The sequence below is a fragment of the Schistocerca americana genome, chromosome 4 (genome assembly GCF_021461395.2).
Source record: "Schistocerca americana isolate TAMUIC-IGC-003095 chromosome 4, iqSchAmer2.1, whole genome shotgun sequence".
NCBI lineage: Eukaryota > Metazoa > Arthropoda > Insecta > Orthoptera > Acrididae > Schistocerca > Schistocerca americana.
In genome coordinates this window covers 308,778,114-308,922,292 of record NC_060122.1, presented here as the reverse complement: position 1 = coordinate 308,922,292, position 144,179 = coordinate 308,778,114, and the positions used below count along the sequence as shown (strand labels likewise).

The 144,179-nt window shown below is 41.1% G+C and overlaps 1 protein-coding gene across 2 annotated transcripts; it reads right to left on the bottom strand.

The window, feature by feature from the left end:
- Positions 1-42,833: 42,833 nt before the first annotated feature.
- Positions 42,834-109,265, bottom strand: LOC124612856 (protein fem-1 homolog B). 2 transcript variants are annotated; one of them, XM_047141285.1, is made up of 10 exons: positions 108,783-109,265; positions 106,564-106,741; positions 106,113-106,478; positions 101,391-101,583; positions 84,742-85,063; positions 83,505-83,648; positions 69,067-69,284; positions 63,068-63,184; positions 62,632-62,738; positions 42,834-43,544 (listed from the first exon to the last, which is right to left on the bottom strand). In XM_047141285.1, exons 1-10 carry the CDS (start codon positions 108,906-108,908, stop codon positions 43,387-43,389), a joined length of 1,929 nt encoding a protein of 642 aa, XP_046997241.1. In that variant the 5' UTR covers positions 108,909-109,265; the 3' UTR covers positions 42,834-43,386. The 2 variants fall into 2 exon arrangements, with proteins under 2 accessions (XP_046997241.1, XP_046997242.1); XM_047141286.1 differs by lacking the exon at positions 108,783-109,265 and adding an exon at positions 108,498-108,571.
- Between the last annotated feature and the right edge of the window lie 34,914 nt (positions 109,266-144,179).

Here is a 144,179-nt window from a genome sequence, read left to right as displayed (position 1 = left end):
GGGGGGGGTGGTACCTCAACTATCTGCGTGTAGGGTTGTTCATGAGAAAGTGAGTGAAAGTATTCTAAATGTTTGCGAATCGTGTAACTGAGGCAGAACTCGGAAACCAGCCGAGAATTACCTAGTGGGATGTGGGAAGCCGCCCAACAGCAACAACCAAGCTGCCCGGCACGCCGATCTTCGTCGTTAATCCACCGAGCGTGTTCCATCCGGGGCCTGCACACCTTCCCCTCCCGGAAGCGGCATTTCAGCACCCACGGTTTTCCAAGCGGGGTTAGCATAGAACTCTTACAGAACACATTATAGTTCTTATTTGTTCTAGACTAGCTAAGTACATTTTTCCTGTCTGTATTTTGCAAATACTTCTTTCATATTTCATTCCTCTTTCATTTATTTTGGTACTTCTATATTTACTATTTACGTCATGCAACGTGACATTAAACGCCATCAGTTGGTCATCGCCACGATGTCTCTGTGAGAACCACATCAACAGCTATGTTGCTGGCAATTATACGTCTTGCTTTAGATTGTACGACGAGCGTTATTACTAAACAACTTGTAGACATTAGCTACCCCAAAAAGCAATGCCGAAACAAATATATGTTGTTCTCCTTTAATTTGTCGTAGATCTTACGTACTGGTCCATTTTCTTTTCGCCGTTTATTTCTACTATCTACACACTGACAACTCACCCGGGGCTTAGAAAGCGGGCCCACAATTACATTATGACATAAGATGCCTCCACAAAGGCAGACGTTAGTGCAAGAGCAAGCAAAAAAAAGGAGAGAGACGATGAGTTGCTACACCATCTGGGCAAAACAATGCGGCTGCCAGCTGTTGTGGCTTTCTTCGCCTTCTCGGTAGATGTTACGGTGGCACCCAAGCGTGCCATATAGAGGATCGCTTTTCATACGGCGCTACGGGCAGTAAGGAGTGCGCAGGCGAAGCCGGGAACAGGAACTGTGGAGCGAAAGCACAGTCCGACAAGTAACGAATCCAGATGGTGCGTTACTTGAGCCTGTCCCCACGCAGGCGGCACAGTCACGGACAGTGCGCAAGCCCACAAAGAACAGGACTGAAGCGTCTCTGCGTACTGCTGAAGTGTTTGCTTAGACATACTTTATGTAATGAGAGAGAAGTACAGTGGTTATGTCATCGGATTCTAAGGCCGCCCGCAGCCAACCAATTACCGTAAGTCCGCGTGACGTGCCGGTGAGGTGTTCCATTTACGGTACGTTAGTGGAATTTTCCACAATACGATCCAATCGACTCGTGAGGAAATTGTGAGAAGCTCTTTCAGTCAGAATACGAGACAAATTTTGAGGTCTGAACGCACTGGATTTCCTAAATCTGCGTGGTTACGCTGTAAGGAAAACTGGAATCGTTAGCAAGCGAGAAGCTGCGAGTGGTGAGATGCCATGCCACAAAAACATAATATGTCATCCAGAAAAGATTAATTAATTTTATTTACAAGTTGTTGTTGTTGTTGTGGTCTTCAGACCTGATACTGCTTTGATGCAGCTCTCCATGCCACTCTATCCTGTGCAAGCTTCTTCATCTCCCAGTACCTACTGCAAACTACATCAATACGAATCTGTTTAGTGTATTCATCTCTTGGTCTCCTTCTACGATTTTTATCCTCCACGCTGCCTTCCAATACTAAATTGGTCATCCCTTGATGCCTCAGAACATGTCCTACCAACCGATCCCTTCTTCTAGTTAAGTTGTGCCACAAACTCCCCTTCTCCCCAATTCTATTCAATACCTCCTCATTAGTTACGTGATGTACCCATCTAATCTTCAGCATTCTTCTGTAGCACCACATTTCGAAAGCTTCTATTCTCTTCTCGTCCAAACTATTTATCGTCCATGTTTCACTTCCATACATGGCTACACTCCATACAAATAACTTCAGAAAAGACTTCCTGACACTTAAACCTATACTCGATGTTAATAAATTTCTCTTCTTCAGAAACGCTTTCCTTGCCATTGTCAGTCTACATTTTATATCCTCTCTACTTCGACCATCATCAGTTATTTTGCTCCCCAAATAGCAAAACACCTTCACTACTTTAAGTGTCTCATTTCCTAATCTAATTCCCTCAGCGTCACCCGACTTAATTCGACTACATTCCATGATCCTCATTTTGCTTTTGTTGATGTTCATCTTATATCCTCCTTTCAAGACACTGTCCATTCCATTCAACTGCTCTTCCAAGTCCTTTGCTGTCTCTGACAGAATTACAATGCCATCGGCGAACCTAAAAGTTTTTATTTCTTCTCCATGGATTTTAATACCTACTCCGAATTTTTCTTTTGTTTCCTTCACTGCTTGCTCAATATATAGATTGAATAACAACGGGGAGAGGCTACAACCCTGTCTCGCTCCCTTCCCAACCACTGCTTCCCTTTCATGCCCCCAGACTCTTATAGCTGCCATCTGGTTTCTGACAAATTGTAAACAGCCTTTCGCTCCCTATATTTTACCCCTGCCACCTTCAGAATTTGAAAGAGACTATTCCAGTCAACATTGTCAAAAACTTTCTCTAAGTCTAAAAATGCTAGAAACGTAGGTTTGCCTTTCCTTAATCTTTCTTCTAAGGTCAGTATTGCCTCATGTGTTCCAACATTTCTACGGAATCCAAACTGATCTTCCCCGAGGTCGGCTTCTACCAGTTTTTCCATTCCTCTGTAAAGAATTCGCGTTAGTATTTTGCAGCCGTGAATTTTTAAACTGATAGTTCGGTAATTTTCACGTCTGTCGACACCTGCTTTCTTTGGGATTGGAATTATTATATTCTTCTTGAAGTCTGAGGGTATTTCGCCTGTCTCATCCATCTTGCTCCACAGATGGTAGAGTTTTGTCAGGACTGGCTCTCCCAAGGCTGTCAGTAGTTCTAATGGAATGTTGTCTACTCCCGGGGCCTTGTTTCGACTTAGGTCTTTCAGTGCTCTGTCAAACTCTTCACGCAGTATAATATCTCACATTTCATCTTTATGTACATCCTCTTCCATTTCCATAATATTGTCCTCAAGTAAATCGCCCTTGTATAGACCTTCTATATACTCCTTCCACCTTTCTGCTTTGCCTTCTTTGCTTAGAACTGGGTTTCCATCTGAGCTCTTGATAGTCGTACAAGTGGTTCTCTTATCTCCATAGGTCTCTTTAATTTTCCTGTAGGCAGTATCTATTTTATCCCTAGTGAGATAAGCCTCTACGTGCTTACATTTGTCCTCTGGCCATCCCTGCTTAGCCATTTTGCACTTCCTGTCGATACCATTTTTGAGACGTTTGTATTTCTTTTTGCCTGCTTCATTTACTGCATTTTTATATTTTCTCCTTTCATCAATTAAATTCAGTATCTCTTCTGTTAACCAAGGATTTCTATTAGCCCTCGTCTTTTTACCTAATTGATCCTCTGCTGCCTTCACTACATCGTCTCTCAAAGCTACCCATCCTTCTTCTACTGTATTTCTTTCCCCCATTCCTGTCAATTTACAAGTTATGCAAATTGTTATTGTTAATTTTTTAAATCCATGAAATCTGACAAGCACAAATGGATGAAAGTACAAGTTAATATAAAAAACGACGCATCACGAAGGAATTATCCGAATGGGACTGAAATCCACAGATGTGACGAAGATGTACAGACAGACAAATCTCAGAAAAATTGGATGATTTATTCAAGAGAAAGAAGTTCACAAACTAAGCAAGTCAATAACGCGTTGGTCCTCCTCTGGTCCTTCTGCAAGCAGTTATTATGCTTGCATTGATTGACAGAGTTGTTCGATGTCTTCCTCAGAGGTGGCTAGTTAGATTGTCAAAATCCCGAGCCTGTTGGAGGGCCCTGCTGGTAATGCTCCATACGTTCTCAATTGGAGAGAGATCCGACGGCCATGCTGGACAAAGTACGGTTTGGCAAGCACGACGACAAGCAGTAGCAATTTTCGCCATGTGCGGGCGGACATTATCTTGCTGAAATGCAAGCCCAAGATGGCATGCCATGAGGTGCAACGAAACGGGGCGTAGATTATCGTCGATGTACCGCTGTGCTGTAAGGGTGCTGCGGACGACAACCAAAAGAGTCCTGCTATGAAACGAAATCGGATCCCAGACCATCAGCACGTCTTCGCTGGTCACTGGGACTTGATTCGGAGCGGGACTCTTTACTGAAGACAATTCTACTCCAGTCAATGAGATTGTAGGCCGAAACGTGTCTGGAGACGCCCCAGATAGCGGTGAGATACCAAACTGAGTCTCGCATGCCATACGGCATGACAACCAGAGCGATGGCCTGAGATGCCATTCCATTTCATAGCTGCACCCCTCTGGCTGTCATTTGTGACATCCTTACAACACAGCGGTACGTCGACGATATTCTACACCCCGTTTTGTTGCCCTTCATGGCAAGCCTTCCTGGCCTTAAATTTCAGCAATATAATGCCAGGGCGAGAATGACTACTGATCTTCTTCGTTCTTGTCAAACTCTATCTTGGCAACAAGGTCGGCGCATTTCTCCCCAGCTGAGAACGTTTGGAGCGTTATGGGCAGGGCCTTCCAACCAGATTGGTATTTTTACGACCTAACGCTCCAATTGGAGAGAATTTGAGAAGATATCCCGCAGGAGAACATCCAAGGACTCTATCAATCAATGACAAGCCGAATAACTGCTTGCATAATGGCCACAGGTGGACCAACGTGTTATTGACTTGACAACTTGTAAAGCTCGTTCTCTTGAATAAACCATTCAATTTTTCTGAAATTGTAAACAAGTGTTTCTCTATATATATACATCATATCTACCCATGTCAGTGCCATTCGGATAATTTCTTCATGGTGCGTCGATTTTTTTTATCTTAGAGTGTACTAATGGTTCAGGTGGCTCTGAGCACTATGCGACTTAACTTCTGAGGTCATCAGTCGCTTAGAACTAATTAAACGTAACTAACTTAAGGACATTACATACAGCCATGCCCGAGGCAGGATTCGAACCTGCGACCGTAGCGGTCACGCGGTTCCAGATTGAAGCGCCTAGAACCGCACGGCCACACCGGCCGGCAGAGTGTATTAATAACCATCAAAAATCATCAATAGGGATTTAGTATTTCAGATTTGAAGAATATTAAATTCAAAATCGTGACCTCGCATGTCGCTCAGGTGATTTTGTCTCAAAATGAATTCAGTAAAGCACACTATGAATTCAGGTACCATTAGAACAGACCGTAAAGCATTTCACTTATCAATTGTTCCAGAATTATATATCAGGCACAAATAAACGTTTGGTTAAAACATCAGTTAACAACATCAAACGCACCAGATCACAACAGGCAATGACTAACAATAAAAACAATACAAAAATTAACTTTTACTTACATCAGAGAAAGATTATTTCAACTAACAATGACAACAGGACTTAAGCTTGAAGTTACATAAATTCTGAGTACCGAATATAGTACATATGACAGTACTAATAATATTCGTAAATCACCAACAAGGCTCAAATCCGATAGACAGGAACTAGAGAAAGGTTACCTCAAACCTAAAACGATATAACACACAGTTAAAAATAAATCTTGCAGCACAGCGAATGGCTCCGAACAACTGTTCGCACAGTCTACACACTTAGATGCTCACCAAAAAGTCCAACAAGTGCCGATGAGTACGGCTCACTATTTGAACTTTGCCAGTAAATTCTGCACCTACAAGGAGCAGACAAAGTTCCAAGGCTTTCTTCTACCAAAGCCAAATGACGTGCTTCTCGGGCATGTAAGCTGGTAGAATGCAGAACCACACACCCACTCAGATTCATCTTCAACTCCAGCAAATGCTCATAGCAATCACGCAGCACACGACACAGCATTTTTCTTGTATTGATATCCTGCAGTTGTTGGTGATAAACAATTGAGAGCTTGTTCATGCACAACTCCGTTGCGACGACACGTTGGAAAGTGCCCATGCACCATGGCGGGGCTCGAAGCAGGCGGTTGCTTAGCTACACGGAAAGAGATTAAACCAAGCTTCTGAGCACATATCGAATCACCACACCGGTCACAAAACTTATAATACGAGGAACACTAACAAAGTTTTACTTGTTGTGGTCTTCAGTCTGAAGACTGGTTTCATGCAGCCTTCCACGTTAGTCTATTATGCGCAAGTCTCTTCATCTTTGGATAACTACTGCAGTCTACATCCATTTGAACCTGTTCACTGTGTCTGAGCCTTGATCTCCCTCTACAATTTTTACACTCTATAGTTCCCTCCATTCTCTCATGCTTCATGAAGAATTCTATCAAATTATTTCTTCTTTTAGCCAAATTGTGTCATAAATTTTTCTCCCCAATTCGATTCAATACTTCAATACGCACTTGGCGCTGTCATTCACGAGCTCGGTTTGGAAGACACTTGGGACATCATCCATACTGATAGACATGGTTTCACGCACTTCACAGAACATTCGTCTAGCAGAATTGATGGGATGTACACCCCCCGCTCTCTCAGGGATACAGTCACGGCAGTCAAGTTGTGGACAGTAGCATTCACTGACCACACTGCTTACATCTGTATCATCACGCTTCAACGCCAAAAAGTGAGGCGCAGCCGCAGCCCAAAGAAATTTAACACCATTCACGTGGCCTCACTGGAATGTCAAGAGGCAGCGGGAGACACGTGGACATCGTGCCTACAACGACAAGGAGCGTATACATCTGCTTTACAGTGGTGGCTGGACTGTGCCAAACCGAGTCTTCGACGTACCTTGAAGACCTTCTAGTAGGGATGTTGCAGCTTCGAGTCGCAGCACTACAAAGTTCTACTACGCCAACCTCAGAAAGTGTTCCATTATGCCACCATCAATGGACCGACAGGTGACTGTCAACCTAGCAAAAGCGAAGATTTTGATGCTGATGCATCGACACCTGGATGGGAGCATCATTCGTATACGTCAAACGGTCGGAATCGCCAACGAACGGCCCTCGATGTACCATATAGCTATGGAAAGAAAGTGCAGACACAGGACATTGATCCCTGAGGTGACGACAGAAGACGGCTTCCGTCACGTCAAGCAAAGAGACATAAGCAATGCATACTTTACGTGTTATTCTCACCCGTATGCAGAGAAGAGATCTGATCCAGAGATCATTACTACTGTCGCTGGATTGACACACGCAACGGTTACTCCGGAACTCCAACAGGAACTGCTAGAACCGGTGACGGAAGAAGTGTTGGATGCCATAGAAAAGGGGCACCCAATAAGTCACCAGGACCGGATGGGTTACCCTTGGACTTTTATAGGACGTTCCAGAGGCTATTGGCGCCCTATTGGACTACCATATGTCAAGAGCTCATGACACCAAGGTGCAACTTCCAGCTGCCTTTGTGGAAGGTATCATCATCCCGATCCGTAAACCTCGGGGAGGAGAACGTATTACTGACTACCGACCATTAACTTTGTTGAAGTGTGATATTAAAATCTTCACACGTCTATTGGAAGCTCCAATTCGGCGTACGACATCTCGTGTCCTATCAGTGGATCAGGATCGATGGGTGGGACGCATAATATCAGCGCCGCCCTGTGCCGCTACAGGGGCTAGATTGACCTTGCAAAGGTGCATAGCGCACCGGGAGTGCTGGCTGCGATAGTCTTTAATCAAGCATTGATCGAGTCAGTCATATGTAGGGCGAACTCGGCTATTTTCGCAGTATTAAGGTTTTTTGCCTCTAGAATTTAAAAGAATTATATTAAAAATGGAATTTTTGTATCAAATGATAAGTACAAGTGGTATAATTCGATGGCATATATGGTAAATATTGGAAGTTAAATTTCAGATACAAAAAAAACTTTCTTAAAAATAGCGCTAATTTTCTGTATCAATAGGAACTCGGGTAATTTCGCAGCAGCAGTTATAATTCTTAAGAATTCTTTTGTGTCATCGGAACATGATTTAATGTAACCAAACACATCGACACTTAACATTTACTGTGTTTACTATTACTAAATTATTATAAGTAATGTAATCATGGATAATATCATTAAGTAATTACATACTTTAACGTAAAAATGAATAATAAAATAAACAAAATTAGTTACTGCAGTCATACTAAATCTTAAAATCGCAAATGTAATTGAAGTTAGTTCTTAATACCGGAAATGTGATTTAAGTTATTCAGAATCAGCCGCAGTGCATAAACGGCGTGTGAATTGAGCACAGTATGCCTTCAGTCTTTGGCAAGACACATGAAACCAGCACTCGCACTTCGAACAGCAAATCCGCTCTCGGCCATCATTATCATCTTCGTAGTTTCCACCACATGACGAACATATGTTGTCATCCTTTCCTACATTTCTTATTAATCTTCTCCCCGCAGGCATACGTTGTGTCGTTGAAGGAACTACTTGTGCGCACCCTTGCTGTTTTCCCGTTCTAGCTTTTGAGGTGCTTACTTTTCCTTGTTTCCTCTTTGCCAGAACATTCCCCTTTGATTTGGAATTTTTTCTGTCTGCTTCCTTTTCTTCAGGGGTCGTTAGGCCTATTTCAACCAACATGCCTTCATCAGCAATAACTCTGGTTGAAGTAGCTGTGTGTTTCCTTTTTCTCCGTTATTTTATGGATTTTGGAAGAGGCATGTTAATTTCCTCCTGGATATTTTCAGTTTGATCTGCTGACGCTTCTGTCTCATATGGCACATTATCAACAGCTTCTTTTTGCTCTGCTGTTGCTCTGCTGATACGCATCCATCTACTGTTCTTTCAGGTAACTCTACTAACAGCATTAAAGGTCTCATGGACTTGGGAAACCTTCAAAGTGACATCCGGAATGGCATTTCTATTCATGGGAAAAATTCCAGTTTTAGTAAAACCACTCTTAATGGTGGCCAGAGTTATAGTTTCGTCCATGGACTTCTTGAACAGATGATAAAAATCCGTCCTTGTAGGCTTGTAACTACAAGTTTTCATAAAGTCTCTCACACTCCTTTTCCAAGCCATTTTTAGAGGAGCAAACACGGACACATCACACGACTGTAAGATCTGAGTGGTGTGTGGTGGAAAGGTAACCAAAATAATGCCATTTTCTTGTCTGAATCTTAGAGCTTCTGGAGAGACATGGCTAGAATGTGAGTCCATCAATAGCAGAACAGGACGAGAAAGAGGAATTTAGTTAATGAAGTGCTTCAAGAACTCCAAGAAAATTTCCGAATTTATCCAGGCATTTTTTGACACCGTTACCTGGCTCAGTGGAGGAGCATTTTCCTTCATGCTATCGGTGACACGAATCCTCTTGCAAGTAAACATAGGAGGCACCGTTTGTCCCATAGCATTGGCAGCAATCACAACTGTTGTGGTATCCCCCTTCTCAGCAGTTGTCTGCTAGTGCACACTCTTCGCTCCTTTCGGTGAAACAATTTTGCTCAGCTTATCCACCATTGAAAATCCCGTTTCATCTAGATTCCAAATTAGATTTGCCTTCGTCCCGAGCCCTGTTTTCTCATACACAGTACTTAGCACATCATAAAAATCGTTCAAATTATAACGATTCGAAGCTGCGGTTCTGTAATATGATAGATTTTCTGGCTGACGTAAACTGAAGCCATATCGTTTCTTAAATGAACTCCACCACTCTAATCCTGCCTTGTCTCTTTCTTCCCCAAATGGGTTGGCTTGAGGCCTCTTTGATGCTGATTTGGGAGCGTAATAACGCATATCTCTCGCCAACAATCCGAAACCCAGTTCTTGCATTTCAGTTGCATACTTCATCAATTTAGTTTCCTCTTCCTTTGTTAAAAAAAAGAGGCGCCCCTTTTTCAGGAGTGCACAGTCTGCAGGATCGGCGCAAACTCTTAGTCTATCCTTTAGTGTATTGTAAGGTATGCCAAAATCTTTGCTGGATCTATAAACTGAACAGTCATCCATTAACACCCTTCGTACAACTTCTTCCAAATCCTTTCTCCTGTACTGTTCTCCATATTTGTCTCTAGGTTTAAACATCTGTAACAAATTAAATGGATAAATACCTTAAGCCTTCCTTTACGGATGTCAGTATTGCACTCAGATCATGAAAGCACTTCAATTCGGCATAACAACACGCAAAGTACGTTCTTTTATTTGATTCACGGGCTTCTCGTACTGGTTTACGAGCCCGCCAGGGGCACCAAATCATTAAGAAATTCAGTACCGGCAAAAGTGAATCACGGGCGAATTATTGGTGTCAAAATGGTGAACAAGACCTTAAATTAAATAGAGGACAGTGAACAATCCACCAATAAAAGTCTTATACTTACACTTCCGATTGTATATCGGCAGTATCGCTAAAAAAACCAGAAAGCTGTCACCGAACACGTGCTACACTGAAAATATTCTCAACCACCCTGGGAAAAGTTCTACTACAGCCACAAGAATGCGCTCCGATAGCTGACTTCTCTACCGCACATTGCTGATAGGTGCTGCCATCTGTGGTGCAATGTTCGTAATTAAAATCAGTTTTTTTCCCTTTATTGTTATTTTAATACCTGAACAATCAGGTAGGCTGTCAGCGGCATGCTACGCCGCTCTTCAGCCATAGTGTTGACAATAACAGAACACAGAATGGAGAATCAGAATGAACATAGTGACGGGCAAAAAAATAGTGGTCACAGATACACAAAAAACATGGAGCCATTCAGCCGGCCGAAGTGGCCGTGCGGTTCTAGGCGCTGCAGTCTGGAACCGCGAGACAGCTACGGTCGCAGGTTCGAATCCTGCCTCGGGCATGGATGTGTGTGATGTCCTTAGGTTAGTTAGGTTTAACTAGTTCTAAGTTCTAGGGGACTAATGACCTCAGAAGTTGAGTCCCATAGTGCTCAGAGCCATTTGAACCATTTGAACCATGGAGCCATTCACACTCGACGATAACGACACTGAAAACACGTTGACACGGCGCACATAACACTGATGAATCCGACGTAGAAGCGTGACGGCGGACACTAAAAACACAAAATGACGTCACACACACGAGACACTAATGGCGATGATCTCCGGCGCGCGGAAGTCCACGTAGCGTGTGCGAGTCCGGGGACCTGCCAAGAGGGGAAGAAGGGGGAGGGGGGTGGAGAGGGTGGAGAGGGGAGAACAAAGATGTCAATGGCTGGGGTGATGGGAGGAGGAGTAGAGGGACAGGGGAGGGGAGGCCCGGGGGAGGAGTGGGGAGAAAGGGAGGAGGGAGGGAGGGTGCCCAAAGGAACAGACACAGGAAGAGGGAGGGAGGATCAAAGTTGGTAGGAGGGGTATATGGAGGGGAGGATGACATCATCAGGGAGGGGGAGCTGGCGGAAGCCACCTTGGCAGAGGGTAAGGAGGGTGGACAGATGGAGACCGGGTGGGACGTGGGAATACAGGCGCGGCAGCAGCGGGGGCGGGAGAGGATGGGCGAGACAAGTGGGTGAGGAGGATCGAGTTTGTGGGAGGTGTACAGGATCCATATCATTTCAAGGAAAAGGATAAGGTGGGGGAATGGAATGAGATCGTATAGGATCCGCATGGGGGAGGGGAGACGGATGCGATAGGCGAGGCAGAGAGCATGGCGTTCAAGGATTTGAAGGGATCTATAAAAGGTGGGGGGGGGGGGCGGAGATCCAGGCCGGATGGGCGTAACAAAGGATAAGGTGGATGAGGGATTTATAGGTGTGGAGTACGGTGGAGGGGTCCAGACCCCACATACGGCCGGAAAGGAGCTTGAGGAGATGGAGTCGGGAGCGTGCCTTGGCTTGGATTGTCCGGAGATGGGGGGTCCAGGAGAGTCGACGGTCGAGGGTGACGCCAAGGTACTTAAGGGTGGGGGTGAGGGCGATAGGACGGCCATAGATGGTGAGATAGAAATCAAGGAGGCGGAAGGAAGAGGTGGTTTTGCCTACAATGATCGCCTGTTAAAATCAGCTTGTACAATAAGCTATATATGGTACTGCGAAATAAGCCGTACTGCGAAATTTGCCTAGTTTGCTCTACTTAACTGCTGTTCTTCAGAATATACATTACCCGGGCGCTTTCGTCGAGGTGGTACTCCGTCTCCTACGTGGTGCAACATCTGAAGTGCTTGTCACTGGTAGACTGTCGAACACCTTGCACATTCGCCACTCTGTTAGACAGGGATGCCCATTATCGACAATACTATACGCTTTAGCCTTAGAACCTTTGTTATGCAGTCTGCGACACCACCTCACGGGTTTGCCTCTAGGCGGCTTCGTTTTTAGGTGCACTGATGATGATGTTTGGTTTGTGGGGCGCTCAACTGCGCGGTAATCAGCGCCCCTACCAGGCCCAAATTTTTAGACAGTCCCATTTTTTTTTCACAGTCCAATCTAGACACTGTCACAAATGATGATGATGATGATGATGAAATGATGAGGACAACACAAACACCCAGTCCCTGGGCAGAGAAAATCCCCAACCCAGCCGGGAATCGAACCCGAGACCCCATGATCTAGAGGCTGCAACGCTAGCCACTAGACCACGAGCTGTGGACTTTTAGGAGCACTGCATATGCAGGTGATCTGATGTTAACTCTTCATGACGAACATGATGTTTGCACAGCCTTGTATTGGTTAGCCACTTATGGTGAAGCTTTGGGGAGCCGTATAAATGTACACAAATCGATGGCTTTGAATACTGGCAATGGCATGATACCTACAAGCGTCGCCCCAGTCAGACTGTGGGATAAAATCCGCTGTCTTGGAATCGACTTAAGGTACGACACCTCACGCACGACGACCATTAATTATCGGAGCCTCTTGTAACATATCTGCGCTGGACTTGTGGATCATCGTCTTCGTGCATTGGACCTTCATCAACGACCAAATTTGTTAATGTCTATCAGGCATCACGAATTCCGCTTGTAGTGCGAACACTACTGATGCCTAAACAGACAGCTCGGAGCATCACGGCGGCGTTAGGTTACTTTGTCATCGCTAAATGATATTTAAGGTTCGGTACGACTCCCACACTCTGCCTAAAGAACGGGTCGGGCTTGGCCTTGTTCATGACTGAGCAGTGTCTCTATACGTTACTATGCACCTCAAGCTTTGGCGACGATGCCCGACAGCATCACGGGCCTACTGACGGAGGCTCTCGACATCATATTCCCCTGACCCTCCGGTGGTGCTTACCCTTTTCCTACTTTGGTAGGGTTTATCTGGAGTACAGCTACCTACGGGACGTTCTCCCCGTCTCTCGCTTACCAACGGCCGGTGACATCTTCACACACTACTTCGCCGCCGTAACGCTAGATTCAGATGTACGTTAGACCTGGTACCTGACAGTGAACAGAAAACAAATTACTCGAGAAAGTTTCGATAGGATCCGTCTTGCAGATTCGCCTTTATGTGTGTGTGGGCTGGCAGAAGAGATCTGGTATTTTTTGCGTCAAATTTTGGCTCTCTTTTTACAGATTTCACCATCGTATGTCGATTCCCGCCTCTCCTCTACCTGGACGCTGTTTATTAACCGAGGACGAAACACAACGCTGTCACGTGAATCAGAGGCCACGCGATTCATTGTTTATTTTTAGGTGGTGTCATAGAACTCATGGATTTTTGGAACTATTTAAAAGATCGACATTGTGCTATTGTGAAGAACCCTAAGTACAGTCAATAAATTTCGAACTTCTTGCGGAGCATCTTCCACGATCCATCCCGTAGCTCGATTATTCATCGCAGGAGATAAATTTGATACATTCGCACAAGGAGATAAATAGATAACGTTACCCACACGACATTACAAGAAGACATGCCATGAAAATGGGGCTGCGGCGTCCGTGGAGTATCGACGCCGCATGTGCGTGTTACAGAAGTATAGCTTTGTGTTTATTTTTCATTCTTTCAGGGACAAGTCATGGAAAAGGCTGATTTATTTTTTGTCAATAAATAAATGAATATTCTCCTGTGGCCATTTACCCCTTCCAGATGTTCCTGTTTGGCGAAGGAGACATCTTGGCCAGGCCTCGTACAATAACCCTCGCTTACTTTGCCCCCGAGATCATTCCTTCTATTCCTTTACCTTCTTCTTATTCTGTAGTGGTCAATCCAAGGATTGGTTTGCAACAGGCCTCGTACAATAACCCTTGCTTACTTTGCCTCCGAGATCATTCCTTCTATTCCTTTACCTTCTTCTTATTCTGAAGTGGTCAATACAAGGATTGGTTTGCAACAGCTACAATGGCAGCTTGTCTCCATTCTGTGCGTCTTTCAGCTTTTCTCTTCATTTCTTTGTAGGTGTTACATCCCACATCTTTCACGATTTGATCCATGTACCTCAGTCGTGGTCTTCCTCTTGGTCTTTTTCCCTCGACATATCCCTCTATGATTGTGTTCACGAGTCCTTTATGTCTTAATAGATTGCCTGTAAATTGCACTCTTCTTTTAACAATGAAACTCCAGAAGCCTTTTCTTCTCACCTGCTCTTTCCAGAACCACTTCGTTTGTGACCTTGTCGATACATTTTATTTTGAGCATGCATCTATAGCACCACATTTCAAAAGAATTTAGCTTCTGGTCTTCCTCTGTCCCGAGAGTCCATGTTTCACACCCATAGCATGCCACACTCCACACATATGATTTCAAAAATCTTTTCCTGATTTCAAGGCTGATGCTCTTAGATGTTAAGATGTTTTTCTTCTTGTTAAAAGCAGCCTTTGCTTGAGCAATTCTACTTCTCACTTCTGCCTTGCTCCTTCCATCCCTGGTAATATTACTGCCGTATCACTGAACTGTTCACATTATCGCGCTCTCTGCCCTACCTTCCTATTCGTAACGAATCCTTACCTTATCAGTCCACCTAATTTTCAACATTCGTCTGTAGCACCAGATCTCAAATGCTTCGGTTCTCTTCTGCTCCAGTTCCCCACAGTCATGTTTCACTACCATACATTACCTTAAATTTAAAAAAAAAAATGATAATAATTTTTTTAAAAAAAGCAGTTGGCGTTCGCGTTGTGCAAGAGAGTCATGGACGAGGCGCGACGATTCCAATCCTGCTAACACATATTTTAACTAAAAAAAAAAAGAAGGAGCGTCTTTGATCGGTAGTCAAAAGAAACAGCAATGATCGACAGCATGAGGATGCAGATGGCATCGAAACCACTGCGTCAAAGACACATAACGTGTATCAACAGGACACGTGGCCTGTAATTGAAAAATGTCACAATGATCTCTCCATCGGCAATAAACTCCGGAACAGTCCACCATTCGGATCTCCGGGAGCGGACTGCCAAGGGGGAGGTGACCATGAGAAAAAGGCTGATTAACCAACGAAAAGATAACGTTCTACGAGTCGGGGCGTGGAGTGTCAGAAGCTTGAACATGATGGGGAAGCTAGAAAATCTGAAAAGGGAAATGCAAAGGCTAGATCAAGATACAGTAGGACTCAGTGAAGTGAAATGGGAAGAGGACAATGATTTCTGATCAGATGGGTATAGGATAAAAACAACAGCAGCAGAAAATGGTCTCACGGGAGTACGATTCGTTACGAATAGGAAGGTAGGGCAGAGAGTGCGCTAGTGTGAACAGTTCAGTGATAGGGTTATTCTTACCAGAATCGACAGTAAACCAACACTAAGCTGAAGATGAAGAGAGAGAGAAAGTATATGAGGATACTGAAAAGGTAATACAAATACAGTATGTAAAAGGGGATGAAAATCTAAGTCATGGGGGACTGGAATGCGAACACTGTGTTCAACAGTCACAGGAGGAGGAGGTATAGTTGGAAAAGGCCGGGTGATACGGGAAGATTTAAGTTAGATTACATCATGGCGAGACAGAGATTCTGAAATCAGATACTGGATTGTATCCACGAGCAGATGTAGACTCAGATCACACTGAAGTAGTGATGAAGACTAGGCTGAAGTTTAAGAGATTTGCCTGCAAGAATCAATACACAGTGAAGTGGGGCACGGAAGTTGTAAGAAATGACAAGATACGCTCGAAGTTCTCTAAGACCGTAGATACGGCAATAAGGAATAGCTCAGTAGGCAGTACAATTGAAGAGGAATGGATATCTCTAAACGGGGCCATCACAAAAGTTGGAAAGAAAAACATAGATACAAAGAAGGTAACTGCGAAGAAATCATGGGTAATAGAAGAAATACTTCACTTGACCGATGAAAGAAGGAAGTACAAAAATGTTCCGGGAAACACAGAAATACAGAAATACAAGTCGCTGAGGAATGAAATAAATAGGAAGCACATGGAAGCTAAGATGAAATCGCTACATGAAAACAGTGAAGAAATCGAAAAAGAAATGATTGTCGGAAGAACTTACCCAGCATATAGGAAAGTCAAAAACAACTTTCGGTGAAATTAAAAGCAAGGGTGGTAACATTAAGAGTGCGATGGAAATTTCACTGTTAAACGCAGAGTAGAGAGCGGACTGGTGGAAAGAGTACATTGAAGACTTCTATGAGGAGCAAGATTTGTCGGATGTGATAAGAAGAATCAGGAGTCGATTTAGAACAGACAGGGATCCAGTATTAGATTCAGAACTTAAGAGAGCTTTGGAAGACTTAAGATCAAATAAGCCAGAAGGGATAGATAACATTCCATGGGAATTTCCAAAATCAATGGGAGAAGTGGCAACAAAACGACTATTCCCGTTGGTGTGCAATATGTACGAGTCTGGCGACATACTATCTGACTTTCGGAAAAATATCATCCACACAATTCTGAAGACTGCAAGAGCTGACAAGTGCGAGAATTATCGCACAGTCACCTTAACAGCTCATGCACCCAAGTTCTTGATAAGAATAACAAACAGAAGAATGGAAAAGAAAATTGAGGATGTGTTACATGACGATCAGTTTGGCTTTAGGAAAGGTAAGGGCTCAAGGGAACCATTCCTGACGTTGCAGTTGATAACGGAAGCAAGACAAGAAAAATCAAGATAACGTTATTTGTCGACGTGGAAAAAGCGTTCAACAGTGAAAACTGGTGCAAGATGTTGGAAATTCTGAGAATAGTAGGGGTAAGCTTTAGGGAGAGACGTGTAACATACAATATGTACAAGAGTCAAAAGGGAATAATAAGTATGGATGACCAAGAACGAAGTGCTCGGATTAAAAAAGGGTGCAAGACACGGATGTAGTCTTTCGCCCTTACTGTTCAATCCGTGCATCAAGCAAGGAGGATATCAAAAGTAGACTAGCAATGGCAAATGCGGCATTCCTGGCCAAAAGGAGTCTACTAGTATCAAACACAGGCCTTAATTTGAGGAAGAAATTTCTGAGAATGTACATTTGGAACACAGCATGGTAGTGAAACATGACTGGGGGGAACTGGAGCAGAAGAGAACCGAAGCATTTGAGATCTGGTGCTACAGACCAATGTTGAAAATTAGGTGGACTGATAATGTAAGAAATGAGGATGTTCTGTGCAGGAATCGAAGAGGAAAGAAACATTTTGAAAACACAGGGAAGGAGAAGGGACAGGATGACATTGGCGAATGACGTCCATCCCACTAGAGAGAGCTGTAGAGGGCAAAAAAACTGTAGAGGAAGACAGAGAGTGGAATACATTTAGCAGATAATTGAGGATGTAAGTTGCAAATGCTTTTGAGATAAAAGAGGCTCGCACAGGAGAGCAGAGAGGGCCACACCAAACCAGTCAGAAGACTGATGACTCAAAATAAGCTCGACAGAGCTCCACAAATATCCAGTCAGGTCTTGTGCACCTTCGTTAAATGTGTGACATTTGTACGAGCTGAATTGTTGTTTAGCGTCATCACACTACCTATCAATATTGTAGTGTCTTGCACTAACCGATAATTCTTATACTAACCAAACTAGCACTTGAACTTAACACATATTCTGCTTACAGATGTAAACTCTTTGCCTGTAATTGTGAATGCATGATTTATTTGTGCCTTGTTATGTTGAATGTTCATGATTTTCTTTCCTGATTTAAGCAAAACAGTAACTAGACCTATGTACAGTATTATTTTCTAACATGGAAAAGTTCACTGTCAGTGAAATTGTAAGAGCGGCAATGAGGTTTACTGGTAGATATACCCTGACCACATGTACTTCCATATCCGCATCCAGGAATGCCTGTGGGCTGAGGACGACACGGCGGCCTGTCGTTACTGTCAGGCCTTCATGCCTGTTCGGGCAGAGTTCAGTTTTATATCCTGATCATCTTACCTGAAATACCAAATAACCTCACATATTTAAATCTCTACCACAGACACTTTCTGCTTTCGAAATTACAGGCCTTGAAACAACCACTGCCCCATGGATTTTCAGAGACAGATCCAAGTGCTCTGACCCGTGAATGATTTCCAGGTGAGAACCCTTATTATTCCCTCCATGTGCGAAGAGTTCTCTCAGACTGACAGAGAACATTCCAACACATTCCTTCCATTGGAATGCCCATAACAACATATACCAAATCAACATGTTGAATGCCACACACACACGCACACACACACACACACACATACACAGTGATTAATGTTTCACTGCTGTGGCCACTGGCAGTCAAGATGGTTAAAGCTGGTGCAAGAATGAGTATCTATATAATCCAATGGTCTGAATATATAGATGAAGAATAACACTTTGTAAAATAGTGTGGAGGACTGGAAAAGACAAACGTGTACACTGATCAGCCAGAACATTATGATCACGTACCTGATAAGCAATACGTCCACCTTTGGCATGGATAACAGCAGCGGCACAACATAGCATGGAAACAATGAGGCTTCAGTAGGTTGCTGGAGGGAGTTGGCACCACATCTGCACATACAAGTCACCTAATCCCCATAAACTCCAGGATAGGGGCGATGAGCTCTGAAGTCATGTTCAATCACATCCAGGACATGTTCAGTCGGGTTGGCACCACATCTGCACATACAAGTCACCTAATCCCCATAAACTCCAGGATAGGGGCGATGAGCTCTGAAGTCATGTTCAATCACATCCAGGACATGTTCAGTCGGGTTTAGACCTGGTGAGTTGGGGTGCCAGCACTAGCCACTGTGTTCCTCAAACCAATCCATCACACTCCTGGACTTGTGCAGATTCCGAAATGCTCATGGCCAACTTCTGGGCCATCACACTCTACCCTTGGTCAAACCCATATAGATCACATGCCTTCCCCATTCTACACACAGACATCATGCCATTGATACTACATACACCGTGTGTGTGTGTGTGTGTGTGTGTGTGTGTGTGTGTGTGTCTGACTGGCAGTCATTCCTTACCAGGTGACGTTGCTATTGCCTGGTCGGGTTTAATATTGATAGTAAGTTAGTGGTCATAATGTTCTGGCTGATCAGTCTACATCCAATGTAGATTTCTGGATGACTCTTTCAACATCTTTAAGATGCCATCCCAGTGGCAATCAAGGTCATGAAGGATAACCAAATGCAGATAGTCACCAACATGCCATCAATGATAGATTTTCATGGTAAATACTTCGCAAGCCATGGTACAGCACATGACATAGGATACTTCATCTGATTTGATCTTTTTTTTTGTACTGTTCCATTTGTGTTCTGAGCGATGGAAATGACTGTCTGTAAACTTCTGTACACATCCGAAGCTCCTTTTACCTTAATCTCTTTATCCCTACAAGAAATATAAGATGGTGAAGCATAACAAGTCACACTTTCTTCAGTTACAGGTTTGTCTACATTGATCCAACAGAGTTTCCTGAGAATTACATACGGTAGTCTTTCTTCCAACGATTGGTATAGCTAATACGAAAGTGTAAAAGAAACAATGAGGAAACTTTCTTCATCAATTCTTTTACACTTTCCTATTAGCTATACCAATTTTTTTGCAATCCTAGGTCCAAATGCTACACATGATTTACTTCACAGATAAAGTGCACTTACTCAGAACCCTTACAATAAATCTAGATTAGCCATTCACTTTTGCTAATTCTGATTTCAAATCATTATCTTACTTCATATCGACTTTTGTTTTCCCCAGAGTCCACCATTCGCACCAATAGCTTAAAACTATCCAAATTATTGTTTTGAAAAATATTTTAACACTTCTATACTAAGGAGTACATTAGTTTACAAATTACTCGGGTGGTTTTTTGATTATTAAGAGTCCTCTTTCAGTGCCCACTAGACTTCTGGTATGAGCAATTACCCTACAAACACAGTATTTAACACAATTTTGTTTTCTTGCTGCAGAGTTGAAGCACCTTATGCTATCTGGAGAAAAAGGAAAATTTCACTCATTTTTAGCTCTGTTGTATTTATCTACAGCTTTATTGACACAATGTGCACCTAATATGTTTGTTTAACTTTATACGTTGTAGTTATAAGATAGACACAGTTTCTATCAGAACTGCCCCAACAATAATGTCCTTCAGCCAGTTTTTGATCTTTCCATCTCATGAACATTTCTTACATTTTTCTTCAAGCAATGTTAACTCCAGGTTGGAATATCAACACTGTAGGAAAAGACAGCTTGCTACTTACTGTAAAGATGACACATTAAGTTGCAGTCAGGCACAATTAAAAGACACTTACACTTAAGCTTTCAGCCACAGCCTTCATCAGTAAAAGAAATTGAAACACACATCATTCACTCACACAAGCAAGCACACATGTGACTGCCAACTCCTGCAGCTCAGGCCAGAATGCAACTATCAAGTGGAATGGAAGCAGCAATCTGGAGGGGATGGGGAAGGGGTAGAGGAAGGGATATAAGTGCACAAACGCTGTCTGGCAGAGTACGCAGGGACTACAATGCCAACAGGTGTGCCGTTAGGAGGTTGTGGGACAGGGGAAGAGAAGAAAATGGAGCAAAAAAGGACCAGAGCAGGGAAAGGTGGGTGTGTGCATTGGCAAAGTGTGGCAAAAAAAGTGGATAGGAGACTAGAATGGGAAGCAGGTGACAGGGTAGAGGGAGTGGAAACTGTTGGGTGAGGAGAGTATGTTACTGTAGGTTGGGGCCGGGATAATTAGGGGAGCAGAGAATGTGTTGTATGGACAACTTCTGTCTGCACAGTTCAGAAACTCTGGTGGTGGAGGGGAAGATCCAGATGGCTTGGGTAGTGAAGCAGACATTGAAATCAAGTATGTTATTTTTGGCTACATGTTGTGCCACATAGTAGTCTACTTTGCTCTTGGCTACAGTTTGGCACAGGCCGTTCATCCTGGTGGACAGCTGGTTGGTAGTTATTCCAGTATAAAGAGCTGTGCAATAATTGCAGCAGAGCTGGTAAATGACATGGCTGGCCCACCCCTGATGGGGTACAACAGATCTGTGACAGGAGTGGAATGGTAAATGTCAGGTGGATGGATTGGTCTTGCAGCTAGGTCTTCCATAGGGACATGATCCTTGTGGCAAGGGGTTGAGATTGGGAGTGGCACAGGGATGGGCTAGGAAGTTGTTGTGGTTGGGATGGTGACAGAACACCATTTTAGAAGAGGTGTCTCTTATTTCAGGGCACAATGATAGTTAATCAAACTGATGGTGAAGGATGTGGTTCAGTTGTTCCAGTCTGGGGTGGAACTGGGAGACAAAGGATGCTCTCCTTCCTGGCTGGCTCTTGGCAGTGGTTGACGGATTGGAGGTGTGAGGGGAATGACATGGGAGATCTGTTTGCAGACTGGATCTGGGAGATAGTGCCTGTCTGTGAAGGCCTTGGTGAGACTCTCAGTGTACTGGGCAAGGAAGTTCTTGTCACTGCATATATGCCTGTGCCAGTTGGCCAGGCTGTATGGGGGGGTTTCTTGGTGTGAAAGGGATGACAGTTGCCAAATGCAGGTATTGTTGGTGACTGGTGGGTTTAATGTGGACAGTGGTACAGATGGAACCATTAGATGAGGAGGAGTCAACATCGAGGAAGGTGGAACACTGGCTTGAGGAGAACTAGGTGAAGCAGATAGGAGAGAAGATTTTAAGGTTGTTAAGGAATAAAGATAGAGTGTCTTGGCCTTGAGTCCAGATCATGAAGATATCATCAATGAATCTGAACCGGACAGGGAGTTTGGCATTTTGGCAGGATAGGAAGGTCTCCTATAGATGGCCCATAAACAGGCTGGCATTGGAAGGTTTCATGTGGATGCCCATGGCTGTGCTGCAGATTCATTTGTATACCTTACCTTCAAAGGAGAAGTAGTTGTGGGTTAAGATAAAGTTAGTAAGGTGTATGTCGAATGAGGTAGTGGGTCTGGAGCCTGAAAGATGTTGGGAAAGGTTGTGTTCAATAGTGGTAAGACCATGGGAATGAAGAATACTGATATATGGGGAGAGGGTGTCAACAGTGAGGAGCAGGGATCCAGGAGGTAAAGGGGTGGGGATGGTGGAGAGTCAGTGAGGGAAGTGGATGGTATCCTTGACGTGGGAGGCTAAATTAAGGGCAACTGGTTGGAGGTGTTGGTCAATGAGTAATGAAATTCTTTCATTTCTGCCAAAATAACCAGCCACAATGAGGTGTCCAGAATTGCTGGGTTTTTGGGGAGCATGTAGAATGTGGGTGTGTTGGGTATCATAGGGACGAGGAGGGAAATGAATTAAGGGGAGAGGTTCTGGGAAGGGCCTAAGGATTTAAGTAGGGAATGGAGGTTGAGTTGGACTTCTGGGATGGGGCCACTCTGGCAGGGTTTATAGGTGGAGCAGACAGATAAATGGGTAAGCCCTTTTGCCAGGTAGTCACTCTGCCAATTATCTGACTCCCCTAACTATAACTATAAACGGTAGCTGAGTGAACCCATCCCAGAAGTCCAAGCCCTGTTTAAAGCTATAGGCCGTTCACAGAACCTCTCCCCTGGATCCAATTCCATTCTCACCCCTGTGATCCCCCCACCACACACACACACACCTTCTACATGCTCCCCAAAATCCACAAACCAATCAAACACAGATTCCCTGCGATATGGCACACACAGCTATCCTGTGATCTTGTTTAGAGCACGTGCTATAATCGATTATAGTTCACTGTTCTGGTGAGGGTGGTGCTCCAGTGGTGATTTGCTATTACGACGCTGGCGTGTGTTTGCAGTGGCTGACGGAAAGCAAGAGGGTAGTCGGTTTTCGAGTATTGCACGGAATGTGAAGATCACTCTGCCTGATCTGCTGGTGACTAGTGCTAAGGTTGTTGTGCCTCGCAATATGAGCAGAGTGGTCTGGGGCGGAGGCGACTCGCCGCGGTGCTGGCTATGCGGTGGCAATTAATTGGAGTTGGTGTGACATTGACACATTGCATTCATTAATCAGGAGAAAGCTTTTAATAATGTAGAACAGAATACAGTATAATGTCTTTTTTTTCTTGGGCAATGTGATATCAACTACAAGGATAGAAAGGAAATCAGTAATCTTTTTTGTGGATCAATAGACTAATCAGAATTGATGAAGCAATAGAAGAGGCTAAAATCAGGAAATGTTCAAGGCAGGATTGTCTACTGTCACAACTGATGTTTAATTTGTATAGTGAAGAGGACAATAAAAAAAATTAAAAAAAAAACTATTTCAATGTAGGAATGGTTTGTCATGGACAGAAAATCAGAGTGATACAGTTCACTGACAATGCAGCAGTAATCTGTGAAAGTGGATAGGTTCTGAGTTGGATGCTTAATGAAATGGAACAGCTGTTGGATGATGGCTACAATACCCACATAGACAAAAAGAAACCCAAGGCCATAGTATCCACAGCAAGAGAACATGGTTAATATTAAAATTAAGCTAGAGATTCTTCAAGAGCTGGACAAATTTTGCTACGTAGGAAGTAGAGTATACAACACAAATAAGGAAAATAAACAAAGTATGATGATAGTACATGGCAAAAGGACTTTCTATAAAGATTAACAGCTGCTAACAAATGGAAGTATAAAATCTGAAACCAGAAACAAAAGATTCACAAAAAGCTATGTTCGAAGCACAGGGGTAATGAGAAACACAGAAATTAAATCATTAGAAATATGGTGGTACAGAAAGTTGTTGGCGAAATGGATTGATCAAGAATGAAGACACACTGCAACAAATAAATGAGAAAAAAATAAAAAATGTGAGGTAATGAAGTGATATAATGGTTAGGCATAGATTGTAATATAAATCAATGCCGAAAAATGTCATTTCAGGGAATATGCAAAGGTATATCTAAAAATGAATATATAAGGCATATCGTCAATGATTTGGGATGCTTCAGTTGTCATGCCAATCTTAGGTTTATTGAATAAATTACAACAGGGAAGAAAAACATTTTCTTTTGAAAGTGCTGTTTGTGGATTTTCCTTAAGTGATAATTGGAAACCATGAAAAGCCTAAAGCTGGATTGCCAAGCACAGATTTGAATGCAGCTCCTACCAAATGTATGTTCAGTGTCTTAATAACTTGGGGCAAAACACCATCTGGTACTAGTTGGTATTGTAATCATATGTCAAGTTACGATACCTTTTAAATGACAAAGTAATATCTCTTGATTTTCTGTTAAACTATATAATTTTCTGGTGGTGGACTACTAATATTTTGCTGTCTGTACTGGAAACAATGAGTCCTCACCTATTTCTTCAACTAATTAATGAATAAGGAAAAAGCAATTCTTTTCACATGTAAATATATTGTACCATCAGTTACAATTCATCACAGCTCATACATATTTGTACACATGAAATATGCTTGCAAGTTAAATAGTTATTGTCACTCAACTGACAATTCTTTTCCATGCATAGCAAAGAAATCTCACTGAAGGTAATAACATGTTGCATGACTTTAGTGTTGACATCACTATCTACTCTTCCATGGCCCGCAGTGCATTTCCTAGGTGGGACAGAAATGGAACGGAGTAATCAGCCAAACAGCAAGTACCTCAACATGCAGACATACTACCTTCGGCATCCCGACCGGAAAATATGCTGCAGCCATCTCAACTAGTCAACATGCACATAAGAAATATACCAACTTTCCCACAGTATTCGAAACACAATATTTAACAAACATGAAACAATACTCCCAGAGGTCACAATCATCATCGGTTAAAAAGACATGGGACTAACACATCACTTTCCCTGACGTGACATGTTGCACCTCATACTCCCCCACTCCATCATGATAATTCTGTAATTTAAATAAACAAAGACATACCTTAATTAATAACAAACTGTTTATATTTACAATAGTTAACATGTGATATGCCCACTGGGCAGTACAGGCGATTAGGATTGCGGAAAGGGCCAAATAAGGTTGGGGTCAGTTTCACTTCAAAATTGAATTTATTGTAATTTAGTAACACCTTTAAACCAAACCAGCACATAGCCAAACCTTTACATCTACGAGTTCCAAAAAGCAATTTTTCACAGCTGAAGGCCTCCAAACAAGAAATCTTAAAAGCAACAAGATAATCTCAAGTGGTAAAAACATGCAGTTAAAATTGCAAATAAAATAATTGAAATATATATACATATATGGGCAGCTGGGCGGAAAGCCTCAAGGCAAAAGTGGACAGACAAACATAAACAAGATGCAATACAAACAGCTGAAGGCCCACAATAAAACTTTCAAGATTTTAAAATAAATTACCATAAGCTTTCAAAGGCAGAAACCCACACTGTTTAAGCTTGAAAGGTAAGTTTAAGAATAAGGTTTCCAAAGCTGAAGGCCCACAATTAATTTTTCAAAATTAAAAAAAGAAAACTATAACCATAAGCCTTAAGTTTTAGGTGGCTCAAACGCACTAAAAGAAAAGACAACACAACGACAATAACCTTTCAGCAAATATCCACTTGCCGAAATTCAAACTTACTCATATGCAGCTGAAGGCCTTTAATTTACATAATATACAGTAAAACCAAGAATTTTTTAAATCATTGGCTATGATAGATTATAAACAGACAATTAAACACCGGTGAGAAAGACAATAAAGACAACGGCACTCAGAAGCCTCCAGGGGGTCAGTCTGCCCTCGTTCACTTAGGTGAGACAGGTAGTGAGCCAAACTATCCTTGGTCCATCGGTAACCAAACCGTGGGAGAGCCCCAGACTGACCGACAAAATGACTTGTTTGCCACCAATCAGTACATGAAACTGAAACACAAAATGTTACAAACACGATTATCCACAATGAAATATGTACTAAGCTGTCAACTACACACCATGTTGGACAGTGACAACAGGTGAGGAAAGGATGCTGCCTGAAATTACATTAGTGGCCAGAGCAGGTAACCGGAACACTAACGGTCACAAAGCAGAAAAATTCCGCTGGTGCACTTGAATTATAGTCAACCGATATAGTTAATTCCACTGCATGGCAGCTAAATTCCAGCAATACGAACACTTGGTGTCATGAATGATCGGCGAGCCAAAATGCGTTGTCTGGTAGGACAACTAACCAACGATCCACCAAGACCATGGCCCGGCTCAAATGATGCGCCGCGGCAAGGGTTGAGCATGTCAACATAGACCTCACTGCTGCTCCATCCCAACAGCACTAGAGTCTCATTGCAACTCCCCGACTGGCAGGTCCGGACTGCACTCCAGACGCGTTCCAACTGACTGGCAGACCCAAACTCGCAACCCAAACTTGCGACCCGAACTGCCTTATGACAGACAATGACCAGGAAGCAATATCAGTTGAGCAAAGATACTACAAGAGGGGATATATCGATACGTGCTGCTAGTGCCAGTCACAGTCAGGCAAAGCAGCAACTCAGTGACAGTAGTAATTTAAATTAACAAAGTGAGGTGGAGGTACGTTAAAAACAGGCAGTAAAATACATGATGGCAGGAACACGAGCCACGCACAGCTCAACGTTGACAGCATATAAATCTCTTATGTTGCTCTCTTGCAATATTGTGAACTAACATCACCATGTTGCCTCTAAGAACTTTAAATGTCATTAAATGTTTTACGGATTGTAGCTATTATCATTATATCTCCTCACACTTTTTATGGTCTACTTGTTGGTTACCCATACAGACTGTCATAAATCCTTGCAATGTACTTGTTATTGAGAATTTTGCTCCAATGCACATAACTGTCTCTGTCAAACGTTCATTTCTCCATAATAAATTAATATTTGCATCTGAAATTATAGCTACAACAATGTGTTGTCTATAAATAAGTTACACATTACTTCGTTTATCCATACGATCTGTCATTTGTGAAATAAAGTATGCATTGCTTCTGTTTCAGCGTACATGCAGCATGGCCTACAATAAGACTACTAATTGAGTAATAATCTTAGGGAACTTAATTGTATCTTGTCCATGTCCACTGGATAACTGGTGGTTATCAATTTTCATTACTCTGATATTTATGTTTCTACGTCTTCCAGAGGTTATCTGATGTCTTCCCCCATAAGTCGGTAGGATTACTACCTAATCTTAGTTAAAATGACACCCCTTACAAAACTTTATATTAACCCAACCATAATGTCTACCTGATTATAAAAGGCATAGAACTTGCCAGTATGAGTTCTTCAATAAATAAGTTTACTCTTATTAGTATAAAATTACATAAAAAGGCATTACAAATGTGTGAGATATATCCACATATTGTGCTTGCTTAAGACATCATAAAGATACACTAATTTAGCACTGTTGAGCTGCTACTTTTACCAGATATTTTAGGGATGTATTACAGTATCTCTACAAGCATTATAATATCTTAGTTTGTTGTTGCACTGCCATTTACAAAGTTCCAACACTTGGATCATTATTAAAACTGGACTCCAAGCACAGGTATGGTAATCTATGTTACAACTTTGAATTAAGTTGGTATCCTGCCTCTACAGGAACCATCAAATACCTCATTTTCCACAGAAAGATACTCTCAAATAATACTTAATTTTCAAAGTGATTGTGACTCTGTATATATATCCTTATAAGCCTCGTTTTGATGTGGGTTATCATCCTATTTGTCCAGCCACACATCTAATAATTTCTTCAATTTATATACAAGGGTCCAGTAAGAAGCATCTTCCTATCTTTCTATTTTTCACATATATTTTTGAGGTAATACACTTATTATTTACTTAAACCCATACTTGATTTCTAAATTTAAGCCTTCTTACTTTTGTACAAAAAAAAAAGTTCTCCTCTGCACCGAGCGAGGTGGCGCAGCGGTTAGCACACTGGACTCGCATTCGGGAGGACGACGGTTCAATCCCGCGTCCGGCCATCCTGATTTAGGTTTTCCGTGATTTCCCTAAATCGCTCCAGGCAAATGCAGGGATGGTACCTCTGAAAGGGCACGGCCGACTTCCTTCCCTGTCCTTCCCTAATCCGATGAGACCGATGACCTCGCTGTTTGGTCTCTTTCCCCAAAACCAACCAACCAATCTCCTCTGCACCTGACTGACTGTCAGCAATAATAATAATAATAATAATAATAATAATAATAATAATAATAATAATAATAATAATACACAGACAAAAAATAGGAATAGATAATACAAATATTAAAGAAGAACTAAAAGAAAAATATAGACAAAGACTAACAAAAATACTGAAAACAGAATTGACAGTAAGAAACAAGACAAAAGCTATAAATACTTATGCTATACCAATATTGACCTACTCATTTGGAGTAGTGAAATGGAGTAACACAGACCTAGAAGCACTCAATACACTTACACGATCACAATGCCACAAATGTAGAATACATCACATACATTCAGCAACATATTCACATTAAGCAGAAAGGAAGGAGGAAGGGGATTTATCGACATAAAAAACCTACATTATGGACAGGTAGACAATTTAAGAAAATTCTTTATAGAACGAGCAGAAACTAGCAAAATACACAAAGCAATCTCTCATATAAATACATCGGCTACACCACTGCAATTTCATAACCACTTCTACAACTCTTTAGGTCACATAACATCAACAGATACGAAGAAAGTAAATTGGAAAAAGAAAACACTACATGGCAAGCACCCGTATCATCTAACACAGCCACACATCGATCAAGACGCATCCAACACACGGCTAAGAAAAGGCAATATGTACAGTGAGACGAAAGGATTCATGATTGCAATACAGGATCAGACAATAAACACCAGATATTACAGCATGCATATTATTAAAGATCCCAATACCACAACAGATAAATGCAGACTTTGCAAACAACAAACAGAAACAGTAGACCACATCACAAGCGGATGTACAATACTAGCAAATACAGAATACCCCAGAAGACATGACAATGTAGCAAAAATAATACATCAACAGCTTGCCTTACAACATAAACTTATAAAACAACACGTTCCCACATACAAGTATGCACCACAAAATGTACTGGAGAATGATGAATACAAGTTATACTGGAACAGAACCATTATAACAGATAAAACACCACCAAATAACAAACCTGACATCATACTCACCAATAAAAAGAAGAAATTAACACAACTAATCGAAATGTCCATACCCAATACAACAAATATACAGAAGAAAACAGGAGAAAAATACATCCAACTGGCTGAGGAAGTCAAGGACATGTGGCATCAGGATAAAGTTGACATTATACCAATTATACTATCAACTACAGGAGTCATACCACACAATATCCACCAGTACATCAATGCAATACAGCTACATCTAAACGTATACCGGTATATACAAGTACAGAAATCTGTAATTATTGATACATGTTCAAAAGTTCCTAAATGCAACGTAACATATACCATACAATTTAGTTTTAGCTTGGTATGTCACCTCTGCATCTATTATCAGTTGCTCTTTACATCCTCGTGCTCCTTTGCAACAGCCTTTCTGTTCTTCATTTATAATTTTGTTCTGTGTTGTAAGTGTCATTAATTTCTGTGTAATGACTGAAGTTAATATTTTGTATATTGTTGGTAGGCATGTTATGGGGCGATATTTTCCTGGGTTTGCTGTGTCTGCTTGATCTTTAGGTTTCAGATAAGCTATTCCATGTGTAAGCGTATCAGGGAATGTGTATGGTCTGCAATGTAACTGTTAAATAATTTAGTTAGATGTGAATGTGTTGAGATGAACTTCTTTAGCCAGAAATTTGCTATTTTATCTTTTTCAGGGGCTTTCCAATTGTGCGTAGAATTAATTGCTTGGGTGACTTCGTGTTGCTTATTAGTGTTACTATTATTATTATTATTAATAATAATAATAATTGTGTGTGGCTCATTCGCCAAGTGCAAGTCTTCATTTGGACACCACTTCGCCAACTTTCACATTCTTAACCTACCCCAGTTATCCAACCGGGAAAAGGGGACCTACAGTTTAGTGTAGAGTCTGAACATGTGTTATTTCTGGCAACTCCTCAGATCATTGAGAGATGGGGGCTAGGTTCAATCACAGAATGAAAAACCCAAAAGTCCAGCCGGGATTTGATCCCACAACATCTTGGTTTCCAGTCAAGTGCTTTATTGCTAGACCACCAGGCACATATTTTTATTACTTCCTTTCCATGATATTGCAGCTTCAAATTTCCCACAGCTAAATTAACGTAGGATCTAAAACTGATTGTTAGCATGTCATTTTCTCATGTATATAGGGTTAACTCCCATGTTTACTTCACATTGCTAATAGACTTGGTTCTTCTTTAGTCTGTTCTCTAAGCTTTCATGTTTCATATTTAATTTAATATAGTTTATTTGCCCTATGCAATGTAAGTAGTACTTTTAAAAAGCAGCAGTGATCTGGTACATTTGAACAGTAATTTATTGCATCTCTATGTACTGACATCGCAAACTGCCTGTGAGAGAAAGTGAAATGCCTATTTTTGACAACACTGTCTCACTACATCTTCTCCCTCATTTCTAGACTAGTTTGAATCGGTCTGTGTTAGTCTGTTAATTGTAATATCCTGTATAAACCTGAAAGCCATTACGTACTATTTGTATTCTAAGTACACCTCTTTTTGTACCACCATCTTAGGCTAGTTCAACAATATTCTTCAATACTTTATATATATATAAACTCAGAAAAGAAAAGATATACAGACATATCACAGGAAAACATACTCCACACAAGGACACCAACAAAAACGGAAAACATCTGACAGACTTTTGCAAAAGCCACGACCTCGCCATTATGTCAACAAAATTCAAGAAACCAACACGAAAACTTACCACATGGAAATTCCCCAGCGGAAAGCAAGAACTACAAATCGACCACGTAATAGTGCAGAAAGACTCACAAAAAGAAATTTTGAACATAGACACCCGTAAAGGCTACTTCGACTCAGACCACCACCTACTACAGATCAGGATTCGTCTTTTGCCCAAGAAAAAGCTCCAGAAGAACAAAATTGTTAGACCAGATCCAGAATACGTTACTTTAAACCAGACACAAATATTACACAAAATTAAAATGGAGAAAACGACAGACTGGACACAACTTTCACAAAGAATCCGAGAGGCCATGAAACTAGCACAAGCACCACGAACACGGAAACACCGTTGGTGGAACCACACATGTGACCAAGCTATTGACCAACGAATCAGTGCATGGAAAAAATTTAGTAGCCATAAATCCCAAGAGAATTGGATGAACTTCTTGAAAACATAGAAGCAATCAAGCAAAATCATTCGCAGTGAAAAACGACAGTATGACAAACGGCGACTGACAGAGATCGAATCGGACTTCATGAAGAACAATACAAGAAACTTCTACAGAACGTTCAGAGAAAATATGACTGGATATCAACCACCCATCTTGTGCTTCAGAAGACCGGATGGAACCCTAGAAACCAATACCAAAAACAATTGTGACATTCTGGCAAAGTACTTTGAAAAACTGCTCAACACGGACCCCCCCATGGAAGAAATGATGACAGAAACGGGCACATACAATCCAGATAGTGAACCTCCAACTCTAGAAGAAGTTAAAGAAATAATAAAGTCACTCAAGAATCGTAGAGCACCAGGAGAAGATGGCATCATCGCGGAAATCTGGAAGTTGCAAGACCCAGAACTCACCAAAGACATCCACAGGATCTTGGAAGACATCTGGAAGACCATGAAAATTCCTGGCGACTGGAAAACTGCCCTGATACACCCACTACACAAAAAAGATGACAAGACTGATCCGAACAACTATATCCCTACTACCGGTCACATACAAGATCCTCTCTAAAGCTTTACTGAACAGACTAGAATGCCAAACCGACCACTTGATTGGGGAATACCAAGCAGGCTTCCGTAAAGGCCGGTCCTGTGCGGAACGAATTTGGAACCTGAAAATGATTTTACAACACAAACAGAACCTGATCATTACCTTTGTTGACTTCAAAAAGGCGTACGACTCTATCGACCGGAAAACTCTCTTCAAAATTCTAGCAGAATACAAAGTAGACAACAAAACACGGGCTATCATAGAGCAAACTTTAACCAACACGACCTCCAAAGTAAAGTTCTGTGGGGAACTATCAGAGCCCTTTGAAATTCGCACAGGTGTCCGACAAGGCGATGGCCTCTCACCTCTCCTTTTCAATCTGGTTTTAGATAAGGTCATAAAAGAATGGGAAACATCACAACAGGGCATAACCTTAGGAAACCTACAGATTAAATGCCTGGCTTTTGCAGACGATTTGGCGATTGTCACGAAAGGTATAAAGGAAACAAAAGACGCTATTGAAAAACTGCACGAAATCGCTTCCAAAACTGGACTACAGATCTCTTACGAAAAGACACAGTTTATGAGCACAAAGAAACTCTCATCTCTGGACACAAAGTATGGCACGATTTACAAAACAGCAAACTTCAAATACCTCGGTGAAACACTACAAATGAGTGGACATAACAGAGACTCAAACGAAGAAAGAAAGACTAAACTGGACAAGGCATACAAAGTAGTGTGGAATCATTACAACAAGAAGTCTATCTCACAAAAAGCCAAATTACGCCATTACGACACGGTGGTGCTCCCCGAGGCACTATATGCAGCAGAGACCACACTAATCCTAGGGCATACACGTATCAGACAATTAGAAAAAGTAGAACGGAAAATACTTAGGAAAATATTTGGCGCAACTAACAACAATGGAATATGGACCAAGAAACCTACAGAGGAACTGTACAAACATACGGAGACAATCACAGAAAAGATTAGAAATCGCAGACTACAATTCTATGGACACCTATACAGAATGCCATCACACAGGCTGACCAAACAGATCTTTGACTGGGTAACCACTAGAAACAACAAATGGGTGGCAGAGGTAGAAAACGACCTGAACCAGCTCAACATAACAGCAGACACAATAAATGACAGAATAAAGTTCAGAAACATCATTAAGAAAAGTAAACTACATGAGATACAATGCGACAAACGAACAGGCATCAAATGGACCGAAGAACGCAAGCAAGATCACAGCCAGAAGATGAAAGAAATATGGGCAACCAAAAAGGCAATCAAGATGAAGCCGAAGACACAAAGCCGACAAGAAGCATGGACAGAGGACCGGAAACAGAAACACAGCGAGCGAATGAGGGAAGTTTGGGCAGCAAGGAAGGCAGCAAAAGGAACTGGCCATGTAGTTTAGTCCAAATGCGCTCTTTAAGGGCAAAACACCAATAATAATAATAATAATAATAATAATAATAATATATATAAAAACAGGATAAGATGTAGAATTGTACCTGCTGATGTGTCCAGGTGAAAGAGTCACCTAAAGTTTTGGTGCATTTAATCAGCACTTCTATACACCGGTGGCACTAAAAGAGAACCCAAAAGAATTTCATACAAATATCTAGTCGACCTACAAATCTCCATTTGCTTAATATAGGCTCTAGGCCTTCTGCCTTCAATTTCAAGCATGCCTTTTCTCTTTCTTCTAAGGTTACTTAAGTATTCAAAACCATTAACTGACATAGCATAGAATCTAAGCTTAAATGTATAAGTGAATTTGACATCACTCTTTTCATAAGTGGATCATTCCAGTGAAAATTACATCTACATTCATTATCAAATATATTCTACATTTCATGTAATCTACATTTAATACCGCAAAAGTATTAAAAAGTTGATGAAGAATAATACTAAAACTGCCATGCATTTCGCATGAATTGGTATGGTAGTAAATTAAATCTGAGCACTGACTATGAAACTGACAACAACATTCTTTGACATACGTGTCCCATCAATTCAACTGCCAGTGCACATCGAAATCCAAAAATTTTTCTGAAATAGATTTATCATCCACCATTTCTGAGGAAACAGGTGTGTTACTAACCAATTTCACTTCTTGTTAAATCTTCAGTTCCAAGAAAACACTATCACACCACACCTAAGTTGCAACAGCAGTGCCAGTAACTTCTATATGATGTAAATAGGTATCAGTTTCAAAATACATAAAATAACATCAAAGGCTGAGGTTTGATTTAACTTGGTACTTAATTCTACAAATTCTGTAGTTAATAGACGTGTGACAGGATCAGTCAGTTTGGTTACATCAGAAAGTAACTTATCTATAATATTTTAAATAGTGTATTCTGGATTTGACAAATGATTATTTGTTTGTTTGTTTGCCTGCCAAGATTTCACAGCGTCTGTCTCTAGATTAACATTTTTCATTTCTACCTTAGTGTGTGCCTAGCCATAGAGTTGTCAAATCGAGGACCTAGCTCGTTACTTAAATCAGTCTTAGTTAACCTAAGATTTTAAATTTTCGATATTTGCATCTAGTTTACTATTAAAATTTTCATTGGTAAACTTAAATGATTTGAGTAAGTTTGCCTCCATGCCTTGACAATACCAGCATTCAACAAAAAAGGGAAATAAACTTATAATTAGTCTAGAACAGCTACTTACTTTTGTGCCAAATGTCACTCAACAATTCCAATAATTTTGATTATTGTACCTTCCTAATGACGTCACTACAAGCTCTCAGAAAGGATGACTCAAACTAACATAGACACAGTTCACTGAATTGCTAGTGTAGCTCTCAGTGTCTCTATCCCAAAGCGTAGCAATGGATATGTGATAGGGGAACTGACAAAATATTAGTCATGCTTGTAATGATTATGTTTCTGCTGCACTAAGGAATTAAAGTATGTCTGCACTCATATCAACTTTTGACATGAAAATGTGTAAACTGTCCTTTAGTTCTGGTATTTAAACAGCATCAAAATAATGTATTTTTGTTTCTGTTAATAACAGGATGTATACGTGGACAAGGAAAAAAAATTCCCGGATTTCCCGGTTAAAAATACACTTTCTCCCGGGAGAAAACACACTTTTTACGTGTTAAGTGACAGTATATTCTCCCTGCAAAACTTATCGTTCCTTTGAATGGTTATACACAGGCGTTGAATTTCCCGGCCGAAAAATATGTTTGATGTGCAGCAACATGTATGTTGTGTATTTTCGTATTACGAAAGTATACATTGGAATTCCACCAAACACTACATGTTACTCTCCGAATCATTGAAATCGAGATTGCGATGCGCTTTTGTAAGCCACTTATTGCTCATGTCACCTGTCCTCGCCAGCCGATGACAGCGGATATTCAGAGCATAGGACACGTGATGTAGCCAGCCAACAGCAACGTCACTGTTGAGTAGCAGGAACACACGAACAGGGAAAGTTAATAGTTTAAATTAATATACATAGTGTTGCTACAAGAAAAGAAAAGCGTTCGCATAAAATATTGGTCTCTGAGACTAATAGGCTACAACAGAAGCTAAGCTTTCGCATATAATGTTGATATTTTTTGCGCGTGCTACACTTTAAGATATATCACACAAATGTGGCAGTAAAATTTTTAATAATGACAAATGTCTGAGCGTCAGGGTTCGAAATTCTTCGAAATGGTTCATCATCAAAGAGTTGATTTTTAAATGAGAGTCAAGCGCTCTGTGATTTAATAAATTCATGGTACATTCTCGCACGTAGTTCAACTTACGTAAAAGGTTATTTACTTTTAAAGTAACGCTTTTCAAACCACCATTCGCAATACCTGTTAGAAATAGGTTCATTTCCACAGTTGCCAGAGAGCGCAGATAACAGGCGACACCGCGCTTGCGCAGCTACCATGGCGTAGGAAGCCCGTATGTACGTACGTGTAAAATATCGAAATGCATACATTATGTCATAAAAGAAACGAGACATCAGAGGATACTCCAAAAGCATCGGAATTTCGTGAACCATACTAAAAAGTGCACATTTAAAATGCATACTTAAAGTGCACATTCGTATATCCAGATTCCCAGTGAAGTAGACCTCGACCTTACCTTAAGCTTTTCAGTGTGGTTTTCGGGATGTAAATTCTTTTGGAGCACCAGTACTGTATTATATCATGTTTGGTTCTTTATTATGGCATAATGCCATACGTGCTAGAAGATGAAAACGTGCACTTTAAATGCTGCAAACAGTTGAAACTAGCCAGCACTGTGGAATTAAACATTTCGTTTGAAATACATTGACTGCCTCTGCCGAAAAGGTTAATAAAAGTCAAAGTTCTTTAGCAAACAGACAACAATAACTTCATGGTTCTGCAAGGCGATTAATGCTTGACTGTCAGAAAGGTGGAAATAAAATAAAATCTGAAACTAATAATATATTTTAGCCTTCCGTAATTAGTGAAAGTGTTTTAATTCATTTGATAGCGCCTGGCCACAAATATCCGTTTTGTTTTCATTTGACGTAAGAGTAAACAAATGAGAAACAGTAAAATGACTAAACGTAAACATGGCTTACGTGGAGACTACCCACTAAACTCAGACTGCTCTGCGCATCGTCCCCGGATCTACGATATTTGCTAACCAGGTTAATCCTAAAAAAAAATCGAATTTTCAAAAATATGTTCATCTTGTAGCGCACATCTTCCTGAAAAGTATGAAACATAAAACGCGTGTTCGAGGAAATGGAAGACATGTTTTGGCCAAAGAGCAGTGCCACGCCTCTTTAGACAGCATTCTTCTATCGCACGTCACTGTATTTCGTTCTGTGGAAATTAAACGTGTATATTTAGTAATGGATGCCATCAAACTATATTCAGGACAGTGGAAATTGAAATGTCCTGTGGTGCGCCTCCTGCTCCCATTCGGCCGGTTGGACAGCCTGGCCCTCTTAGTCGGTAGAACAAGAACTCTTCAGAAAATATGCTCTCTTTATTGCCTGTTAGTTAATAACTTGCTGTTTTGTGTGACAAAAAAATACAGTATACGTAAAACCAATAAAGACAAGAGACAAGCAAGAAACTACATATTTCTTCAATTCTTAGCTCCTAGCCTTTTTTTCTCTCTCATCCTGATACAGCTTTACATGGCGTGGTTTCCTTTCTGCGAAAGATTCGATTACCTAATCAAAATTCGTCAATCGCTTTGCTACATGAAAAATCAAAATGTCGTTATCTAATATTGAAAAAGCTGCAATTACAAATAGGCCCAAGACTGGTGTGGTTTCTCGACCTGATTACCTGTATTTTGTCGCAGTCTGCAAGACAAAACAAAATAGGCATTTATAATAACGCAGCAATTGTAATACATGCCAAATAAACAAGACTGTTTTGGCAGAAATGGTCGTTTTTATAACACGGCAGAATATAATTCACAGAGTATCCGTATCAAATGCCTATTAGGACTACTACAAGCAACAAGCTTAATGTTAGGAAACAGTTCCACATTTCATTCACACGCACCAGTTTTTCAAGAATGGGATCGAAAAGTAGTATTATGAAATTGTTATATAAATTTGGAAACGTCTTATTCTTCCATAATTTGTATAATGTCCCCGTTTCTTCTCCTTCCCCATTCTAACAAACAATCTTATCACCAATTGTGTAGCTAGTCCTGTCACGGTCAAAATTTGTTCGCCGATTAACTTCACTAACCCTGCCATAATCACAGGTTTAGTTATCCCACAATTATTCTCCGGTTAGGCGTTGTTACGTACTCGTACAACACGTTTTCCGCGTTACTTCCAGAATAGTACTTACGCGGCAGCTAGCCGGGGACTGTACAACTGGTCCTTACTAGTGTAGCGATCTGGCCAAAAATTTCCTGTCAAAATTTCATTTTCTTGGATACACCGAGAAGACAATATGTAATCTGGGGTAATCAGCCACCATCCAAAAAAATATTCATTGCCCAAGAGTGTTATTAGGATAATGAGCGGAGTCCAGCCTAGATGTTCCTGGAGGAACCTTTTCAGAAAATTAGGGATACTGACAACTGCATACCAATATATCTACTCCCTATTAATGTTTCATTGATAAAAATGGACAATCGTACAAAACCAATTATTCATACCATACCCACAATACCAGGAGGAAGATGGACCTCCATTACGAATCAAAAAACCTTACTATTGTACAAAAAGGAGTCCATTACATCAGCTGCAAGGTGTTCAATGCTCTCCCACCATCACTGAAATTACTTATCCACGAGCTTCCTAAATTTAAACAACAGCTCAAACAGTATTTATTAGATAATTCCTTCTATTCGGTAGAAGAATATTTCAGTAGAGTTTACTGTAATTAATTTTTTAATTTACTGATTTGATGTGCCATTGTGTACGATATTCACAATCACTGTGTCTTTCATTTAACTATTAAGATCTACCATTTCTAATGCAATTTTTTCTGTACCTATTATTGTGTATTTTGTCTTATATCAGATATCCTCTTGCAAGATGTACTTTTATTTATTTCTTTTGTATTATTTGTAATAATTCTGACACGTCCTACATCCATGCGAATGCCTCGCAGTAATGGATTTATGGGATATAAATAATCATGCTCACCTCTTATTCCTGTTAGTCGTTTATTTCCATTCTGGTAGTCTGAATCTAAGGATTTCGCTAGTAATTATAACAACGCTGATCATTCGTAAACCGAATCAACCACATGATCAGACAGCAATTGGCATTTATCTGTTTGGCTTTACTCTGCTCAGCTCATGTAGCCCCGTCCCCTTTGGTCTGGGGAAAGTTTATTTCTAGATGCGACGAGGATGTGTTCAAAAACCAACAGGGATGCATTTCATAATCGTATGAATAATCGATAGACCAACGTGCGTTGGATACTAAGCGCTTTGTGAAACAAGTTTTTTTTCCCCCCCCACACGAATATGAATCACCCCCTTTTCCCGGTAGCATCTATCTGCTTGCTGCGACTGCTTGCACAGCCAACAACCACATTCCTGTTGCCAGAAGCGAGACAATCTACTGCTCAAACGTGACTCTACTGCGCATGCGCACTAGTCCGCTCGTAACTGCTGAAACGAATCTCATGTAAACGGTTGTGATTTCATGCTCATCGGAGGCAATTTGTTGTAATGAAGCATTGCATAGTCTTCCTAAAGCCTTTGACACATTTTGCTGTTGGCACACGCTTGCATGAGCACTGTGTGTTGTCGTTGTATATGGCACATTTCCTCAAGTTATTTTCGTTTTTTTCTCTCATTTATGTTTTATTGTTGAAGAGTTTTATTCTGCAGTAGCGGGATACAGTAATATCCTTCGTCAGAGTATTGGTTCTTACCAGTGAATGTAAAAAAATTTAACAGAAAACTAAAACGTGGAAAAATTCCCGGAATTCTAAAAAAATTCCCGGGTTTTTCCCGGATGAAAAAATTCCCGGGTTTTTCCCAGATCTCCCGGGTCGTATACACTTTATAATAAGATTGCTCTCTTTGTCTACACCTGCTATACAATGTAATGGGATAGGAATGATGAGATAGGAGGAGAGAGGGGGGCCTATATTTCAATGCCCAGAAAATTTTAAAATCCGTTTACCAATACTCCTGAATCTAATAAGCAACATCATATTGTAGTTTCTTCTAAGGACACTGTAAACAGAATTGATAGATGTAACAATAAACCAAGCTCTCTCTCCATCATAATTAAGCAATTGTCATGAAACAGGGAAAAAAATATCAACAGTTTCGAAACAACGTGTACATTATTTTATTATGTGTATGACACTTTTGTAAATGAGACAGTGTTTGCCAAAAAGTTCACAGCATTTGTACTTCACCATCATTACAAAAGAAGGAAGGAGAGAATGAACCACATTACAGTTGTAATTGGGAATCTCACTCAATACAACATCAAGCACAATGAACATACACCTAATCCATTTATATATACCATCACATTTTAAAAACTGGTAACATTTCATAAACATAATAGCTACTTGATTAAAAAACTGACTGTGCTGTTCAGGAAGCCATCAGCTTCAAGAAAGGTACTTGCATAAGCACTGCATTTGAAGATGGTGAATCTCAACAGTGTAGTATAACAGGTTTACAATTTCACATTTGCATTAACACAGCTTACACAATGGAGAAAAAAACCAGTGTGCGGTTAAGACACCAGCTTTAAATCCTGGCATGGCTCCCTTGGCTTAAAGGAAATGCTGAGAAAAAATCTTTATACTATCACGGTGTGAATCAAGTTACTGCTCTGCTTTCAACAACCTACCTACTTGCCGTGAGACATTAATCTCCATCCTACTACGTTAACTATATTTTGAGGCAGAGAAGGAGTGCTATGTAACAAATAGCAACTTGGTAAAAGTTCTTTCAGTGAAAGATTTAATCCTTTCGCTGCTACAGACATGCTCTTTGCATTCTGTTCTGAGGTGCCTTTCGTTATGGCTGTACTGCTCAAAATACTGGTGCCTGTGCCAAGAGATTGCGTTCTGGGTGATATGACATACTTATCATCTGATTTTTTGAACACCATAAGGTGAAAAAAAATTTGATTTTTGCATATCTTACAGTCCGATATCTTCACTCAATAAAGAACTGATTTTCTCTTCATTATCCGTAATATTTACTGTGCTGCATCAAAGCAAACCATTGCACAAAATTTTAAGAGTGTCTGCAGAGGTAAAAACACATAGCATAAACTTTGCATATGGTTGATTTTAGCTCAGACATTGCAGCGAATGAAATGTAGGTACAATATTGAAACTTCAAATAAAGTTGGGAGCAGAAGGATATCTCATTTCATCCTCAAGTTACTAGGTTTTATATCCAAAGGATGCCCATTCACGTCCTTGCTCATAGTGAATTATGTTGTCATAACAATCACCATGTCTCATAAACCGTTCAAGAAGTCGAAACGAGGTTTCTGGCAAATGATACCATGCAACAAGCCACATATGTTACAATATTCAAAACTTTTTATTCACCAAGAAACATAAGTAACTCATCCACAGTACTCTTACTACTCAGTGGCTCAGGATGCATTCAGACTGTGGGAAAACCCAAGTGGCGCACGTATACATGTCCAAAGATTGTGAGGAATGTTGTAGCGACACACACACAGCAGCGAAAGGGTTAATTTTTGTTAACATATTGCTTTCATTATTCATTTTAACCAAGGTAAGGCAAGATCTCTGCCAAATAATCATAGTTGAATGGTGTAATTGGATAATTCTACATTTAGGTGTAAATTTTGCTAATGATCACGTAGACAATGCTACTATTCAACAAGTATGAGGAATAGGGTATATGGTTTTCTTTGATGATTTCCATAATTCTGACATTCATTTCAAATTCCTTTACCACCGCACAGGAATGGTCACTTACTGATCAGTGTTCCTGATGATGAAACAAACTACACAATGTCAGGTTGATGTTCCACTTAGCACAGAATTACTGAAGACAGTAAAAGAGAGGTACCACAAAGCATAAAAAAGCAAAAATTTTCAAGGTAAGCTACGACTCAAGTATACACAAAACATCCTTTTGCTACACAAATTCATTTTGGAAGTTCAGTGTTGGTTTAGATCAAAATATTAACACAAATATTACAATGAAAACTAATTAATACATTGCAAATATGAAAAATGGGGAAAGGGGCGCAGGAAAGAGGGACAGGAGACGTTACATACAGGGAACAGTAACATAAACTTGTTTTTTTCTTTTTTTTTAAGGGGGGGGGGGGGGGAGGCCATATATGTAGTCAAGCTAAAATTTTAACTCTGATACTATTGTCATTAGTACTTCATTTAGTTTTAAGTTGATAATAATGTAATAACTGCGACTGGTAACACTAAAGTTACCAACATGAACATACATCCGAAATTCATATTTTTAAAAGCAGTAACACCTATAGCTAACAAAACCCGCACCTAAATAATTATTTTTGTTTTCATCACAGAATAAAAACACCATATTTGTAAGGAAAAATTTACAAACGTAGTAGCTGACCAGTTAGAGGCAGTACCAAGTTTTTTATATGATGCAGCACTGTTAATATAGTTTACGTGTAGTATGCAATAATTGCAAATGTTATTAAGTATTTGTGATAAGTGGAATCCAACACAGTGCACTTTCAAGTATGAGCAGTGGAAACATTATCAAAATTTAGCTAACAAAGAGTAGGAGAGCTTAGGCCAGGCAATTCCTCGTAACCAGGGTGTGTGTCAATATCGCACACTAAATCCCAAATTTTTCTGTGATGTATTGGACTCCCACCTTCCTCTCAATCCTTCCACATCAACCAATTTCAACCATCAGATACAGCATAGCAACATGACATTTTGTCAATACTTCTGTCACATTAAAAAAAAAATTTAAAAAAAAGAGAGTACGTGCAAGAGAAATTTATGAAAAATATGAAATATGTGTAACTGCGAAAGCTCTCCAGTTCCATTATCGAGTGAATATTCATGATCTTTCTGCTGGTAATTCGATGTACGTAGTGCACACGTGTTTAAGAACCATACAGAAATGTCACCACCATCCTATGAAAATACACGCAGCACCACTATTTCACTGTAAAAAAACATTCAAAACAGAATATTTCTGCAAAATGCTCAGAAAAAAAGGAAGACACTGCATGTCTTTACAATGAGTACTGATCAGTGAGTAAAAATACCAACACTATATGGGAAATGCACCATTTTTAAAAACAAGAGATGAAAATCTACAAGAATGAATCAAATACAGTTCATAAGAACCCAAAAATGAATCTTTGTAAAATAACATTGCTTTAGTATCACAGTGATTTTTATTTTTCACTTGCTCCAGTATATCATGCAAGAGCAAAGCAATGTTGAATGTTAACAACATACTTCAAGAGAATCTGCTATTAAAGACTGACAATTCCATTTCAAAAATGCTGCCATTAATCTACTTATCTTCAGATAATATCACAGAAACAGTTACGTCAACACCAATAATAACTCAAACTTCATGTAAAAACATTTCTTACAATAAATTACATACTGTTTATCTGTCTGGCCTTTTCTGCTTCAAATCCTATGTACATACATCCAAACAGCAGAGCACAAACATTACTTATAATAAATTAAAAATGATGTCCGTAATTCACATTCAAACAAGTCCTTACACTCACACAACTCCATTGTAAATAGGCTACAATGAAAGTTCAGGTCTTGTCACTTTTCTGTGCACTAATATGAAACTTTTTACAAATGTAAAAAAGTAAAAAATAATTGGCAAGTCATGATTTTACACTTAATTCACACTAATGGTGCCTGACAGGCATTTTGTCCTAGGAACATCATTTATGTCATCCTTGTTTAACTGCAGGCCCATGCAATTCAATGAAACTTTCCAGAGACTGTGGTACATGTCCTTGATAGGTCAGGTTGAAAGATTTCACAGCTTTTGCAGCCATGCACTTTAAACTTAACTTTGTTTGGGTTCGCAGAATTATTTCTGCCACACCTGTAACACACAATGTCAAAATATGTAAGAACAGTACCAAAGTAACAACTACACTATATGTGTACCTTCTAAGGTTCCACACATTTTAATGTATAGGACTGTAAGGCTGTCTCATAAGTTCATTTGTTTTGCCCACAAGTCATCTATAGCTACTGAAAGCTCTGCACATAACTGCCCCCCCCCCCCTCCAAGTAACACAGTTGCCTAACTATCCCTCTGATATAGAGGTCAATAACCTGAATAGGATATGCCAGTGTGTGTTTGTGCTGGTGGTGCATGGAACAGCAAGAAAATGTGTTTACAAGCTATGGAAAGCCAGAAGGAATATTTCTGACATCTCACTGCTCACACACTACCTTACTATCATAAGGGGAAAATGGCCTCACAATGCCAGCATACAATTTGTGCTGAATACAGGGCTGATGCAGTAACAGCTCAAGCTTGTCAAAAGTGGTTTAGTTATGGTTCCTCGTGAACTGAGTGAAGCAAATTTGATTCCGCACTTGTCCATCTGTGACTCCTTATTGAGATACAATCAGAATGCTGCTTTCATGGAATGGCTGGTTACTGGATATGAGACATGGATAATGTACAATAACACCCGAAAGAGTAAATCGTGGTGCAAGATAGGGCAGCCACCACTAATAGTTCCTAAACTGGGGCTGCATCCAATAAAGGTACTGCTTTGGTGGGTTTACAAAGGCATCAGGCATCTTGTATTACAAACTACTTCTGAATGACACTATCACTTCTGAGAAACGCCATTCGCAGTTGGATCGTCTCAAGGCAGCTATTGATGAGAAATGACCAGACTTGGGACATGATGCTTCCAGAGAAATGGCAATGTATTGTCGACAATAATGGTGTATACTGTAGAAAGTAAATAGTTTATTATACTGTGCACGGCCCTGTGTGTGAAGTGTGTAAGCTGTGCTCCAGTGAGGTGTGTTTCCAGCCATTCTTTGTGATTGCACTGCAATGAAAAGTGAACAAACTTATGAGACAACCCAATATTTCCACCAGTCTTCCATAAATCACCATAAAATTTCATTTACTAAATACTTTGAAAATTCAGCACTTTTTCACACAATTATTACGTGTGATTTCAATTTTATTTCCATTTTTCCCCTCACTTAAGTCAGTGTAGGTTAGGAACCTGCACATGTCATAATTACTTTCATCTCTGCTCTTCACACTCTGGTAGTTTTGTATTTCCAGCAAAACACACTTTAACTGTTATTTTCACCCACCTGTGGCTGCAAACATCAATTCATTCTTTTTTCCAGTACTGGTGCTAATAAGCATATATAAGCTTTAACAAATGTTGTTGTCATAATTGTATATTTTTTAGATAAAATGTAAAAATCCAAATACTTAGACACAAACTTATTCCACAGAAAATTAAATAAAACCATTTAATATTACACATTTTTAAAACAGATTAAAAAGTATAAAATTATTTCTCCTAGTCCCATGCAGATTCCTTACCCTATACAGGTAATCTTGAAAATTTGTGCTTATGAATTTTTAACAGCTATGACAGTGCTTGTAAAAATAATATGAAAAATGTGGGGTGCATGTAATAGATAATTGATTAATGAATAGTTCACCAAAGTTTCTCAACAACTACTCTCTTCGCTCCTTACTATTATCTGCTGCATGTACCCCACATTCTTTCATTTTAAATTATACAGCTATTGTCATGGCTATTAAAAATTCAAAGGTAGCAATTTTAAGAATTATCTGTATGAGATTAGGAATCTGTATCGGGCAAGTAGAAATTATTTTGTACTTTTTAGTGCATTTTACAAACATGTTATATCAAAACGTTTTTTTATTTAAACAATTTCTCGTTTTTAGTCTTAGGTGTGTGAAATTTTTCAATCAATTTCAAACATTTTGTTAAGACTGCAACAGACATGTGGTAAATTTCATGTTTATTTCAGTTTCTCTTCATCTGACTCAACCCATATACTGCTTCCTACTGTGTATACACTGAGGGGAGAGAAGTCATGGGATACCTCCTCATATCATTTTGAACCCTCTGCCAGTCACTTAAATGTGATTTGCAGAGTATCCATGTAGATGAAGGTAGACGAACCTCTTTTTGTGTGGTGCAATGCAACAACTTGATGTGGTGTGGACTCAATAAGTCACTGGAAGTCCCCTGCAGAAATACTGAGTCATGCTGCCTTTATGACCATCTATAATGGTGAAGGTGTTGCTGGTGCAGGATTTTGTGAACGAACTGACCTCTTGATTATGTCCCCATAAATGTTGAATGGGATTCATGTTGTGGAATCTGTGTGGCCAACTAATTAGCTTGAACTGTCCAGAATGTTCTTTAAACCAATAGTGAACAACTGTGGCACAGTGACATGCCAGATTATCATCCATGAAAGTCCATCGCTGTATGGATCATGAAATCCTTGAATGACTGTAAATAGTCTCCAAGTAGCTAAGCATAACAACTTCCAGTCAATGATCAGCTTAGTTGAACTAGAGAACGAAGTTCATTCCACACAAACACAGCCCACACTGTTATGGAGACACCATCAACTTACACAGTGCTGAGTTGACAAATTGGGTCCATGGGTTTAAGGAGCCTGCAACACATTCTCACTCTACCATCGGCTATTACCAACTGTAATCAGAAGTCATCTGACCATGCCACAGTTTTCCAGTCTGTTATCAATGACAACTTTATGCAAACGCCACGACTCTCAGTTGGTCGTTACCTTAAGGTCTTCGTCCACTGCGCTGTTCATGGTGAGAGGTAAAGTTTGAAATTTGGTATCCTAGACACACACTTGACACTGCTGATCTCAGAATATTGTATGCCCTAACAATTTCCAAAATGGAATATCCAATGCATCTAGTTCCAACTGCCATTCCATGTTTAAAGTCTGTTAATTCTTGTCATGCAGCAATAATCATGTCAAACACCTTTTCACATGAATCACCAGAGTACAAATGACAGCTGCCGTTTTATACCTTGTGTACATCACACTACTGCCATGACTTTTCTCACCTCAGTGTATATCACAAAAATATCATGAACATAAAAAAATATGAGACTTAAGCTCTCAAGGAGGCTTACCAATAATTGTTCTTACCACGATACACTTGTGATTGGAACAGCAAAGGGGGAAATAACAGTGGTACACAAACTACCTTTCACCACACACCATACAAGGAGGCAAGTTAATATTGCACTGTCATCCGGGTGTCAGCTGTGTTGAAAGTTTCAGGTCCCTAGCGTATTGGGAAGTTATAATGTAATTGGATCAATAAAAAAAAAATTTACTCGCCAAGTGGTGGCAGGACAACACACACATAAAAAGGGGTTTACCTTCCATGTGTGTTGTCCTGCCTCTGCTTGGCGAGCACATTTTTTATCTATCCTATTACATTTTACTAAAAAACAATTATTTTTGTTGTTATATTAGCATCAGTGTGTGGAACCTTATTCTGTTGTAGATGAAATGATGTGAAGATAACAACATCTTCTTGTAAATGAATATAAAATTTAGGAAAAGTGATCTTTCTGACATGATCCCTTGCAGTTACAGTGAGCCGCTTGCTGGATTTAATCCCACTTCACAAAAAATAGCTTATACACAATTTGCTCAACCTTTAAGAATGTAGAATCTCAAATTGATAAAAATGGCTACAATGTTTTGACTTGTGCAGCAATGTGTTGAGCCTAGAACACTTTTCACTGTCACATTTTGGCATAAGATGTTTCAGAAAATACTAGGAAATTAAGTTCCTATGTAAAGCCAAAGAGCAGGTCCACACACTCCATCTAGTCTGTTGAGTATCATTTCAGTATTGGAAATACAACGTCTGTTCAAATAATTCTGGAACATTCGTAATACTGTGCCAATGGTATGTTGGAGAGAAATGCAGTTAGCATCCTTCCACATGCCTGTGTTTAATGTGTAACAGCCAGAAGTTTCATTGTTGTTTGTCTGTTCTTCTCGTTCAGTGCTGTATTGAGTAGAATGTTGTGCCGCACAGTTTGCAAATTTCAAGATGTCACATTCTCCATTCAATTTTTCATGAAACTCAAGAAAACCATAAGCCTATGGTGATGAATGCTTAAGCCGTATTTGGTGTTATGAATGGTTCACATGGTTTAAAGATGGCCGGACAGAAGTTAAACATGACCCTTGTTCAGGACACCCTTCTACGCCTGCTGAAGATGCTCATGTCAGGAACATCAACGAAATTGTGTGTGCCAATCGTAGACTGACTGTCCAAGAGAACGCAGAAGAATGCAACATTTCAGGATGACACAGGATCTTAGAATGCATCGTGTTGCTGCAAAGTTTGTCTCATGGCTCATGAGTCAAGACCACAAAGACCTTCGCCTCACACTCTGTAAAGAGCTTTCGGATTGTGCAAATGAGAACAAGATGTTCCTTAAGAGAATCTTAACTGGTGATGAGATGTGGGCCTATGGTTATGATGTTGAGACCAAGTTTCAATCTTCACAACGGATCAGGAAACGTTCTCCAAGATCAAAAGAAGCTCTTCATGCCAGGTCAAGTGTCAAAGCCATGCTTATAGTTTTCTTTGGCTTTGAAGGATTAGTTTATCGTAAATTCAAGCCGTAGGGAAAAACTGTTAATTGATGGTACTAACAGAATGTGTTGTGATGCCTGTGAGAAAATGTGAGACGGAAACTGCCTGAAATGTGGCAAGACAATTCAAGGCTCTTGTATCACGATCACACACCTGCACATTCATCCTTGCCTACTGGACAAAAAAAGAAATGACTTTGCTAATCACTGTGCTGCCACATCCTCCATACTTTGGTTTTTATTTCCAAAGTTGAAAAAGGAAGAAGACTTGCAACAATAGACGAGATAAAAGAAAATTTTCAGATGGCGCTTCACATGTTCCAGCAAGATACATACCAAGGCTGCTTCCAGAAGTGGAAATGGAGTTGGGAGGGTGTATCAATTGTGGAGTACAATATTTCGAAGGATACTGTACACAATAAGTAACAGATAAATGCAGAAAAAATTTTTGGACGAAGTTCCAGAATTTTTTGAACAGACCTCATAAATGATAGGCAAAATATCAAATTCCGCTGTGTCATCCTCAGACAATAGGCTGATTTGGAGGGGCACCTGGTCAGCACACCAATCTTCTGGCCGTTGTCAGTTTCCATGACTGGACCCGCTACTTCTAAATCAAGTAGCTTTTCAATTGGCCACAGGAGGGCTGAGTGCACCCCAGTTGGCAACAGCACTTGGCAGACTCACAGTCACTCATCCAAGTGCTAGCCAAGCCAGACAGCACTTCACTTCAGTGATCTGATGGAAACAGGTGTTACCAAATCCAGCTGCAGGCATGGGCAGGGCACACACCACGGGGGGTAGACGTATATACGAGGTGCATCCAAGTTCTAAAGCCTCCGATTTTTTTTCTAATTAACTACTCACCCGAAATCGATGAAACTGGCGTTACTTCTCGACGTAATCGCCCTGCAGACGTACACATTTTTCACAACACTGACACCATGATTCCATGGCAGCGGCGAAGGCTTCTTTAGGAGTCTGTTTTGACCACTGGAAAATCGCTCAGGCAATAGCAGCACGGCTGGTGAATGTGCGGCCACGGAGAGTGTCTTTCATTGTTGGAAAAAGCCAAAAGTCACTAGGAGCCAGGTCAGGTGAGTAGGGAGCATGAGGAATCACTTCAAAGTTGTTATCACGAAGAAACTGTTGCGTAATGTTAGCTCGATGTGCGGGTGCGTTGTCTTGGTGAAACAGCACACGTGCAGCCCTTCCAGGACGTTTTTGTTGCAGTGCAGGAAGGAATTTGTTTTTCAAAACATTTTCGTAGGCTGCACCTGTTACCGTAGTGGCCTTTGGAACACAATGGGTAAGGATTACGCCCTCGTTGTCATTTTTTCAGCACTGGCGGTTACTCGAAATTTTTTTGGTGGCGGTGAATCTGTGTGCTTCCATTGAGCTGACTGGCGCTTTGTTTCTGGATTGAAAAATCCACGTCTCATCCATTGTCACAACCGACGAAAAGAAAGTCCCATTCATGCTGTCGTTGCGCGTCAACATTGCTTGGCAACATGCCACACGGGCAGCCATGTGGTCGTCGAATGACACTTTTCGCATTTTCAGGTCGTCATGCAGGATTGTGTGCACAGAACCCACAGAAATGCCAACTCTGGAGGCGATCTGTTCAACAGTCATTCGGCGATCCCCCAAAACAATTCTCTCCACTTTCTCGATCATGTCGTCAGACCGGCTTGTGCGAGCCCGAGGTTGTTTCGGTTTGTTGTCACACGATGTTCTGCCTTCATTAAACTGTCGCACCCACGAACGCACTTTCGACACATCCATAACTCCATCACCACATGTCTCCTTCAACTGTCGATGAATTTCAATTGGTTTCACACCACGCAGATTCTGAAAACGAATGACTGCACGCTGTTCAAGTAAGGAAAACGTCGCCATTTTAAGTATTTAAAACAGTTCTCATTCTCGCCGCTGGCGGTAAAATTCCATCTGCCGTACAGTGCTGCCATCTCTGGGACGTATTGACAATGAACGTGGCCTCATTTTAAAACAATGCGCATGTCTCTATCTCTTTCCAGTCCGGAGAAAAAAAATCGGAGCCTTAGAACTTGAATGCACCTCATAGGCCCAGAAAATAGGTGGGAGAGGGAAAACTCAAGTCCAGAGAGAAGAGCCCGGACGTGAACCACAATTGGACACCCTGACAGGGGCCGTCGTTCTGGATGATGGACAAATGAGTTGGGGAACAGGAGGCGGTAATTTGGATGCCCAGGCAAGCTACAAACATGTGCAGCATAAGCGGCCAGTACACATTGGTGGCAGATCCGCAATGGAAGGACACCAGCCTATACAAATATGCTGTTTACAGAGCTGGTGCGGAAAGGTCCAGTTGCAAGTCGGATCCCGCAGTCAAGCAACTGCAACGTGGAAGTCGATGCCAAACCGTAAGCCAGACTCCCATAATCAAGACGGAACTGAATCAAGGCCTGATACAGTCGTAGAAGGGTAGACTGATCGGCACCCCAGCTGGTGTGACTCACGCAAAGGAAGAATTTTAAGATGGAGCCAGCACGTTTGTTTAAGCTGCCGAATATGAGGGAGCCAAGTCAACTGGACATCAAAAAGCAAGCCCAAAAACCGATGGGTCTCCACCACGGCAAGAGGTTTGCCGTCAAGATAAAACCGTAGCTCAGGGTGAACACTACGATACCAGCAGAAATGCACGACGCGGGTATTGGTGGCTGGGAACTGGAAGCCGTGCGTGACAGCCCACGACTGCGCCCAGCGGATAGCGCCCTGTAGCTGCTGTTCAGCAACCGCAATGCCAGTGGAGCTATAGTACAGGTAAATGTCATCAGCATACAAAGAAGCCGATACGGACGTTCCCACAGCTGCAGCTAGCCCATTGATAGCAACTAAAAAGAGGCAGACACTCAAGACGAGGCCTTGCCGGACCCCAATCTCCTGGACTTGGGAGGACCTATTGGAGAGACCAACTTGCACGTAGAAGGAACGAAGCGACAGAAAAGTTTGAATAAAAATCGGGAGCGGACCCCTAAGATTCCACCCATGAAGCGTGGTGAGGATGTGATGTCGCAATGTTGTATCATATGCCTTCCGCATGTCAAAAAAGATGGCAACCAGATGCTGACGGCGGGCAAATGCCGTACGAATGGCAGACTCTGGACAGACCAGATTATTGGTGGCAGAGTGGCCCTTATGGAACCCAACCTGAGACAGAGGCAGAAGGCCCCGAGACTCAAGTAGCCAACTCAACCTCCGGCTCACCAAGCATTCCAGCAACTTGCACAGAATGTTGGTGCGGCTAATGGGGCGGTAGCTGTCCACCTCCAGTGGGTTCTTGCCAGGCTTCAACACTTGGTCGATAATGCTTTCCCGCCACTGAGATGGGAACTCGCCCTCAACCCAGGTATGGTTGAAAAGGTCTAGGAGGTATCACTGGCAGTTCACCGAGAGGGGTTTGAGCATCTGACAGTGGATGCAATCTGGCCCAGGAGCCGTATCAGGGCAGGCAGCTAGGGCGCTTTGGAATTCCCACTCACTGAATGGAGCATTGTACGATTCGGGGTGGCACATATGGCATGAAAGGCTCCGACATTCCAACTGCCCTTTCAGGGAGCAGAAGGCCAGTGGATAATTCGTAGAAGCAGAACTCTGAGCAAAATGCTCTGCTATGAGTTCAGCAATCGTGTTTGATTCAGTACAGACTGCTCCATTCAGGGAAAGCCCAGGGATGCTGACATGGGTGTGATAGCCATAGAGCCGCCTAATCTTGGTCCAAACCTGCGATGGAAAGGTATGGACACCAATGGTGAAGACATACCTTTCCCAGCACTCCTGCTTCCGATGGTGAATAAGGCAATGGGCTCAGGCATGGAGCCGTTTAAAGGCGATGAGGTGTTCCACAAGTCGTCACACTCCATTAGACAGAGGACAGAGGGTAGAAGGCAAGGGCTGCAGACCAAAAGGTTGATGGCTGAGTATGTGCCATACGCCACACTGAAATGAGTGGAGGCACCATTATTTAACAGAGAAAGGTCAAGCTGTGCCAACACTTGCTCAACGACAGTGCCTCAGCCTGTTGCCACCAATCCACCCCACAAAGGGTTATGGGTGTTAAAGTCGCCCAGTAACAGAAAAGGTGGTAGCAGTTGGGCTATCAGCGCAGCCAATACATGCTGTGGGACATCACCATCCAGTTGAAGATAGAGACTGCAGACAGTAACAGCCTGAGGTGCCCACACCCTAACAGTGACAGCCTCTACAGGTGTTTGAAGAGGAACACACTCACTGTAAAGAGTGTTAAGGACACAGGTGCAGACTCCACCAGATACACTCTCACAAGCAGCCCGATTCTTATAATAACCCCGATAGCCATGAAGGGTGGAGGTTCGCATCGTCAGGAACCAAGTTTCCTAGAGAGCAATGCAGAAGAAAGGGTGAAGGCTGAGAAGTTGTTGGAGCTCAGCAAGATGGTGGAAAAATCTGCCGCAATTCCACTGGAGGATAATAGCATTGTGAGGCTGGGAAGGCATTGAACATTCAATGAGGCGGTTTACACCTCAGGGTCACCTGCTGCCACTGACTCACTGCCTGAACAATCTATATCTATCGTGTCTGAGGGTCCGGTGAGGTCTAGATCCTCAGCAGACGCCACAATCTCTTGTAGGTAGTGGTGGTGTGAGTTCCACTGCAGTGTCTTGGCTTTTGGGGGTCTTTTGCTTTTTTGGTTTCTCTCGCTGCCCGTTAGGTTTGCCCCGCTGGGAGGGCTTCACTGATTCAGTCTCAGGGACTAAGGAGGACCGTGAAGCCCTATGACGAGCTACCTATGGTTGCTTCAGTCACTGGCAGGTGTCAGCTGTACCACTGGTGAGAACCTGGGAAGTGAGTGACTCAAGGACCCTAGCAAGAGGAGTCGAAGAAGTGGTATGCTGCTCCGGCTTAGAAGTGGGGATAGATGTCCCAGATGGTTGAGGGGGTGTTGTTCCTGAAGTAGTTGGTGCAGGAACAACAGGGAGGGTAGAGGCCCCACGGTCGAGGGGGGGGGGGGGGGGGTGTAGTCTTTCTTTCTGTAAAATCCTGCAGTCTGGCAAGCAAGGTGAATGATGCTCTCTGCAGTTGACACAGATGCAGACATGCCAACTTTCAAAAGTGAAAAGTCAGGAGAATTTTAGCAGTGTACTATTGTGTATTACAACACATCTCTGATGATTAAAGTTGCAATAATTCCATACCTGTAAGAACTCAATTACATTTGCTTTATTATTTGCATGTAAATAGCAAATAATGGACATACCTGAGCCTTCAGACTTTATAATTTATCATTCAACACGCTGAACAACATGAATGATGAGCTCTGCAGGATTCCTTGGATCAGGGTGTCTACGGGGACATGGAAAAAAATTCCCGGATTTTTCCCGGATATCCCGTTTAAAAAACATGCTTTTTCCTGGGCGAAAATACACTTTTTCCGTGCTAAGTGACAGTAGGTTTTCCGTAGATTTTCCCTCGGAACTGCAAAACATATGAATACTTTGAATGGTTAACGTTTCATACACTCGTGAAGAACTTCCCAGAAAAAAATTTTTAAAAAAATAAATAAAGACGGGGGAGAGAAGTTATAGAAAGACTTTTAATGAAACAAAGGAAAGAAGTTTTGGAAAGACCTTTAATTTGCAGCAACATATATGCTTCATATTTCCGTATTATGAAAGAATAAATTCGAATTGCACCAAACACGGCACATTAGTTTCTGGAGCGTTGAAACTGAGGTTGCGATGTCCTTTTGTAAGCCAATCATATCTCATGCCACGTGATTTCGCCAGCCGATGACAACAGATATTGAGAGCATAGGACACGTGTAATGGTCACCCAATAGCAAGATCTCTGGTTACGTAGCGCGAACACACAAAGAGGAAAAGTTAAGCGTTTATATTAATGTACCTAGTATGGCTACAAGAAAAGCTAAGCTTTCACATATAATATTTATCTCCAAGATCAACAAGCTACAACAGAAGCTAAGATTTCACATGTAATATTGATCTTTTTTGCGTGTGTTATACTTTAAGATGCATCACACAAATGTGCCAGTAAATTTAAAATAATGACATAAATGTCTGGGCTCGAAATTCTTGTAAGTGGCTCATCCTCAGACTGTTCAGTTTGAAACGCTCTGTGATTTAAAAATCCATCCCACTTTCTCACATATAACATAATTCATCTTGCGTAAAAAGAAATTACTTTGAAAATAACGTTTTCTAACTACCGTTCGCAATACTATCCGGAGACAAATAGAAATAGTTTCGATTTACCAGTTGCCAGAGAGCGCCAGAAAATAGGCATTATCGGACGTGCGCATCTGCAGTGGTGTAGAAAACCCGCATGTTCGTATGTATAAAGCACTAAGAGAGCTTACATTACACTCTAAAAGAAACAGGGCTTCAGAGGATACTCCCAAGAGCATCGGAATTTCGTAAACCATACTAAAATGCGTAATTCAGATTGAAGTGCACATTGGTTTTTTCCAGATTCACAATGAAGTAGGTGCCATAAGCTTTTCAGTGTGGTTTTTGGGATGTAAATTTTCTTGGAGTACCAGTACTCCACACTCTAATTTTGGTTCTTTATTATGGCAGAAGGCGATAACGTGGACTTGAAATTCAGCATACAGTTAGAACTAGTCAATAATGTGGAATGAAACACTTCGTTTCAAATAAAGTGATTGCCTCAGCGGAAAGATTAATAAAGCCAAATTTCTTTAGCGAACTTGCAAAAATAAGTTCATTGTTCTGCAAGGCGATTAATGCTTGACTGCTATTAACTTGGAAATAAAATAAAATCGGAAGACTGAAACTAATAATAATATTTTTGACCTCCGTAATTATGTGAATGTATTTTAATTCACTTGATAGCTCCCGGCCACAGAAATCCGTTTTGTTTCCATTTGACGTGTGAGCTGTAAACAAAGAGAAGCAGCGAAATGACGTGACTTAAACACGGGTCACGTGGAGACCAACCCCCTCCCCACTACAACTCGGACAACACTGCGCATGCACGAGTCTGGCAGCTAGGGCGCGCGAGAAAAATTTTCCTTGTTTGCATCTGGCTGCTTGCTACTTCTGCCGATACAGCTAACAACCACACTTCAAGTGGTGGGAAGCGGGAAAAGGTACTGCTTACACGCGAGTCAACTGCGCATGCGCATCAGCCCGCTTGCAACTGGTCAAACGAACCTAATGTGAACAGTTGTGGCGCCATGCTCATAGCAAGCAGTTTATTGTTACGAAGATTACATAGTCTTCACCCTACTGCCTTTGACATATTGTTGTTATTTGCAGACGCTTGTGCGAGCATGATGTTTTGTTGTTGTAAATTGCGCATTTCCTTTTCCACTAAGGTTTTATTTTTTTCCTCTCGTTTATATTTTATTGCTGCAGTATCATTCTCCAGTAGCAGGATACAGTAACATTCTTTGCTACAGAATCAATTCTTACCAGTCAAAATTACAAAAATTTAACTGAATGCTACAACATTGAAAAATTTCCGGAATTCCTAAAAATTCCCGAGTTTTTCCCGGTTTTCTCCCGGATGAAAAAATTCCCAGGTTTTTCCCGGTTGTCCCGGGTTGTATACACCCTGTTGGATTCACACACATTCATGTGAAGCACTCTCAAGAGAACTACAGTTCAAAATTACGATCCGAGAAAACAAATTAACGTCTATTGGATTTCTGTTTTGACATTGGCACAGCTTTTGCATGAATAAATCACTGTTAAATGATCACACGTTTTCATTTCATAATGCAACCTATATTTGCATGGCACCAAAAGCAAGACAGTTTTTTAATGGAATACAGAATTCTCGTAAAGTTGAAAGTAGAAGATAAGCAATATTAGCTCCAGTGGCATCCCCTTTTAAATTAGGCACAGATTGTAGGCAATTTTGAATTTCATGGAGTTCAGGGCTGAAGAATGATACGATAATAGGATATAACTTAAGTCCGTTATATTACTACCATCGGTAAAAATAGCGAATGGATTCGACTGCAAATGGGTAATAATTTTCACTTTTTCTTCCATGCACATTTCCGTAAGGATAGCGGTTGTTTTTGTTCTGGCACACCCATATCGTTTCGCAGTTTCGGAATCGGGAAACATTTTGCGAAACAAAGTCCCAGCGTGGTCGTCAGTTTATAGTCAAGTTATGCTCTACAATAAATGAGGTAAATAAAGCCTCGGCATTCGACACAGAATCTACGCTTTGGGGTTGGGGTTTACACGAGAAGTTAAGTTTCTGGTTCCGTTCTACACAGTGGACACCCTCCTTGTGTTTTTTAGTTTGCACATGTTTAAGAAAGTTGCATTTCCCGCCATGAGCCACTGAAAAGTCACGTCTACATACACTACAAAATGCGTAATTTTGTCCCCTCCTAGATTCACTTAAACACGGATACTCTTCCTTATACACATTTCTGAACACTGCATCGTATTTCTTCGCCATTCCGCACAAAAAATAATCAATACCTCCAAGATATGCAGCCAACAACTACTACAGAGTACACAAATCGCGCAGCAGAACCGAGAACACAATGGTCCTACATTCTAGACAATGGTCTTGTAGCAGTTATGCCAACCCTGGCGCACCGTTTCTCCCTATATTGCACTTCAAATTCCCCTAAATAATTTATCACACCATCAGGTAAGGGGGGAGGGGGGTCAACAGGAGTCCAGAATGAAATGTCGAGGGGAGGGCCAGTGAGGGGAGGGTAGTAACCCTAAATATTTTTCCCCATGAAACATCTATCCCTCTAACTTCCCTCTACGGAAATCCCCCAACTTGGCAACACTGCCTTGTAGACACAACAACGCTAATCACTTCGCTCGGAACGACTATCGACTACTCCTTGTCCATGATAACTTTACGACTGCACTGGTGCTAAAAGAAGCGGAGGAAATTGACACTAGTTGAAAGATATTCATTCGTCTCCAAACACTGCCAACGATAAGTTCCTTACTTCCTTGTAGATACGAAGCACGAGCAACGCCTACTGCCGCTCCCGACAGCCACCGCACGAATATTCCAAGTTAACGTAGAAAAGTAGCAGCCATACCTTGTCATCCATCAATATATCGAAGGCGCAGGATTTTCAAATAGTAAGAAAAGTATTGAAACTGCTCTGAAAATCGGGAGATCAGTCATCACGGTCGGGAGATCGGGAGGAAGAAGGAAAAAATCGGGAGTCCCCCGCTTAAATCGGGAGAGTTGGCACGTCTGCAGATGGGAGACGGGGCACATGGAGTATTGGGATGTGATGGGCTTCTGCAATCTCGACTTGTGAGGCTGGAAGTACAGTGGGAAGACATATGGGCAAACTTTCAGCACTTAAAGTACCACATCGGGGGTAGGATATAGGGCTTGACATCACAGCGGCAGACCATCATCTTGACCTTCTCAGGCAATGTATCACCCTCGAAGGCCAAGATGAAGGCACCGGTGGCAACCTGATTATCCCTCTGACCTCGATGAATGCGCCGGACGAAATGTACACCTCGCCGCTCCAAGTTGGCACGCAGATAGTCATCAAACTGAAAAAGAAAGTCCCTGTGGAATATAATGCCCTGGACCATATTTAAGTTCTTACGGGGCATGATGGTAACAGAAACGTCCCCCAACCTATCACAAGTGAGTAATGCCCATGACTAGGCAGAGGATGCAGTTATTGTTGAAACTGCCCCAGAGCACATTTTGGACAAGCCCTCCACCGGCCCAAACTTGCCCTCTAAATGCTCGACACAGAACTGAGGCTTCATCATCATGAAAGACTCCCAATCAGCTCTCGTACAAACTAGGAACTGGGGCAAATAAGTCTCACTGCCATCCTTAGCCTTTCGCCCCTCCCACGGTGTGGCCAGGGAGGGGAACGATTTGGGGTCATACCTCTGCGCATTGTAGTGAGCCCTCGAACGCTTAGAAACTGCCAGTGGCTGGCCACCAGCAAGAGAAGATGTGCCACGCTTCATTGCTTGTCATCCGCCCTGATGGTACCTACTCTGACCAAGGGCCCACCCCACGGACACTATCCAGCCTCAGCAAGGGCCACCCTGGCAGGATGGTCATTGCCGGGAGTCCCGATGCCCCAGGGTGACAGGCATCTACTCCCTGGCATATGTGAGGAGTACACGGCACAGGCATCAGCAGAGCGATCTTTGTGTTGTCAGGGGGGCTACAACCAACAGGATACATGGCGGCCCCACCATAACGGACCAGCTACCATGCTGGATATCAGGCGCAGAGAAGTCCATGGTCGGTGGCGGCGCAGAAAGCGACACTGCACTATGCATGGTGGAAATCACACTCAGGAATGTATCCTCACCCAAGAGATGGAGAATGAGTGGGACTGCAATGCAACAATGAGAAAGGGGGCTAAAGACCTCAACGCAAGATGGACACAATGCACCACGTAAGGCGCCCTGCCCCAATTGGTTCGCTCTTCAGGAAAATTTGGAAATATGGAGGTCAAACCCTACAGGGGACCATCACATAAAGGCTGAAATGTGTGAGACTCCTTTTAGTCGCGTCTTACGACAGGCAGCAATACCGAGGGGCTAATCTAATCCCCAGACCCGCAGGGGCGGGGGCGAGGGGGGGTTTGACTATCTTGACACTGCACCCTGTTCGCCGACTTCCTCCTGTTCCCTTGGATGCAAAGGGACTTTAAAGGAAAGTGTTTTGCAGATGTCAAAAATGTAAAACCCAACATCACAGGGGTGCCAGCAAATGTCACAGAGGACAAAATTAAAAGATGCTTCCAACACTGGAATGAACATCTGGACAAATTCTTTAACAGTAACGCAGAGGACTTTGAAGGATACTTAAGGTGTATTTGAGCGGATTGGGGGGGGGGGGGGGGGTGTACAATTTTTATAAAGAAATTCTGGTTACTTGTGGGTTCCCCCCATACATCACATTGATGTGATCCACTGTAGGAAAATCAGTTGTCTTAAATATTCAGTTGGTTAGAGTGCAAAGTAATATCACACCATATTACAGTTTAAAGAGTCAAGGCAATATCTGCCCCAATAAAATGACGTTATAAAAAGTCAAATCAAACAATGGAAGATCCAGGATGGAATGTATCAATATTATGAAAAGGAAAGTTGTTATCATATAGCGGAGATGCTGAGTCACAGGTAGTTACAACAAAAAGATTGTCACAAAGATAGCTTTTGGCTGGTAAGGTCTTTGTCAAAATTACACAACAGACATACACACATAAACACTTACGCAAACGCAACTCTCTCTCTCTCTCTCTCTCTCTCTCTCTCTCTCTCTCTCTCTCTCTCACACACACACACACACACACACACACACACGACTGCAGTCTCAGGCAATTGAGGCCACACTGCGAGCAGCAGCACCAGTGCATGATGGGAGTGGGTGGGGGTAAGGGCTGGGGAGGGTCAGGGATAGTAGGGTAGGGGTGGCGGACTGTTATTTGCTGTTTGAGAATGCACAGGGACGAGGTGGGAAGAGGCTAGGGCAGCTAATGCAGTCAGAAGGTTAGACCAAGGGCAGTGGAGTTGTGGGGAAAGAAGAGGAGGGGGGGGGGGGGTATATAGTGGAAAAGAAGAGAAGCGAAAATACTGGGTGTGAAGGTGGAATGAGGGCTGTGTTGGGCTGGAATGGGAGAGGACAATGACTAACGAAGGTTGAGCCCAAGAGGGTTACGGGAACGTAGGATATATTGCATGAAAAGTTCCCACCTGCACAATTCAGAAAACCTGGTGTCTGTGGAAAGGATCGATGTGGCACAGGCTGTGAAGCAGTCATTGAAATGAAGGATGTAATGTTTGGTAGCTTGCTAAGCAGCAGGGTGGTCCACTTGTTTCTTGGCCACAGTTTGTCGATGGCCATTCATGTGGACAGACAGCTTGTTGGTTGTCATGCCCACATAGAATGCAGCACAGTGGTTGCATAGCTTGTAGATTACATTACTGGTTACACCGGTAGCCCTGCCTTTGATGGGGTAGATGATGTTTGTGACTGGACTGGAGTAGGAGGATGTATGGGACAGGTCTTGCATCTAGGCAGGTCTGTTGCAGGGGTATGAGCCAAGAGGTAAGGGGTTGGGAACAGGGGTTGTATAGGGATGGACGAGTATATTGTGTAGGTTCAATGGACAGTGGAATATCACTGTGGGAGGGGTGGGAAAGATAGTGGGCAGGGCATTTCTCGTTTCAGGCCATGACGAAAGGTAGTCAAATTTCTGACAGAGAATGTAATTCAGTTGCTCCAATCCTGGGTGGTAATGAGTTACGAGGGAAATGATCCTCTGTGGCTGGATGGTGGGGCTTTGTGGATAGTGGGAGACTGGGAAGATAAGGCATGGGAGATTTGGTTTTGTACAAGGTTGAGAGGATAATTACGGTTTGTGAAGGCTTCAGTGAGACCCTAAAGTATGGAAGGGACTTCTTAGTATGGAATGGCTGGCAGCTGTCGAAGTGGAGGTATTGCTGGTGGTTAGTAGGTCTGATATGGATGGAGGTACTGATGTAGCCATCTTTGAGGTGGGCGTTAACATCTAGGAAAGTGGATTGTTGGGTTGAGTAGGACCAGGTGAAGCAAATGGGGAAGTTGTTGAGGCTCTGGAGGAATGTGGATAGGGTGTCTTCACCCTCGATCCAAATTGCAAACATGTCATCAATGAGTCTGAACCAAGGGAGGGGTTTAGGATTATGGATGTTTAGGAAGGATTCTTCTAGATGGCCCATGAATAGGTCGGCATAGAATGGTGCCATGTGGGTGCCCATTGCCATACCCCATATTTGTTTGCAGGCAAAACCTTCAAAGGAAAAGAAATTGTGGTTGAGGATATTGTTAGTCATAGTGACTAGGAAGAAGGTTGATTGATTGGAATCTGTTGGGTGTTGGGAAAGGTAGTGTTCAATAGCGGTAAAGCCATGGGCATTAGGGATGTTAGTGTGAAGGGAGGTGGCATCAATAATGACGAGCAGGGCACCGTGAGGTAAAGGGACACGAACTGTGGAGAGGCAGTGGAGGAAATGGTTGGTATCTTTTTTATAGGCAGGTAAGTTCTGGGTAATAGGTTGAAAGTGTTGGTCTACAAGAGCAGAGATTCTCTCAGTGGGGGCACAGTAACAGACCACAATAGGGCATCCTGGGTGGTTGGATTTATGGACTTTAGGAAACATGTAGAAGATACGAGTGCAGCATTCCCCTCATAACTCAGTACCACGCAGGACTGGAGCAACTGAATTACATTCTCTGCCACAGTTTCGACTACCTCTTGTCGTGCCCTGAAATGAGAAATGTCCTGTCCACTATCCTTCCCACCCCTCCCACAGTGGTATTCTGCCGTCCACCGAAACTACACAATATACCCGCCCATCCCTACACAACCCCTGCCCCCAACCCGTTACCTCCTGGCTCATACCCCTGTAATAGTCCTGTCTCGTACATCCTCCCATCACCACCTACTCCAATTTGGTCACAAAAATCACCTATCCCATCAAAGGCAGGGCTACCTGTGATACCAGTCATGTGATCTACAAGCTAAGCTGCAACCACTGTGCTGCATTCTATGTGGGCATGACAACCAACAAGCTGTCTGTCCACATGAAGGGCCACCGACAAACTGTGGCCAAGAAACAAGTGGACTGCCCTGTTGTTGAGCACACTGCCAAACAGGACACCCTTCATTTAATGACTGCAGGTTTTCTGAATTGCACAGGTGGGAACTTTCTCTGCAGTATAACCTACATTCCTGTAACCCTCCTGGATTCAACCTTCGTTAGTCATTGTCCTCTCCCATTCCAGTCAAACACAGCCCTCATTCCACCATCACACCCAGTCTTTATACTTCTCTCCTATTCTGCTATACCCCCATCCCCCCCTCTTTCCCCAAAACTCCACTGCACCTCCATCTAATCTCCTGACTGCATTAGCTGCCCTACCCTCTTTACACCTTGTCCCTGTGCATTCTCTAACAGCACATCACAGTCCACCACCCCTACCCTACCATCCCTCCCCCTCCACAGCCCAGCCTCCTCCTTACACCCACCCACTCCGATCATGCACTGGTGCTGCTACTCACGGTGTGGCCTCAGTTGCCTGAGACTGCAGTCACGTGTGTGTCAGTTGTGTTTGCGTGAGTTTGTAAGTGTTTGTCTCTTGTCTAAATTTGACGAAGGCCTTAACAGCTGAAATCCATATTTGTGACAGTCTTTTTGTTGTGCTCATCTGAAACTCAGCATCTCCGTTGTACCAACTTTCCTTTTCATAAAAAGCCAAATCAGCTGTACTTATATTTCAAAATAACTGAACAAGATGAGGTCATCATAATACACTAGATGATACATGCTGTAGAGACACTTTCATTACTGTATGTCATCATTTTTACATTAGATTACTTGATTTCAATCTCTCTGTGTCGTAGTGTTGCAGGTCATGTAGTGAAATGACAACATGTCTCCACAAAATTCACAACTGCCATATACCTGATGTTGCTGCTTGAAACGGTGTTTCCCCATGATTGTTGACTGTGTCCATATGAGCTCCAGCTTCAGTCAAATCCATTATAATTGCATGGAGCGTCAAGAAGTCACTGCAGAATGAAAGTGAGATACAATGAATCCATTTTTCTCAATATTTCAGAAAAAAAGAGAATTGAATGTTAAATTTTGGAGATACAATATTATTGTAATAACACCAAGAAATCACAGTTGGCACTGATTTCTGTTAACAAAATACTAATCATATCAAATACAAATTTTAATTTGGTAGGCCAATGAGCTTTTCAAGCACATAGTTCTTTTTTTTTTTTTTTTTTTTTACATGTGTGCACACTTACATGTAAAGTAAGATGATTCACTAAATGACATTACATATTTTTGTTCTAGAGTCAAATGTATGTACCTGATACACGAAACTTACCTAATTGGCTTCTGATAGCTAACTATCACGTGTAATGGAGTATTTCTGTTACTGTCCATTGCGTTCACATCTGCACCACATTGAATCAGTAATTTAGCTGTTGTAGCACAGGGGAATCTGTGGATAAATTACGAGTACTTGTATAACCATTGATTCAAGATATACATTGAACACAAAGCTCTATGTAACAAATTTAAATAATCCAGTCTTGCTGTTCCCCATTCATTTTATGCAGTACCATATTTACAGTTAAAAAATGTACTTCTTGTCATATTATGACTCACCCATAAATCATTGACAATCTTCTGATAATGAGACAACAGTAGGTGAACCAAAAACATTAAGTTTCTGATTTCAGCAATGATTTTGAACATTAAAGGTAATTCTTATATTTCTGCTCATGTAAAACATATCCTTGCATCCAATTTCCAGGTAACTTCTTCTCCAAATGCCTCTATCTATAACCATAGTCGCTTTGTCATACCCAAATGAAGTTCAACTTTAGACAAAGTCCCTGGCCTCACATGCAACTATCTTTAAAAACCTTGCAAAGTATCTCTGGCATACAACAGAAGTTGTAAATATTTTTTGTTACTATGTATACATCCTACACTTAGCTGTCATAAAAGTGTCCTGATACTAGCATGGTACAAAACAGAAGTGCTAGGTTCATGAACTGGCACAGATATTGAGATCCAGTTTCTCTTTGGATCTCCAAAGAATTAACATGTATGTATACTCAGCGAGGCCACAACTGAGTTTCCTCTTGTTAAGCTCAAAATTAAGTTGATGACTGATCCTATGTTCATACTGTTGACAAGATGTTAAATGATAAAAGAAAAATAAGTAAAAAGAACACTATTAATATGATACTGGAAAGTCGTTAATGAACTACAAACAATGGGAGAAATGTAGGTAACCATTCAACAAATAGACAAAGGATTGAGTGGCTGATGGGCATATAAACAAGTATGAATATTTGCTAAGCTTTCCAAAAATCTGGTTTATCTACTCATCTGACAACACCTGAACTACACGGTGAACTTCTCCACTAGTGGGGAGAGGAGGTAGGGAGATGTGGAGGCAACGTGGGCAAAAAAGAAAAAAAAATGATAGTATCAATGGCATCATGACAGATACAGGAGTTATTTAACAATGAGGTCAGTGTAGCGAGACCGAATACCATAACATCCCAACCCACAAAAAATAAATGCAAAATATATCTGCACTATTTGACCAAAAGTATCCAGACCTCCATACTTAATGCCGAGTTTACCACTTGATCTCACAAAAGGTGGATCTCCCAGTCTAAAAGGAGATGAAGAGTATTGTATTGTCATTAGAGAAGCAATAACAACAGAGTGGACTGGTCATTAGAGCTCAGCAACTTGGAAGGTGGACTAGTCATTGAATGTCACCTGAGTAACAAATCCATCAGTGACATTTCAACACTTCTGAAGCTGCCCAAGTGAATTGCTGATTATGTGACTCTAAAGTGTAAATGCAAAGGAACATTCACAGTTGAACCAAGACTTGGCAGACCTCAGATCTCATACACTGACGAACTGCGATGCTGAGCATTGCAGAGGTTGGTTGTAAAAAATCGCATGAAATCAGCAGAGGGCATCATTCATAAATTGCAGAGTGCCACCAGTAGACCAATTAGCACAATGACTGAGCATACGAAGTTTAAAAAAATGGAGTACAATGGTCAGCAGCTCCTCACATGTAACACATCTCTTGCCAATAGAGGTCTGCATCTGATGCTTATGTTCGCTCAAACTGTTTGGTGCATGTACTTCCATGAAAGTTTGGGACATGTCAATGTAGCCACTTTGCACACAGGGAACAACTGCAGTCAACTTCCCTCATGATCGTTCAAGTATGCCATACTTGAATGGACTGACTGTCAACTCTGGGAAAGAAAGAAAATCCACGTCTCTTATTTTCACACTGTGAAAATACCTTAACATATTTAAGACTATACCACAACATTTTATTAACTTAATTTTTCCCTTAAGAGTTTTGCTATCCGCGTGAAAAAAGAAAACTGCTAATTTTCATTTTGTGTGATTTTTTTTTTTAGTTCCATAATGGTTCTCGTCTGATTTTTTTCGTATTTGGTACTGTGAAACCTTAGTTTCGTAAGAAACCATTTACCTTCACAAAATCTGTAACACTCATCGTGACATGATGCTACTTGTTTAGCACGAGAATTTGATTCACAAATCTTGTACTGAAAAAGTCAGACAGCATGCAGGCAACCAATTGCTATGTTTTAAACCACACATTACTGTGAGTGAAATATAGCTAAAACAACAAAAGAAGTTTCAAAATTGTAGTGATATTGATATCTGTCATCTCTCACCAATAAATGTGAGTTACTGAATGGCATCAATGCCACAAATGCAAGCTGACTGAGTTCATGTGGACTTGGCGTATTGCAGAAGCAGAAAAACATATTACTGGAGATCAGTGCAGGCCTGGTAATGGACCCTCATACAATTTTAACCATCCATGCCCAGTAAACTCCCAATATATACAAATTTCTTCCTCAGCAACCACTGATTACACTGGAGAATTATCTACTATGGTCTTACAGTAGCCCACACATCATATCATAAAAGCAATTAATCCTTGTCAATTTTTTTTATAAACTTGCAAACATATATCCACCTAAGCTCTTCCAGCCTATTTGCTGGATGGCAGTTATTACTTGCAGATGTACTTTCATCCGATTGGAAGTACTTCTACACAGGGAGAGCAAAATAAATCTGGCCCAGAAAGTATTTTAGGGACTTTAAGGTAAACAACCAGACTTACATAATTTGCACCCATGTTAGATGATGTAAGTAGGGACCCCTATCTTAAAGTGAATAAAATAGTTTCCGGGCCAGTTTTATTTGCCCACCATGTACAAAAAATTAGAAACAACTTTGCCCAAGAGACATTGAGGACATACAAGGCACAGTTCCAGACATCTGGGCTGGTTGGGGTGTGGTATTTGCCCCCCTGGGGTGGTCTGTTAACAATTCACATCTCACTGCCACATAGTAAGAGCTCTTTGTTTCTGATTCCCACTGTATACATTACAGTCTACAACACTCACCGAAAAGCAGAAGCACTGAGATGCCAGAAGGCACACACAAAAGAAAGGAAACTTGCTAGTTTTTGGAGTTACCCTTTGACGGGTCAGAGTAAACTATACAATCCCACAATCCCACCTTTGCCCCCCCCCCCCCCCCCCAAATACATGGTGCTGTCTAGACTGACTCTGCCAATTCTATTTTATGGTAAGTGGACTGGTTGTGGTGGGGGCAGTGTCAGATGGGGTGGGTAGAGGGAGATGGAGGAGGCAGGTGGAGAGACTAGCCGTTGCTAGCTAGTGACTCAGAGGGGTGCAGCCATATGGGTTGGCATGATTGTTGCATCCGGCAGGAAGCAACTCACACCAAAGGTGCCATGGGGACATGAACTAGGAGGGGCATGGAATGTGCGAGGGCAGTGGATTACCTGAGACTGAGGCCAGGACAATTATGAGTGCGGAGTTTTTGTTGTAAGGTCAACACCAATCTGCAGAATTCAGAGAAGCTGGTGGTGGCAGGAAGGATCCAAATGGCTCTGGTTGTGGAGCAGTCAACTGAGCATGTTGTGCTCAGCTGCACATTGTGCCACTGGGTGGCCAACTTTGTTCTTGAACAGTTTGGCACTGGCATTCATCCTGGGCGGCAGCTGGTTGGTAGTCATACCAACATAAAAGGCTGTACAGCGTTTGCAGCAGAGTTGGTATATGACGGCCTCTCATGGGATAGGATAATCCTGTGAGAAAAATAAGAGGTGCTGGATGGGTGGATTGGGTTGATCTTGCACCTTGGTCTGCTACAGGGAGAGGATACCTTTGCCAAGGGTTGTGAGGGGGAGTGGTGTAGGGATGGACTAGTTTGTTTTGTAGCTTGAGTGGGTGATGAAACACTACTTTAGGCGTGGTGGGAAGAATATTCAGTAGGGTGTCCCTCATTTCACGGCAGGATGAGAAATAATCAAAGCTCTGGTGAAGGATATGGTATGGTTGTTCTAGTCCACGGTGATACTGAATGACGAGGAGGGCACTCCTTTGTAGCTGGTTCTTGGGGGTGGTGGGAGGATTGAGGCTGTTTGAGGATACAACATACGAAGTCTGTGTACTGGGTATGGGGTGTATTTCCTGTATGTGACGACCTTTGTGAGGGCTTCAGCATACTGGGCAAGGGAGTTGTCACTGCAGATACGTCATCCATGGGTGGCTACGAAGTATGAGGGAGACATTTTGGTGTGGAAGGGATGGCAGCTTTTAAAATGCAGGTACTGTGGTGGTTAGTGGGTTTAGTGTGGATAGAGTTGTGGATGGAGCCATCAGAGAGGTGGAGGGGTGTCCAGGAAGCTGATGCAGTGGATAGAAGAGGACCACATGAAGCAGATTGGAGAAAAGGCACTGTGGTTGAGAAGGAATGTGGAAATGGAGTCTTCAATTTGAGCCCAGATGATGAACCTGAACCAGACTAGAGATTGGGAGTTTTGGGAAATTAGGAAGATGGCACACGGCACACAAAGAGGTTGCCACAGGAGAGTGCCATGCGGCTGACCATGGCAGTGCTGCAGATTTCTTTGATAATCTTCCATCCAAAGGTAAAGTAGATGTAGCTCAGTAGTTGGGATGTATAAAAGGAATATGATGGTGAGTTTGGACTCTGAAGGATGTTGGGAGAGAAACTGTTTGAGAGCAGCAATGCCATGGGCTTACGGGCTGTTCATGTATTGGGAGATGGCATCAACAGTGGTGGGTAGGGATCTATGAGGTAAAAGGATGGGGATAGTGGAAAGCCAGTGAAGGAAGTAGTTCGTATATTTGATGTGGGAGGGCAGGTTTCTAACAATTTGTTGGGGGTGTTGGTCAACAAGAATGTAAACTCTTTCAATGGGAGCACAAAATCCAGAAACAATGGGATGTCCAAGATTGTTGAGTTTGTGGATTTTGGGGAGGAACATGTAGAAGGTGGGTGTGCAAGGTTGTGTTGGGGTGAGGAAGGTGATGGACTCAGGGACAGGTTCTGGAAAGGGCCTATGTATTTCTGTAGGGATTTGAGGTTATGTTGGACTTCTGGGATGGGACCACTCTGGCAGAGCTTGTCGGTGGAGGAGTCAAGACAGTTGGGAGAGCTCTTTTGTCAGGTAGCACTGTGACTCATCACAACAGTGGTTGGAGCCTCTGTCTGCAGGGAGGATGATGAGGTCTGGATCTGTTTTCAAGTTGTGCATGGCAGTCTTGTCTTTTGCTGAAAGGTTGGTGTTCTTGGGAAGGAACCTGGGGAATGATGTTGAGGGCAGGTTGGAGGTGTAACTCCACAACACAAAATGAGTATACATCCTGTCAGATTTTATACCATAGCAATCTTTATAAGAATGGCACAGCAACAAACATGATACATAAGTTGCATCACAAAACCTGGTGGACAGTCACTGACATCTTTAGTTTCAGTTTACACAAGACCAACTGAAATTTCATACCTGACTCCTCTTATTATTTACTGAAACTCATTAAGCTCAACAGCATACTGCTCACTCAAATTGTAGGCGCCAAAATAGTAGTATAGCTTCAGTAAATAAGCTACGTTTTCTCACTCTTACATCTATTGTTACACTATCACACTTATTAATCTGTGGTTAACTGTGAGACATCATTCTAAACTAAAAAGAAACCTTTAAGACAGACTGTATGATGTCAGTATTATTTCACATGTGGAGTATGAAGATCACTCCAGAGCAGCATCCTAATCTCCTGAACAATAGCAAACACTATTATTGTTACTATTATTACTGCCACTGCCAATGCCACTGCTGCTGCTGCTACTATTTTTGTCCTTACCATCAATATTTCTATTTCTCAAATTATTGACCAAAAATTAGATAAAGTAACATATCTTAAGAAATGAAGGATATTTCTTTCCAATAAAAATACTTACTTGCATACATCATTGGTATGGAAATCATCAACGGGTGTTTCCGCATCAACACATAAATGTAGTAAAGTTTTTCCTTCTCTTGTTGCTACATTCAACTTATTCAGTCTATAAACTAAACTGTTTACTCGAAACTCTTCTTTTTTTGTACATGTTTTCATTAATTTTGTTATGATGACCAGTATATACAAAACAGTTGTAATGTTGCTTTCAAATTCTTCCTGCAAAAAGAAATATATATTTTAGAGAATTTCACAAAGTAATTTATGCTGATAGTTCGGAAGCAATCAAGATGTGAAAGGAATATGGAAATAAGCAAGGTGGAAACAAATCACTAAATATTTACTGAAACAAAGCTATACATCACAATATAACAAATAATACCACTGCATCTCACTCTATCCAGTTTCTCTGAAAAACAGTTATCCAATCTTGCGTGACAGGAGAACACTTTTAATTGCATAACTGAAACCAAGATAAAATATTATACACCTACAGCTACATTTCCCATTCCTGGCAGAGAGTACCTTGCACCACTGCTAATCATTCACTATCCAGTTTCATTTGAAAATGGAGCGAAAAAAAAAACCGACTGTTTGTATGCTTCTGTATGAGCTGTGATTTCTCTTATCTTGTCTTCACAGTCCTTATGCAAGATGTTCATGGGTAGCAGTAGGATCACTCTGCAGTTTGTCACAAATACCAGTTCTCTACACTTTCTCAACAGTGTTTTGTGAAAACATCATCTTCCATCCAGGAATTACCATCTGGTCCATGAAGCATTTCTATAGTACTAGCATGTACCTATCAGGTACTCACATGTACCTACTAGTAACATATCAAGTAATATATCTCTGAATTGCTTTGATGTATTCCTTTAATCCGACTTGATGGGGATCCCAAACACTCAAGCAATGCTCAAGAACGAGTCATACATATGTTCTGTATACTGTCTACTTTACAGTTGTGCTTCTGGAATTCTCCCAATAAACCCAGTTTGACTACTTGCTCCTCCTCATTACTGATCTCATGTGCTCATTTCACTTCACATCATTTTGGAAGTTATGCCTAGATATTCAATCACTGTGACTGTCAAAAAGCACACCACCAAAACCATATTGAACATTACAGGATTGTTTTTGGCACTTACATTTTTCCATACTTCAGGACACAAAGCAGAAATTATATTCAAGTGATACTATAGCTCCTACAGTCCCTCAACAACAACACTTTTCCATACACTACAGTGTCATCAGCAAACAGTTGCAGATTGCTCCTCACCTTATCTGTCTAATCGTTTTTGATCAAGGAGAACAAGAGTGGCCTTGTCACATCCTCCCTGGGGTACACCTGACAATACCCTTGTCTCTAATGAACAGTTGCCATCTACGGCAACATCCTGGGTTCTATTGCTTAAGAAGTCTCCGAGTCAGTCACATATCTGGGAACCTGTTCCATAAGCTCGAACCTATGTTAACAGTCTACAGTATGGTAACGCATCAAACGCTTTCCAGAAATCAAAGAATGTAGAATCTGCCCATGGTCAAGCAGCCATTGTTTTCAGGATATCATGTAGGAAAAGAGCAAGCTGAGTTTTTCATGAGTGATGCTTTCTATATCAATGTGCTCAAAAATTCTCCAGCAAACCGACACTAACAAGGGAACCTCCCCATCGCACCCCCCTCAGATTTAGTTATAAGTTGGCACAGTGGATAGGCCTTGAAAAACTGAACACAGATCAATTGAGAAAACAGGAAGAAGTTGTGCAGAACTGTGAAAAAATAAGCAAAATATACAAACTGAGTAGTTCAAGGGAAGATAAGTAACAATAAGGACGACAGGAACCCAGGAGCGCAGTGGTCTCGTGGTAACGTGAGCAGCTGCGGAGCGAAAGGTCCTAGGTTCAAATCTTCCATCAAGTGTAAATTTTAATTTTTTATTTTCAGTTTATGTGACAAACTCTTATGTTTTCATCACTTTTTTGGGAGTGATCATCACATCCACAAGAAAACCCAAATCGGGCAAGGTAGAAGAATCTTTTTACCCATACGCCAAGTGTACAAGTTAGGTGGGTCGACAACATATTCCTGTCATGTGACGCACATGCCGTCACCAGTGTCGTATAGAATATATCAGATGTGTTTTCCTGTGGAGGAATCGGTTGACCTATGACCTTACGATCAAATGTTTTCTGTTCCCATTGGAGAGGCACGTCCTTTCGTCTACTAGTCGCACGGTTTTGCAGTGCGGTCGCAAAACACAGACACTAAACTTATTACAGTGAACAGAGATGTCAATGAACAAACGTACAGATAATAACTATGCAAAAATAAAGAAAGTAATATTTTCAGTCGAGGGAAGACTTGAACCAAGGATCTCTCGTTCAGCAGCTGCTCACGCTACCATGGGACCACGGCGCTTCTAAACACACTCCGTCCATGATGTTGCTTATGTGGCCCATGGACTACTCAGTTTGTATATTTTGCTTATTTTTTCACAGTTCCACACAACTTCTTCCTGTTTTCTCAATTGATCTGTGTTCAGTTTATCAAGGCCTATCCACTGTGCCAACTTATAACTAAACCTGAGGGGGGTGCGATGGGGAGGTTCCCTTGTAAGGATACTGGTCTGTAATTTTGCAGGTCTGTTCCTTTATTCTTCCTATACACAGGAGTCACCTGCACTTTTATCCAGTCGCTTGGGACTGATCTGGGTAAGAGATTTGTGAGAATGCAAGCTAAGTATGGGGCCAGTGTGGGAGACGGCTTCTATAAAACAGAATTAGGATTCCACACAGACCTGACGACTTACTCGTTTTCAACTCTTTCTGTTGCCTTTCAAAATCAGCAATGCCTTTTTCTACTTCCTCAATATGTGAGCCCAGGGCATGGTAAAATGATGGCATCTGCACGTGATCCTCCCGCATGAATGGTTTATAAATCATGAAATTTAAAGTTTCAACTTTCCTTTCACTGTCTCTTACTGTCACACCAGACTGCCCAATGAGCAACTGAAAAGAAACCTTGAGCCCACTAAGTGATTTTATGTAGGACCAGAATTTTCTCAGGTTCTTCGCAAGATATTCTATTAGCATGTGACAGTGGAAGTTGTATGCTCTGTGTATCAATCTTTTTGTAGGAACATTAATTTCTGCTAATTTCTGATTGTTGATATTTCTGGAGATCTTTACTGAAATGAATTTTCCGTCCTTAGCACTAGCTTCTGCAGAATGTGATTATCAATCAGTTTAAACTTTGCCCATAATTCCTCTACATTACTCATATTTGAATTAAACGATGTCTATTCATCGTAAAATTTGGGTGGTAACAACAGCTTATCTTCTCTTTCCAGCATAAAAACTCTTCTAGCATTCTTAATGGATGTATTAACTTTCAGTAACCATTGTAGTTACGATACAGTCTATGCTGATAAGGTCAGACCTGTTTGTACCTACAAGGCCTAAAATATTTACACTATGGGTATGTTATCACATTAGCTGCTCGAAACAGTTTTCAGAGTAAGTAATCAGAACTACTTCAAAAGACTGTGTGCCCATACTATCTGTAACAAATCCATATATGTCCCAGTATATACTCAACAGGTTGAATTAGATTCCAAGTAAAACTGGCACAATCGGGGTAATTCCATGCTACTATTTGTAGACTTTATTGACTGATTCCAAAACTCTCAAAACACACCTGAACGACAATCTGAATTCAATTATGTTAGTTACTCGCCTTCCAGATAACTTTGCAGTCAGACCCAATTTCGACCTCAATAAACATAATTTTTTTGTTCATTGCAATGAGCACTCACTGTGATGTCTAATCGTCTTTTGATGTAAGCTCCAGGTCTTGTTAAATATTCGAGCTTTCTGCTTCAGGTTTCATTCAGCTTTCAGTTCTAAGAACAGATGTGAGCTTTCCTGGAGGGATATGAATTCAAATGACTTTGTTACAAATTCTCAGGCAATTTGCTGTTAAAATATTTCCATTCAAATCATATCTACTTTGTACATTATCTGATTTTGTTCTCTGGGCACTGACTCACAATCGTTCGTCATAGGACCTCAAACTAAAACCTAGCACAAAAAGCCAAGTGCACCCCACATTTACTCTACTGCCTGATCAGTTGCTTTCTCTGTGTGATGTGCCCCCAGACCTATCTAGCAGAATCCTACAACCTTCCACCCCACAACACAGGTCCAGAAATTTGCAGCCAAGACCATCATGGAATCGTCAGAGCCTCTGGTTGAGACCCTCCATTCAGCCGCAAATCATACGACCACGATCACCTCAGGGCATGGTACTGCAAAAGTGTAAGCTCTGTTAGCACACTGGGTCCAAGGGCAGATGTCTTCACCACTGCTGCCACCTGCACATACGAACTGAGGATGGCCTCAGAACTGAGACAACACTGATGTCGAAATGGGCCACAACTTGAAGATGACTGGATCCTGCACCCTCAATAGCTGCAGGCAGAGTTTCCCAAACATCTCTGATGAGGTCCTCCAGCAGATATACCTACTATACAGTGCATTTCTTTCAGCCCTGGGTACTATTTCCCTAAGGTACTCCATAACACAGCACCTAACACTGGACATAATATTGTCAAGTAATAACCGCAATCAGGTCCAAGTCCAAAAGCAAGGTCATCAATGAAGTACACACTTGGAACTAAAAGCACATTTATTACAAGCACCAATGTACAGTGAGAACAGGACTGATCTCCTGGGAAAAGAGTGTTTCTATTTACACAACCTCTGAATATTCCAGAATATATACAAATTATAAACACAAGGAATTCTGAGAAGCTTCCAGAATTGATAAATAATAAATAATTGCTGGTGGTAGGGTTTGTACTGGCGACCTGCAGTACACTAGTCAGCAACTTTAACCACTATGCCACACTGCACGAACCACACCTCACAGCATTGCACCCTCCCCTGGAGAAACAGCGACCCACTGTTTCAGAAGTTCTCTCCGGAGCTCGATCTACATCTTGTTAATAATCAATCCTCTGTATGGCAGCACTGGCAGAGCCTCACTTTCTGGTCACTACGATCAGCATCTGAGGAAGCCCCTCCTGTCGACGCTCATGTAGTGTCTAATGGGTCACTAGACACCTGGCCAGTGACAACTGCATCTGAGACTGTCTAGAGTGTTCAGAAATCCCAGGTGACTAGATGCAGGAGCATCATGGAAACACTTCAGGATAGCTTGCCACAGATGAACTGGGACGATGAGCAACAATTTTTGCTACATTGGATCATAGTTCTCATACACTGTCCCATTTATTAATCTGAATTCTCTTTTGGCTGGTTGCTCCTTCTTCAAGGTCTCTATGGTTTTCATCAGTGCTGGATATTCCTTCTGTTCAGCAGCAATGTGATTTAGTGCAGCAATGACTGAGATTTCACCCACAGTGCTGTGTTCCGCCAAAGGATTCCTCACAAAGCAGTCCTTGTCCTTGTGTTTGCTCCCACTTTTGTACAGCACTGGGATGTCATACCCCTGAAGCCTAATAGCAGCTTGCCACTCGACCCAATGGATCCTTCATGCTAGTCAGCAAGCACAGAGAATGGTGGTCCATCACAAAAGTGAATGGTTTGTTAAATAAGTGGAGCTCAAACAAATTGATGACCCAAACAATTGCAAGGTACTTTTCCTCAGTTGTAGAGTAGTTCATCTCGGGCTTGGAGAGTACTCTGGAAATGGAATCTATCAGATTTTCAGCACCTTTCTGAAGTGCACTAGAACTGCACTTCACCCATTACCATTAGCGTCAATGTGAAGTTCTGTCCCTGCATTGTCGCCATACAGTGCTACGACTGGAGGAGATGTTAGTGTCTGCTTAAGGACAAGAAAGATCTTTCTTGCACCTGTTTCCTGGAAAATTTGGCATCTCCCTGCAGTAGTTCTTGCAAGGGATATGCCAACATTTACAAACTGCCAGTAGTATGAGCACATTCCAAGAAAACTTCTCATATCACAAATGTGCCAGGGAGTCATAATCTGTGAGTACTCTCACTTTCTCTGGATCAGAATGTGATCCACTGGCATTCCACTAGGTACTCCAAGATAGTTATTTCCTTGGTGGGGAAGAGGCACTTTTCATATTAGGCAGAGGTCTGCAGTCTGAAGACAGTTCAACATGTTTGTCAGGCAATTTAGATGTTCAATTTCTTAGAAAAAAATGGTGTCATCCACATAGCAAAGACACATCATCCATTTAAGGTGTCAAAGCTGACTGTCCATCAACATCTGAAGGTGGCTGGAGCATTACACAGTCCACATTATGTAGCTTTGAACGTGTCGAGGCCATCAGCTGTTTTGAAGGCAGCCCCTTTGGCCATCAGCCTCATCAACCTCGAATTACCAGTAGCCTGTCTGCTTGTTCATAGTTCAGAAATTCCTTTAAGCAGTCTAGCATGTTATCAATGCTTGGCAATATGTATGCATCTTTTTCATGATTTTATTCAGTTGTCAGCAGTCAATGCAGACACACCACATGCCATCGACCTCCTTCACAAGGACCACAATAGACAACCAAGGACTCTCTGAATGTTCAATAATGTCATCTTGAAGAATCTTCTCCATTTCTTTCAGGATCATTAGTTGTCCAGCAGATGACGTCCTAAGTGAGCGCTGCCTAAATAGTGGGCGAGTCTCAGTATTGTTACTATATTTTACCGTGGATCACTTTGTCTTTTTCTCTCTATTCCAGATTCAAAGACAACCAAAATTTGGCACTCAGTGGTGAACTCTCAGTGGTGATCTTCCTCAGTCAGGCCAAATCCTAATGGTAGTTTGATAGCTGCTTCCTCCCATGCGTTGTTTGCAGTGGTAGAGGAGCACAATTCTTTGTCAGTGGCATCAAGATGTCCTTCCAGGACTGTTTCTGCTGCCACTACGCACATACTTTTAGGAGTGAGTTGTGACTGCTTGTACACAAATTAATGATCCAAAGTTTTCCTTGATGATCCAATCATCACTGATGATTTCTTTTGTGAATCTGAATTGCTTTTTGAAATCAACAAAAGCTTCACAGTTTAACTGAGCTTCTCAATTGATGACTGGAACTCATGTCATTGATGGCGGTGTGGTGATAAAGAAACAACTGATGACAAACAACTGCCCCAAGCAATCTCTTAAGTGTGCATGTTGAAATAGCTTTATAAATCTGGAGTGTTGATCTTCTGCTGTCTACGATTGCTTGTGACGCAGGCAAGAAGCACTAACTGAGAATAAAATCATAATTACCGCCTGTTAAAATGACATATTCGAAAGGCTTTGTTCTGTCATTGGACATTGGTTTCACAATATGTGTTCCTCTCAGCTGGATGTATTTCCCATTTGCAACTTTCAGGGCAACAGCTTTCATATCTCGGAACACAGTCTTCTTTATCTGGCAACAATAAGCATTCAATATTACAGAAAAGTAAGCTCATCAACCAATGTCTGGATAGGTTGGCTGCTGTTGATGGGTTCAATGGGATTTCTTGACATCTTGGTAACTGTCATGAATGGAGAATTTCTATCTGTGGTGAATTCATCTGATAGATTCAGCAGTTAGACAAGTGGCTGGTACCTCTGTATGGTGACGAGGAACAGCTATCGTGTGCTGGCAAGTGACCCCACCCAGAGTACAGTGTGAGTTTTGTCCCACAGGCTGACTAAACATCTGCAGTTGACTGGCACGAATAAAAACTGTTGCAATGGTTGATGTTTGGTGGTGTACTGGCATCAAATACTGTCTTTCTTTGCAGTAACATACTCCACAGTGAAAAAATACCAGTGTGATGTTCTGTTCTCCTTCTGTGGCAGGATGTATACGCGGACAAGGAAAAAACAATCCCAGATTTTTCCCAGATTTCCCGGTTAAAAAACACACTTTCTCTCAGGTGAAAACACTTTTTCCTTGTTAAGTGACAATATATTTTCCCTCAGGACTGTAAAACTTATCAATCCTTTGGTTTAATACAAGGGCGTAGAATCTCCCGGGACTTTAAAAAAACACTTTTGGAAAAATCTTTGATGTGCAGCAACAAGTACATTGCATATTGTTGTATTACGAAAGTATAAATTCGAATTCCACCAAACATCGCATGTTACTTTCCGAACTACTGAAATCGAGATTGCAATGCGCTTCTGTAAGCCAGTCATACCTCATGTCAAGTGATCTCACCAGCCGATGACAGTGGATATTCAGAGCAGAGATATAGTCAGCCAATAGCAACATCACTGTTAAGTAGCGCGAACACACAAACAGAAAAAATTAATTGTTTTAATTAATATACACAGTGTTGAGTAAAGAAAGCAAAGCTTTCACATATAATACTGGTCTCTAAGGTTAATAAGCTGCAAGAGAAGGTAAGCATTCACATACAATGTTTATCTTTTTGCGCGTGTTACACTTTACGAAATGTCATTCAGAGTTGCCAGTAAAAATTTTTAATGACGTAAATGTCTGATCTTCTGGGCTCGAAATTCTTCTAAATGGCTCATCATCAAAAAGTTGATTTTTAAATGAGAGTCAAATGCTCTGAGAGTCAAGAAATTCATCATGCATTCTCGCACATAGTCCAACTTGCATAAAAGGAAATTTACTTTGAAAGTAACACTTTTCAAACTACCATTTGCAACATTTTACTGCAACCTGTTAGAAATAGGTTCGTTTCAGCAGTTGCCAGAGAGCGCCAGATAACAGGCACCACCGCGCTTGCACAGCTACAATGACATAGGAAGCCCGGATCGTTCGTACGTGTAAAACATTAAAAAATCTTACATTATGTCATAAAAGAAACAAGACATCACAGGATACTCCAAGAGCATCGGAATTTCGTGAACAATACTAAAATGTGCACATTTAAGGTGCATATTTAAAGTGCACATTCGTATGTCCAGATTCCCAATGAAGTGGGCCTTGACCTGGTATCAAGCTTTTCAGAGTGGTTTCTGGGATGTAAATGTTTTTGGAGTACCAGTACTGTATTATCCCATGTTTCGTTCTTTATAATGGCATAATTCCATACGTGCTAGAAGATGAAATGTGCACCTGAAATGCAGCGAACATTTGAAACTAGCTAATAGTGTGGCATTAAACACTTCATTTCAAATACATTGATTGCCTCAGCGAAAAAGATTAATAAAAGCTAAAGTTCTTTAGGAAACCCACAAAAATAATTTCATTGTTCTGCAAGGCGATTAATGCTTGACTGTCAGAAAGGAGGAAATAAAATAAAAACTGAAACTAATAACATATTTTAGCCTTCCGTAATTAAGTGAATGTATTTTAATTCACTTGATAGCTCCTGGCCACAGAAATCCGTTTTGTCTTCATTCTACGTGAGAGCAGTAAACGAAGAGGACACAGCAAAATCACTAGATGTAAACACGGGTCACGTGGAGACTACCCACTTCCCCACTATAACTCTGACTGCTCTGCGCATCAGCCCCAGATCAACAATATTTCCGAACTGGGGTAACATTAGATAACGGGGCCCCACCTCGAGTGTTTGAGATAGGACATCAAAACTTTTAAAAAATCGAATTTTCAAAAATATATTCATTTTGTAGCACATATCTTTCTGAATAGTCTGATAAATAAAACATATGTGTTCGAGGCAACTTATGACAGTGCAGTGCCACGCCTCTTTACACAGCATTCCTCTAATGCATGTCACTGTATTTCACCTTGTGGAATTGAAACGTGTACATTTTGTAATGGATGCCATCAAACTATAGTCAGGACAGTGGAAATTAACATGTCCTGTGGTGCCTCTCCTGATCCAGACAGCTGGCCTGACATCCTGCCCCTCTTCTTTTTTTTTATTCAATTCCACAGACCGAAATACAGTGACGTGCGATAGAAGAATGCTGTGTGAAGAGGTGTGGCACTGCACTTTGGCACACTTAAGATCAAATAACATGTCTTACAATTCCTCGGACACATATGTTTTATGCATCAGACTCTTCAGAAAGATGTGTGCTACAAAATGAACATATTTTTGAAAAATCTATTTTTTTTTAAATTTTTGACGTCCTATCTCAAATGCTCAAGGGACGCCACTATCTACTATTGTCCCGGTTTGGAAATATCGTAGATACGGGTCTGATGTGCAGAGCAGGAGGAGGAGGATATTAGTGTTTAACGTCCCGTCGACAACGAGGTCATTAGAGACGGAGCGCAAGCTCGCGTGAGGGAAGGATGGGGAAGGAAATCGGCCGTGCCCTTTCAAAGGAACCATCCCGGCATTTGCCTGAAGCGATTTAGGGAAATCACGGAAAACCTAAATCAGGATGGCCGGAGACGGGATTGAACCGTCGTCCTCCCGAATGCGAGTCCAGTGTGCTAACCACTGCGCCACCTCGCTCGGTATGTGCAGAGCAGTCTGAGTTATAATAGGGAAGTGGGTAGTCTCCATTTGACCCGTGTTTGCATTTAGTGATATTGGTGTTTCCTCTTTGTCTACTGCACTCACATCAAATGGAAACAAAATTGATTTCTTTGGCTGGCAGCTATCATGTGAATTAAAACACATTCACATAATCAGGGAAGTCTAAAAAACGTTATTAGTTTCAGATTTTATTTTATTTACAGCTTTCTGACAGTTGAGCATTAATTGCCATGCAAAACAATGAAGTTATTTTTATCAGTTTGCTGAAGAAATTTTCTTTTATTAATCTTTTCCACTGAGGCAGTCAATATATTTGAAACAAAGGGTTTAATTTCAAAGTAATGGCTAGTTTCAACTGTCCGGTGCATTTCAAGTGTACATTTTCATCTTCTAGCACGTATGGCAGTATGCCGTAACAAAGAATCAGACATGAGATAGCAAAGTACTGGTACCCAACGAAATTTACATCGCGAAACCACATTGAAAAGCTTAATATCAGGTCGAAGCCTACTTCACTGGTAATCTGGGATTCATTTAAAAATCAGCTCGTTGATGACGAGCCATTTAGAAGAATTTACAGCCCGGAAGATCATACTTTTATGTCGTTATTAAAAAATTTACTGGCACATTTTTGTAATATATATTAAAATGTAATACGTGAATAAAAAACCAATATTATATGTGAAAGCTTAGCTTCTCTTGCAGCGTATCGGCCTTAGAAAGCTTTGTTTTTCTTGTATCAACATTATATATATTAATTTAAACCATTAACTTTTCCTGTTCGTCTGTTTGCGCTACTTAACAGTTACGTTGCTATTGGCTGACTACGCCACGTGTCCGAAGCTCTGAATATCCGCTGTCATCAGCTGGCGAGATCACGTGACGTGAGCTATGACTGGCTTACAAATATGCATCACAATCTCGATTTCAATGCTTCAGAAAGTAACATGCGGTGCTTGGTGGAATTCGAATTTATACTTTCGTAATACAAAAACATACAGCATACATGTTACTGCACATCAAACATCTTTTCAGAAGGTGTTTTTTCCCAAGTTTCGTTTTCTAAAGCGCCGGGAAATTCTACGCCCATGTAGAAAACCATAACCATTCAAAGGATTGATAAGTTATACAGTTCCGAGAGAAAATATACTGTCAGTTAAAAGAGAAAAGCTATGTTTCCATGCGGGAGAAAGTGTATTTTTAACCGGGAAATCCAGGAGAAATCTGGGACTTTTTTTTTTTTTTTTTTCCCCCCCCCCCCCTTCCTTGTCCGCGTATACACCCTGTTAATAGAACAAAATAGGATTTGCAAATATTTCAGTAATTAATACGATGCTTGTTGCACTTCAGAAGTAGTACTAGATGTAAGTAGAGAAGGGAGGGAGAATCAGTATGAAGGTGAAGTGGTGCATGCGTGTTGAGGTTATATAAATCCCAGGTGAAGCGAGTCTTCCAAGTAACAGGAGAAAGAACCAGTGACTGAAAAGAAATAACAGATTGTGTCGCTTATGACCTACCTTTTAAAATTTATAACATTCTACACAATGGTAGATGTTAAAATTATGACAGAGATTTATGCAATGTAGTCGCTCCACAGCTGGGCTGAGTGGTCAGTGCATGTGACTGCCACGCAGTGGACCCAGCTTCGATTCCCACCTGGGTTGGAAATTTTCTTTGATTGGGGACTGGGTGTTGGGTTGTCATCATTATCATTGACATGCAAGTTTCACAATGTGGCATCATCTGAAAAGCTTCCAACTCGGTGGCTGAAAGTTGTGACAGTTGAACGACATCAGACTATAGTCAGGACAGTGGAAATTAAAATGTCCTAAGGTGCCTCTCCTACTTCCAGTTGGCCAGTTTGACATCCAGAGTCTCCTTTTTTTTAAAAAAAAAAAAAAAAAAACCTCTTCAGAAAATTTGCACTCTTTATTCCCTATTAGCTAACAACTTGCTGCTTTGTGAGACATAAAATTAAGTATAGGCTGCATTAAACCAATAAAGAGAAGAGACAAGCAAGACAGTACACATTTCTTCAATCCTTACATCCTAGAATTTTTATCTCTCTGATCCTGCTACAGCTTTACATGTTGTGCTTCCCTTTCTGCGAAAGGATCTGTTACCTCATCAAAGTTCATCAAACGTTTTGCTACACGAAAAAACAAAATGTCATTGTCTAATACTGAAAAAGCTGTAATTACAAATAGGCCCAAGACTGGTGTGGTTTCTCGACCTGATTACCTGTATTTTGTCGCTGTCTGCAAGACAAAACAAAATAGGCCTTTATAATAATGCAGCAATTGTAACACATGCCAAATGACTGTTTTGGCAGAAATCGTCATTTTTATAACACGGCAGAATATAATTCACAAAGTATCCACATCAAATGCCTATTAGGCCTACAACAAGCAAAAAGCTTTACGTTAGGAAATAGTTTTACACTTCATTCACACACTCCAGTTTCTCAAGCCTGAGATCGAAAAGTAGTAGTGCGAATTTTTTTATATAAAATTGGAATCGTCGTATTCTTCCATAATGTAAGTGATGTCACTGTTTCTTCTCCTTCCTCGTTCTACCAAACAATGTTGTCATCACTAATTCTTTATCTATTCCTGCAAATGTCAAAGCTTATTCACCGATTAACTTCACTAACTCTGCCAGAATCACCAGTTTAGTTATCCCACGATTATTCTCCGGTTAGGCCTTGTTACGTGTTCGTACGTGTTTTTCGTGCTACTTCCAGAATAGACCTTAAAGCGGCTGCTAGCTGGAGACTGTACAATTTCTTGGATGCACCGCGAAGATAATACGCAATCTTTCTTACCTGTTATTCCTGTTAGTCGTTTATTCGCACTCTGGTAGTCTGAATCTATGGATTTCATTGGTAATCATAATAACACTCGTCATTCGCAAACCAAATCAACCACATAATCAGACAGTGGTTGTCTTTCTTTTGTTCGGCTATACTCTGCTCAGCTCGTATAGCCCCTTTTGTCTACAGAAAAGTTTATTTCTAGATGTGATGTGAATTCCACTGACAGAGACATCATGTACACTATGCAGACATTCACAACAACTTATGATTCATTCAGAAATCAACTTAGAATGTGTTCAACAATGTTCAAAAACCAACAGAGACATGTTTCAAAGTCATACGAATAATCGATAGAGACCAACATGCGCTGGACGCTAGGCGCTTTGTAAAACAAGGTTTTATCCTCAAGAATATCAATTTGAGGCCCCCCCCCCCCCCCCCTTAGATCCAGGGCTGCTGCGCAATCTGGTAGCTTTGGCAGCTTGGGCGTGCCAGTAAAATTTTTCCTGGCATCATCTAGCTGCCCCCCCCCCCCCCCCCCCCCTCCTTTTTTTTTTTTTTTTTTTTTTTTTTTTTTTGCTGTGACTGCTTACACATCCAACAGCCACGTTTCTGTAGACAGAAGCGGAAGAAGATATTACTCAACTGCGCATGATCCCACTCGTACCTGCTAAAACAAATCTAATATTAACAGTTGTGACGTCATGCTCATCAGAGGCAATTTGTTGTTATGAAGCATTGCATAGTCTTCCTAAGGCCTTTGACACATTTTGCTGTTGGCAGATGCTTGTATGAGCATTGTGTTTAGTTGCTGTATATGGCGCATTTCCTTTGCAATTTAAGTTTTATTTTAGTTTTTACTCTCGTTCATGTTTTATTGCTGCAGTATTATTCTGCAGTAGCAGGATACAGTAATATCCTTTGTTAAGAGTATTATTGGTTCTTACCAGTGAAAATTACAAAAAATTAACTGAGAACAAAAACAATGAAAAATTCCCAGGTTTTTCCCGGTTTTCTCCCGAATGAGAAAATTTCCGGGTTTTCCCCGGATCTCCCAGTTGTCCACGGTCATAGACACCCTGATTAATCTTCATTTTACAAATTTTAAATACAGTCTCTCCTTGTACAATAGTTAGAAATTGAGTATGGAAAAAGTAACCAATGACTGAACAAACTGATTTACACCTAATTACTAACTCTTGTCCAACATTAATTATTTATTCTTACCATTACTTGCTCTACATCATCCTTGGGACCAGGATTGATCATCTTTTCTTTATTCCTTTCAAGTTCAATAACACATGCATTTAACACATTTTCGACGTGTGGAAATGTCAGTTCAACTCCAACATGAACCATCTGCGAAAATACCTGTAAACAAATATTAAATTTTATTTTTGTAGTGAGTCCTAAATTAAAGAAACAGCAAATAGCTAAATGATAATAGTACCTACAAAATTGCAACAAGTTTTTAAAAATGGAACAAATACAATTTGTTTAATGATCAGTATGTTATCAGGAAGGCTCTCCATTTTCTTCGCTACAGACTTGATCACTGCATATATTCAGTAAAAAGGCATAACAAGGAATAGACATCAGAATTTCAGTCATTTGTCCCCTGTGAATACTTTACATCTCTTAGAAGTGAACACCTTTTGAAGCAAAAACATCCTTACCAACAATTACCACCCTAATGAGAACACAATAATTTACCAATAGTCTGTGAACCATCAGCTTTTATCAGCAATGACATCACTAAAGAACCTCCTACTTAGACAGATATTGCTGTAATGTACAAGCTATGAGAGCAGATTTGCTGTATCATGTCCAAATGAAGGTGACGGGATCAGTAAAAAGAAGCTCCTGCTAACACCGAGAACATTAGCCTTGGATATGTATAGAGACTGCTTCAATGAAATATTCAATCATATTATAGCTGCTCATTAAGATCTCCCTGCTGTAGCTCATTAAATCCTAAGCGCAAGCTACCAACTTCATTTTTCTTATTTTGCTCTCTCGTTGTTCCCACACACACAACTTTTACAGGTGTTTCGGTCTGTTTCTTTACATTTGTGTGAGATGCTCAACATGTCATCCACATGGTAAGTGCCTGCCTTTGATCAATCCCTTGTTGACATTTCTAGCCATTATTGTGTCAAAACTAACAAAAAGGAAAGACATGTTTTGTACCACCAAATAGACAACACACTGTGTATGAATACATTAAGAGAATGAATTTTTAAATGGAGCAGAATATAACGAGAAGCCATGCTGCTAATACAATGCAGATAGATTATGTAGTATGGCAGCAAATTTAAAATCAGGAAACAATGCTTGTTACTGAGGACAAGCAATAATTATTTTGCAACAGAGTTCTCACAGTGATTCAGAGTTCGCAATTTTTGCCATAATATAAACTAAATATATGTGACCGATTGTACAGCTGCATTAGAACTACACTGACCTGTGCAAATCTTAGTAGATCTTTGACAACTGACACTTTATTTAATTGACGAAGATGAAGAGCATGGAGCCACAATTCAATGCAGCGATCAAACCTAGCGTTATCTGCAAAGACTGCCCCACGAAAGATAACAGGATGAGGCACTTCAGGATTATGAGTACCCAATATCCTCTCCCGAATCGCCAAGGATTCCATATGTAAAGCATTTTGGTTATTCTGAATGGCTTCCAGTTCTTCTAGTGTTTGACATTCCACCCAGTTTTCATAAGCTGGAACTGGTTTGCAGAGCTGCTTCTGCACAACATCATTTGGATCACTGTACCTGGAAAGTAGAACAGAAAAGAACGACTGTCAAATCACTTTTAACACACCATATGGCAGTACCAGGAAAAGGGAAATAAAACAAAGTTAAATATAAGGGGTGTCCAAAAGAAAAGATATGAAGCAACACTTTAGGTGTAGCTGACGTATTTACTCAGAAGTAATCACCACACGCCTGAGCACAACGGTCCCACTGCTTCATGAGCCAAAGGATTCCCTGTTCCCAGAGTTCCTGTGGCTATGGCAGCAGCCAGTCCTCCACTATGTCCTTCAGTTCGCCATCTCCATTGAAGCACTTCCCTTTGAGGTGTTTTTTCTTAACAGATCAAACACATAGAAATCACAGGGCAACATGTCTGAGCTGCAAGGTGGATGTGCTCAAGTTGCTCCCACTTGAACTTGGCGATTACATTGTGTGTGACCTTGGAGACGCGTGGACATGCATTATCATGGAGCAGAATCACCACCCTTATAAGCAGCCCTGGTCATTTGCTCTTGATGGACATGAGTAGGCTATGGAGCCCTCACAGTACATGTCACTGGTAATGGTTTTTCCATCTCAAGGAATTCAATGAGTATCGGAACTCGAGTGTTGAAAAAGACGATGAGCATCACCCTTCCTGCAGAGGGCACAGGTTTGAATTTTTTAGGGGGAGGCAATGACACATCTTTCCACTGCCTACATGTCCCACTATGTTATCCCAAAACGGCACATGCGAATTTCAACCAATTTGGTTGTTACAATGTTTCGTACCTTTTAATTTGAATACTCCTTGTAGGTGCCTAAAGTTGTAGTGCATGTGATACACTTTTGTAAATACAATTAGCCCACAGTCAGCACCATCTTACATTCTTTGACAAGAAAAATAACAAAATGGTGTGAAACAAAAATAACATTTAGAAATATGTTATATTCACTGGGGCCTTTTGGGCTGCCCAGGCCTTATCTTTAGGTGATGAAACTTCACTTGGTTGCACTGGGAGTCACTGAGCACGGTGGCCCAGTGGTATCGCACTGCACTGCAATGTAGTTCAAATCTTCTTATCACAAGTCAGCTTAGTTTTTTCACAATTTGCCAAAACTGCTTAATGCAAATGGAAGGATAATACAAGTCAGGCTTTTGAGACCGGTATTTGCACCACTGGAAAATTTTGTTTTGTGGCACTAGGCCACTTTCCAAGTCTTATTTTCATGCATAACATTTTCACTTTCTAATGCTGGAGACATCATCAGAGGATATAAAGACTCGGACAGAAGTTTCAAACTTAAATGTGCACAGTACACCAAACTGTTCAGTCATACCCGTGCCATGGTCTGGTTGTGATGTCATTTGACTCCTGTCTGACATCACAGAATCATTCCAGAATATCTTATGGGGCTTGTAGTGGGGAAGAGTTGGTATTGAAGAACAAGAACAAAAAGAGGGAGGAGGAGGAGGATTAAAATGAGACAAGATGTGCTCCTTCACTGGCCATCAGGGCTCAATTTGAAGTGGAACTTGTCACTGAAGACAATTCTCTCCAACAATAAGATTCCAGGACAAAGAGAGGGTTTGGAGACACTCTGGACAGCAATGGGACACCAAACTGACTGTTGCCTACCATACAGCCTGACAAGCAGGAGAGATGGTCTGGGTGCCATTTCTTTTCATGGCAGAAGGGTCCTGCTTGGTTGTCCGCAGCACCCTTACAGCACAGCAATGTGTCAACACTACTCTACACCCAGTTTTGTTGCCCTCCATGGCAAGCCATCCTGGGCTTATAGTTCAGAACGATAATGCCTTCCTGCACACGCTGAGAATTTCTACTACTTGTCTTCACGCTTGCCAAACCCTACCTTGACCAGCAAGGTCACCAGATCTCTCCCCAACTGAGAATATTTGGAGCATTATGAGTAGGGCCTTCCAACAATCTTGGGATCTTGACAATCTATCATGCCAATTGGACAGAATGTGGAATGATATACCTATCCCCCAGGAGGACATCCAACAACTAAATCAATGCCATGCCAAGTAACTGCTTGCATACAGACCAGAGGTGAACCAATGCGTTATTGACTTGCCGGATTTGAGAAACTCTTTTTCTTGAATGAATCATCATTTTTTTTTCTGAAATTGTAATCATTTCTTTGTCTGTACATGTACATCGCACCTACAAAAATCTGTCCCATTCAGATAATTCCTTCACGGTGCACAAGTTGGCACAATGGGCAAACCTGCCATGGGGGATGCAAGCTATGAGTAGTACGGGGACTCACCTTTCCCTTCACGCCAAGTGTTGCTGCCAAGCACTGAGTGTTCAGTCATTAGGCGCCGACGCCCATCACATGCTGAGTTTATCTCCATGCAACTCCCTATGTGATTTTGGACTTTTTGCTTCCCATAGAGTGATTCGCATAGTAAATTTTCAATTCCTCTCATGGGCTTCTGGTCCCCAGTTGTTGTGAAGCCACTGTCGGCCCATGAACTACTTGTGCAGAAAATGTAGTGTTGCAATGTTGTCACACCAGTGCAGATACTAAAATGGTGAGAAGAGATGTTGTTATGCTTGTGACACCCCTATTTTTTATTTCCATTTTCCTAGTGTTAATTTTGGGCTGCCATGGCATTTCTGCAAAGCTGGCAGGAACAGTTGCACCTACAGAAAGAACAGCTGAGGCAGCAGGAGCAGGTGCAGGCACTGATGAACCAGAATGCGGATTAGCTTTGTGTCCTTGCTCTGCTGATCACAGGCCAGGCAGCCGTTGTGCTGTTTCCATCCCTGCACCCGTCACCCAAGATGCCATTTGCTAGTTTCAAAGAGTCCACAAAAAGATGGAGAATTGGTTTTGGACTCAACACCTTCTGTTTTTGACTTCCAGATAATTGACAAAGTGCAATTAGTGCCTGAATCCACTTGTTTACAAATCTTGAGACACCTCTTTCTCTTAAGCCATTGGTGGTACCTAAATTTTGTCATCCCCACAGCATTCCCTTCTCCATGCACAACAAGGTAAAAGCCAAGTTATAGCATTGGCAGGATATAGGCATTACACCTGCTGGTGGTGAGTCAGAAGCCCAAAGGTATCATGCGCCTTTGCGACAATTCTAAACAAATGATCAATGCACAATGTATTGTGGATTTGTATCCATTTACATGGACAGCGGTGATGTTCATGAGGTTGCCACGAGGGTGTGGAGCAGCAGCATCAGCAATTTTTCACACATCAACTTGCACGATGTCTACCGGCATTTGCCACTGGATACAGTTATCGGGATTTTCTTGGACCTTAACCAGCCGTTGGGCTTTACCAGTTAAATTGCTTGCCTTTGGCAACTTTGTCTGCACCAGGCATTTACAAACTGTAATTGGAGCAGCTGATTCAGGATGTTCCCTGTTACATCAACTACCTTTACGACATGAAGGTAATGGGCCCTACAAGAGAGTACGAGAGGTACATTTACAAAACCTGCAGTCAGTCTTCCAACACCTCCTGGAGAATGGCCTTCACTGCAAGCTGGAAAAGTGTAATTTTTTTCCTCCCCAAAGGTGCATTTTTTGGAGACCACATTAAAGTCATCTTCAACCTCCTAATGTCCATGAATCTGAACATGCTCCAGTCGTTTTTTTGGTAAGATTTCACATAATGGTCAGTTCATTCCCCAGGCGCATACATCTCCCAACCTCTTAACCAGCTTCACCAAAAGGGCATTAAGTTTTGTGAACAGGCTTTTCAGTCTCAAGCAGTGTGTGTGCTGTGCTCCCTGCCTGACTTCTTTTATGTCAGGTAAACCTTTAACCCTGGCCTGTGACACATCACAGTAAGCCATCAGTGCAGTGCTGTCCCATCGGAACCCAGATGGCACTGAACAGCCGACAATACATGCATCGAAGACACTTTCAGCTGTGCAGTGCAAGTAATTACAGGTGGAAAAGGCAGCACTAGCTATTATTTAAAGAGCAAGGTTCCTTCTCATCACCAACCACAAGCTGCTGGTTACCTTATTTTGGTCTTCATTCTAAGCTGTCTAACAGGACTGTCCACCAAATGCAGACACAGATCCTCCTTCTCAGCAACTATTGCTATGGCATTCATTACCACTCCTCCGCCCAGCATGCCAATGCTGATGTGCTATCGCAGTTACTGAGGGCACCCGATCCAGAATTTGATCAGCAGGAAACTTTCACGTTCACTTTGGATGATGCCTTGCAGCAAATCCTGTCAGATTTTCCATTGGCAGCACAAAAGGTCATGACCACCAAGGTTGCTGACCCATTTTTCCAAAAAATTATTTCAGCATCCTAGACGCGCTGATCGAAATGCATCTCTTCGGATGTGAATCTGGCGTAGCTTATATTTTTTTTCTCCTACGTGACCAACTCATCCTTGTCCAAGGGGTCCTCATGCTTGCCACAGAGGAGCAATGCTGTCAAGTGATTATCTCCTCATCCCCAGCATTGTGTCCTCACATAATCCAATTGCTGCACACACTGCAAAGGACTATGACTCACATGAAGTTGTTGGTACGATATCATGCCTACTGGCCAGCAATCGATCATGACACCGAATATCTGGTGCATGCTTGTGGAGCCTGTGCTCAGAACTACGCTGCCTCGCCACACCAGTGTTCTCCTTTGGCAGTCCCAGTCACCCTCAGCACAGGGTGCACATCAATTTTGCAGGTCCGATTTTGGACAGCGTGCAGCTGTTGTTGGTCAGTGCATTGTTGAATGTCCTGAACATAGCCAAGCTGTTCTCCATGTAGTAGGATGCCCCATGGAAGTTATTTTTGCCACTTAGGGACCCCCACGGTCCTGTGTTCGATAATGGTAGGCGATTTGTGTCATGAGGGTTTGAAGACTTTTGAATTCATAACATTACTCAGCCCCATTTCACCTGCCTTCTACTCTGGAGGTGGAGTGCTTTGTACACATATTCAAGGCCCAAATGAAGTGGTCTGTGTCTGCCTCTTCCCGTGATGTGTTGTTAAGCTTTCTGACTACACACCCCGTGACATCAGTTAACAGGTTCAGTGGAATGTTTGAGTGGGAGCCAGCTGCCGAGTGTTCTCCACTGTGGCCCACCACTTTTCCTCTTGTGGCTGCCATTTGTGCCCAGTCCTTTGGATGGTGGCAGGGTTGGCTGTCAGGTGTTGTGGTGGGCTACAAGGGTCAGCAGTTGTTTGTGACAAATGTTAGTAGGGAGCAGGAAATCCATTATAGAACTCAGATGCATCTGCACCCTGTTGGGGCATCACCATACAGTCTTCTTCTGGTCAGTTGGGCGGCAGGGATGATCACGTCATCAGTCCAGGGTGGGTTCCTGCTTGCAGAAATGTGTCTCTCCATTGCCACACCCTCCACATTCCTCCCTGCATGTGCAGCCTTGGGCCCCACTGAGGCTCCCACCTGCACCTGTTGATGTGGAAACCACAGATTTTGATCTACTCTCCTCCTCCCCTGCCCTACCCCCCCCCCCCCCCCCACCGATGGAGTTGAAGCCTCAACTGCTACTGCTACTGTCAGACTCCTCGTTGACTCAGCCTCCGTGCCCTTAGCAGAGTCCACAGCATCGGCATTGCCTCCTTCGGTTGTCGGCCTGCTGAGGGGTTCTCTGTTGGCCTCATTGGTTCTACACCATAGGTTGAGACCCAAGCCTGGCCATTTTCAACCCTACGTGGCCTTATCAGAGAGGGAGGGATTCAGTACCCTGCAACATCGCATTGGGTTCACTACCCATGGGGCTTTATGTTTTGAGTTTTTGTTACTTGGCATTCTCACACTTCCCAATAATTCGAGTAACAAACTAATTCACTCAACTGTTATGGGTTTGTTGCTTCTTGAATAGCTCAATTTGTTTGTGTGTGGTGCTTGCATCATTTTGTCTATCACCTAATTTTATATGTGACTGGTGATCTTATGCTAACTCCCCCATAAGGTCACACGATTGTGATTTATCAATGAACAGACAGGCATTGGCTCTCCTTGTCAATGGTAGGAGGGTGAAGTAATGATGCCCCAGATGCGTGTCGGATGAGAATGATTAAATAATTTACCTCCGAAACTTAACAAATCACATGACTTATTCTGACTGCACCATCACTAAACTGTCACTGGAATACCGCAGCTTAAGTTTTAACAATAGAATCTGGATGAAACACCTTGCTCAAACAGGGAACGTGTCTAACACACTAACAGGGCAACTTTATCTGTAAACAAGCAAGAAAGTAACAACAACGTAAGGGTACTGAGAGGACAGTTCATTGTTCATCTTCAACTGCTGCACAGTGGTATCAAGTACTGTTATCATTTCTGTTGGTGATAGCAGCGTCACTTTATCTATTGATCTTACCTAAAAGCAACCTGAAATGACAATTCATTAGGCAAATCTTCTTATAAAAGAGCCTCTAATGATGTAACTTATAATGGTATCTCTCTCTATTTTATGACCTTGATCGTGTTTAGCACCATAGCGGACACTAATTTTAATGATTATCACAAACCACTTCAGTTGTATTATTACACATTCCTTGTACAACACAATGTGTTACAGTTGGGGCAATTTTCATTAATCATTAATCTTTATTTTATGGCTGAACCTTATGGTTGAAACAACAAAACATAACAGTAACTAGATGAACTAAAAAGTACGGTGCTAGTTGTCGGCTCTGACCCGTGACTGACTGTGGTGTGTTTTGTGATATCGCGGTTATGCTGCTTATCTGAAATGGATTATGTCTGAAGAGAGCATTTTGAAGTATGTGGTGGCACACACTCGTGTTGAATGTTGATGTTTTGGAATTGTTTCTGAGTGATGTTAGTGAGTGATTGCATGGTAGCGCGCCATTTGCTAAGATTTGTAATTGAACTGTGTTTGGAGATGTCGGTAGTTGTTGGTTACAGATTTGTTTTCAGTGCAGAATTATTAGTTCAGTGTGATTTTCTCGGTTGAAGATTACTTTTATTTCTCATTTGTTAACACGAAGTTTACCAGCAGGTCATCATATCCTGCAATAGACAATGATAGAGTGACATGTTTTAAATTTTTGCAGTTGTATGGAATTGATTATTGAATATGTGAAATGTCACCTTTGTGGTGAAGTTACAAAGTTACCAAAAGTTGTGTGCTTTTAGGTTTTTCCCATGTACAGAAATCTTGAGTAGTTCTCAGATATTCAGTCAGGTGGCATCATCTGAAAGGTGTGATATTTCAGCAAGCCAACTTCTTGTCATCTTCGGGAGTTCCTGATGACAGGATTATATCTCCTGGGTGCTGCCTTTATATTATCTTCCTCACTCTCCCACTGCAACCAGCCAGCACCTCTAGGCATGGATCTGATGCGGTGGTGAGGAAAGCAAGGCATCTGTCATCGATCCACGGCTTTCAGTAGTACCAAGGCCAGACATGGATCATTGCTGGTGTGGCAACAATGCTTCTTTGTCCTCTTCAATTGTTGTGATGGGAGGGTCTTGCTCAAGGCGGGGTCCTAGGCCTAACGTAATTGAAAACTTCTGTCCTTATTTATTAGTGCATCATGTCGTCTGATCTCTACAGCTTCTTTCAGAATATAATCCCAAAAGATGTTTGATTGTTGCAACAACTTAATGTCATCACAATTCGAGGTATTTCCGTGGGAGATGCAATGCTCTGCCTCAGTGGACTCTGTCAGCTGAGCGTTGTCTGTGTAGCGTTTATGTTCAGTGCATCTCTCCTATATCGTCCAGATAGTCTGGCCTACAGACATTTTCCCACACTGGCAAGGGATGCAGTAGACTACCAGTTTCCTCAGTCCTAGGTCATCCTTGGCTGATCCTAATGAGGTTTTCATCTTGCCTGGTGGGCGGAACACACACTTGACATTGTGTTTCCACACTATTCTTCAGATTTTTGCTGATGTGTTCCCACATATTCAATAACCACTAACGCAACTGCTTTATCTTCATCTTCAGCAAGCTGTGTTGTTGGCTTCTTCAGTTTTATGGCACACTGTGTCTCACAGTTGCTGTAACCATTCATCGAAATACGGACTGCCAGTGCTGCAACTCACCTGCTTCACTGTCAAGGTCCGAGATTTTGGGTCATCTGTGCACTAGTATACTTAGAACACTTTCTTGTTGTGAAGGGGCATGACAGCTGGAGGCATGTGAGTACAAATCAGTATGTGTTAGCTTATGATAGTCACTGTGTCATAGCACGCTGTCTAGTCTTAGTTTGACGAGCACAGCCAGAAATTGAAGATGATGGTTTTCCTTTATTTCCATCACGAGTTTGATATTCTGGTGCAGCTAATTTAGGTGTTGCTGAAAGTCTTGTATGTGACACTATCTAAGTGGCCAGATTACAAACGTGCCATCTACACATTTAAAAAAAAAAAAGCATGCGGGCTTGTAGACTGTTGACTCCAGGGCTTTTTCTTCACATGGCTCCATAAACATATTAGCCGCCACTGGTGATAGTGGGCAGCCCACCATTGCTCTGTCTGTTTATAACAACTTCCATCGAACAGGAAGTATGTTGACGTGTGCACGAATTGAAACAGCTTTGTTAGTGCTGGTCCAAACTTTTCTCCGGTGAGACTCAGCAAGTCTCTAAGAGGCACCCTTGTGAAGAGAGATACCATGCCGAAGCTCACCATGATGTTTTCTTGGCCCAGTCTATTAAAGTTCTGAAGCTGCCGTATGAAATAAGCCGAATTTCATATGTGGTTCTAGCATTTGCCCACAAAGGGGCTCAGCTTCGCTGTCAGGTGTTTCACTAATTCATATTTTGGTGTGCCAATGTTGCTAACAATTGGACGATGAGGTATTTCTTGCTCGTGGACTTTAGGTAGTCAATAAAGTCTATGTGGTGCAGCTGTTTGAAGACCAAGTTTCTTCACCACCTTCTTGTCTGGGAATGTGTGTTGGAGAAGCTCAATGGTCTTCCTCTTCACTCTGTTCGTAGGATCATCTTCAGTTCTCCTGTGTGTCACACTCCGATAGGTCATACAATTTTTGTTTGTAAATGTGAAGTGGTAGCAGGACCATACAATTTCCTCTGTCTACTGGGACGATGACTGCATCAGAATCTTCTTCCTTGTTGGAACTGCCCTGGTAAATGCACAGCATGTTTCACACCTTATTCCTCTACAGAATCTTGTGGAAGTGCAATGGCAACCTGTTCCCCAGTGCTGGTAAAGTCTGCTGTTGGTATGGCCATTGGTGTCAGTGCAAAATTTAGCCCCTTCCCTGGTACAGATGAGGTAACATCATAAATTACTTTCTCTGCACAGTTAATAACAGTTCTCCAAGGTTCTTATTACAATAGTTTAGCTGCAAGGTGTTCGTACTAAGCAGTTTGTCTGCAGGTGGCTCACTGCATGTCTTGTTGGCTTGGGACCGGCAAACTGCACCCCTCTACACCCACAAGTCAGCGGACAGTGTCGACGCCAACAGCAGGTGAAACGAGAAGAGTTCTCTTGAGGTCTCATTGAGTCTGCATCGGGTGTACTGTCCCCTCTCCCTGTCTATGGTCAAGCTGGCTCTTCTGGTGATCCGGCTGGTGGCGGGAGTTCTGATGTGATCAATTACCTTCACAAAAGGTGCTACGATTCAGTCCTCTTGGCATCCCAGCAGAAATACAAGGGGGGCCAAAAGGCACTCCTTCCTGTTCCAAAGTTTGTAAAGCTTCTTAACTTTGCTATCCATCTTCTCTCATAGAGGTACTTGACGTGTGATCAGAAGAATACTCTGGAAACACATCAACTGTGTGTTCCACTCATCATCAAGATGGAAACCTTCTTAGGATCAGTCAACGGCAACCTAAAATTTAGCAAAGCAGGTGTCTACCGCACAACTTGCCAGTGTGGGGAAAATGCTTGTATGCCATACTATCCGGACAATACAGGAAAGATGCACTGATCATAAACATCGCACAGACAACATTCAGCTGACAAAGCCTGCTGAGTCAGGAGCAGTGCATCTCCCACAGACATACCATGAATTATGATATGCAACAATCCAACACCTTCTGAGACTTTATTGTCAAAGAAGCTGTAGAGTTCCGACAGCGCAACAGACCCATAAATAAGTACAGTGACTTTCAATTAAACAAGGCCTGAGACCCATACTTGAAAATGACCATAGCAGCAGTCTATGTGGAGGTCCATTCCCATCACAACTGAAGAAGATGAAGAAGCATCATCATTACCACACCCACAGCAATCCACATTTGGCCTTGGCACTACTGAAGGTCTTGGACTGCTGGATTGAAACCTGGTGCCATGTTTCCCCCACTACCACACCAGGTCCATACCCAGAGGCCAGAGGTGCTGGCTGGAGACGGCAACAAAGGGGGGGGGGGGGGGGGGCAGGGGGGGGGGGAGGCGATATGAAGGCAGTACCCGGCAGATTTATCCAGTCTCTAGAAACACCTGAAGATAGCAAGAAGGTGGCTTGCCAAAATATCGCACCTTTTAGAAGATGTAACCCGGCTGAAAATCTGAGAATTATTCAAGATGAATCAAAGCTGCTGTGTTTCAAACCAAGAATGACTACATTGTTGGCATGACAATGTTTGGTGATCTGTTTGGAGGGGTTCCTGGTTTGAGGAGTTTAGGCTGGCCCTTTGTAAAGCAGTATTCATAAAATATTATTTTTGCTGTCACGCTTCAATTGAGTTGTGTGCTAATGAAACGGGCATTAGTGGTCATCCTGTACTAGATTGGTATTAAGATTATTTTGTATGCACCTTTTTTTTAATTTTGAAGGCATAAATAATGTAAGTTTTGTTAATTATATTTTATTTGGGTTTTGTGTTGATGACTGGTTTATTGTCGACTGACTGGTAAGTGCAATTTTATGTTTTAGCTGTTTTTTATCGCATGTATGTATGTATGTATGTTTAAGTGCGTAATTGAGAGTTACTCGTGTATCAACTGTTAAGATCCCATTTTCTCAGGAACGGGCAGAGATATCAAGTGCAAATTTATATCACATCCAAGCTCTACAGTCGCTTGGTGGTATGATAAATTTAACTTTCTATGTCAATGCAATCAAAAGATAAGGCCATATGGCACACATTTTGATAATCACAATACCACTCATCAAAACCTATATATAACAATCTACATACAAGTAGGACCTGGTGGTTTAGCAGTAAAGCGCATGCCTGGAAACACCAAGGGGTTGCAGAATCGAATCTTGGTCAGATTATTGATTTTTCAGTCTTTGTTTCAACCTAGCCTTGACATCTTGATGTGAGGAATTCCCATAAACTACATCTGGTCCAGATTCCATATGAAACTGTAGGTCCCCTTTCCCGAGATGGATAACTGGGCTAAAGATGATGTAACTTACCAAACGAAAGCGTTGGTATGTTGATAGAGACACAAACAAACACACACACACAAAATTCAAGCTTTCCCAACCCACGGTTGCTTCATCAGGAAAGAGGGAAGGAGAGGGAAAGACGAAAGGATGTGGGTTTAAGGGAGAGGGTAAGGAGTCATTCCAATCCCGGGAGCGGAAAGAATTACCTTAAGCCATCGGCACACGGACCGTGCATCCGAACGTTGAGCGTGCCGAGTTTCTGACGTCACAGCGTGGAATAGCACGCTCGGGAGTCTTTCCGAACGTGCAGAGCAGTATCTGGCATGTCAGATATTCTGAGCGTGCGTCTCAGCGTTGACCAATGAGATTGCACAACGCCACCTACGTCACATGCACGCCGTCTCCCTTCAGTACAGAGTTGTGAGACGTCATATTGGCATTCATTTCAAGCCTATACGTATATATCCCGCTTCTGAGCACCAGCAAATTGAGAATCACGGGAACAACCATTGTTAACTGTGTGATCCATCGCAATAAAATAATATGAAACATCATATTCGTGGCAAAAGAATTATTTTAACTTGCGTATTACGAGAGTAGGCTATTTGAAGGCAGCGACACAATGAAGATCCACCCAAAACGCATTGTTCTTGGTACAATTTGTTACAATTAAATTTCAATTACTACATAATTATCCACGATTACCGTTTTTAGTAAGAGTAATGCAATATGATTAAGTACAAGGTGCGTGTTCTTGGTTTAGCGTAATGAGTAGCGTCTCTGTCAGCTAATGAGTTTTTGTTGGAGCGGTGGATCGCGTCTTAACACTTCCAAATTTTTTTCCTAACATTCTCGTTTTAGTTTAAAATAAGTATATGCTATAATATTTGATGTTATGTAAATATAAGTTCACCTGTTTTTGAGGGGTGACTTTGTTCGATTGGCTTAATCTACAGGCCAGCTTGCTCCTTTTTCTTTTACGCTTCGTAATTCATATGTTACAAAGATTCTGCTACTGGGTAGGAACACTGATCAAGTAAGACTGACCTTGCGGTTTTACTAAAATGTGCGAATGATGAAATAATGTTTATGTTATGCGGAGAAGTATTCCAAATTTGTACCGCACTGTTTGTAATGGAACTTTTATAAACCTGTGTCCTTATTGATTAGACATGGTACTTTCCTTTTCGTGTACGAGGGAGGAAATGTGCGTTTTAATAGAGCTAACGTGGGAATTTTACGTGCGCCCGTTGAGAGTGTGATTTACAAAATAGAAACATCCCTCAACTGCCGCTAGAGTGCGTTGCGATCGCGTATACCACGTTGAGGCCCACGTACCGTATGCACAAGTCGCATCATTCCTGAGCGTTCAGCAGCACGTTGAACGTGGCACGCTCAACGTTAACGTTCGACATCACGGTCCGTGTGCCGACGGCTTTAGGGGGGGAAAAGAACAGGTATACGCGCGCGCGCGCCAGATGTAGTTTAAGGGAGAGGGTAAGGAGTCATTCCAATCCCGGGAGCGACCCCCCCCCCCCCCCTCCCACACACACACAGACAGGCTTGATTAATGTTGATAATCATACATATAATACACATAATTAAGTTTGCACAGAATCCTCAGAGCCAGAGTCCTAATCACACTTGTCCAGTGTTCTACTTCTTTTTCTTTTTTTATGAACAATTAGTTTGCGTTGTTAGTCAAAGTTAATCTTGACTTACTGTGATTAGTGGGTAGCGCAAAGAGTGTTCTAGTGATTTCGATCAGGTTAGCTTTCCAATAATAGCTACAAGGTGTGGCCATAAAATAATGGAAGCTGTAAAATCTTTTACTTCAAAAAACATGCATCCTTAGTTACTGTCACCCTCAACATATTTCCCTCATCTAACCCTACAAAGCTCCAGATGGATTTTCCATTGATTGAAACAGTGCTGGAAGACTTCCTCTGTGAGCTCATCAATGACATGTGCCGCTTTTTATTTCTCGAGTCCAATGGACTGAAATCTTGTTCCTTTTAATGCAAATTTGACCTTGGGGAACAGATAAAGTCACATGGTGCTAGGTCAGGTGAATAAGGCTGGTGTTCTAACAGAGGAACACTGTGCTTTGCTAGAAACCTCTTAACAGACAATGCGATATGAGCCACTTCATTGTCTTGATGCAGAACCCACGACTTGTTCATCCACAATTCAGGTTTTTTCCCCTTATTTTTAGATGGAGTTGAGCAAGAACCTTAAGGTAGTAATGTTGATTAATAGTCTGAGCTTCAGGAACCCAGTGAAGACACAAAATTCCGTAAAAAAGAAAACACTGTCATTGCTCTGAATCTTGATTTGCTCATTTGAACTTTTTTCACTCTCACTGAAGTTGAGTCCTTCCAGTGTTAGGTTTGGTGCTTAGTTTCTGGATAATAAGTGAAAAACCAAGATTTGACACATTACCATTCTTTCCCAGACATCAGGATCATTTTCACTAGTTCAATATGTCAGTACAAACATTCTTATGAGCTTTTTTTTTGTTCAATCATGATAATTTTCAACACCAGTTTCACACACACTTTTCTCACATTAAGTTGCTTATGTAAATTTGCTTTGTGCATTCCTTGTCAATTTCTAAATTTTCAGCAATCAATCGAAAGCTCAACTGATTGTCCGATTTTTATTCATTGTTGATGTTGGAGGGCATCCTGGGTGAGTCACCTTCATCGTCTTCTCAGCCATCTTGGAACGCCTAAACCATTCAACGATTTGTGTACGTGATAAACAGTCTTCACCACACACGTTTTTTAGTAAAAGATAGGTTTCAGTAAAAGTGTTTCCAAGTAATGTGAAACTTCACAACAATTCATTGCTCTATTGTTACACCTATTATTTTTATCGCAAAACATAGTAACAGTTCTTACACAAACGAAGGCCATGGCCACTGATTTGTCTACAGACACCAGAGTTGCACCATGGACTGCATCTGATTTCAGATACCAGTATCAGTATCTTGCAAATTTATTTGAATATTGGTAGCCAAGAGTCCACTTTCTCTGTTTATATTTACTTAGGATTTGTGGGATTTTGAGGACTTTGCTGGCTGGATTTTTGCGTAAGTTTTCGGTTTGATACATATTTAGTGTTAGGAATGTTGTGTATTTCATATGTCCCTGCCCAAATGCCCTAATTCCCACAGTTGTCCAGCTGGTTTGATTTTTTTCCTTTTTTAATTAACTACATTCTGCATTATTTTTATTTGTTCATGTCTCTAATATGCGACATCATTGTAGGTATAATGTACGAGGTCTGTTCAAAAAATTCCGGAGCTTTGTCCACAAAATTTTTCTACTGTTGCCTTTTACTTGTGCATGCTCTCCTTTGAAATACTCTCCTTCACAACTGATACACTGCTCCCAATGCTGCTTCCACTTCTGGAAGCAATCCTGGTATGCCTCTTGCTAGATCGTGTGGAGCGCCATCCGTGAATTTTCTTTTATTTTGTCTACCACTGCAAACCTTCATCCTTTCAATGAGGTATTCAACTTTGGAAATAAAAAAATAAATAAATAAATAAAAGTCTGCATGGGCCCGGTCTGGAGAGTGAGGAAGATGAGGCTGCACAGTGATTTTGTTTTTTGTGCAACAGTTGTGCACCAACAAGGATGAATACATGGGTTCGTTATTGTGATCCAAAACAGTCAATTGTCTCACCACATTTCACGCCATTACCTTCTCATATTTTGTTGCATGTATCGCAACACATCCCGATAATACCATCAATTAACAGATTTTCCCTATGGCGTGAATTCATGATGAACTAATCCTTCAAAGGCAAAGAAAACTATCAGCATGGCTTTGATATTTGACCTGATTTGACGAGCTTTCCTTGATATTGGAGAACCTTTTATGACCCATTGTGAAGACTAAACTTTAGTCTTAACATCATAACCGTAGACCCACATCTCATCACCCATTATGACTCTCTTAAGGAACATCTCATTCTCATTTGCACGATCCAAAAGCTCTTCACAGATTGTAAGGTGAAGGTCTTTCCAATCTTGACTCACAAGCTGTGGGATGAACTTGGCGGCAACACAATGCGTTCCAAGATGCTGTGTCAGGATTTCATGACACAACTGAAACGTTACATTCTTCTGTACTCTCTCGGACAGTCAACCTGCGATTGGCACACACAACTTTGTCGACGTTTCTGACATGACCATTATCAGTAGACGTCAAAGAGCACCCTGAATGAGGGTCATCTGTAACTTCCATCCAGCCACTTTTAAACAGTGTGAACCATTTGTAACACTGGTTATGACTTAGGCATTCATCACCATAGGCTTCCTGCATCATTTTGCGTGCCTCTGTAAAAGTTTTCTTAAATTTCGTGCAAAACTGAATGAAGATGCATCGTTCCTCTGCCTCTGCCATCTTGAAATTTGTCAACGGTGCAAGACAATGTTCTACTCAATGCAGCACTACACACTAACAGACATACAACAATGAAACTTCTGGCAGTTACACATACACAGGCATGTGCAGGTAGCCAACTGCATTTCACTCCAATACACCACTGGCATGAAATTACAAATGTTCCGGAACTTTTGAACAGAACTCGTACAAGGGTGAAATCACAGTGGCCATCACCTTCATGCCAAACACACACATTTTTGTCTATAGTTTGTTGATTTTCCTTGCCAAAGAACTGAGGAATGTTGTAAAACTTCTGAACCTATAAAAAATCTTCAAGATATTCATTCATTACTGGCTAACTTTACAAGTGTGGGTCCAAAATATTATGTCAATTTCATTAGAATTGCAAAATACAGTAGTAATGTGCGGAGAACATATATTCACGAAACAAACCACTCTTGAATGGCCATATAATGCAACAGATTCCAGGATTTACTACACCCGAGCAAATGTATGTCAACTAACCATTTCTAAGAACTGAAATCCTCACTTTATACAAGCTTTATGCCAAATGGTCTGTTCCTAGCATATCCACTTAAAAAACATTCCCTTGAATAAAATTACAGTGTGTTTGTACAAACCTCATTTCCATAGTATGATGTAAGTAGTAATAAGCTCGTTGAAGACAGTAATTATCTTTATCATTTGCAAATGAGGCTCCCAGCAGCTCTAATGCATCTATTTTCTCTTGTCGAGAAACTTCTGGCCTCGTAATGAGATATTCTACAACATCTGCTCTTGTTCTTTCAGCTGCAGCAATCAGTGGACTCATACCTGAAAGAGCAAAGTGCAACATTTGATATTATGCAGTTATTTAAATACATACGGGATTTCAGAGTTATTCCGTTATTATATATGCACCAATTTTAACTGAATAAAGATACAGAGGATTTCCACCCAATAAATTTTTTACTAACAATATCTCAGCTTTCAGAAGTAGGCTAATGAAACAATGGATGAAACTACTTTATCTTCAAAACAATTCATCTAAAGAAAACTCTGAAAATGGATATGGATGAAATGACCCTTTTTCCACAAGACAACTTTCCTGACACCTTTTGTTCACATGTATTAGTCTACTGCTGCATATTATTTGCATTTCTTTTTCCACATTTTCCTTTGGTACTTTTCTTTTTTTTAGCAAATCAAATAGGTAAATGTACAGAATGAAAATTAGCAAAGTATGCATAATTTTTGGTCAATGATTGTTGGAAATTTCTGGGAAATCAAACAAATAATGCCACAATTCAAAACTAAGTTTCACCCACATAGAAATGTCTTCACTTTTTCACTGCCTGCATGAATAAATTATTAGCCTCTGTATGACAAGCAACTACATCATCACAGAAGAACATAAAGCTAAAGCCAAATAATGAAACAATGGATGAAACTACTTTATCTTCAAAACAATTCATCTAAAGAATTCAAGAAAACTCTTGTATATAGATGTTATTCTTGTTAGTTGGCTGACTGGGAAGGGAGAGAGGGGACCAAACAGCGAGGACATCGATCCCATGATCTGAGGTGACAGAAAGTAAGGGAGGAGCAACACCAACAGCACAGTCGAGTTGATGGAACAAGAAAATGGGAAAACAAAGAGGCAAAAGGAACAATGGGGCGGCAGGAAGAGTAAAGAACAGGAGGGGGGGAGGGGGGGGGGAGCAGAAGGAGGCGCCCCACCCCCAAGGCACTATGCATGATGAGGTGCCAGCACCACCACTGACCCATGTCTTGCTGCTGCGCCATATCGTAATCACGACACAACTGGGACAACACCAGGAGAAAAAAACACAAGACAAGGGGAAACAAAACAACACAGAAGACCAAATAAAATGTGGAGGAAAAGGGGGGGGGCGGGGTGGGGGAAGAACACTGGTTGGTGTGGAGCCAAGACCGAAGGTCTCCCAAACCAACACCAATGCTAACCAAGGGACTTCACTTACAGAGGAAAATTCAGGTATTTAACTCTGAAAGAACCAACCACTTTTGCAAATAAAACTGGAGGACGGACATAACCATGTGATTGTCAACCGCTAACACCTAGGAGGGCATATTGAGAGTGAAGGGCCAAAACAGTCCTGAAGTATGGATCACGACAAGAGGTGCCCGGCAACTACAAAGAGGTGTGGCTCATTACGGAGTGAAAAAAACATGGGTCAATCTGGTACAGCCGATATGAAGACGGCAGAGGATGGTAGATTCCTGATGGGGGGGAATCTGAAGAAGAACACCACATGATGGGAGTCTCCTAGACCATATGAAGTCAATCCACTAATGAGCAAAAAGGTAATTTACGTGAAGCCGCAAATCCAACCTCAGGGGGATCCCGCAATAGAGACTGCCCCCCCCCCCCCCTGTTATCCAGACGATCATCAAGTTCATTACCTGGGATACCCATGTGGCCAGGAAAGGAACCCAAAGGAAATCAACTGAACAAGTAGCATGGCCAAGGTCGGCGAGAAGGTCGCACACGGTAGAGACCAAGGGATGATGGGAGAAACACGAATGACAGCCAGAAGCCCACTTATCAAGTCTGTACATGACAAAATTCGGGTGAGGGAGGACTGTTGAATAAAGAAGAGGGCCAAATAGATGGTCATCAGTTCCGCAGTAATCACCCCATACGTGGCAGACAGGATAGTGCTCCACGTCAATAGAAGACATGAAGGAATATCCCATGTGATCAGCGTATTTAGAGCACCATCCCAAAACTTGCGTAAGAGGAGGCACAACAAACAACTGAACACCTCCGGAGCAATGGAGATTTCAAACTCCATAAGAGATCCATCCACACCTAGGGCCAAGAAACTAACTGGTGGTGATGGGGAGGGGGGGGCAGTTGGGGAGGGCAGGGGGGGGGGGGGGGAGGCGGAGTTGTCCGGGAGAGAATGTGCGAACCAAGACAAAATGGAAGATGGAAACTGCAGCAAAGAGAAATGAGGCACAGCCCAGCCAGTAAACCCACCCAAGGGTGGGCACTGTCCCAAAGCTACAGAAAGAATAGAGTAGGAGCCATCAGCACGGAAAGAACAGATATTGATGGTATAGGAAACCAGGAGCTTGGACTGGTGAAATACAATGGGGAATTCTCACGTAACCGATTCCCAGCATCAATCGGAACACTATTGACAGGGCTAGTGTGAAATACACCAGTGGCCAAACGGATACCACAATGGTGGACCGGTGCAAGAAGTGCAGTGTGTAAGGGACAGCTGAGGCATAAACTTGACAACCACAGTCCAGGCTAGACAGAACCAGGGCCTGATAAAGGCAGAGAAGAGTCATATGATCCATGCCCCAAGAGGTGTGGGCAAGAAAGTGAAAGACATCGAATTTACAGAAAAAACAGCCAAGCTTCAGAAGGCACGTATGGGCAATCAAGCAAGCTTGTCAGAAAGAAGAGCATGCAGAGGCACTGGGCATTGAGCTAGGGCTCCAGATCAGGATGGACCATAGTATGACAACAGAAATGCACCACCCATAATCACGCCAGATGGCACACTAGAGCTGTCACTGCAGAGGGGCCACCGAGTGGTAACTAGCCCAGATACAGAAATTATCCACATGCAGAGCAGGGATGATCACTGATCCAATGGAGCCCTGTGGAATGCCATTCTAACGGGTCTGCAGAGAGCTGAGAATATTGTGATCCCAAACCAGGAATCACTCATGGGAAAGGAAATGGTGCATAAAATTGGGAGAGGGCCCCAAAGACCCCACTCATAGAGTGTAAGTACAATGTGATGGTGCCCAGCCTTGTCATAAGCCTTATGAAGATCTAAGGAAACTTCAACAAGATGGCGGTGCTGGGAAAAGGCCTGCCGTCCACAGGTTTCCAATCAAAGTAGATGTTTGACCAGAGAGCATCTCTCCTGAAAGCCACACTGGTAAGGAGACAAGAGGTTCTGAGATTCAAAGATGCAATTGAGCCAATGACCCACCATTTGTTCAAATAACTTGCAGGGGATGTTGGTAAAACTAACTGCCCAGTAACTATTGAGGGACGATGGATCCTTACTGGGCTTTAGGACAAGAGGCACAATACTACCGGCCCATTGAGAGAGGAAACTACTGAGCAGAAATTGTCATTGTGGATGGCTGAGGAGGTGAAGCAATTGGTTTTGGATAGAATGAGGGCCAGTGACTGAACTGTGAGAAAAGAAGGCCAGAAGAAGTTCCCATTTAATAAACGGTTTATAATATGACTCCGCCTGAACAATGGTGAAACACAAGTTGGAAGCTTGAGCCTGATGAAGATGCCATTCCAAAATCCGTCACAAGGTGTTCCGCAAAGACCAATGTACCCATACAGAACATTCAATGTAGATATAGAAAAATGTCACACATAAAAACCCAGATTTGCCTTAATGTGCATGTCACATTATACAAGATTCTGAGATTTTCCTCACTTATCCCTGGTAAGCCTGATTTACTAAATTGCGTTTCTCTCCTTTACTTGGCAAAGAAACTTCTGGTTTAATAAACTAGTTTCCACCCCCGTCACCAACTGTATAGGGACCTGGCTCCACTACTACTTGTTAATCAGATATGTTTTCAATAAGAGCGCATAATGACAGGTACATTAGGAACATATGAATGTATCAGGTGACCAATGCTCTATACTATGTTGTGCATTTCTGAATAGCATGGTTCCTATGTTATAGTTTAAGAGATCATTGTACAACAACAACAACAATGTAGATGATATCTACAGAAATCACTTTGCATGTCAGTGGCATGTAGATGGAGAGGTAAACAAGCCATCCTCAGCTCTCTTATTCAACTGTCATCATGTTCACTGATGACCTATTAGTCACAGCAGTAATAACTATTTGGGTTTAATAATTTGTAAGGATATGCAATGGAATGATCACAAAGGCACAATCATAGATAAAAGCTTGTGGTACATACCAATCCTATAGTGTAACGCTGTGGCAATCCACCCAAGAAAATTTCTCAGTTGAGTGGGATCAATATCAAATATGACTATCCAAGTATACTGAATCTACACAAAGAAGGGCAACACAAATTGTCACAGGTTGGTTTGATAGATGGGAGAGAGTGAGTGAGTGACGTGACGAAAAACCTGAATCGGCAGGGAGGGTTTCACTTTTACAAGCCTACAAGGGGCAAACCATCCACTTTAATTACTGTTTTGTTAAAATAAAAAGTACTTTGTCTTTTATGGACATGTATCTAACACTTTTTCCAATGAGTCTTCCCAAGTATCAATGACAACACACACACATCAATAACGAAAAATGCACAAATACGTTATGCAAAAAATAAGCTTACAAATGTACCATTTTCATTTTTTGTTATAAGTGCACCATAGTCCAGCAGCTCCTTGACAATGGCAACATGTCCACACTCAGCGGCAAAATGTAAAGCTGTTGCTCCACAGTGTGCCTTTTCATCTGGGTTAGCACCTTTTTCCAACAAAAAGCTCACTACGTCCAGATGACCTTTATAGGCAGCAATCATTAAGCAAGTATTATTATACTTATTTGCTATGTGAATATCAGCATTGTGCTCTGTTAAGTACTTCACAATATCCAGCCGACCATCAAAACATGCTGCACGCAATGGAGTTGAATTTGTTCTAGTAGGATGATTAACATTAGCACCTGATTTAACCAAAGTTTTGACAACATTTAGATGGCCGGCTCCTGGAAAACAAGAAGTAAACATAGAAACAACAAGAAATGAAACTGTCCTACTATCATTTTATTTTCACTGTTTGTCAAACAATACCTGCGGCACACCACAATGCACTGGCACCTTCTATAACATAGCCATCAAACTTCACAGTTCCCTCTTGCTCTATGTCAGGTTGGCATTTGGAAAGCAGCATCTTGACTAACCTGTCATGTCCATGTCTTGCTGCTACAATAAGAGGTGTACATTTCTGTCCATCTTCCTCTATCACCTGCTACAATTACAATAAGCCTATCATTACGCAATTTTCAAATATTATGCAGTTAACTTTAGTAATGTCATATTAAAAAAATTGTAATGTATCATGAACTTTTAAAACAGAAATAATAACAACAATGAAAATAATAATAATTAATAGTAAGCATTTAGTTCTTAACAATGAGCATGGGAAGGGAAATGTGTCAACTATTTACGTACCCATAGGGACCATCCTGGCATTTGCCTGAAATGATTTGGGAATATATATAAATCAGCTTTATAGTTGAGTAAGTTAGTTTCAATACCCTTAACATACCTTCTTTTTAATGATTTACGAACACTACCTCAAACTCTTCCAAATAACAACAACTATGCCTTAGTATTTACCATGCATTCTACGACATCCCAGTAAATGAAATGCTACACAAACTTTACAACTGTCGGGGAACTCTAAATGCGGCAGTACAGTTGAATTGTGAATGTGGTGGGTGACGATAAGTGATCATTTCTTCTGAAAGTAATAACACATTTGCTCTTAATCATTCAGGCATAGGTGCTGCCAACATCTGCACCTGTGTGGCCCATTGTAGTTGGTTGGTTATTTCGGGGAAGGAGACCAGACGGCGAAGTCATCGGTCTCATCGGATTAGGGAAGGACGGGGAAGGAAGTCGGCCGTGCCCTTTGAAAGGAACCATCCCGGCATTTGCCTGGAGCGATTTAGGGAAATCACGGAAAACCTAAATCAGGATGGCCGGACGCGGGATTGAACCGTCGTCCTCCCGAATGCGAGTCCAGTGTCTAACCACTGCGCCACCTCTCTCGGTGGCCCATTGTAAACTTGAGCCCAATAAGCTATTTTCTGCTCTGCTGTATCAGTTGTATCTCACTTTCACAACAAGAAAAACTTAGCTTTAACAATTGTCTCAGAACAACTGTATCCTGCTGAAATATTTTCAATAAATTAGTGACATGTACCACCACTCAAAATGTTCAAGACTGTTTTAAACAAATGTACAGGTGTGTCATGTGAACTGTGGCCATACTTCAATTGAAGTTATGCTTCGGCACTATTTAAACATTAATAATGCAATATCCTATCCTTAAAAAGCAAATAAGACAGTGTTCATTTCTGAGGTAAGGACCATCAGTTTAGAAAAAATACATAACTTTTTATATTGTTTTCATATTTCTACACTCAATCTAGCTCAGTGCACCATGTTAATGCCACCAAAGAAAAATAAATTTTAGGCCTATATAGCAATGAGCAGTAGAAAAACTGCTTCTGTGACTCGCTTGCAGTGATCTAGACTTTAGCCACTAACTGCAGTCACTATTTGTGAAGCTAATATATGCAACGAGTTAGTTTGAGCAATGCATATTCAGTTTTCTCCAAAAATTCCCAACAGGGAAAAAAAAAGTAAAGTTCCAAGCATACACATACAATACATTTCTTTTCAACAATCTTTCATAATGTACCCTGCAGCTGAAGAACAACAACAACAACAACAACAGTTATTGCTGTGTGAGTATATAGGCAACCAGTTCAGCTACACTGTTAACAAGTTTGTTTCCCATGACAAAGGCCTGTTAAATTTTTAATGTAGTTCCTGGCAGACTGACAAGTATGTCACAAGCAGTGTTACCTATGCTGAGTCACCCTGTCGTGAGGGAACGTGAGCCTAGCTCGGTACTTTAACAATGCACATGTTCTTTTGTTCCAGCATTTGCTAATTAATAGTATCTGTAGTACAAAATGGCTCTGAAGGCTCACCAATGTGGCTAACAGTATGGTACAGACACACCACTGTACACAATCCTCTCATTAACACTTCTTACAGTCACCTCTTTCTATTGTTTACATTATGTGTGTATGTTCCGTACTCCGCGCACCATCAAAATCAAATTTTACCATGCACACCAAGCTTGTTAACTGTATTTAAATTTTTATCGTAGGTAGGCGCAGTTTGAATCTAGTACCGACAAACAATTATTAATTAAAATATTCTTAACCACGATCAGCTATGGTTTTATAGTGTGAATCTTCGGGAGTACTTACTTGATTAAGGAGTTCTTGTACTTCTGCTGGCGTTTTCTCTGACAAAATTGCGCACAGAAGGACAGCACACCCATCACGAGCAGCGAAATAAACCTTATTTTTTAGAGTCTCTGACACTTCACTCATTTTATAAAAACGTTCTAATTTGAGTCCAAAGACACGCAATAGATTTATGCATCATACATTAAGCAGGTTTACGTATAGAACAATTTCTCCGCAAATGCTGCGGCTCCTTACACACATGAATAACTTTCTCACTAAAACTATCACCAAAGGTATGATTTTCAAAAAAGTAGGAAAGGATGCTTCGTGTATAGGAACCCCGCAATGCACCACACGCACCCGTCCACTTCTCAACACTGCTGAACCACAACTGCTTTCTGCGAACTTCTGCTTTTTGTGCGCAAAATAGTCAGCTGAGTCACTGCCTTCTATGTAGAAGAGTCACAGGACAAAATTAAATTCCAATCTGATTGTCAACACCAGAAAGAAAACAATTACGCTTTATCGCTACTTCTGGTGTAATAAACCAAAGTTTACTACAGACAGACTCGCATTCAGTGTTTTTAAGCACAGAAAAATCGTTTTAGCTTGCTACGCCATCCTTGGATCTTTGATATACTCATGCGGATATCGATCTAATTCGTGAACAACTACACGTGCGAATTACGAAAGGTAGGTAATAGATGTGAGATATTACAGGCGGCGCGTAAGTCTTGCTGTATATTTGCTTACCCGCAAGTCAACCAAAGGAAGAGCAACGTGACCAAACAAGAACGAAAGAAAAATGATTAATAACAATAACGGCAAGAAGTATGGACTTTATACTCCTTGTAGAAGGCAGGACTGTCTCGAATATAATAGGCGCACACTAACTGTAAACATGTATGTACAACTGGAGCAATATACGGCACGTGTGTGATACAAGAGATCTTATTTCACAGCGGAAATAATGCTTTCTATCGTGAAGAGTGAATTTTGAAACAGACTGATCATCTATGAAAAACCTCGCAAGTTACATTTTTTTTTTTTTTTTTCATTTCTGGAAATTTAAGCATCAATTTAACGGGTATAAACTTAACATGTTCTGAGGCATCAAGGGATCACCAATTTAGTATTGGAGGGCAGTGTGGAGGGTAAAAATCGTAGAGGGAGGCCAAGAGATGAATATACTAAGCAGATTCGGAAGGATGTAGGTTGCAATAGGTACTGGGAGATGAAGAAGCTTGCACAGGATAGAGTAGCATGGAGAGCTACATCAAACCAGTCTCAGGACTGAAGACCATAACAACAACAAACTTAACTAGAATGATAAATGTTGCAGGGTGATTCTGGTGTGGATCTTTTTGAAGATTAGGTCTGCCCAAGAATATAAGGCGCGGATCACTGTAAGCAGTTTTTATTTGTAATAAACATAACTAGAACTTTTGCTTAGCAAACACTGGAAACTTGTGCTCAGTGAACCCGCACCATTCCTTGTATATATCTGAATGTTAATGAAAACCCATTTATAATCTACCTACTTTCCTAATTCTATCGATTATCATTTTGTGCAACTGTCAGAAAGAAATGTAGCCTGTTTAGGCATATGTATAAAACGGTCTTCATTCTCACTTATTATTTCTGTAAGTACGGTACGACGACTCATCATTATGCGAGTATTGGTCTTTTAAGACGTGCGATTTGACCAATAAGGAAAACTCATAAGTAGATTTTGTAACCAGTTCAAGAATATATGTACACAAAGCAATATGCCAGAATCATACATAATTGAGAACACACACACAAAACATTATATGATGACTCTCTTTTGTTCTATTATAACTGACGATAACCTTTTTCTTTTTTACCGGTTTCAGCTGTGATCGATAGCCATATTCGTATTAATGTTGCCGCATACGAAGCCTCACAACACAGAGGCGTCCGGAGAAGGTGGCGGTTCCAGGAAAATATAGGCCTGCTGGAGCGTCATAATTCTGTTGCGAAATCCATAAAATAATTAGAAATGTACGGAAATTCAGAAATAGTTAGTGACGGTTCGTGAGTATACGTTTTGGGAGTTCACAAGTTTTTAGACTCAGATCAACTTGAATGTGTGAAATAGCATCTGCTATACAACAGTTACGATTATAAATAAATGTACACAACTGCAGCCGTTGTCAATAATAATAATAATATGCGTAACTTGTCTGACAAAAGAAAGACTCGCTTTTGTGAAATTTTGTGGTTTTGTACTTAATTAAGTAGAGTTTAGGGCAAGAACGAAATAGTGTATATGCTTCCACTACTCTCCGTGTCGTCATCTAAATATTAATACTACTAAAGTTTTATCACTCACCAAGTCTCAGTTTCTGATACAGGAGAACGGTGTAAACACATCTTATTAAATGTCCTATCCTTCCGTATAGTCCACACAAAAGTTAATATTCGCTAGCTGTACTTTAGGTACACATTATATAAAGAAAACTATTCAGCAACATTACTAACGTTGCCTATTTGTAAAGAAAATCCATGCATTTGTTTTTCAATAGTGCAAATGTCTCGATCACTCTGTGATTGAAATCTTTAATATGCTTCACAAACTTTTTCTCAATTGCAAGCATTGCTAATGCCGAAAGCCCGTTTTCTTCCACTGTATTTCGAGGAAAGGTTTTTATCTTTTTCATTGTTGAGAAACAACGTTCAGGTTCAACTGTTGTAAGAGGAGTTGTTATGATTATCCTCATTAGTTGACATTACTGCGGAAATGTGTCTGGCTACAAGTTGTTGTGTAGTAAAAGCTGCAGCAATGAAACAGCGCCACCTGCGCGTTGAAAGTGTTTTCTGCTGTAGAGAACTTCTAGCTGTGTTCCCCGTTGCCGCTTTGATAACCACGGGTACGTTTCAACAGTAATGTCAGGTTCCCTCTCAGTAAATTTGTCGAAAATAGAGAAAATGAGCTCACAACTAACAAATTTGATGCCATAAGGTAATTCTTGAATGAAAAATCTTTCATTCATGTGACTTATTATGGGGTCACAAACTTCCTTCGCATCAGCTACTACATTTTCTGATTTTCATATCTTCTGAATTTGTTCTGCACAAGATTACGAAATTTCTCCAATGGCAATATTTCTTATTCCTGTAATTGTATCTTCAAACTCCAATAAATATTGTCTAGCGGTTATTGCTTCAAGATTCAGATGATGTAGTTGCCTGAAGAGTACGTTTGCATGTGGCATGATCCAATAAAAAAATTATAGCCAAAATAAGAACTCAGAATCTTTCAAACTGGAGAGCAGACCGTAGCATTCTCGTCTGGTTAAACCATCTGTACGATCAGAGAGGGTAATTTCTTCTAAACACTCGATCAGACTTTCATTTGTTTTAACTGTGTTGACTGTCCCAATACTAAACACCCATCTTGTAGCTGCTGTCCAACTGTGTGTAGCACACTTTTTCTGTGGGACGACCGGGAGAAAAAGTTGGAAAGCCGAAGAGATTAGAAAAAAACATTCTAGCAGATTTGTCTATAGATGCAGCTTTTTGCAGGACCATATTTAATTGATGAGCATAGCAGTGAACATAATAAGCCCTAGGGTACACCTGAGCAATCCTTGCCTGAACACCGTTGACGCCTCCGCTCATAACAGCAGCACCATCAGGGCACTGAGCGATCACCTTTTCCTTCTTACCGTCTGCGTGCTTTTGCAGTTCAGAATGTATCGCCTTAACTAACGTCTAGTATCATGTGCGTCAGAGTTAATGAAGCCCCAAAATCTCTTCACAACACAGCCATGAATTTCGTATCTATACACAATCACCCACTGTTGCATTTTGTTGTAGTTGTGGTCTTCAGTCCTGAGACTGGTTTGATGCAGCTCTCCATGCTGGCCTATCCTGTGCAAGTTTCTTCATCTCCCAGTACGTACTGCAACCTACATCCTTCTGAATCTGCTTAGTGTATTCATCTCTTGGTCTCCCTCTACGATTTTTACCCTCCACGCTGCCCTCCAATGCTAAATTTGTGATCCCTTGATGCCTCAGAACATGTCCTACCAAACGGTCCCTTCTTCTCGTCAAGTTGTGCCACAAACTCCTCTTCTCCCCAATTCTATTCGATACCTCCCCATTAGTTATGTGATCTTCCCATCTAATCTTCAGCATTCTTCTGTAGCACCACATTTCGAAAGCTTCCTGTCCAAACTATTTATCGTCCATGTTTCACTTCCATACATTGCTACACTCCATACAAATAACTTCAGAAACGACTTCCTGACACTTAAACCTATACTCGATGTTAATAAATTTCTCTTCTTCAGAAACGCTTTCCTTGCCATTGCCACTCTACATTTTATATCCTCTCTACTTCGACCATCATCAGTTATTTTGCTCCCCAAATAGCAAAACTCCTTTACTGCTTTAAGTGTCTCATTTCCTAATCTAATTCCCTCAGCATCACCTGACTTAATTCGACTACATTCCACTATCCTCGTTTTGCTTTTGTTGATGTTCATCTTATATCCATTCAAGACAATGTCCATTCCGTTCAACTGCTCTTCCAAGTCCTTTGCTGTCGCTGATAGAATTACAATGTCATCGGCGAACCTCAAAGTTTTTATTTCTTCTCCATGGATTTTAATACCTACTCCGAATTTTTCTTTTGTTTCCTTTACTGCTTGCTAAATATACAGATTGAATAACATCGGGGAGAGGCTACAACCCTGTCTCACTCCCTTCCCAACCACTGCTTCCCTTTCATGTCCCTCGACTCTTATAACTGCCATCTGGTTTCTGTAGCGCCGGCCGGAGTGGCCGAGCGGTTAAAGGCGCTACAGTCTGGAACCGCACGACCGCTACGGTCGCAGGTTCGAATCCTGCCTCGGGCATGGATGTGTTTGATGTCCTTAGGTTAGTTAGGTTTAAGTAGTTCTAAGTTCTAGGGGACTTATAACCACAGCAGTTGAGTCCCATAGTGCTCAGAGCCATTTGAACCATTTGGTTTCTGTACAAATTGTAAATAGCCTTTCGCTCCCTGTATTTTACCCCTGCCACCTTTAGAATTTGGAAGAGAGTATTCCAGTCAACATTGTCAAAAGCTTTCTCTAAGTCTACAAATGCTAGAAATGTAGGTTTGCCTCTCCTTAATCTTTCTTCTAATATAAGTCGTAAGGTCAGTATTGCCTCACGTGATCCAATATTTCTACGGAATCCAAACTGATCTTCCCCGATGTTGGCTTCTACCATTTTTTCCATTCGTCTGTAAAGAATTCGCGTTAGTATTTTGCAGCTGTGACTTATTAAACTGATAGTTCGGTAATTTTCACATTTGTCAACACCTGCTTTCTTTGGTATTGGAATTATTATATTCTTCTTGAAGTCTGAGGGTACTTCGCTTGTCTCATACATCTTCCCCGCCAGATGGTAGAGTTTTGTCAGGCCTGGCTCTCCCAAGGCCGTCAGTAGTTCTAATGGAATGTTGTCTACTCCCGGGGCTTTGTTTGGGATCAGGTCTCTCAGTGCTCTGTCAAACTCTTCACGCAGTATCGTATCTCCCATTTCATATTCATCTACATTCTTTTCCATTTCTATAATATTGTCCTCAAGTACATCACCCTTGTATAGACCCTCTATATACTCCTTCCATCTTTCTGCTTTCCCTTCTTTGCTTAGAACTGGGTTTCCATCTGAGCTCTTAATATTCATACAAGTGGCTCTCTTTTCTCCAAAGGTCTCTTTAATTTTCCTGTAGGCAGTATCTATCTTACCCCTAGTGAGATAAGCCTCTACATCCTTACATTTGTCCTCTAGCCATCCCTGCTTAGCCATTTTGCACTTCCTGTCGATCTCATTTTCGAGACGTTTGTATTCCTTTTTGCCTGCTTCATTTACTGCATTTTTATAATTTCTCCTTTCATCAATTAAATACAATATTTCTTCTGTTACCCAAGGATTTCTACTAGCCCTCGTCTTTTTACCTACTTGGTCCTCTCCTGCCTTCACTACTTCATCCCTCGGAGCTACCCATTCTTCTTCTACTGTACTTCTTTCCCCCGCTGCTGTCAATTGTTCCCCTGTGCTCTCCCTGAAACTCTGTACAATCTCTGGTTCTTTCAGTTTATCCAGGTCCCATCTCCTTAAATTCCCACCTTTTTGCAGTTTCTTCAATTTTAATCTGCAGTTCATAACCAATAGATTGTGGTCAGAGTACACATCTGCCCCTGGAAATGTCTTACAATTTAAGACCTGGTTCCTACATCTCTGTCTTAGCGTTATATAATCGATCTGATACCTTTTAGTATCTCCGGGATTCTTCCACGTATACTACTTTCTTTTATGATTCTTGAACCAAGTGTTAGTTATGATTAAGTTATGCTCTGTGCAAAATTCTACCAGACGGCATCCTCTTTCATTTCTTAGCCCCAAGCCATATTCACCTACTATGTTTCCTTCTCTCCCTTTTGCTACACTCGAATTCCAGTCACCCATGACTATTAAATTTTCGTCTCCCTTCACTATCTGAATAGTTTCTTTTATCTCATCATACATTTCATCAATTTCTTCATCATCTGCAGAGCTAGTTGGCATATAAAATTGTACTACTGTAGTAGGCGTGGGCTTCGTGTCTATCTTGGCCACAATAATGCGTTCACTATGCTGTTTGTAGTAGCTTACCCGCACGCCTATTTTTTATTCATTATTAAACCTACTCCTGCATTACCCCTATTTAATTTTGTATTTATAACTCTGTACTCACCTGACCAAAAGTCTTGTTCCTCCTGCCACCGAACTTCACCAATTCCCACTAAATCTAACTTTAACCTATCCATTTCCTTTTTTAAATTTTCTAACCTACCTGCCCGATTAAGGGATCAGACATTCCACGCTCCGATCCGTAGAACGCCAGTTTTCTTTCTCCTGATAACGACATCCTCTTGTAGTCCCAGCCCGGAGATCCGAATGGGGGACTATTTTACCCCCGGAATATTTTACCCAAGAGGACGCCATCATCATTTAGCCATACAGTAAAGCTGCATGCCCTCGGGAAAAATTACGGCTGTAGTTTCCCCTTGCTTTCAGCCGTTCGCAGTACCAGCGCAGCATGGCCGTTTTGGTTATTGTTACAAGGCCTGATCAGTCAATCATCCAGACTGTTGCCCCTGCAACTACTGAAAAGGCTGCTGCCCCTCTTCAGGAACCACATATTTTTCTGGCCCCTCAACAGATACCCCTCCGTTGTGGTTGCACCTACGGTACGGCCATCTGTATCGCCGAGGCACGCAAGCCTCCCCACCAACGGCAAGGCCCATGGTTCATGTGGGGAAGCACTGTTGCATGGTAGACACATTTGTTGTTTCGTCCGACATTATAGCAAAATAATGCCTAGCTAAAATTTCTTGCGTTATTATTTACCTGCGCACATTTAGCATACAGTCCAGAAGTTCATTTTGAACTGTTTTGGAAGTACCTTTAAACACAGCTGCAGCTTTTAAGTGTTCCTTCATTGAGCCATCAATAGCAAACTTTACAAGCCCACGAAACACTCCCGGGTTGTCTGAATCTTCCCTTTCATCATGACGATGTAAAGCTAACTCAAACGCCCACAAAATTTTATACATTTTATTAACCTGGAGAAGATATGTCTATTCCCGTCCACTTGCTCGTTATGTTTCGTGACAGACTCTCGTGTACACTGTCAAGGTGAATACTGACGTTTACTTTACCAACCACTGAGAATTCAATGTTCGCATTTTTGTGGAAGAGGGAGTTTTCGTGCTTTTTTATTTTATCAGACAAATGCACAAGATCCTGGTAATTTAGTTTTCTGTTACGTCTTAAAATCGATTCATCTTGACACTGTACACGAAAGCCGATTCACTGTTTCCTGTCCGTACAGTCGCCCACACAGTACCCAACCAATTACAACACCAATTGGATATGATTATATTCAGGTAGTAACGCCTTAATATCTTCAAATATAGTAAACTGACTACAGGTAGATAAAACCAACTAAACTGGTGCACTTCCGGTTAGGAATATAAATGGATTACTATATGATAAAATCCAAAACTTAATATACAACAAGTCATTCAGAAGCGCACAAAACAGTTTTTTCTGTCACTATAGCTATAACATGTGCTGACTTCCAAGATAAATTTACTATACGTCGACTGAATTGACACATCTGACGAGTGTGCTACCAACTAAAGGGATTTGCGCCAATTACCAAGCGAATGGAGTGTGCTACCATATAGTGGCATTGACACAGACTTGCAGTTGAGTGGTAAGGCCTAGCTGTGCACGCCACAACCCATGCACATTGTTTATCTGTTCTGCATATATTTGACACACAAGGCAATTACGTCATGCCAGTCGCGCATGCGCAGAAGCTTCTTAAAACGTGCACAACTGATTTGCTCGCGCCCCTGATGCCAAGTTTCACAGAGTCTAGAGGGGGTAGCAATATGGCATAGCGCGGTAGATATAAGTGCCGTGTGTTTCAGATTACTGAATCTACATTACATTTAATGGCATTCAAAGAAAAATAACCAATAAATCAGCAATGTGTCAAAAGTTTGGGTGTTCACGTGCTTATGTGCTCTGACACAGCAGCCGCCACCGGAAACAGTGTCGCCTCTATAAAGGACAATATAAAGTTGTCCAGAGAATCGGCTACCTGTGAACTAGGTGGTTCGAATAACGTAAAAGCATTCGACTATTCACACAAAATTTCTCAAAGCTTGTGAAAACTAGAAAAACTATCTGTTGAGGAAGATTATGCTTGGAGGAATTCAGAATACCAACTGTGCTATGTGGTTAGCAAATCATCCTTCCTTGTGTCGATCGCGCGAAGTGTCACAGTGGTTAGCACACGTGACTCGAATTTGGGAGAACGACAGTTCAAATCCACGTTTGACCATCCAAATTTAGGATTTCCGCGATTTCCCTAAATCGCTCGAGGTAAGTGCCCGGATGGTTCCTTTGAAATGGGACAGCCGATTTCCCTCCCCATCCGTGAAACATTTCGAGCATGTGCTCTGTCGCTAGTGACCTCGATACAAACGGGCGTTAAGGAACTTCCTTACTTTCGTTGTTCCAAAGTATTCGACAGATTGCAACCAGTGGCTAACGCACTGTAAATAACGAACATGTATTTTATCAAGATAAAAGAGCATACTAACAGTATCCTAGTACTCAGGAAAGGCCACAAGTCGTAAACCGATTCACTGTGGAGTTGCTTCAAGAGGTGCAACTCAGTGCACAAAAAACAGAGATAAAAATTTGTGTTGGACGGTATGCGCTTGAGGAACATCACGGGAATAATCCACCATTAGATTGTGGTAATAATCGAGGGACTGAGAGTACAAGATGTATAAGTGACATTTCACAAGAAATTGATCTAAGTGCACATTTGTTAAGCGGTCTCTTCAGAGTAAAAGGACTACAAGCAGTTTCCAACATACTTCTGCACTGTGTGATGATAAATATTAGGATCTAAGCCATTGTCTGGAGTGCATTTAGAATCTAACTAGTACAAGTGAAACGGCGATCGAAAGGAGAATTGCTGCTATCTTTAATGAAGCTTCAGACACACATATTTTGAAAGTAGTCCAATAACCTGATACGTACGTTTTTAAGAGTAGTTATAGCAGTATTTACTGCCTGCTTAAATAGTTCCAGTTTTGAAATAGTGGATGTACATCTTGGGGCAAAATCAGCATAGTGACACAATTACTCACATGTTCATTGAACCTGGCCAAACGTGTATGGAATTTGATAATGCAATGAAACACTTAAAATATGTATTTGTTCCCCAATACAGGATAGAAGCAATGATAAAGGTCAGTCTAAAGTATTCTGTAGTGGAAATGAAAACATAAAACTTTTTCTCAGCTAAAGCCATGAATGCCACAACAAAGGACAAATTTATTGAAGTTGGTTTTAGGAGGCACAATATTGGTCGATCATCAGCAACTGTCCTGTAGCCTCTGGATCAAGATGGGTATGCAATAAAATATGGAATGTCGAAAAATCTTTGGGAAATGGAGAACAACATCCCTCCAATTTAGTATGAGTTCTGTAGCAATGTACCCGGTTCCCAGACAGCAGTACCACGGATGTAAAAGCAGGGAGTGGAGAAAGACGAGGACGTGGTCAAAGAAGGGGACAAGGAAGGTTGAAAGATGCACAACACAATAATACAGCACCACGAGTGTTGCCCCAGGGAGGGCATTTTCCAAGAGATACCACAGAAGGAAATGAGCCAGGTTCTATGTTAAGACAATGGCTGTGAGAGGATTATAGAAAGTGTGGAACCACACCAGTATATTTTCGTTTTGGTATTTTTACGTTATTTGTTACTTACCTTTTGTTTTTCAGCTTTTTGTATTAATTTTTCATTTATTATGTACATATTCTTGTTTTATAACGAGTGCATGCTGTACTATGATTATCATGTGGTGGTGATGGTTAGTGTTTAACGTCCCGTCGACAACGAGGTCATTAGAGACGGAGCGCAAGCTCGGGTTAGGGAAGGCTTGGGAAGGAAATCGGCCATGCCCTTTCAAAGGAACCATCCCGGCATTTGCCTGAAACGATTTAGGGAAATCACGGAAAACCTAAATCAGGATGGCTGGAGACGGGATTGAACCGTCGTCCTCCCGAATGCGAGTCCAGTGTGCTAACCACTGCGACACCTCGCTCGGTGATTATCATGTGTGTCATATCAAAAAAATCTTCGGAATAAAGCACAGCAAAGGAAATATTTTTGCACTTGTACCTGTTTTGCTCCAAAAAATGCAAGGAGTATAAATATTTTAATATATTACAAAAAATAGAGCAGAAGCACTACAATCTCGAACCATGCCTGCAGCTATACATATACAGACTGACCATTAGAAAACAGATACCGATGTTTCGATATTAACTCATATAATTAATAAATAGCCATTTAAGTTCGGTAATCATTTACTCAGTTCACTTTAGTAAGCAATTGTACCACTTGTACTCTCAGCCCCTCGATTACTGCAGGTGTTTGCTAAATACGCTGTGCTATGACTCGCTTGTGACATCATTAACTTCTGAATTGTGATTCTTCGATTTCTCCAGGCGTATTTGATGGCGTAATTGATCTCGGGTGAATAGCCTGGTGTGAGTGTACAAAGGACACAATATTTCGGCAGTTGACCTTGTTGCCATCATCAGGTGTGTTGATGTACACCCGAGATTTATTTCGTCAACTTCTGAATTCTTTCAATACTGTACCATCACTTTTAATGTCGACCAAGTTACTTTCGCTGCGCAAGCTCAAAACGAAAATGACTTTCTTGAAAGAAAATCCAGAATCCTTCACCGAATTTTGTAAATTGGGATGTATCCCAGCGAAGCTGGATTTGTGGTATTTGTAACAGGAAATGTAAGATTTTGAAGTCAGTGACGTTTTAAATGAAACCCACGATTTTTTATGGTTCGGGCGGTTTTGCTTGGTAGATATTAATTTGTTTAGGGCTTTATGCAACGAACAATTGTTAAGTGAACACTCGGCACATAGAATGAAATACCGCCGAGCGTTCATTACAACTCTTTGGTGTTACGCTAATGAATTCATTTGTTTTTGACAATTCGATCACTTCTTTGCTGTCGCAAAAAAGTTTAATAGCATGTTCTTCAGAAATTGGCGATACTTATCGTGTCGATATTTGCAGCTATGATGCTTCTTTCATTGTTGATGAATCTGAGTCTGAGCTAGGTAACTCTTTATAACAATGAGAAACACACTTTCCATCTTCTGTGTTGCTTTCATTCGTAATTGTGTCTGTAAATTGCTATGTACTGGTATTTGTTCCAGTAGTAAGGGGACAAGGTTCTGATTCCACTTCTTCCTTATCTTTTCCTGTTGCTTCGTCCTCCTTTTTATTTGGGAATGGAAAGAATAGTTGATTCTGTTTTTGTGAATAATTAGAGGTGCTTGATTTTCTCTATTTTTGTCAACCATTTCTACACTGTAAATGGCATCCCTTTGTTTATAAATTTCTGATGAGTTTTTGGTCCCATTTGCGCCTAATGACATTTGGAATGTGGCGCTTTATTATTATATGGCCTAAATTCTGACCACGCTTTTTTCGACCGTTGTTTTGTGTTGCGACTGTGTAGCCTGCTAAAATGGCCGATTCGCCCCAGAACTCAGCAGGTGATTTAGCCTCAAAGAGCAGTAATCGTGCCCTCTCAAGAATTGTCTTATTTTATTATGCAGAGTGAAGCACAGTCGTCTAACGTCGATTTCTTTTTTCAGAAGATTCATTAATTTTCATTTACAACTCCTATCCGTTGTTGATGCGTAATATATGAATCTTTTCTCCTGTTCGGTTTACGACAGATTCCTTGAAAGCTCGATTTATGTATGGTACCTGATGCGTGTTTTTAAGTGTGTAAACGAAAACCTTTCTCAAAAAGGCTTATTCATCGATTAGAGTGTCCGCCCCGATAGCTGAGTGGCCAGCGTGACGGATTGCCGTCCTACGGGGTTCGATTCCCGGCTGGATCGGGGATTTTCTCCGCTCAGGATGTTGTGTTGTTTTCACCATCATTTCATCCCCGTGCGGCGTGCAGGTCGCCCAATGTGGCGTCGCCATGTAATAAGTCCTGCACCAAGGCGGCCGGACCTGCCTCGTAAGGGGCCTCCCGGCCAATGACGCCATACGTTCATTTCCATTTCCATCGATTAGAGTTAGTAAGTGCTTTGCTTTTCCAACTGACATAGTATGCATTGACCCACACAGATCTCCATGAATTAATTCGAGATTCCTCTTAACTGCAGAAGCAGAACGCTGGAAATGAAGTCTGGTCTGCTCACCTACCAAACACATTACAGGGCTTGTTGACAACCCCTTTATCTGTCAAACTTTTGACCAAACTCTTAAACAGCGTTTCCATTCTATCAGAATGTGATCATCCCAGCTTCTTGTGCCATAGATTAGCATCGTGTGATGACGATGCCATCTTTGCTTCAGCTGTATATTTCACTGATAAGAGACGCTGTGCCAAGACCAATCTTCGCTATTTCACAAATACGACAGCCTCTTTTGTCACAGGTCATTTTTCTATTATTTTCCTTTCTGCAAAGAAAGTACTTAGTTAATTTTGAAACATAAAATACATCCTCCTTTTAATTCTTCCCTTCGTACCGCCCGCAAGGCCATGTATGTGCAGCCGATTTGTTGTGAAGGTACATTTTCGTTGTTGGCTACAATCACTTGGTAATTGGTTATTGTCTTGGGCGAATTTAATTCATACATACGTGTAGATGCTCCTCAGTCTATGTACTAGTCTGTTTTAATAGCCTGCCTGGTGCTGGTACCATGAAGAATGTCTCATCTACCGTTGCTTTTGCGGATGCCTTAAGTCTTGGTTTTGCTCCAACAGTTCTTTGCCAAACTGCCGTACTTATCACGTTTGTAACGTCTTGATATTTCGGATATGTGGCGTGCATTATTCCGGTAGTCTTTGCTTTTAGTCTTAGGAGTTGCCGGTATGTCACCAAACGATTATTTTCAGCAAAGCTTGTCGTTTACCTCTTGCAGTAACGTTACCTTAAACGAATCTTCTTTGACTGGAATATTCGAATTTCTCAAACCCCTAATTATCGACTTGTACTGGGGTAGCACAGCGAGCTGAATGTAAGCGACCCATCATCTCTTACTTGGAAAGACGATTCAGCTTGCTAGAAGTAGGAATAATCTTCCACGGAATAGAAATTTTCTATTCATATCGTTAGAAGTGTTCTCAACTAGCATATCCTTCTTGAAAGTTTAGAATTATCGTAGAATTCTGTCAGTTTAACACATATTTCCTATGCTTTTACAGTATTCTGGACACGCACTTAAAAATCGACAGATGAACGGATAAAATTATATTTACTTCTGCGGTACATACAGGGGTTGGAGAAGAGTTTGGAAACCTCGCGAGAAATGCATGCTTGAACGTACACGCGGATGCAAGCCAAGTTGCAGGTTGCGCTGTTGTATTTGGCCGCGAACAGCCCCTGTGCCATGTCCTCAACACATTTCAAATGTCAGTCGTGGTCAAACAGCGTTCTGTGCAGTTGTGAGTGCATTACGTCGAAGCTAACTGAATTCGAACGCAAGCAAATTACTCGTATGGTTGGTGCTTGGCCATAACCAAGGTGCTCGAACCTTCAGTGTTTCAAGAAGCACCTTATCGAAGATTTACACAGCATACAGAGGAATGACTCATCCGTTAACCACTCATTAGCGACGCAAATGCCCTTAATGCCTTTTGCTCGAGTATCATGTCGTTTTTGGAAACCCAGAATCTACTCTGTAGGAATCAACATGGATTCTGGAAACAGCGATCGTGTGAGACCCAACTCGCTTTATTTGTTCATGAGACCCAGAAAATATTGGATACAGGCTCCCAGGTAGATGCTATTTTTCTTGACTTCCGGAAGGCGTTCGATACAGTTCCGCACTGTCGCCTGATAAACAAAGTAAGAGCCTACGGAATATCAGACCAGCTGTGTGGCTGGATTGAAGAGTTTTTAGTAAACAGAACACAGCATGTTGTTATCAATGGAGAGACGTCTACAGACGTTAAAGTAACCTCTGGCGTGCCACAGGGGAGTGTTATGGGACCATTGCTTTTCACAATATATATAAATGACCTAGTAGATAGTGTCGGAAGTTCCATGCGGCTTTTCGCGGATGATGCTGTAGTATACAGAGAAGTTGCAGCATTAGAAAATTGTAGCGAAATGCAGGAAGATCTGCAGCGGATAGGCACTTGGTGCAGGGAGTGGCAACTGACCCTTAACATAGACAAATGTAATGTATTGCGAATACATAGAAAGAAGGATCCATTATTGTATGATTATATGATAGCGGAACAAACACTGGTAGCAGTTACTTCTGTAAAATATCTGGGAGTATGCGTGCGGAACGATTTGAAGTAGAATGATCATATAAAATTAATTGTTGGTAAGGCGGGTACCAGGTTGAGATTCATTGGGAGAGTGCTTAGAAAATGTAGTCCATCAACAAAGGAGGTGGCTTACAAAACACTCGTTCGACCTATACTTGAGTATTGCTCATCAGTGTGGGATCCGTACCAGATCGGTCTGACGGAGGAGATAGAGAAGATCCAAAGAAGAGCGGCGCGTTTCGTCACAGGGTTATTTGGTAACCGTGATAGCGTTACGGAGATGTTTAATAAACTCAAGTGGCAGACTCTGCAAGAGAGGCGCTCTGCATCGCGGTGTAGCTTGCTCGCCAGGTTTCGAGAGGGTGCGTTTCTGGATGAGGTATCGAAAATATTGCTTCCCCCTACTTATACCTCCCGAGGAGATCACGAATGTAAAATTAGAGAGATTAGAGCGCGCACGGAGGCTTTCAGACAGTCGTTCTTCCCGCGAACCATACGCGCTTGGAACAGGAAAGGGAGGTAACGACAGTGGCACTTTAAGTGCCCTCCGCCACACACCGTTGGGTGGCTTGCGGAGTATAAATGTAGATGTAGATGTAACAGGACAACGTAGTGCTCAGTCCATAAAACCTGTGCTATGGAGCAAAGGAAGAAAGTCATTTGATCGTACCTGTTTTGTTCCACACCGTTAACAACTCCTGTTTACGTCCCAAAAGGTTCAGTAATAATCTGGGAAGCCATGTCATGGTATTCCATTGATCCCATGGTTACTCTGAAAGGCTGCATTACTGCCGAGTATTGTATGACCATTTTGACTGACCGTCCCATGGTACAATATTCGCTCCCCGATCCTGATCCAGGACGACAGCTCCCATCGTCCAGGACTCGTTTTCTGAGCACAAAAGATAGCTGTCGCATCTCCCCCTGATCACTACAGTCACCAGATCTCAGTATTATCGAGTCGGTCTAGTTTGGCGAGAAGGGTACGTGATCACTACAAACATTCACGATCGTTTCCTGCACTTGCCATTATTTTGCTGAAAGAATGGCATAAGATTCCCTTGAAAACCATACAGGAGCAGTATTTATCCGTTCCAAGCTGTTTTTGAACGCCAACGGTTGTTCCTACACCGCGTTAGGCATTGTGATGTATTGTGTTCTGATGTTTTTATATTTTTGTCACTCCCTGTAGGTATATTTATGTTACACATAATGTCTCCACTGGCGCAGACTCATAGTTGTTCATGGTGCAAGGAAGGCCTACGGGCTACGTCTTCATTGCGGACTCCCACGTATTATAGTTCTCTCTTCCATAAGTATCTCGATCGGTGGCAGCGAGCTATAAAATGACTTTTATCTTAATAATATGAATATTTGTACATGTGTTTGGAGAGAGAGAGACTGATTTTGACTGAGACTTTAAGTCGTAACTGGTACCTGAATTTTGGTTGCTGCCTCCTTCAATGATCAGCTTCTACACCAGTTGGTGACGTATTATAATTTGGAGGAAGTTACTGCTCTTCAATATTTAAAGTACGGCTCTGTTGGTTAATTGGCCGTATTGCGGATAGCTTTGAGCCCAAGTTTTCGTAGCTCATCATACCTACGGGACCACTGTTGTACGTAAATAAGATCAAACAGCAATCTGCTTTTCGTGAGATTACCATAACTTAAATTCTAGCCAGTTTCAGAACAATACATGAATATAGAGTTCCGTTCCCTTGGGACACTCTCTAGAACAATATTGATACAAACAATCTTCTTTATAGTTGGAATATACCGGTATGAACTTCAACCGATATCAAATATTTTACAGTTTTTTAACAAAAAAACAGTTTTTAAATTGGGAAAACACAGGTACATTATTTATGCAGTCATACTCATTTGAATGAAAGCGGTTTCGTTAAATACTAGAGTACAACATGCCAACAGTCTGTTTTAAGAGAGCTTATCTCTTCCTTGTATGACCCAAGTCACATAAAAGAAACGAAAACAAGAATTCAACATGACGTTTTCATACGTACACTCCACTCTTTACGCCTACTCAATGAAACAGGAAGCAAAGGTATTGAAAATGTTTATAACGTCACAGCTCTATACACGTGTGACCCAAGTCACACAAAAAAAAAGAAAAAAAAAGAAAGAAATCCACGTGACGTTTTCTTACGTACACTCCACTCTTTACGCCTACTCAATGAAACAGGAAGCCAAGGTATTGAAAATGTTTATAATGTCACAGCTCTATAGACTGTCTTGTTTTCGACTGCAGTCGTATGCGCTTCGCAGTTGAAAGCTGGCAACAATTCTAGCTGTCACGGATCTCCCTCGGACGTCTCGACTATAGGATTATACACTACTGGCCATTAAAATTGCTACACCAAGAAGAAAGGCAGATGATAAACAGGTATTCATTGGACAAATATGTTATACTAGAACTGACATGTGATTACATTTTCACGCAATTTGGGTGCATAGATCCTGAGAAATCAGTACCCAGAACAACCACCTCTGGCCGTAATAACGGCCTTGATACGCCTGGGCATTGAGTCAAACAGAGCTCGGATGGCGTGTACAGGTACAGCTGCCCATGCAGCTTCAACACGATAGCACAGTTCATCAAGAGTAGTGACTGGCGTATTGTGACAAGCCAGTTGCTCAGGCACCATTGACCAGACGTTTTCAATTGGTGAGAGATCTGGAGAATGTGCTGGCCAGGGCAGCAGTCGAACATTTTCTGTATCCATAAAGGCCCATATAGGACCTGCAACATGCGGTCGTGCATTATCCTGCTGAAATGTAGGGTTAGCAGGGATCGAATGAAGGGTAGAGCCACGGGTCGTCACACATCTGAAATGTAACGTCCACTGCTCAAAGTGCCGTCAATGCGACCAAGAGGTGGCTGAGACGTGTAACCAATGGCACCCCATGCCATCACGCCGGGTGATACGCCAGTATGGCGATGTCGAATACACGCTTCCAATGTGCGTTCACCGCGATGTCGCCAAACACGGATGCGACCATCATGATGCTGTAAACAGAACCTGGGTTCATCAGAAAAAATGACGTTTAGCCATTCGTGCACCCAGGTTCGTCGTTGAGTGCACCATCGCAGGCGCTCCTGTCTGTGATGCACTGTCAAGGGTAACTGCAGCCATGGTCTCTGAGCTGATAGTCCATGCTGCTGCAAACGTCGTCGAACTGTTCGTGCAATGGTTCAAATGGCCTGAGGTCATCAGTCGCCTAGAACTTAGAACTAATTAAACCTAACTAACCTAAGGATATCACACGCATCCATGCCCGAGGCAGGATTCGAACCTGCGACCGTAGCGGTCGCTCGGTTCCAGACTGTAGCGCCTAGAACCGTCCGGCCGTGCAGATGGTTGTTGTCTTGCAAACGTCCCCATCTATTGACTCAGGGATCGAGACGTGGCTGCACGATCCGTTACAGCCATGCGGATAAGATGCCTGTCATCTCGATTGCTAGTGATACGAGGCCATTGGGATGCAGCCCGGCGTTCCGTATTACCCTCCTGAATCCACCGATTCCATCTTCTGCTAACAGTCACTGGATGTCGACTAATGCGAGCAGCAATGTCGCAATACGAGAAACCGCAATCGCGATAGGCCACAATCCGACCTTTATCAAAGTTGGGAACGTGATGGTACGCATTACTCCTCCTTACATGAGGCATCACAGCGTTTCACCAGGCAACACCGGTCAACTGCTGTTTGTGTATGAGAAATCGGTTGGAAACTTTCCTCATGTCAGCACGTTGTAGGTGTCGCCACCGGCTCCAACCTTGTGTGAATGCCCTGAAAAGCTAATCATTTGCACATCACAGCATCTTCTTCCTGTCGGTTAAAATTCGCTACTGGAACACGTCATCTTCGTGGTGTAGCAATTTTGATGGCCAGTAGTGTAATTTACCATATAATTTATCTGTCCATGATAGCGTGGAGAGTTGTATCAGTGCAGACTGCCGACTGAAAACTACGACAAGAACAACACTTCTTGTTGATAAAGCACCGTGGTCAGAGGCGGATACAGAATTTTTTTCTTTGAATGGGCGGGGGGGATAAGGTTTAGGAGTGTGAACGTGTCCTAGGCTCTGTGAGTCTAATTTTAAGATACACACACACACACACACACACACACACACACACACACACTCCCTCACTCACTCAATCACACACACACACACACACACACACACACACACACACACACTCACTCACACATACACACGCACACGCACACGCACACGCTCACACACACACACACACACACACACGCACACACACACACACACACACATATATATATATATATATATATATATATATATATATATATATATTATCATAATCATTATTACATATGATGCAGTGAAAGTTTCATCTTGTGTTTCCCACGCAAGGTATCTACCTTGATGGATATGCATTCCATTTAAACGATCTTCTGCCATCCTGCTGAGAAGATACGTCTTCAAGACGGCGAATGGTTGAGAAAGATCTCTTCGTAGTGTTGGTTGCTACAGGAAATGTGTACAACTGACACAAGACTGGAAATATTGGCAATGCCGTTGCTCTTTGATAGACCGCTACTGAAGACTTTTCCATATTTTTGTCCATTTGTTGTTAGGTCTGTAGCTCTCCCTTCAAACTTACAAAACAAGGGAGATCGTCTTTGTATGGTTTAGCACTTTGCAAAACATGCTCTATATCTTTATCACTAAAGTTATGCGTCAGCTATTTTTTGTAGATGTCCGATTCTTTGTAGCTGAGTTGCAGGGAGTCGTAATGACATTTCATTTAACAAATGATCGAGAAAAAGTAAAGACAACTCTTCTACAGATTGTGTCCGAAAATTGGGTCTGTTGGTTTGTTCGAAGCACAGCTGTACACTGCTACATGAACACAGTGGCACCTGTAAGCATTTCCTATTTATTTATATATTCAATTAGCTTTTACTCGCGGCTTCGTTCTAGTGTCAGTAGTTCTGTTACGAAGAGTATTGGCGGTGCAAATCTCGCGATGAGCGCCGTCCCCTCTGATGACCCCCCCCCCCCCTCCCCCCCCAAAAAAAAAAACACACACACGAAGTCATGTGTTATGTCTTTGTATGTCTACGGCATCGCAGCACCGACACGAAAGCATCGATTTCAATGCAAATTTTTTTCATTTATTTGGAGGCTAGTTTAATCAGATTTGTCGTGATGTATGTTTGGTGAAAGTTTGTTCAGCCATTATGTAATCTGCTATATAGATAAAGTAAAGAGTTTGCCGGCAGCAACTCGCTGCCTAATCAGTTTGTGGTGCATAATTTGATGTCATACCGCAATATAGGTCTCAGATATCTCTACAAGAAATTTCGCGAGAACATATGTTAAATTTTATGGTTCACCCACAATCACAATTTTTGTGATGTTTGTGGATTCACTGCGCCGATTATGCGTAAACCGTAAAAGCTAAATATATGCTATCGTGGGCTTTTGAGTTGATCTTTTCACATATACAGTTTCATCTTTTCAAATTTGACGTAACTCTTATCGCTTGAGTAACATACTGTGAAAGAGTGCGTTGCCGCCAAAGATTTTGCTGTCTGGATTCACTATTGTCACCTGTGCCTACTGATTTAATTTTTGAAGTAGTGTATATTCTTTCTCAGGGTTCAAGATATCTCCATACCAAACTTCAAATTCAATTCAGTGGCTCTGGCATGAAAAGGTGACAGAACAGAAAGATAAGAGTTATTTTTATTTATAATATTGATACGTTACGTATCATGCCTTTCAACAAGAAGTGAAGTGCTGTACCATGACAGAAACATGCTGGTTCCTCATAAAAACGCCAAACAGGACACGAGATACTATTTGCCAACAAGACGCAAACGTACTGACTGGCGAAATGCCAAGGCGCAAACGTACTGACTGTAAGAAGTCTGACGATAATGAAAAATCGAAACATGGCGGTACTATGTCTTACCAACTAGGAAAACAATTCAGAAAGATGAAACGTTTACCGAAAATATCTGAATGTGTGAGCTTGAACGCAGCCCTAGAAATTTACAAGTTTTTCACAAAGCTGAAGATTTAACTTTACTAGTATAGCGGGTAAAACCTACACAATAGCTACGCAATCACGAAACAATATACCACGTCATATTTTATTGTACTTTTATCGTCAATTCTGAAATTCTGGCAAAAAAAAAAAGAAAGAAGCAAGAAGCCACAACACAATAAGTCACACTTGTGTTTCGTTATTTCCGCGTTTTCTGCAATTTTAAAAATTGTGATTATGCCGAGATTCCCTCTCTCTCTCTTGGAATATCTGCCTGCCCCCCCCCCCCCCCCCCCACTGATGGGTTTGTCCTACTGTTCGTCATGTATGCCTGAAGACCAGACTGACACTGTGGAAACGACTGCCTACTATCTGGACCGACACACTTCTCCCACTTCCCCACAAAAAAAGAAACGTGCTGTTTTGTTGTATTCTCCTTGGTAACATGCGAATCATAATTTGCAGGTAGCGATCATCCGCTTGTATTGTTAATTGTTGACGACGAGCACTCACTCCGACGCAGATCTTGAAGGTTTCTTGTCTCACGATACCAGTTGAATGTTCGATTGACGTCGCTGTGGTCTATGTCTACCCAAATTTGGCGGGCAACGTATGTTGCCAACACTTCTTGCCGTAAAGCGTTAATGTGCGCACGGTCAGCTTGAAACTATCCTTCGAAGCTTGTTGACCTCTGCTTAACCACACTGAGAAAGCAAGTACTGTACACACGCTCGACGCGGTAGTTCGAAGGACATATTCAGAAAATATCTCCCGTATAGGCGAGTCCATGACACTCTCGACGAATTTCACAAGAGAATTTAATAAATCCGTCCTACTAAACCTAACAGTTTTACGACTGAAGAGAAAGTGGTTTGTGACCGGTTTCATCGAAGAAAGTGCACAGCCAGCGTGATAACCGTGAAAAGGAGCGTGTGTCACGGCCGCTGCATCACTTGTTAACTCAATAGCACAGCACACAACTGCGTGTATATATGAATTACATGTGTGGTAACCACACTACTTCGAAGATGGAGACTTTTTTTTTTTTTTTTTTTTGCCTTTGCTCACTTAAAACCGAGTTTGCGAATGAACTGAGTTGTAATACGTGTAATACCTAGAAACAAACATAACTTGAGAGCACTTACTTGTCCCAGGCTGTTCGAGTTTTTATTTCCGCACAGAAAGAAAATTTCGTAAATGTTCAACGGTGAAAAATTCTAATTGGAAAACATGGACACTGATGACTGGCGAATATTTATGCTAACTTGATCCATACCTACTTATTGGTTGCTTGAGAGAAATTTGATAAATCAACATTCAGTCACAGCATTGCTTGAATTTATTATTAAAACGGGTTTCTGGGTGTGTTGATACGTCTTTAAGTGCATAATTTATTTCCTTAATTCATCTAGGTCACTTCATACGGTCGAAAAGGCACTATAAAGTGAAATTCAACCAAGTATTATTTTCTTCCCAACATACTGCAAATAGAAACACGTTTCACCACAGGTGTTTCACTTTACTGGCCAGCGCCCAAGCGTTCTCAGTTGTGAATAAGGTTTACTACTCCTTCTCACACGATAACCAGCTTTTTCAATTATTAATTTATTTATCCATTCACCCAATCTTTCCAGATTGTGGGTAGCAGTACAACTATTGTGTACGAATGTGTGAAAACACACACACACACACACACACACACACACACACACACACACTTACTCTTATTTTATTTATTCATACAAAAGTTTTGGACATGTCAGATACATTACAGAAATAATATATACATATGTAGAACATATGTTATTCATTCTGTATATTGAGCAAGCAATAAAGGAAACAAGAGAAAAGTTCGGAGTAGGTATTAAAATCCATGGAGAAGAAATAAAAACTTTGAGGTTCACCGATGACATTGTAATTCTGTCAGAGACAGCAAAGGACTTGGAAGAACAGTTGAATGGAATGGACAGTGTCTTGAAAGAAGGGTATAAGATGAACATCAACAAAAGCAAAACGAGGATAATGGAGTGTAGACGAATTAAGTCGGGTGATGCTGAGGGAATTAGATTAGGAAATGAGACACTTAAAGTTGTAAAGGAGTTTTGCTATTTGAGGAGCAAAATAACTGATGATGGTCGAAGTAGAGAGGATATAAAATGTAGACTGGCAATGGCAAGGAAAGAGTTTCTTAAGAAGAGAAATTTGTTAACATCGAGTATTGATTTAAATGTCAGGAAGTCGTTTCTGAAAGTATTTGTATGGAGTGTAGCCATGTATGGAAGTGAAACGTGGACGATAAATAGCTTAGACAAGAAGAGAATAGAAGATTTCGAAATGTGGTGCTACAGAAGAATGCTGAAGATTAGATGGGTTGATCACATAACTAATGAGGAGGTATTGAATAGAATTGGGGAGAAGAGGAGCTTGTGGCACTACTTGACTAGAACAAGGGATCGGTTGGTAGGACATGTTCTGAGACATTGAGGGATCACCAATTTAGTATTGGAGGGCAGTGTGGAGGGTAAAAATCGTAGAGGGAGACCAAGAGATGAATACACTAAGCAGATTCAGAAGGATGTTGGTTGCAGTAGGTACTGGGAGATGAAGAAGCTTGCACAGGATAGAGTGGCATGGAGGGCTGCATCAAACCAGTCTCAGGACTGAAGACCACAATAACAACAACAACAACATGTAGAACATTAGCAAAGTAGGATAGGAATAGGTGAGGACAGGGCATGAAGTTGGCCATGGCCTAATCAAAGGATGCTTCCCAGCATTCACTTTAGCAGCTTGGAGAAACCAGGGACACTCAGGTCAGGGTGGCTGGATGGAGAATGTATCCCAGTACTCCCGAATGCAAGTCAGTTATATTGAGACTTCTGTAGCCACCTCACTCAGTATGTGATTGGAAGGGGAATCACAATACATAGTCTACAAAATGAATGCAACATACACAAGCATTAATGCTAAATCAATGAACAAGAAATATTGAAAGGAAGAAAGTATACTACTGAATAAGTGAAAAATATGAACACATTAAATAACACTGCTTAAAACATAAAGCATACAAACAGAATATTCCAGTCAATAAATTAATTTTTTGCTTTATCCACAAAAGGGCTTTAACTACTTACTGTTGTGTTTTCACATCTCTTGTATTTCACATTTTTGTTGTCAACAGAGGTTTAAGTAGAAAACTTAAAAGCATTATCAAAACAAAGCAAATTATTAACTACAGGCAACTTTATTCAATATGCCATCTTCCTGTGTTTTGCATAAAGCACTTTGTATTGTCTGCAAATTACATAATTATAAACTATGAGATTGAAAATTGCTTGTGACTGACTGATTGCTTAATTATGTCAGGTATTTTTCATTGCTGATAGTATCTACTGTGCATCCTTCTTGTCTTCAAGCCGATGTTTCACTAATACAGCTGTTATGTGTGGTGGGGCCAGGTGCAAGTTCAGTTTGTGAATAGTATTGTTTTTTTAAGGTGTGCATGTTCCACCACTGCTGCTGTGTACATCCATTTTGTGAGCTCAAGCTCAAAAGAACAAGATTAGGGAAGGAAATAGACTACATTGTTTTTCAAAGGATCTACTCTGACATTCACCTTAAACAAATTTTAGAAACAGTGGAAAACCTACTTCTGAATGACCAGATGAGGATTTTAACTGTCTTCCTACTGAATGTGAGTTGAGTACCATAACTACTGCACCAACTCACTTGGCAGGGGTCTACAAGAAATTTGTATCTATTCACAATCAGTTTCAAGTAGTCATAACATATTCTCAAAATTTCAAGCAATCAATTTCAATGTACTTTTGTATTCTTAGGAGAACATGTTGCATTTTTTGCCTTAGTTCTTAGTACATTCCTTTATGAGGGTAGCAGTTCATGGTACAGCCTGACAGCACATCCATCTTTCTTCTGTTTTCATTCAGTCCAGTAAACAAAAATCTAATTCTATTACACCTGGAGGCCTCTGTAACAGGTACTACCACAAGCAGTCCACTGCTCAGGGACATTTAGTGGAGATGTGACACCACACACGTGGTAGAATGTGCAGAATCTCTTTCAAGCTGGAGATACAGGGCATTCCAAGTTGTTAGTGAAACATCCTCTCAGGTAACATATTCTTGAAAAGCTGGAAGTGATTATATTTTGCCAGTAAAGAGGCCTATGAATGTATCACCAGTCATGCTGCTCACATGCACAAACATGCTGCTCCACACATAATTAAGATAGAAATTAGTTTCCTGCATACCATGTTTGTTGTGCTATGACTTTGGACTGTTAATATGTGTGTTACTGATTCTGTCCCCTCTAAATGTGACTATGTCACCAAACATTTGGGTTAAACATGTTCATGGAACATAAAGATGCACATGAAGTCATCACAGGCAAGTCAGTTGAACAGTGACATAGCTATTTGAGGCTCTACTCTGATGCACTCAAATAGATCGCATTAATATAAAGTAGTGAATAGTCAACTATGGACTCAATGCTGTGGTTTCATAGTGGCAAAGATATGTCAGCTTCGTTTGGAGATAAGTAATAGAGGAGAAAAACACAAAACAAGCCTTACTAGTGAAGAAACATCTCACAAACCCTCTCTCTCTCTTTCTCTCTCTCTCTCTCTCTCTCTCTCTCTCTCTCACACACACACACACACACACACACACATATATATATATATATATACAAAGAGATGATGAGACTTACCAAACAAATGCGCTGACAGGTCGATAGACACACAAACAAACACAAACATACACACAAAATTCAAGCTTTCGCAACAAACGGTTGCTTCGTCAGGAAAGAGGGAAGATTACGGTAAAAAGGAGAAGGTGAATACAAAGTGAAACTACTGGCAAAAACAGAAGGAGGAAATAAGACGACAGAAAAGACTTCGAAATGCAACAGTGACGATAACAAACGTAATTGTTGGGTTCAAATTAATGAAATGAATATAATAGAGGGAAACATTCCACGTGGGAAAGATATATCTAAAAACAAAGATGATGAGACTTACCAAACAAAAGCGCTGGCAGGTCGATAGACACACAAACATACACACAAAATTTAAGCTTTCGCAACAAATGGTTGCTTCGTCAGGATATATATATATATATACGAAAGCGCTGGCAGGTCGATAGACACACAAACAAACACAAACATACACACAAAATTCAAGCTTTCGCAACAAACTGTTGCCTCATCAGGAAAGAGGGAAGGAGAGGGAAAGACGAAAGGAAGTGGGTTTTAAGGGAGAGGGTAAGGAGTCATTCCAATCCCGGGAGCGGAAAGACTTACCTTAGGGGAAAAAAAGGACAGGTATACACTCACACACACACACACACACACATATCCATCCACACATACAGACACGAGCAGACATATATATATATATATATATATATATATATATATATATATATATATATAATAGAGGGAAACATTCCACGCGGGAAAAATATATTTAAAAACAAAGATGATGTGACTTACCATACGAAAGCGCTGGCAGGTCGATAGAAACACAAACAGACACATACATACACACAGACATATGTCTGCTTGTGTCTGTATATGTGTGGATGGATATGTGTGTGTGTGCGAGTGTATACCCGTCCTTTTTTCCCCCTAAGGTAAGTCTTTCCGCTCCCGGGATTGGAATGACTCCTTACCCTCTCTCTTAAAACCCAGTTCCTTTCGTCTTTCCCTCTCCTTCCCTCTTTCCTGATGAGGCAACAGTTTGTTGCGAAAGCTTGAATTTTGTGTGTATGTATGTGTCTGTTTTCCCAGTACTACATAAATGTATACATTCTACATGAGCTGATCTGTTTTGCTTGGCTGTGTAATAGAGAAATCTTTTTTTCTTAGAATGAGTCTGAATGTCTGGTGTGATCCAACTTCTTTTTGCATTATTTTTCATGATTTTCCTTTTTCTGAGTGGGAGACACAGCTCAAAATAATACGGAGGTGCTTAAGAATTTGTCAAATTTTTCATTTGTGTTATTCCTACAGTTGTATACTTCTTCCCATGTCTCTTTAGTTAACGAGTAAATAAATGTGTTTCTAGCAGTAGTTACTAATGATTTATTGGAACATAGAGGGTGATCTGTTTCTACTGATATTATTTTTGCAGTATGATCTCCAAAGCCTGGGGCAAAACATTTTGCATTATCTTTTATAGGTACACTAGCAAATATTTGGTCTATTGCTGTGGCTGAAATGTTTGTTGCACATGTTGATGTTTCTGTTGTGGGTTTCAGGTTAAATGTCAAGTGGAGAAAAAGCAACATTATAGGCACCACAAATAATCAGACATTTTTTCTTTTTTGATTACTTATAAATGAGATATTCTGAATTTTGTAGTAAAGTATCCCTATTACTATTGGAGGGGGGAGAGTGATTAAACAAATTATGGCTATATTTTCATTTGTTAGACCCCAAGAAACTGCATCTGATATTTTAAAAACTGTAATAACGTAAGTTGTTCATTGAAAGACAATTTTTTTTCTCAGAGGTAACACCAGATATTGTTTTATGTATTGTAAATAATTTTAGGCCTTCTGATAGTGTAGATGTATATGATCTTTCTAGTAATATGTTAAAAAACATAGCCAGTTTTATAGTACTTCCTCTCACTTATTGTATAAATAAATGTTTAAATGAAGGCATATTTCCAGAGGTGTTAAAATTATCAAGAGTTGTGCCCATTTATAAGAAGGGAGAGAAAAATTGCCATTCTAGTTATCACCCAGTATCTCTGACACCAGTTTTTTCTAAGGTTTTAGAATCCATTATCTACTACCAGTTATGTGATTATTTGGACCATAACAACGTTCTTTCTGCTGCACAATAGGGCTTTAGGAAGGGCAAATCTACTGTTCATGCTATTGACTCTTTGATAAAAAAGGTGCTTAGTGCTTATGAGGAGAAGAACTTTGCTCAGGCTGCTGTTTGTGACCTTAGCAAAGCCTTCGACTGTGTAGAGCATAGTTCACTTCTCAACAAATTAGTTCATTACGGATTCATTAACAATATTGTAGATAACATATTTGAATCATTTCTTAATAACCATAAAGAAATTGTGAGAGATCGCAGATAGCTGACGTTAAGTGTGGTTTGCCACAAGGTTCAGTTTTGGGATCTTTGTTATTCATTATAATGATAAATGATTTGCCTTTTTATATAAATACTCCCTACATCCTCTATGATGATGATACTACTTTTTTCAATATTGATTCAGACTTTGATGCGCTTCAGACTATGACCAAAGACACACTGTCGCAAGCAACAATCTGGTTCCGAGCTAATGGATTTTTGCTCAATGAGGTTAAAATTCAGCAAATAGTATTTAGTTTAAGAGATTTGCCAGTAGAAGACTGTCTAGGTAGTGTTAAGTTTTTAGGTATTGTCACTGATAGTAAATTGTCTTGGGAGCCACACATTAAGTATCTTAGTGCGAGGTTGCCTAGAGTGGTGTACTTGTTAAGAAATTTAAAAAATCATGTACCTTTGGTTTATGTAAGAACAGCCTATTTTGCTTTTTTTCACAGTATCATAACCTATGGACTTTTATATTGGGGTAATAGTACGCACATTCAGGATATTTTGGTAATACAAAAGAAAGTTATTAGGATTATTACAAACTCAGAAAAGCGTGCCCACTGCATGCCATTGTTTATTGACCTAAAATTATTAACTGTAATAAACTTATACGTTTATATTGTTCTTTATATACAAAAAACAACTTACCAGAACATCAGCTTAGACAGGATCTACTCTCCCAGAGCACTAGAAATAATAGGCATATTGACATGCCTTACTGTAGATTTTCGAAAACATTGAAGAGGTATGAAGTTATTGGTACGAAAATGTTCAAAGAACTGCCTGTAGAATGGGTAGAAGCTACACTCGACTTATTTAAGCACAGATTATACAGTTGGTTATCGATTAATCCTTTTTACTCAATTAATGAATTTTATGAATGTGAAAATTTGATGTCATAGAAGTAAGTGTTCGAGAGTGTATCATAATTTCTCTAATGCTGTTAATGTAAGATGCTTTATTCATGTTTTTGTAATCTTTATGTTGTGTATAGCTGTAATCAATAATGACAATAAAATTTAATTTATTTATTTATTTACCTGATATTTCATCTCTGGGAATATCTTCAGGGAACTCAATGGGCACATACATGATTCACTTTTAGAGAAGATATACCTGTCATTATAACTTTTTGTTTCCTGCAGAAGAGGCAGCCTAGTATGAAGTCTCATAGACATACCATTTTCAGTGTGTCTTCCTGGAGCTAGTGTTCCATTAGACACAGGACTTAAACATCTTTAAGAACATTTTCATTAGTTTTTGAAATTCATCAGGTGCTGTAGTTAGTGCCCACAGGTTTTGGTGAAACACTACCAGGTCAGCAGTTAGTTCTAGAAACAGGACCTACTTGCTTTTGCTGCACCTTTCTGTGAGACCTGATTGGGTGTGGTGCTGAGCTGGCTTTCTCCTTCTTTTGGGCCGCAGAAAAATCACCATACTTCATGCATTCTGTCTTCAATCTCCCTCTAAATTGCCAAGCAATGGGAGAATTCTGTACAGATGATGATGTCACTTTGTTCTTTTCTGGGAGTGAAACACCAGAGGGTTGTGGTCTTTTTTTCTCTAATTAGGCATAGTCTGATTTTAATCCTTCTACTGGAAAAAAAGATTAGAAAAATGTAGGCTGCTCCTCCCATAACACCGTGTCATCCATTATTAAAGGACCAAAAAATATTCCTTCTCTACATCATATTTCTTTGTGGGAACCATCTTTTTATGTTGTAAATCTTGGAGAAATGAAAGCAACAGTTTCAAATATATATATAATAGAGGGAAACATTCCACGTGGGAAAAATATATCTAAAAAAAAGATGATGTAACTTACCAAACGAAAGCGCTGGTATGTTGATAGAGACACAAACAAACACAAACACACACACAAAATTCAAGCTTTTGCAACCCATGATTGCTTCATCAGGAAAGAGGGAAGGAGAGGGAAAGACGAAAGGATGTGGGTTTTAAGGGAGAGGGTAAGGAGTCATTCCAATCTCGGGAGTGGAAAGACTTACCTTAGGGGGCAAAAAGGACAGGTATACACTCGCACACACACACACACACACACACACACACACACACACACATATCCATCCGCATATATAAATATAAAAAGAAACATTCCACATGGGAAAAATATAAAAAATATATTAAAAACAAAGATTCTGTGACTTACCAAATGGGAAAGCGCTGGTAGATAGATACAACAAAAAAAAAAAAAAAAAAAAAAAAAAAAAAAAAAAAAAAACACACACAAAAAAACACACACTAAAAAAACACACCATTTTTATTGTGTCTATCTACCAGTGCTTTCCCCTTTGTTAAGTCAGAGAATCTTTGTTTTTAATATATATGTATATTGTTGGTAATGAGGATCACCCTGTGGCTAAACATGCCTATGTGCACGGCCAGCACATCTTGGCATGGTGTTACACCATCCAGGTTATCTGGATACTTCCCACTAACACCAAACCTGTCAGAACTCCGAAGATGGGAACTTGCCCTTCAGTATATCCTCTCTTCCTGCTACCCACCAGGCTTCAACCTCTGCTAATTTCAAGTTGCTGCCGCTCATACCTCACCTGTCATTCAACAACATCTTTGCCTCTGTACTTTCACCTCGACTGACATCTCTGCCCAAACTCTTTGCCTTTACAAATGTCTGCTTGTGTTTGTATATGTGCGGATGGATATGTGTGTGTGTGTGTGTGTGTGTGTGTGTGTGTGTGCGTGTGTGTGTGTGCGAGTGGATACCTGTCCTTTTTTCCCCCTAAGGTAAGTCTTTCCGCTCCCAGGATTGGAATGACTCCTTACCCTCTCCCTTAATACCCACATCCTTTCGTCTTTCCCTCTCCTTTCCTCTTTCCTGATGAAGCAACTGTTGGTTGCGAAAGCTTGAATTTTGTGTGTATGTTTGTGTTTGTTTGTGTGTCTATCAACATATATATATAACACTAAATACAAAGAAGATGTATTGCTCCCAAAACACTGTTTAAAACTCTACCAGTAGACACACCAGTACAAATATCTAACATGTATGGGAACTCGACATATGTCCTAATCTCTTCCTCCCTCCCATCTCTGTCTATTTCCTCTTTCTGTTTTCTTTCCTCATCTCCTCCTCCTCCTCCTCTCTCTGTCACCTTCTCCCCTTTCTCTTCATCCATCTCCTCCTGTCGCTCTCTCTGCTCATCACCTCATCATTCTTTCTCTGTCCATCTTCTCCTCCCCCTCTCTCTCCATCACCTCTTGTCCCTTATGTCTCCCACTCTGTCTGCCAATCAACTCATCTCCCCTTTCTCTGACTAACTTCTCTTCCCCCCTTACAGAGATTTTTTTTCCCTTGGCACTTTTTGTCCTCTGTTCTAAAATCCACTACTATTCAATCACTATCATCTCAATGGGCCTATCTTAGTGAGTAATCCTACCCAGATGCATGGAAAACTTCACAGACCCGCAATCTGTGAACTCCTTGATTAGTGCTAACAAATACTGAAATGACTGTGGAACTTAAGTGAAGGTCACCATGCTGATGCAAGCATTGAGGGACTCCATCCTTTTGAGAGAGAGAAAAAAAAATCCTCCCCCTGCCTCTGCTCATGACCTCCTGCCTCTTTTCTATGTCCACCGCCTCCTCTCCCTGTCTCCATTTCCTCCTGCCCCTCTCTCTGTCCATCTCCTTCTTCCCCCTGTCCATTTCCTCTCATCCCTATGTCCATCTTCTCTTCTCCTCTCTCTGATCTTGGGACTTATTTATTGTTAGTGCAAATTGAGACTCTGTAGTAGCATTCAAATTATAAGCCAAATAGCTTAGCATCTGCTGTTTCACTTGAGTAGATTGTATGGCCTGCAGAGTTTTCTTTATTTAATCAAATTTTTATGTTGTTCACAAATTGCACACCTCCTAAGCTTTTCACTCTAATTAAGACCATATAAGCAGGGTCTTTTCTGACTGTAATTCTGAACCAAACGCGATTCTGGTAGGTGGAGTCCAAAGTTGTTGTTGATCGTACCTTTCGCATTTTGTGGCGAGTTTTCATAGCAACTTTCATCCCATAAAAACATTTCTTTATATCTAACTGAGAACCGAAATGAAATCAAATACCAGTTGCCACAGATGTAGCCTTAAACATTCTTTAGTAGTTTTTTAGTAATTATTTATTTTCAAAAGTTAGTTAGTTAGTTAGTTAGTTACATGTTCCATCGATCAATAGCACGGAACGTGTGATGTGGAACGTGTCAAATGCACAAGAAATGTGCACAGAAAATAAGTTTTTTTTATTTTTCCTTTTTTTTGTTTGCATTATAGTGTTATGCCTAAATATTTATATTATCTATCCCATTCCCTTGAATGACACAAAATACTTATATTATATCTCCAGATTTATTTACTCATATTCAAGAATTCATCAATGGTATAGAAGAAGTTGTCAAGGAGGTACGATTTCAATTTGTTTTTGAAACTATTACTGCTGTCTGTCAGACATTCTATTTCATCTGGTAATTTATCAAAAAGTTTTATAGCAGCATATTTTACCCCTTTCTGTGCCAAAGATAGGTTAAGTAAAGGAAAGTGTAGGTCTTTCATTTTTCTGGTATTGTAATTATGAATGTCGCTGTTGATTTTAAACTGGTCCATGTTGTTGAGAAATTTTTTTATTACTGAGTAAATGTACTGTGAAGCAGTTGTAAGAATTCCTAACCTTTTAAACAGATGCCTACAAGATGGGTGACTGTGATCCCCACACATTATTCTAACTACTTTCTTTTGAGCAGTGAATGCCTTTTGCCTAAGTGTTCAGTTGCCCCAGAATGTTATTCCATGTGGCATCAGAGAGTGGAAGTATGCAAAGTATGTTAGCTTACTAATTTCTACATCCTCAAAATTGGCAGTTATTCTGATTGCAGAAGTTGCTGAACCTAGTCGCTTTAGGAGATCCAAAACATGAATTTTCCAATTAAGATTCTCATCTATATGTACACCCAAATACTTAGTATGCTCTACCTCGGCTACTGACTTCTTTTAATGTGTTATGTTTATTGAAGGAATTATACTTTTTGCAGCAGAAAATTGAATGTACTGTGTTTTTTCAAAGTTCAGAGCAAGCCCATTCACAGAAAACCAATTAATAACTTTTCAAAATACCTTATTTGTATCATTTTCTATCAGACTTTCTTTTACTGGATTAATAATGATACTTGTATCATCAGCAAACAATGTCAGTTCATCATCTTGTTTCACATAAGAAGGGAGGTCATTCACATAGATCAAGAACAGGAGAGGACCCATGATCGAGCCTTGTGGAACACCTAATGTAATTTCACCCCAGTTAGATGAAGTGGCAAACTCCTTTGAATCACTTGAAGCATATAACGAGACTTTTTGCTTCCTGTTCTGTAGATATGACGTAAACCACTCATATGCTGGTCCATTTATGCCATAGAATTGTAATTTCTCTAACATAATGTCATGGTTCACACAATCAAATGCTTTGGATAAGTCACAGAATATTCCTACTGGTGACATTTTACTATTTAAAGACTCTATTATGTGGACAGTGAAATTGTATATTGCTGTCTCAGTAGAGCAGCATTTCTGAAATCCAAACTGTGATTTACTAAGTATCCCATTACTGTTCAGATGGATAACCACTCTTGAGTACATTACTTTCTCAAAGATTTTTGAAAATGCTGTAAGCAAGGATACCGGCAAGTAATTATTGACATCTGTGGTTTCCCCCTTTTTGTAGAGAGGGCTGACAATGGCATATTTTAAGCTGTCTGGAAAAATACCCTGAGGCAGTGATGCATTACATATGTGACTCAAAACATCATCTGTAATTGCTCCACATTGTTTTAATAACTTGTTAGTCATCCATTATTTTACCCCCTTAGTTGTTGAATTTCCAAAAATGCTGAAACATGTATCTTTTTTTATTTTCTTACAGAGAAACCAAACACCAGTTTTCATAGTTCTAGCTTCAAAATTCTCTTAATAGCTACATACTTTTGAAGAGCCTTTCATTGCCTATTTCACCCCTGTTGGAGTGGAATTTTTGACAATCTTTTCTCAGATGACACCTACACTATAAGATCCACACCCTCGTCAAACTTCAAATTCTATCCTTAGCGATTAGGGCTGGGCGATGATGACACAATGAATCAGTCTGACCCTATTTCACCCCTTTAGAGGTTGAATGTACAGAAACAGTGAAACGCCTGTTCTTTTACTTCTAACTGAGAAATATAATTTAAAGTTTCATAGATTTAGCTACTGGAAATGGGAAACCAATGAAAACCATTTTCGAGGTTGCTGGCAGACAGATACAAACTATCTTGCCTCCTGAATCCAGGGGTTGCTGGTTCATCAGCTGAACACGAAGAGGTACCCAAAGTCCTTGGAAGAATTTGGAAAAACTCATTGTTGTACATTGTTTTAAAATAAAATAAAATAAAATGCACCACAATGAAAGATGGAATTCTGACATTCATGTTTTTCCTTTAGCCATCCAATGGTGCATGAATGTGTGCATATTTTAAAATTTTCTTGTGCATGGAACTGCTGACTTCAGCTGTTACAGTATTGCAAGAGAGCTAATAGCTTATGGGCAAAAGGGGGACAGATGGAGGAAGAGCACTGTCAGATTGGACAAATTCAAGCAGCTTGCTGAAAAAATGTTTTTGAAACTACATAACTACAACATGTGCTATCATCATGTACATTATCCTCTCTCCACAAATCCCTCCCCATCATTCCGTATTGGAATATGTTTTCATAACTAAATACCTCCAGGTGACCAGACTGGGCAATGTTTTTCCATTTAAACTATTAATGACAGATATTAAGCAAATTTTTGAAGAAATGCAGCCATCACCATTTGTGCAATATTTTTGTTGATCAACGTGATTTTTGCGCAACACAGCCAAGTCCATGAATATTTTTATGCACTGATTTTTATTTAATTTTATTTGTGATGATGTTTACTGCTTCACTGCCTTGGGAAATATTAATATGATGCTGCCCCAAAGCTCTACCAGTCTCCAAATGATGACTCCAGTGCTAATTTCTTATTCTTTCTCGTTACAAACTTATCCATAATTAGTAACTATAACAATAGCATACAGCACAAGAACAATAAACAGTAGCACTCAAATTAAATACAACTGCTTCAAGTAACAACTGACACAAAAACAATAAATGACAGCACTTACATGAAATACAATTGCCCCATGTAACAACTGAACTGAATAAAAAAACAACAGTGGAGCTCAAGCAAGGCCAAAAATTGGTCTTCAGTAAAATAGGAA

Coding starts and splice junctions, on each gene's coding strand:
- LOC124612856 (XM_047141285.1), bottom strand. CDS start 108,908: ATGAGTGAAGTGTCAGAGACTCTAAAAAATAAGGTTTATTTCGCTGCT. Junction 101,584..106,112: donor TATAACAAAAAATGAAAATG/GTACATTTGTAA, acceptor TTGCTCTTTCAG/GTATGAGTCCACTGATTGCT. Junction 62,739..63,067: donor AGCTATCAGAAGCCAATTAG/GTAAGTTTCGTG, acceptor TTCATTCTGCAG/TGACTTCTTGACGCTCCATG.